Below are 144,179 nucleotides of genomic sequence, written 5' to 3'. Positions count from 1 at the left end.
AGTCATTCTTAAAGTCTCCCATAGGAGAGCAGGTCGTCTTTGGTAAGGGCCATTATGTCAGATTATTTTGTAGTCTGGGTATCTTCTCTTGCCTATGCAGGTGTAAAGTAGCTTGAGACTCTCTTGGACTGGGCTTTTTTCTGCGGCATAGAATCTATGTATGTGTGCTACAAAGAGTGCACTTGAGTCGTAGACACCGTTATAAAGGCTGGTGAGGCAAGAGGAGGCAGATTGACTGTCTGCTGCATGTCCAGCTTAAATTCTGATGATGATATGATGCAGTTTTGTCTTGAGAGGTTGTATTCTTTACTGATGACCCCTCGTCTGAGCCGCTATGAAAATGGGGCATTGGAGGAGGCCTAGGAGATGGGCCAACCATTATGGCTGATTTTCCTGGCCTCTGGTATGTATGGGAAGCTGGATGCCTGCTCCTGGTGGAGCTTTGAGAATTCAGCAAGGGTGTCCTAAGTGTTAATTAGGCTGTGTGCATTCGGGCAGCATCAGAGGGAGACACATAAATCCTTGCCAATTCTAGCTTTCAGGGCAGGTGTGACACTTAGCAGTGATAACTCATGTTAATACTAGAACAGTCCGTTAGGGCCTCCATTGCGGTGAGTGTCTGGCATGTTGTTGGGGAAAGCCAAGAGAGCGCCAGCCGGTTAAGCTGCCATTTTAAATTCAGGCATGTCAAAGGAAGTAGGCCTCACAGGAGGCACTGGAAGGTTTAGAGGGGGTGAGTTTCAGAAGCAACCTGCACCTTAAGTGCCCCCCAGGTTCATATGTGTTACAGGTAACACTGAATAGCTAGAGTGCTGAAATAATGCCTCTTGGTTGCAGGGGGAGTCATGTTCCATACGGTGTAGGCCTTCACTGCTCGCGCTGACCCTCCAGCAGCCAAAAAGGGATACTGTGTCACCTTTTCCTTGGGTCATTCTCATGCCTGTTGTTTCAAGAGTTGGCGAATGCATCTACCTCTGCCATCTCTCCTGACCATGATCCTCATAGGGTCAGGGTTGCCCCGGCCCATCAATGAGGACACCGCACTGGTCAGCAAGTCCCCCTCCTCTGTATCTCCCAACTCTCTGCTGGTTGTAGCTCATGGCAGAAGAAGTTTGAACAGCATAACAGGTTGGTAACCCGGGATTGTCACTATTGCTTCAGCGGAGCTCTCATTGATTACATTCACTCGGCCATCTTGGTTGGCCACGTCCCCCCAGATTTCTCTTTATATTAGATCTGCATGTGAAACACAACAGTTCCCTCCGTGTTTGACCTATTCTGTCACCATTGACAATTCTCAAGGATTAAGTTAGGATACAACAATGTTAAAAATAGATTAAACAATGTTTGAAGAAGGTATGTCTTATTTTGCTTTATCATGAGTGAGGTCATTGTCAGGGTTGTACTTTCTTGATTATGATAAGAGCAAAGTCAATGCTGCCTCATCATGTGTGATAGAAGACAATTGTTTACGAGGGCTGTATGCTCCTCATCTCAGCTTAAATCCCATTGTTAATAAGCATCCAAGTTATAGAAAGTAAAAAAGCTCAGATTGTAGATTTTTCAAAAGTTTCAAAACCAAGAGAAGGTTCTAGAAAGAGTGAATGATGTAAAAGGTTTGCATTTTCTAACCCTTCAGAAGTTTCAACTTATTGTAATGCAGTCCTTAATGTTCAATTTCACCTACAACATTTGGTTCAGAGAATCTACAAAACAAAGAGAAACCTTTAAGTCAAGCTTTGACAACTCTATTCAGTTTAGTAGACACTGAAAACCATGTGTGTAATTCAACAGCATTCATACATGATGAAGTTAACCCTTTTAATGGTGGTACAGGTTCAGTTTGAATGTGCAACATGATTCACAGAAGGATTTAATGTTAGTGCTAAGGGCCAGATGTAGCAAAGACTTTGCGACTCACAAACTGCGAAAATCGCCGTTTGCGATTCGCAAATGCGTCTTTGCTATGTTGAAATGCATTTTGCGAGTTGGAACCGACTCGCAAAATGCATTTCCGAGTCGCAAATAGGAAGGGGTGTTCCCTTCCTATTTGCGAGTCGCAATGGTATGCATTTTCGGTCGCAAATGAAAGCGCAGTTACCATCCACTTGAAGTGGATGGTAACCCAGGCGCAAACGGGAAGGAGTCCCCATGGGACCCCTTCCCCTTTGTGTCTGGCACAAAAAATAATTTTTCAGAGCAGGCAGTGGTCCAATGGACCACTACCTGCCCTGAAAAACACCGAAACTAAAGGTATTGTTTTTTTTTTTCAAAGTGCAGCTCGTTTTCCTTTAAGGAAAACGTGTTGCACTTTGAAAAAATAAAACTGCTTTATTTAAAAGAAGTCACGGATATGGTGGTATGCTGTTACCAGCAGGCCACCATCCCCGTGAGTGCCCTGAATCGCTATGGGGTCGCAAATTGCGACCCACCTCATTAACATTAATGAGGTGGGTCTTTGCGACCCCATAGCGACTCGCAGAAGGTGTCTGAGACACCTTTCTGCATTCCAAATTGTGAGTTGCAATTTGCGAGTCGCTGGGACTCGCAAATTGCAAGTCGCAATTTGGAAGTTTGCTACATCTGGCCCTAAATGTGTTGCAAAAAGAGGTAATAGCAATTAATGACCTATTTAAAACAAACTATTCATGGAACCCCGAGTGTGTCATTTGTCCCTATTCAGGCAGAAGTCAGTAGCTTTTAAAAAAACGATTTGTGAAAGCTGTACAAAATAACTCTTGTCCAGACTACACATACAAACTACGGTCTATATTTGTTGCAAGATACAGTTTAAAATATCTTGTTCTCACATTACAAAGATTTAGAGGTGATGGTAGCAAACTCAGTACTGATAGCACAAACTTTAAACTGGGCAAGTATCAATTTATAAGAAAATGTACACAGCTGTTGCCTTTATTTATCATCTTGGACATTCATACAAATTTGGCCACTCCACAGTCTGCCTTAAAACATTCATCTGGCTGGACTGAATGTGATTGCACATATAGTACAGTGAAGCATAGGTTACGTTGGAAACTTCCATATTCCTATCTTATACTTCTAGAACCAAACGTCTAGAGGAAACAAATGAAGTTACCTTTTATTGCTGTTATGTGGCCTATTAAGTATAATTATTATATAATGATTGACATTTTTTTTAATAATAAAAAGTGGACTTCAAATAAATAAATAAGTATCAATGTGTACTATCTACCACTGTAGGTTTCATGCACATAAAACTTGTGAGGGGTTTTGCATAAATATAATTGATACATTTTACCCCACAGTTCAATGATGGACTGCATCTAGTTAGTTAATAAAACTATACAAACTATTAGTATTTCTGGTACATATAAATTGGATATACTATATCAGGATATATTCAGTGTGAGTGCAATTTCTGAGAACAAGAAGAAGAAACATTTAAAAAGTGGATTAAATTAAAAATACACATTCCAAACATTAACCTAAATATTATAAAAATAAGTTCATCATCATTGTCCTTATGTTGCTTAGCAAGGATAATGACTACATAATGTTTGAGCGTTTTGTAATAATAAAATATAAACTGAAATTAAATAAATGAGTATCAGTGTATGCTATGTACCAATGCTGGTTTTATACACTTACAACATGGCTGAGGAAATATCTTAGAAGAGAAATTACTCCCTCTACACTCACTACTAGGGACATTCATGAGCTATAAATGAGATGTCATTCATAATAAAATGTCTGTGTAAATCCTTCTACATAAGTGCAATATAATAGGGAAATTTGTTGTAAGAAACACAATTGTGTATCTCCAGCCCTCCATATGCTTCCATGATCGAACAGACAGTTTTCAACAGAAATACAACACTTCAGGGAGTGAAGTCAGTCTGTCCTGAAACCCTACTAACTATGGTACTCTATGGAGAGAGTTTACTTTGTACCAGTTTGTTTGCAGACAGTAGAACTCTCATGAGAAATACACCACAGAGTATTAAAGAGTATCTACTAAGAAGAGTGTACACTATTTGCACATCTTGTCCAAAGAGCTAATAGTCACTTAAAATAACGAAGGTCTGAAGATCGTACTACATGCAACCTTTATACTATGGTGAAAACTTTATAGTTAGCCCATCTTCTAAAGCAAAACAATCACATGTTCATAGGTTTGTTCCTGCTGCACACAGTCCCCATTTAAACACATTTTGGCCCCAGGGGTGGGCTCCCCAGGGCCTTTGAAGACTCGATGAGTGGGCCATGTAGACCCTATCCCCATATTTTCAAATTTCAGCTCTAGGGATGGCCTCCCCAGTCCTCTGAAGACATGGGGAGGTGGACATGCATTCCACCCTGCCCCTTTATACTAATAACCTCAGGACAATGGACTATGTATCTGAGTCCTGTAATGGCTGCCAGCAAAAGTTTTCCCATTGTTGCTGGCAGCCAATCAGAGTTTGACTCCTGCAGGAGTGAGTTGGCCGAAGAGAACTAAAGCTGTCTGGCCTAATCAGAACACTATGTTTTTTAATTGCTGCTCCCACAAGAGTCTGTTGAGACTCTTGTGGACCCAGTCATTCAGATATACAATTATTTTTGTCCCTTAATTTCTCACAAACTACTGAACAGGTTTACAGCAAATCACAAAAAGATGTTGACCAAGATCTATTTCCTGCTGAATTTGATGTAAATTTGTTCAGCTGATTTTTTGCTGCAGCCCTACCTAAAGGAGTCAATGGAAAATGCATGGGAATTTTCTCCCCCCACCCCTTTTTTCTCGGCCCTCGCTTAATGGATTACCCTAAAGCTTTCTATGCACAAACAAGTCAAAACGTAACACATTTTTGGAAAGTACAGCAGACCTAACTACAGCTACATAGTACTGTATATAAGTTACCCATGTGGTAGACATAAAGGTCCAAAATCCAAAAATATTCTTCAATTTAAATCAACAACAGGAACCTCATAAACACTGTCCTGCCAGAAAATTATCACCTAAATAAACAGCCATAACAGTCTATCAAGACAAGATCTAGACTAATGTTAGATACCTTTATATAATCTGCACCCACACAATATTTCAGTTCACACCACAACCAATGTCAAAGTAAACACCATCATGATCAAAGTGATAGTGGTGCACATAAATAGCCATAATCACACATAGTTATGAATTAGACAAAAAAAAGGCTACCTAAAATACAACAGCATTTGTATAACATAATTCTTAATTCAGTACATAGTCAAAACAATCCATATCCCACTGTGGTTTACCTCCAACAGGAGAGTACTGACATGCAAGCTCATGTTAATCTGCAGCTTTCTGGTTGGGTACCATACTGTCATACACTAAAAAGTACTGTTAAACATAAAAAACAGACCGTATCAAAACCCTTGTAATGGGTTAACTCACACAGTGGTCACTTAAGTATAACACACAACATATCATCAAAATGCTTCCAACATGTATTCTAGGTACACAATAAGGTTTACCTAATATGATAAAGTATTCCTATCTGTACTATTATATATTTATTTTGTTCTGGAAGAGCACCATATTTAAACACTCAATTAATGGTGACGTAAAAACAGAAGAAAAATACTCCAAAACCCAGTAATGTGTACAACTGTACATGTCATCCATCTTAACATAACCCTATCAAGGAATTGAACCCCAACCTGTTTTTACACCGTTGTACTTGGAGAATAAGTATTTAGTATTTGAGAAGAATACTCAAAATCAGTTTTTTTTTTTTACCTTAGCCCTAATAAAGTCAGAGGCACAACGCCAATACGATGAAACATGCGTTGGTTAGGAGACAAACATTGCAAATATATACATTATTATTATTTAATTTAATGGAACTGAGTACTCATAGGTACTTTTTTAGTGGGTGAGATGTAATACTGACTCCCCTGAGCCCTCCTGAGGTGTTCCACCCCAACCCAACATATGTGAACATGTCTAACTTGCAGCTAATTATGGTCAGTGAAGCCTGTTTGAGAACCTTCAAAATGTGGCAGTGGATGTAAAGGCACACTGGGGGGTCCACAGCACAGAGAGCTCAGATGCCTCCAGTCCTCCTGGACTGCAGCATATAAACATTTTCTGTGTTACAGTACTCCCTACTATGTATTATTATGTCCTCTAACGTGTCTTCCTCTCTTTCCCAAAGCTATCCAAAGATCTCTACATTGTCAGGTCCTAGCACTGGAATGGGACTTTGTCCAGTCCTTCTCACAAGCTGAAGAACCTGTGTTTGTAGTAGAGGCCCAGCTGGACCTTATCTCTGAAGAGAGAAGTAAAAGAATGGCCAGGATGTTTTTCTGACACTCCTAATGGAGTGGGGGTATTGCCTTTATATTTTATTTGTACTTTGGACTATTTATTTTAAATGAAACTTTAATTTAGGGCATCACAACACTGAAACAGAGTAAAGTTTGAACTTTTAGATACAGATTTAGAAACTGTATATCCAGTTAAGTTGCATTTGTTCATAGTCTGGTCCAAAGATGTGTGTATTTTCAGTTGCTCTCAACACCACCCAATTTGAAAGACCTCCATGGACTCAAAATTTAGGTTTGTTAGCTATCATTTTCCAAAGACTAATTGACTTTTCATTAGAGTATTTGCTTTAATTTTTTTCCAAAATATCATATAAAAATGCTTAAAAGATGTTGTGTTCAAATCTTTTTATGTGTGTGTGAGGATGCCTGTACACATATGTGATTTTGTTTTTTTAAGGGTTTTTGTTAGTTGTTCCATAGTCAGTAGATTATTGAAACAAATCATTGTAATATACACATATTTGTGACTGGGAACGCAAGACAATACATGCAGTAAAAAGTTAAGTGCAACTGATATGTATTAACACATAAGCAAAATAAAAGTGCCTATGTATACAATTTACATTTTTGTGATTGACAGTTAGTAGAATTGGAGTATATTATGTGACGGTGAATGACTATGTGGTCAAAATAGATCATCTGACTGTCCACTGCCACTGGTGTCCACATTCTGCCTATGTAATAGTGGGCCTACTGTAATTTGAGGTTGTGATTGTCCACTGGGAGCTGGTGGGTTTCTGGATTGTACACATGTTTTTGGGCAGAATTTATGCATGTGGTGGACGTTAGAGGTTGCTATTGTATCCAAATAAACTAATGGATATAACTTAAGCTTTGGAGGCTACCTGTCAGTTTGAAGAAAGATAGGGTTTTCTCTCAAAATTGTACACCATCCTTGGTTGGTAAGTCATCATAGTCAGGTTTATCATACCCAGGAAATAAAAATTGACTAAAGAAATAAAACAAAACAATATCAATAATTTCTCATTAGCTCTTGGCGTGGATGCTTCCTTCCCTTTGCTGTTAGTTGCTAACCCTGGATCTGGTAAGAAGGTTGTAGACATATCCAGCAGCTGTTTTTAAGAAACACATTTAAAAATCAAATTAATGTCAACAGCAAAAGCTTCTAAAGATATTTTCAAATATCTATCATGAGAAAAATTGATCAGTGGAGAGACATTTGGTAGAAATTACAAAGGGTAATGTGTTAGAAATGACTATATACATTAGTAAATGTGTTGATGTCACAGACTTAGCAGAATAAAGGATTCAGAGGCAGAATTAGTGCTTGAAGGATACTTCTTGATCTCTGCGAGTGAATATGTTGTATTGAGATGAGGGGCAATTGGATCAATGAAACTCTGAAGATAAAAAATACAAAGAAAAAATATGTCTATGCCTTATCGTACACAGTGTATAAAGAAGAACATTAAGAGCTGATTCCTTGTACATGTGCCAAATTAATCAGTCTAATAGAACTAATCAAGCAAAAAAGTATAATAACACAAACAGGAAGGGAAGGTAGAACAAAGAAACTGACATCCATTAGATTTGGTCTACTTTATCCTATTGACAGTAACCAGAGGTGATAGTCTCATATTCTATGGAATTGGTTCTAGTTATCATTCACACATTTGAAAAGAATGAGACTGACGAATGTCAGAATCACTGTCATTTTATTGCAGAAAACAGAATAACTTTATCCACAACCGCCCAGTTTGACTAGAAACACGAAGGCTCATCCTTAGCTGAGGACCAAAGTCAGGCTAAATGATGATAATTATGTCATTGCCTTTATTGTGCCAAGTAGATCATATTATTCACTACTGTTTTTCTTCTGCTTTACTACATTTATCATGAGGTCAAGGATTACTTACCTCAGCTCTGATGGATTTAATTTTATTAGATCGTAAAAGTTATAAAGCAGCTTTAATGGAAAGAGAAGAGGACATCAGCTTGGGATGACTTATAAGCCACAGGGAATGCAAGAAAAAAGTAAATCCACCTTTTCAAACAATTTCTTATGAAAGCTTCAGGAATTAGTAATCATGAAAAAAGGAAAAAAACCACCAACTATGATCCTCAAAAATAGAACTGGATTTTGACTAGACAATGATTTAACTCTTCCTTAAAATATATCCTCAAATAGCACTACTTGAATATCATTTCCATTGTAATCAAGCTTTATGGAAATAATCCAAAATCCAATACTCAATATAGCTTTAATGTCAAAAACAAATATTGTGCAATGGGCTAAGTCTTCAATACATTATAGATTAATACTATAATCATCATTATACCAAGCCAATAAAGAACAATTAACAGAGTATTTTTAGATTATTTTGAAAAAACCTGGTTCGCATGCAATCACCATTCAGATCACAGTTGCCAACCCCAGTTTCACTTATACTGATGACATCTGCCAACAGTACAGTATCTCAGGAAGCAAAAACTAATAATGGAGTGGATGGGTGGTGTAACTCCTTCCTAGGTACTTTTGGAAGAGGGCACACTACTCCACTCAATTCATAGAAATATAAAACAATAAATAAAGCTGTCAGGGCCTTCACTATAACAAAAACGCTCATCCCACAATTATTCTCTAAACTATTCAAACGAAAATACCAAATGCATGAAATGTCGCTAACAAAATCCTATTCTTTCAAAGCAGCCAAGGGACACACTACAAAGAAACAAAATACCTAGAAACAATTGCTCAAACACAATTTAACCGGGTCTCCCTGAAGATATAACATCAATTGATGTTTATAGCTTTTAAAGAATGTTAAAAATTTATAAAAACCATTAACAGACATATAGGTGGTCATTATGACATTGGCAGTGACTATTAAAGTGGCGGTATTACTGCCAACAGGCTGGCGGTAATTACAGCCAAATTAAGACCAGGGTGGTGATAACTCCTATAGACAGCCAATGTACCACACCATCCGCCAGGGTGTTAACACCACGCACCACGGCGGTAGCCATCAACAGCTAGGCAGAAGACAAGGTACCGCCCACCATCTCATGACACTGCAAACCGCCACAATTTCTGGGGCGGTACCAATGCCATCAAAAGCCTGGTGGAAACCCATCACAGAAGACCAAAGACTTACCAACAGAGACACAGAGTAGATCAATGCCGCCATGGAACCAGAACTGCAAGTCTTCCCGATTCTCTTCTATGCCATGCTCCACCTGGAACACCAATGCCGACGAAGACAATGACTGTGAATACAGCTGCCTAGCACACAAGGGAGGGAGGGACAAAAAGGAGAGTGACACACACACGTATGGCACATCATTCTTACACACACCATACACACAACCAGCTACAGACGTAAACCAATGGCACAGGACATACGGCATAATAATACAAGGACTAGAGGTCAGCAGCACTGAAATTGTAATTGCAAGGCAAAAGCCACCATATGAAACAATTTTAGAACAGAGATACATAAACAATTGTCCAGAAAGGGCCAATGCCCTGTCCAAAGTCCATAAGGCCCACATGGCCACAGGGCACAGTCCAAGCCCCAACTTGATCCTGACTAACTACGCACAAAACTGTGCAGGGGCAACATCACTGAAGTGGACAGGCACCTCAGGGGGAAGAGGGGTGGGGGCCACCTTAGCTGAAGTCAAGAACCCTCCCACTGGTTCTGGAGGGGGCGCCATGCCCAAATCCCAATGCTGGGGAGTGCAAGGTCACAGGCTCTGAGGTGGGGAACTTGCCCACTGATCTTGGAGGGGGCTCCAAGCCCATTTCGCTCTGCTGGGGAGTGCAAGGTCACAGTCTCTGAGATGGGGAACTTGCCCACTGATCTTGGAGGGGGTTCCATGCCCATTTCCCAATGCTGGGGAGTTCAAGGTCACAGTCTCTGAGGTGGGGAACTTGCCCACTGATCCTGGAGGGGGCTCCTTGTACAACAGTCCCTGGAGGGTGGCCTACAAGCCCTCTGCTGGAGATGAGGGGTGCTGTATCTCAGCTTGAGGTGAGGGCTCCGTGACTACTGGTGGTGGTATCCTGCCTGCCTCTGCTGGAGGTGCGGGCTGCGTTGTCTCAGCTGGGGAGGGTGCCTCCTGGGCAGCCTCTGCTGGAGGTGCGGGCTGCATTGTCTCTGCTGGGGAGGTGTCTCCAGGGCAGCTTCTGCTGGAGGTGAGGACTGCATTGTCTCTGCTGGTGGAGGTGTCTCCTGGGCAGCCTCTGCTGGAGGTGAGGGCTGCTATGTTCCAGCTGGAGGTGAGGGCTTCTTGCCTGTCATTGGTGGTTGAGTGGGAATCTCTTCTGTCATTGGTGGTTGAATGGGAACCTCTTCTCTCATTGGTATGAGTGGGGACCTTTTCCATCATTGGTGGCTGAGTGGGAACCTTTTCTGTCATCAGTGGTTGAGTGCAAACCTTTTCTGTCATTGGTGGTTGAGTGGGAACCTTACCCCTCCTGGCTGGTGGAGTGGGATCCTTCCCTTTCCTGGCTGGTGGAGTGGGATCCTTCCCTTTCCTGGCTGGTGGAGTGGGATCCTTCCCTTTCCTGACTGGTGCAATTGGATCTTTCCCTTTCCTGGCTGGTGGAGTGGGATCCTCCCCTTTCCTGGTTGGTGGAGTGGGATCCTTCCCTTTCCTGGCTGGTGGAGTGGGATCCTTCCCTTTCCTGGCTGGTGAAGTGGGATCCTTCACTTTCCTGGCTGGTGGAGTGTGATCCTTCACTGTCTTGCCTCTGCAACTAGGAGGTGCCTCCACTGTCCCCATCGACTGTTTGGCTGAGGTGCTGGGCTGGGTCATTGAACCCTGTTCTTATGGACAGGACAGGGGGAAGGGGGAGGGAGGAGGTCAAGTTGGGCAAGGAAAAGCTTCTTAGGGACAGTGAGGCGGGATGAGGGAGGAGAGATGGAGTGGAGGTTGCGGGAGTGGTTGTTGGAGAAGTACGTCTGCTGGACTTGGGTGCAGGTGCATGGGCAGTGTGCTGATGTGAGGTGGATGGCTGTTGAGTGTCTGAGTGCCTGTATTTGTGTCCTTTAGGGGGGCAGATAGGGTGGGAGAGGACAATGGGGACACGTGGATGGATGCTGTGGAGGTGTCTGCAGTGAGGTGTGTGTGTGGCTTAGTGTGGTTTTGCTGGTGGTGGCTGTTGAAGCATTGCATATAGGTGTGAGTGTGGACATTACTGTAAGGGAGGTGGAGGAGGAGGAGGGGTAGACAGTGGAGGCAGTGGATGTGGATGTGTGTGCAACTGTCTGGTGTTTGTGTGAGTGCTTGTGGACTGAAGTGTGGTGCCTGTGTTTGACTGTTCCACTCTTGTGATGTCTTGTGTACATGCTCCTCTGTATGTGTGCATGGGATGGGTTGGGATTGTGAAGACTGGGACTCAGAAGTGGCAGTTGGAGGGGGGATGGTAGAAACAGGGACAATGGCTGAAATCAGAGAGCAGACCAGAGCCTGAATCGATCTCTGTTGGGCTGCCAATCCACTGTGGATGCCCTCCAGGAATGGGATGTCAGCCCCTGGATGGCATTTACAATGGTTAACTGCCCTACAGAGATGGATCTTAGGAGGTCAATAGCCTCCTCACTCAGGGCAGCAGGGCTTCCTTGGGCAGGGACTGAGTTGCATGGCGCAAAGGAGATGCCCACTCTCCTGGATGAGAGGGCACGGGCAACTCCATGAGGGGCTACTGGGAGGGCGGTGCTGATATGGGGGTGGTGGCTGTGCTTACAGCTGGGGTGGTCACAGAGGTGTCTGTCACCACCAAGGAGCTTCCATCGGAGGTGGAATCAGAGTTTGGGTTGTCACCTCCTGTCTCCGTCATGGTGCTCCCCTCGCCCTCCGTCCCACTGGTTCCCTCGGCGTCAGTGGACTCTGCCTCCTGGATCCTGTGGGATGCAGCTCCCTCTGTCACCGGTGCCCCTGCTCCTCCACCAGATGATGCTAATGCACACATGAACAAGATGACAGAAGGAAAAAGGGGGGGGAGAAAGGGAGCACTGTGCCATTTACAGCACCAATACCACAGTTGGCATACACAGTACCATCACACACAGGGACCAGGAATGAGCACTAAGCATTGCACTGGCATTAAATTGGCTAGATGCCACAGCAAGATGAGGGCCAACCAGAGCCAACTGCACCCTCCTGGGACCCACAAAGCCCTGTCTGACATGGAATGCAACAGTGCTAGGTTACCTGAATTTGCTAGACACCCATTACCCTTGAGCTGGGTCATGCTGCAAACTCTGACCTGGCATTGAGAGGCACCCATTAAATCACACCCACCACCTAGATCCCATGCCACCTACCAATTACTGTAGTAACGCCCACTGTACTCACCCCCTTGTGGCTGCTATGATGCCCTCAAGCGCCCATCCAGCTCTGGGTAGACCACCGCCAGTATGTGGGCCATTTGGGAGGTCAGGCTGCGACGGGAACCCCTTCCGCATTGACCGGCCATTCCCAGCTGGGCATCTGTGGTCTTCTGTGCCCAGCGTCTCAGTTCCTCCCACTGTTTCCTGCAGTGGGTGCTCTGCCTGCTGTAGACCCCCAAGGACTGCAAGTCCTTGGCGAGGGAACATCACAATCCCTTCTTTTGATGGGCGCCGACCTGCAGAGGTAATACAGACAAGAGGACTCCATTACACATACAATCCAGCCTGTCACACATATGGCCCACAAATCCCACTTCCAACTCCATTGGCACACACATCGCCCGGCGCCCATCATGTATACTACCAACAGACATCACACCCCCGAATGATACAATGTCTGCACACACATCTCCATGCAACCTTCCCACATGCATTGTGCCTTAGGTGTACTCACCCGTTGGTCTGGAGGCCCATACAGCTGTCCATAATGGGGTAGGACCCCATCTGCCAAGCGTTCCACCTCCTCCGAAGTAAAGGCAGGGGCCCTTTCCCTGGTCACACGGGCCATCGTAGGTTCCAGACACAGGTCACAGCAGCACAAGCTGTGTAGGTGTTCTCCTGTGGATAGTCAGGAATCAAGTGAAGTTATAGACATAAAATGGCGGTCACGTCCACGGCGGTGTACGCCATCACCACCGCCGCTGTTCCTCATTGGCCACTGTTCTCCATAGAACCCCATATTAGCCAATGAGGAATTGCACGGTGGTGCAAGACCGCCTTCCATCACAACACCAATGTCGGCGGAGTTACCTCACTTCTACCTGTCCCTAGATACAGGACAGGCGGTCATCATTTCATGGTGGTGGGCTACATACAGATCTTCCATAACTGCGTCATTGCTGAAAATTGCACATACTGTACATTCCCATTCCCACTGTCCCATCACATTAATTCTGTATGGTTCAAATGGTGGTTCCATTGTTCAAATTGTGACGGCCTACTCACTCTTGTGTCCCTTAGATACCTACCACTGCGGATGAATAGGAGGAGGAGTCAAACCCCTGTGTACAGACCTATTGTGGACTTGGAAACACTGGAGGACAGGCACATCATACTCACCTATAGACTGCACATGGTCACATTCACAGAGCTGGGTGCACGATGGGAGCCTGACTCAGCTATCCGTCATCCCACTGGGATCCCCCTCTTGTGCAGGTTCTATCAGTGCTCCATTTCCTGGCAACTGGTTCTTTCCAAGTGACAGTGGGCTTGGCAGCAGGAATGTCATAGCCAATGTTCTCAATCGTGCTGGCAAAGGTATTGTCTGCCTTGGTGAAACACATGTGCAGCTACATTTCTTTCCCCCAGGTGGAAGATTTGGCCACTGTGAAGGTCGGATTATATGCAATGGGATGCATACCAAATATTATTGGGGCTATTGATGGTACACATACTGAGTTTGTTCTCCCCTCTTGCCAGAATGAACAGGTGTTCAGGAATCAGAAGAGTTTCCACTCACTGAATATGCAAATGATGTGCCTGGTGGACCAGTACATCTCCCACATCATTGTCAAATAACCTGGGTCGTTGCATGATGCCTTCGTTCTGAGAAATAGCAGCATCCCAAATGTGATGGCCCAACTACAGAGGCACATGGTGTGGCTTATAGGTGAGCCAGAGCCCCCACCCACGGTATGTCAGTGTATGCCTCCAAATGTTATCCCCATAGGATTGTATAAGGCTAAATTTTGTCCCACAATATTTGCAGGTGACTCTAGCTACCCAAACCTATCATGGCTCCTGTCCCTTGTGAGGAATGCCAGGGGCTGAAAACCGTTATAATGATGCACATGGGCAAACCAGGAAAATAATCGAGAGGACCTTTGGCCTCCTGAAGGCCAGGTTCAGATGACTGCATCTGACAGGTGGATCCCTATGCTACTCACCCCAGAAGGTCTTCCAGATAGTAGTGGCATGCTGCATGTTGCACAACCTGGCCCTCAGACGACATGTGCCTTTTCTGAAGAAGGAGGGACTGGAGATTACCCTGTGGCAGCAGTGGACCCTGAGGACAGTGAGGATGAGGAGGCAAAGGATGAGGATGAGGACAACAGAACATCAGTTATATGTCAATACTTCCAATGACACACAGGTGAAACACTGCAACTGACCATTACTCTGACTATTGATGTTTTCTGTGTGGCTGTAGCATGAAGGCATTCACGTCCTTTGCCTCTCATCTAACTGTCACCTATGGCTTGTCCTTTTACATATGTTGGTGATATGACAACAGTGTCCTGATGTGTTCAGATCATTTGCACTTGATGTGACTGTTCCCATAAATGCACATTTTCAACATATAAAATGGTGTCACTCAAATTGTGTTCAAGGGTGTTCATTTCAGTGCAAATAATTGACTGAAAAGTGCAATGGAATGGGGTGATGATAGATGAAAGTCCAGGGTATTGTTCCAGTCTGTTTGTAGCACAGGTCCAGTGGAAGGGGAGCAAAAGCAGTTCAAAGTGGACACAGTGACAGGTGGACACAAGGGGGACAATCAGGAGAATCCCATTTCCAGGCGGTGTTCTTGGACTTGGTAAGTGTCTCTGCTGGGTGGTTCACTCTCTGCAGGGGGAGGGGTGCTGGTGGCCTGTGGGTCCTGTGGCCGGGCCTCATGCCAATTAGCTGTAGCGGAAGTGGAGGGCTGGTCAATAGACTGGCTAGTGGTAGGGGCCCACTGGTGTGCTGTCCATTCCCTCATGATGTTGGCCATGTCTGCCAGCACGCCTGCTATAGAGATCATGGTGGTGTTGAGAGCCAGCAAGAACTCCCTGATCTCCTGATAGTGTCCCTCCTGCAGCCACTCGTTCTCCTGCATGTTATTAAGGATCTGTCCCATCATGTCCTGGGATTGTTGGTAGGCCCCAGGTCATTGGTGAGTGCCTTCTGGAGCCTGTCCTACCCCTTGCACAAAGTGGTCCACCCAGTGTCCCTGTTGCCCTGTGCCTGTGTCCCCTGAATGGTGTGCTCACTGCCACTGCCCCCAGGTCCCTGATTGTCTTGGTTATGAGGTGTGGACTGGGATCCCTGTATAGGTGGGCACACTGCAGATTGACGTGACCTGGGGACAGAGGTGTGGGGACGCTGGGTGGTGCTGTGGTGATGGATACTGATGGGGGAGGCTCTGTGGTTGACTGGGAGTGAGCTGGGGTGACTGACTGACCAGTGGTCCCTGATGGGCCAGGTGATTCATCGAGATCCAAAAGTTCAGAGTTACTGTCATCACTGGGGGCATCTTCTGTCGGGGGACTGGTTTATCGTGGAACCTCCTGTTTGCTGAGATTGGCTGGGGCACCTGTGGGGATGTAAGTGATGCATTATGCTTCATGTCTGTGACATATTGTACTTCCCGGGCTTCCCCGCTATTGTTGCTGTTGCCCTGCCACCTTTGGGTATGGGTGTACATGCAGGGGTGGGAGGGCTGCCCATGCATTGGTAATGCATGCAGGGCTTGGCATTGGGGTTAGTCATATGTTTAGGTGCAGTGTGTGGGATGGAGTGGAGTGTTGGGAGTGAAGGTGTGTGATGGTATACAGGTATGGGGAGTGATAGGTAGTGAATGTTGACTCACTAGTGTCCAGTGCTCCGGCAACTCCAGTGAGTCCCTCAGGATAGTAGTATTGCCAAGGTGTGCTCCTTCCATGCTCTGAGCTGTGGAGGAGGAGTTGGGGGTCCACCGCCAGTCCTTTGTATGGCGAGCTGGTGCCTTGCTGCCACAGAATGTACCTTCCCCTGTAGGTCGTTCCACCTCTTCCTGATGGTGTCCCTTGTTCTTTGATGATGTCCCACGGTGTTCACCCTGTCCATGATTCTCCGCCATAGCTCCGTCTTCCTGGCAATGGATATTTGCTGTACCTGTGCTCCAAACAGCTGTGGCTCTACCCTGACTATTTCTTCCACCATGACTCTCAACCCCTCATCTGTGAAATGGGGGGTGCCTTTGTGGGGACATGGGTGTTCTGTGGTGTGTGCGTAAGTGTGTGAGTGTTGGGTACTGTGGTTGGGTGTGTGAAGTGGGGTGCATCAGGGAAATATGGGTGTATGTTGTGTGTGTGTCTAGTTGTCGCAGTGGTCTTGGTGTCAGTCTGGTGGCAATAATTTGTATTCATAAAGGGTTGTGGGTAATGTGGGTGTGTGTTTTATAGTGCTGTGGATGGGTGGGTGTGGTGCTTGTATCAGTGCCAGGTGTGCGTTTCTGGTATTGGCCAGTGTTGTGTAGATTAGTATTTGGGGGTCCAATCTGAGTGTGCCGTGTGTACCGCCAATGGTTTACCACCAATGAATGTCCACCGTGGTGATTTGTGGGTTATGATGTGGTGGGTGTTGTTCTGTTGGCGTAACGGTATGGGGGTTGGCACCGACATTTTAACACTGAGCTTTAGGCTGGTGGATTTGTGTATGTGCAGTATTCTGTCGGATTGAGGTGTGTGTGTCATAATATGGAGAATGGGTATTTGCCACCGCAGTGGCATGTTGGCGACCATCACCGCGGCATTAAGCAGGATTTACCGCCAGTGTCATGATGAGGGCCATAATATTATTTAAACATAAAAGGGCATCACAATGTTTCATAGCTACATAAATAAAAATCCAATAAACCATTAAACGTAAAAGCAAGTGAGGGTAAAAAACAATACACAATCAATACTAAATACTACTGCACAACTGCACTATAGCAACATGTAAAAACACATCTACATAAATATGGTTGGTCTAAAATATAACTATAAGCCATCTAACATTTTTATTTTACTAACAAAATTATAACTGGCTTACAGTTTGGTAGTTGAAGATTCCTCAAAGCAGGATATAATTGTAATGTAATAGTCACGGTAAAAAAATGCACAAAAAGTGCAAAGATATAATTGTAAAAATAAGAACAATAGAAACAATCATGTCAATCCTTCAATTCAATTGAAATCTAAAAAAATATATTTGTAAAAAACAAAACAGAAATAAAAAAGAAAATAATTGTAAAATCTTAGATGCAATATAATTCAAACCATTTTCTTTGAACATCAAATTAGAAATGTATTCAAAATCAAAACATTTTGGCCCTCAATTAAAACATTGGCGGTATATACTGCCTACCGCCGCGGCAATGGCCGCCAGAAGACCGTTGCGCGGCTACCAGCCGTCAGCCGAATTATGACCACAGCTGGATTTTTGCCAGAAGTATGGAGGAAACCGGCTGTGGTCATGCCGACGGATGGCGGTAAGGGGGCGCTGCTGCCAGCAGCAGCACCACGCAGGTAGTCCACCGCAGACTGTGTCATGACCCATGATACGGCCTGGCGGTGTTCTGCTGGTGGACGCTGCTGCTGGCAGCAGCACCACGTCCCGTCTCCTGCCGGAGGAACCCTCACAAAAGGTAAGTCGGTGCTCCAACAGGGGAGGGGGTTGGAGGTGTTGTGTGTGTGTGTGGGGGAGTATGCATGTCTGTGCATGCGTGAATGCCAGTGTGTGTTGCATGTTGTATGTGTGTGCATGTATGAATTTGTGAGTGCGTGCATGTTGTGATGTGTGCATGCATGTGTGTTTGTATGTATATAAGAGTGTGTGGATGTGTGTGAATGGAAGTCTGCATGCGTGGTTGAATGTGGGAACGAGTGTGTGAATGTGTGTGTGCATGTGTGAATGAATATACATGAGTGAAAGGGGGGTCTGGAGGTGGGGTGGGGGGAAACCTGGGAAGGGGGCGGGGAAGACCCTATCAGTAACAGGGAAGGGATTCCCTCTCACTGATAGTGCTTAGTGCCATGGTTTTCATGGCGGTAAGGAAGCCACAAAAACCATGGCGGTAGGTGGGGTCATAATCCCGCAGGCGGCCTAGTGACGGCTGCGGGGCTGGAGATTGAAGTCTCTAGCCTGGCGGTCATTACCACTGTGGCGGACAGTGTGGTACATTGGCGGTTTGGCTTGAGCCAACCCGCCAATGTCTTAATATGGGGAAAAGTACCGCCAGCCTGTTGGCAGTACTTTTCTCCATTTTACTGCCATCTGCCGGGGTCATAATGACCCCCTTTATTTCCAATAGCCATCATTACCAGTAACAAACTGACAAACTAAACAATCCTTAAAGTTACACTCACACAACTAAAATAATGTAACTATAAAACAATTACAATTGTAAAACCTTACTGTTGGCTAAAAAACGCTTGCAAAACTTAATATATCAATTAACCTACCCTGAATAATCCAGTATTCAACAGTACCCTTACTGTGCAACCATACAACCTTGTATTGTATTTGAAAATTCAAAAAGGAATGCTTTTCTTTGAATGCAGAGCAGCAACTCCAGAATCTCCATCATTGGTGACTGTCCAGCTGCATACTTAAGACTCACAGAAAATACAGTTAGCAGTAAAAAAAAATACAGGAAATGGAAATAAACAAAAGACTTTCCTTACACTGAAATCAATGCAAACATTATTTAAATAATTATTTATGAATGGAAACAAATATATTTTTACATGTAGGCTATCTTTTTATGTGTGGAATTCTCCGCTACTACTGCTGAGTCTCCGGAGTTGTAAACTTACTAGTAAATTGCAGTTTGTGAATAGACTAAACTTAACAAACATGTAAGTTTACCTTTGTGAATCAGGTCTTTTAACTACAAGTTGTTACAATCAAATATTACCCCAAAATATGGACAGTGATACACTTTTACAGGACCTTACCATTAACAGATAAAGTTTGAGCCCAAATGCTATTAGGACCAAAGGTACAATTTTGGATTTCGTAAGGTTTGTTTCTAACGTCACCCATAAAGCTTTCAAAGACAGCATCCAAAATGTCTGGGCCTTTAGCGATGCGAGCTAGCAAGACCACAACATCCACATAGAGAAGAGCAGGGATATGCCTTGTGCTTCCTCGTGGGACATCCTGTCCTAAACACATGTGAATCAAGATTGTTGATATAAAGAAATAAATAGAATTGGTACCAAAACACAGCCCTTTCTAAGCCTCCTCTTCAGTTTAAATGAATCAGTGCATTGGCCATTGGTCCCCAATCTCAGCGTAGCAGAGAAATGTGTTTGCAGCTTGACCAAGAAGTTACCTAAAGCTTCACCTAGTCCAATTTTTCTGAAGTACAACTAGAATTTGGATTTGTCGGCAAAATTAAGGCCCATATTTATACTTTTTGACGCAAAACTGCGCCAACGCAGTATTGCGTCAAAAAAATTAGCGCCGGCTAACGCCATTCTGAAGCACCATGCGGGTGCCGTATTTATTCAATGACGTTAGCCGGCGTTAGCCGCCGGCGCTGTCTGGTGTGCGTTAAAAAAAACGACGTACACCAGGCAGTGCCGGCGTAGGGGGAAAATGGCATATGGGCGTCCACAAATGGTGCAAGTCAGGCTGAGGCAAAAAAATCGCCACAACCCGATTTGCGCCATTTTTTTTCGATGCCCATCCACCATTGAAATGACTCCTGTCTTAGCAAAGAGAGGAGTCATGCCCCCTTGCCCAATGGCCATGCCCAGGGGACTTCTGTCCCCTGGGCATGGTCATTGGGCATAGTGGCATGTAGGGGGGCACAAATCAGGCCCCCCTATGCCACAAAAAAAAATTAAAAAAAATACTTACCTGGACTTACCTTAATGTCCCTGGGGTGGGTCCCTCCATCCTTGGGTGTCCTCCTGGGGTGGGCAAGGGTGGCAGGGGGTGTCCCTGGGGGCAGGGGAGGGCACCTCTGGGCTCATTCTGAGCCCACAGGTCCCTTAACGCCTGCCCTGACCCAGGCGCTAAAATCCGGCGCAAATGCGGGTTTTTTAGACCCGCCCACTCCCGGGCATCATTTTTGCCCGAGAGTATAAATACGACGCATATGCATCGCAGTCATTTTTTAAGACGGGAACGCCTACCTTGCATATCATTAACGCAAGGAAGGTGTTCACGCAAAAAAATGACGCTAACTCCATGAACTTTGGTGCTAGACGCGTCTAACGCCAAAGTATAAATATGGAGTTAGTTTTGCGTCTAATTTGCGTCGAAAAAAACGACGCAAATTCGGCGCAAACGGAGTATAAATATGCCCCTAAATGCACTTGATAGATATATAAATGCTAGATACAAAGGGAAACCCTTGGCAATAGTATATGTACTAACTATTAGGTGTAAGTTAAGGCATTGATCCATTGTAGTTAGCCCCTCATGAAACCCATTTTGTCTTTTACATGTGGTCTTACTGGTAGTGGCCCAATCAATGATCCTTTCAGGAATGACTCATCCTATTATTTTTTCAGTGGCATTTAATGGGGATTTTGGCCTATACAAGTGTGTGTCTAACCTAGTTCCCTTTTTATAAATGGGGACTATTGTGGAGTCAGCACAGAATCTCAGCAAATATGACCAACTTGATTGATTGAAGACTTCGAATAATAAGTGAGATCCATAGATCCTAATTGGATTTAGAAACATCAGCTGTACCATATGGGTCTAATGGCTTTCTGTACGGGCTTTGAAAAATAATAGCTCCACTTCTGTTAATTCAAAGGTAACGTATTCAGCTGAGAGCAGAGAGTCAGTCTGGGGTACAACAGTAATTTTGTGGGCTATGAACAACTACCAATAGCTAGAAGGGCAATGTTCAAGGCAATCTGCATGGTCCACAGAACCTCCCAAAGAAAGAACTGCTATACCCAAAAGTTAAATTCAAGTACTACAAACCAAACAGAACACTGCATTCCAGGCTTGCACCACTTACCGTCATACCTCCTTATCATAAGCATTCCAAAAGAGACACTGCTTTCTCAGAATAATCCAACAAGCTCTGGATTCCACTACCAGCCACCATTAGAAGCACCCAGGAGCATATACACTTCGAAAGACAGTTGAAAACTTAGCATTTTCCTAAATAACTGCACCATCTGCATCCCAGCAACTGAGCCCAGAAAACAGTTGCATCCTCAAGCAGCTTTAAACCCACAAATTGCAACAAACTAGACCAGAAAACAGTTTTCCTTATGCAGGTAAACAAAATAAGGGCTGTCATATGCTTTGTTGTGGTATTATATGGTTATGTACTTCCATGTACAACAGTTGTGGCCACAATCATACTAAAACCAAATTATGCAGCAGCCAGCAACAAATTATAATGTATACCTATTAAATTCACATAATACTTATCCACTATGAATGTTGTCCATCACCAGCACTGAACAGCCAAAAGCCCAAATATCACCAATGAACAGGCATGGAATATTTAAAGAGATCTGCTGCCCTTTAGTGACAATTATGGCATAATTTAACATAGTCCATTTACTGCACATGCCAAATATCTGTACAATCTGACCACTTCTTTACATCTCACGTGGACACTCAGATATGGGATGATAATAAGAAATGCCCGTCCAAACAGATACTCTGCTTCCCTTCTCTCTCTCTCCAACCATGCCAGCTCAGCACAACAACTGCACACAAAATCTCAGCTTGCACAACCCAAAGCAGTAACCAGCAAAGCAAGCTATATTATATACAATAACAAAAAAGTACCTGTGGAGATGTTCAAAGCTAACTACATGCTGAAAACCAGAAATCTGTGTGTCTGTCTCTTACACTTCATCACCCCACACACTGCTACTTGCTACATCCCCTAAAATGATAACTGCACCTCAGTGGTCATCATGCAATGCATGGAAACACTTGCCTCATAGGATCAAAGCAAAAATAACAACCTTTCAACGACACACCCTGCATGGTTTAGCATGCTGTTCATGTAGGCAAGTGCTTCAGCACCCAACATAGGGGTAGTAAGTGATATATAATTTCTGAAATACAATACAACACAATACAATACAATACAGTACAGTACAATAGAAACTGAAGAAGTGGCTAACCCAGTTGCAGTAACATATGATCCCAGTCTGTCCATTTGACTTTTACAAGTTATAATGGTAGTTATTGCATGCTAAAAAGCTTTGGTATCTTTAGCTTTAGATGCCCTCATAGAGATTCACCTGTTTCCCTTTTTAATTCCAATTTTCCTCTTCTGCATGTTGTTTCATATTATTTTCTACAGGATACCACTTCAAAATGTATGCTTGGATTCATAAATAGTACATTTAGAAGTGATTTATTAGAAGCACAGCATAGTCTGTCATATTATTTTGGTTCCCTACCATCACAATCGCTCATGGGTTTGAGTAATCAACCATTGATTACTTTGCTCATTTCACCATAAGAATTGACAATTTTCCAAGTCTGAGACCTCAAGTGACAAATAGTTAAAACATTTAAGATAAGTGGCCTTTTATTAAAGTAGTAATGAATGGGCTTGTTAATGCCAACCTCAGGCCATCACTATGTGCTACAAGTTCTGAGTTACAGTTAATGATAGCAGGTACCCTTATTTAACGTACTGGTACCTGCAAAACAACTGAAAAAGACTTCCCAATATTTTTATCCAACACTTCCCCTATGAAAAGGGATTTTGACATAGTACGTGACAAAAATATGTAGTTAACTACAGTGCTATAGCCTCTCTCAAAAAATACAGGGATAACCTTGTCAGTAACAACCTAACTTTCCAGCACATTCAAGAAGTCCCTTTCAATAATAGGTTTAGAAAGGGTGCATCCCTGAACATCTGGAGGGAGCTGCGATCTGTACAGGGGCTAAAAGCATTATACCAAGAGGTCTTTGTGGTCAATTTAGCATTACCACCCCCACATAACAACCGGTTGGTGACAGACAAATCAAGTTTGACAGTTAAATTAAACTTACAACCACTCTGCTGACCTAAAACATAATTTTATAAATTAATAAAATGGAAGCCTAAAAAACTACAAAATTTAAAAACAAACACCTGAATACCATTATGATCAACACTTATTGCTTAATATCACATATCAATGGCAGTGTAAACCAGGTTAATAAGCCCCCTTTAGCTCTGCTGGAAATGGTCAGCATTGAAAGATTAGAATTACACACATACCCCACATTGAATGGCTCAGAGGTAGCCCGAGTCTCCTGAAACAACAACACATCAAAATCAGAGATGAATTCAAGCCACTCTATCAAGCTAATTTTGGTATTAATACCAGCTATATTGCAGCCAAGCACTAACATGTTACTCAGCCCCCTACAGAAGAACAGGTACATATACATTTTGGTTATTAAACATAGTCAGTACTACCCTCAGTGTTCACCAAGGGATAAGGCGTATTAATATAGGATCCTAAGTGGATTGGATGTAACAAATATATATCAGGGAATCTTACTAGTGTTTCTAATTTCCCAAAGAGCTAAAATCTATTGCTGTAAGTTGCAAGTTGCAATCAGCTAGTTGTGGATCATGACTTTGCCTATGAAGACAACTACAATTCCTAAGGGGAATAGCTGAGTAATATTAAAAACCCAAGGACAATAGTTTGACACTATGCCTCCCAGCATAATTCAACTGATGGAACAACAAATTCCTGGTATAAATCTCCATCTTAAAATGGATTACAATACAGTCCCCAGAGACGAATTTGCTCAATGGGTCTAAGCAAGCCTCCTTGTTGTTGTTATTTGGCTGTGTGGGTGGAGCCATTTTGAGCATACAGCCAGCGTTCCTTTGCAATAGGCTTACATATGTTTTTTTTTCTTTTTTTTTCCCCATGCATCCTTGCTCCTTGCTGTTGTTGTTTGACCATGTGGCTGGCAGCAATTTTGTCCATCCATCCAGTGTCCCTTTGCCATAGGCTTCATTGTGTTCTTTGTTTGCAATGCTTCCTTACTATTTGTTTTTGTTTTACCATGTGGCTGAAAACCATTTTGCACATCCAGTCATTGTGCCTTTGCCTTAGGCTTGTATGGGTTTTTCTTTGTTCCCCATGCCTCCTTCCTCCTTGTTGTTGTTGTCTGACCATGTGGCTGGTGGCCATTTTATCCATCCAGCCACTGTCCCTTTGCCATGGGCTTGCATGTATTCTTTATTTGCTGTGCCTCCTTGCTCCTTGTTGCTGTTTTACCAAGTGGCTCATAGTAATTTTGTGCATCCAGCCAGTGTGATTTTGCCATAGGTGTGCATGTTTTTTTTTCTTTGTTCCCCATGCCTCCTTGCTCTTTGTTGTTGTTGTTTGACCAAGTGGCTGGCAGGCATTTTGTCTACCCAATCAGTGTCCCTTTGCCATAGGCTTCCATGTGTTCTTTGTTTGCTATGCCTCCTTGCTGTTGTTTTACCATGTGGCTGGCAGCCATTTTGTTCATCCAGCCTGTGTGTCTTTGCCATAGGCTTACATACAAACATCGTCAAATATTCATCTTTTATTTTAAGTTTATATTTTAATTTGTATTTTAATTTGGAATTTTATTAATTTTTATTACATTTTTTATTTCATGTTTTATTTTATTTTGTATTTTAATTTTTTATTACATTTTTATTTTTTTGTTTTAAATTTTTATTTTTATTTTTTTAGTTTCTTGTTTTTGATTTAACTTTTATTGAAGTTCTTTTTTTTTTTGATTTTCTTTAATTTGTTTACATTTTTATTTCATTTTATTTAACTCTGCATTTTGCCTTGATCAAGCTACAGATCAACATCCACTCCTCCATCCATCCATCCATTCATCCACCAAAGGAGCACAGCTCCACTACAGCTTTCAGTCTCTTTAGGTGTATAATAATTAAATGTCATCCTGGATACCATGGCTGCGGCACATTGCTGACAAATCAGCAGCACAATTCATTTTTTTATCATTATTCCGTTTCCCCTGGGCCACCTTGCTGTCATTTACCCCCGCACATCTCTCTGACTAAAGCAAAGAGCCATATCCGCATGTTTTGCTGCCTGATTTCAAATTAGATTTTATGGTGTGGTGGTGTGGTCTGACTTGACAATGTTTGATTAAATTGATATTTGCTTCATACATAACCAATCACACTAAGATTGCATTTGTCTGTACTGTTTCAACCTACAACAATGCCACATTTCACTAACTACATGTTTTTCTTGCTTGGTTGCTTTTAGGTCCTCAAGAGAAGAGATGTCACATCACTACAGTACTGCCAAAGAGAAGGCCTGTACTGTTAATCCTCAAATCTCTTCCACTTGTGCAGCATAGTGTTACTGCCAACTGAGAGTTTTAAGATGGCCCTAAAAAAAGTTGCTATCAAGAAAGTGGCTAATGAGAAGAAGCAGCTTCCTACCAATGGTGTGCTGACCGCAACCTTTTTGGGAGATATGTGCCTGCCAAATCGGTCTCTGGGGAGGAACCTGGGAGCAACACTCCCACATCTACAGAACCACCCCAATATAAGTCCAACACCATGTCTGTCAGTGAGGCAGCCACTCAAATCATGGTGATGCTGGCAAGCAGTGATGTTGATTTGGATTTGTCCATTTTGCAAAGTAGTACCCAACATTTAAGGAAACAGAGCAAAGTAGACAGCAGCTGCAACCAGCAATAGTAGATCTTCTTGAAAATGAAGCAGAACTGGAGGTTGAGATTCCTGCCAAGCAAAAGCCTTCTCTTTTAGAATCAATGGCTCCCAGATCTCCAGCAAGAAAAAGGAAGGGTACTACTCCATAATTTTCTCCATCCACCGCTTCTGATAGCGGTGATAGGGACATGGAGTGGACCCAGGAGAGGTAAGGGAAAAGAAAAGTTCCAAAAAGCCTTAGAATCATGGTAAGGAATGATGGTGAGGAGAATGATGACAACATGTAAGTCATTGTGGAAGCTTGCAAAGAGGACTCAGACATTACGATCCAACCTGCTCTAAGGGATGTGGCAAAGGCATCACCACCAGCTCCCATATTTGTATGCCCCAGCAGAGACCTGCACCAACCCATAACTCAGGAGAAGTATATGCTGCAGAGAGGCAATTGCCACAACCACCTACCTCCAGTTCTTCTTAAGACATCGGCAGTGGCCCAGTAAGAAAGTACTTCTCCCCAGTTTGGAACCTTTTCACAATTAGCAAACAGGTGGAGAACATTGCAATATGCTCCATTTGCCACACAAGTTTTCATTGAGGTAAGCTTGGTACATTATGGTAATGGAGGCCAGGTGACCCATTTGAAAACAAATCACACAATCTGGTGGGAAGAGCAACTAAAAAAATTACTGAACGTGGTAGCGGTGGTGAAAGCGAGGAGAGTCGGGAAACATCAGTTATGACTGGTCAAATCATGGTGGAAGGTGAGTAAGAAGAGAGTGGCATCCTAATGCAAAGCAGTCTTGTCCCCAGCAGTGTGCCAGTATTACCTGCCTCAGAAAGCCTCACAATGCCAGAGGAAGACTCGGAGTCAGATGGAGATACTACGTTATATGGTGACTGCACCATGACACACATTGAGTCTACCACCACCTACATTTCAAAAGTTACCTGCGTTAGTGACCCCAGACAAGAAGAAAATCCAGGCTACAATTATGGGCATGTTTAGGCAGGAGGGGCCCTACAAACATAACCATCCAATGGCATATTTGCACAATGGGATACTGGCAAAAATGTTAACCCTGGACTTCCTCCCTTTTTTGTGTGGCAGTTATGGGATTCTTAGAGTTTGTAGCAGCCATCTGCCAGAAATGAAGGTTCCAGGTTGGATCTATTTTACTCGAGTTGCTGTTCCAGCACTTCATCACAATATGCTGCAATTGGTTGGACAAGCTTTACAGCAAAGTGTTGTCTACATTATCCAGCTGATGACAGACATGTGGTCAGTTCTCAGGTTACTGATTACATGTGCATCACTGCACACTGGATCTCTTTTGTGGGGGTAAAGTAAAAGCTATCTACAGGTCTTATCCCAGAAGAAATTTTTAGGAGAGTTCGGTGGCATGCAAAATCATCGTCATGAAGCAATCACATACAGGTGCAAACATCTTGGAGAAATTTAATAGCAAGGTGTCTGAATGACTGCGACCCAGAGGTCTCCAAATTGGATTTTTACCATGGAGAATAACAGCAACATAGTCAAGGCCGTGGCAGATGGTGGTTATTTCAGGGTCCTGTGTTGGCGCACTGCATCAACCTGGTTGTGCAGGAATTTCTAGAAAAGATAAGACATAGTTAGCAACACACTGACCACCTGAAGATGACTCTTCACTCATTTCAGCCATTCTTTTAAAGCCCAGAAGCAGCTGCTGATTTTTTCTTGTGGTAACAGGGTACCAGTTAAAGCTCTGATACAGGAGATGGAACTGAACCTATTATATATTGCAACGTCTGTTTGAGCAGTAAAGACAGATCAAAGACTATGTCATTCTAAAGGGCGATGCAATTGGGAAAGCTATGACCATGGATGCAAACAAATGGGGCCCAGACAAATGCCGGACACATGTGCTGCTCCATTTTGAGGTTTTCATGTTGGAAGTTAGCAAGGAGGACAACACAGTGGGCCAAGCTATCCCGTTGTTGTGTCTGCCATGGAAGCAGCTAAAGAAAGTGTCTGAAAATCCAATTGCACATGCTTTAGTTCGGATCTTAATCCGGCACTTAGCTTGTAATGCATAGCTTCAAAATGGCCTTATCTTGTCCAAAGAGTACATCTGTGCCACCCTACTTGATCCACGCTACAAAAACATTCTTACACTTTCATTCCTTTTTCTGAAGGGGATGTTTAAAAATACAAAAAGTAGATTGCTGAACAAGCAAGAGAACTGGAACAAGAAAGGCTTGAACTTAGAGACCCAATCCACAGTTCTGGGGTGTCACCTTTGACTTTTCAGAGAGAGCAGTCTTGTCTCACAGCAGCCATAACCGGCAACAAGTATACCAGCAACAACAGCATCAGAAGAATTGGACCTAACCTCTGCATTGACTTGGTTTCAAGTGGCAGGTCTTAAGTCCAGTGCAGAGGCAAAGGCAAAAGAAGTTGAGCAAGTGGCAGTATCAATGACACTTCAGAGGATGTTCCAGGAGTATCTGAACGACCCAAAAGAGGGGTATGTGGACCAACACTCATTGGTGTCCTTGTACGGGAAGATGCACCAATGGCCGGAACTCAGCAGACAGGCAATAAAGTATCTGGCTTGTCCTGTAGCCAGTGTATTGGGTAATTATGTGTTTAGTGCAGCTGGTGTAGTTGTAACTGTGAGAAAGACCAGCCTCTCACCTCAATACATGGAGAGATCAACCATGATCAAAATGAACGAGCATTTTATACCACTTCATTTCATTGTTCCCAAAACACCACAGGAGGAGGAAGTAGATGAGTGGTCAGAATCAAGTGTGTTTGCTGACCAACTTTTGAGTGAACCACCGGAGTTTGATGTTGAACTTTACTTCCCAGATTGACTATGTCAGTGCCACCATAGAACATTTTTTATTATTTCTTGGTGAACGTCTTTCTTTCTTTACAAAAAAAAATGCTGGTGGAGCAATATGCTTCTGTCAGATTTATTGTTCCCCACCATTTTTTAGTCACATATATGGCCGGAGTGGAGTTGGACCCGTGTACAGTGAAGAAGCCCCTATGTTCCCTACAGGATACTGGAGGATTGGAGGTGATGCCTGCCTCCCTCACCTGCCATTGCCTAGCCTTTTTTCTTTTTACATTACCTAGCAGAGCTGCTGCAGAAGATCATTGATTAAAAGATTGCCAATGCTAATACCAAATTGTAATGTGTTGCTACCATCAAATAGGAGATAAACTTTTGTTCAATCACCGTACTTGGATTGGAAGAGGTAACTATTAACTATTGCACCAATGAGTGGGTGATATATTGCATGATTGTGAGTGATGATTGATTATGTAAGTGGTGAATGACAGTGAGTGAGGAAATTCAGGAAATTTTAAAACTTTTCTCTGATGATTTGCGATGTTTGGGGGCTGATTGTGATAATTTTTTCCTGAAAGAGATTAGCCTTTCAAATGTAGTGAAATTTACCTGTGGAGTGCACTCCTTTTTTCTGGTTCCTCAGACCAGACCAGTCACTTTAGTTGCCAAACACAAATCTACATTAAATAATCAAGTTCTGTTTCTCTATTTGCTCTTCAACAGCAGTGCACTACACAGGACGACCTCGCTCATTTTAGGACTGGGACGGAGGTACTCAGAATCAGGAGGAGGATGGAAGGAATCAGAGGAGGACTACCTTAACAGCTAGGAAAGTTATCAACTTCAATGAGAAACCATAATGATGGCAAAGACCCTGAGGCCTAGTACTCACTTTCCTCTGTGGGCTGGAGAGAGGTGTATTGATTTGGGAAATGCTGCTGAGTATGTGTTTGCTGCATTGCTGGCTCAAACGTGAAAATCCTCTTATGTTCCTGCTTCGCTTCTGAGTCTCCTTGGTACACTCTGATTCCTCATAAAGCTTACCTTGATTCCGTTAGTCCTTCTCCTTTAATCTACAATGCAGTTACTGCTTTTTACAATATGCAGGCCTCCTCCTAGTCCTCTCCTGCAAGAACAAATCTTGGTGAAAGCTCAACACTCCAGCTTACCTACTGGATAGGTTCAGCCAGGCACCCAAGAGGGATGGACATTCCAAGAAGAATGGAGATGCACCACCCAATTTGGCAAAACATTATCATATTCCTTTTAACAATCTAAATTTTTAGAATTGTGTGGGTCAACTTCAGTCCTCCATAATTTACATTTTTCAAACCTACAAGAGAGATCACTTAGAGATATAGGGCCAGATGTACGACCCTGAGTTTTGCGACTCACAATTTGCGACTTGTTTGCAAGCCACAAAGACTTATGTACAACAGTGTACTTTATACTGTTTGCGATTCGCAACTGGGTCGCAAATGACCTACCTCATGAATATTCATGAGGTAGGTCACAATTTGCGACCCCATTGGGAATAGCTACCCTCACAGGGATGGTGGCCTGCTGGAGGCAGCAGCCCACCATGTCTGTGACTTCTTTTAAATAAAGCAGTTTTTTTTTTTTATGCAGCCCGTTTTTCTAAAGCAAAAGGAGATGCATTTAAAAAAAAAAAAAAAAAGTTTTCTTTTCATTTTTTCAGAGCGGGCAGTGGTGCAAAAAATATTTTTGCTGCCATTCACAAAGGGGAAGGGGTACCACAGGGACCCCTTCCCGTTTTGAATGGGTTAGCACCAGTTTTACTGCGATTGTTTTGTGACCGCATTCAGGGAACGCCCCTTCCTAATTGCGACTCGCAAACCTATTTTGGGATTTGGTAAATAGATTACCGAATCGTTAAATAGGGTCTGTACATACCACAATGTTTGTTTTTTTCTGTCACAAACGGTCCGATTCTGTGAATTGGGCCGTTTGCGAGAGGAAAAATTGTACGTGCATGTGCCCCATAATATCTTGGGCCTCTCTGTGGCTGAAGGACTATATTTAACTGAACTGTATCATATTTCTCTTTTCATCATTTCCTTCTACAACAGATGGATGATGGTGTGCTGCTCAGCGCCAAATGAATATTGTTGTTGTTTCTTTTGTGTAGTGTTTGTCTTTGTTGCACCCTTCCCCAAAAACTCCTTCTCATCCATTCATTGAGCCCCTAACCCTCTTCCCCTAGGATGTGCGATTTATTGAGGTGTGACTTATTTTTACACCATAAATTGATCACACACTTGCTGGGGAGGATGTCGTAAAAGTGACACCAACTCAGTGCATGACCTTTGATTACCTGAGGAATATTCCACACCAGCACCGTCAACATCATCATTCAGGCCTTGTCTTATGTGTTGCATAAAGGCTTAACCTTTATCAACCACTCCTGACTCTGAGCCCTCTTCTCCTGACTCGAGAATGTTATTTCCTATTTCATTAAATACCAGCTCCCGTTGCTCAGAAGAAGTTGATATTGCTAGTTTTTAATATCATATCAGGTCTTCTTTGTGGTGTGTCAAATACTGTCATTGTGGTAGTCTGATCTCAGTCTTTCTAAAGTTATGATATAATTTATAACCCACTAACTCTATATTTTCTTTCAATCTAGTTGACAGTGGTGGATAGCCCTTTGATTAATCCTGCAGTTGAAGTTCACATAGGTGGGAGTCCAACATTGTGTCTTCTCTGTTAGCATTCTAGCCAGCTTCTACTACTACTACTCCCATAAGTTCAGATTAGATGCCACCTTGGGAGACCCTTTAGTAAGAAGAATGAGGTATTAGCTCTCACATCACATATTCAGATAAGAGAAGAAGTATGGATTGAAGTGAACTTGTTTAGTTAGTAATTAACTTATACTGAAGTGTTTATCTAGGTTTTGGTCGGCAAAATAGGCAATACAATCGTTCCCTAGTGATCAATATAATTACAGAGGGCGGTAGAGCAAGGCTATAAGTGAATGACAGACTTCTTTTAGCAGATTGTAAAAACAGACTACAGTAAAGGCAGTAGCGCAGACTTAAACACCAAAATAAATATTGGAGGCATAAATGAAGTAAAGATTATCCCCCTTTATTTTTTACAAATAGAAATCCACCGTTTCCATCCACAACAGGCCCACTCATCTCCCAAAATTCCAATGAAAATACACACATGCAAACCACGTTCCCAACACCTTTCCCACAATCCACACCCACAACAAGTGTCCTTCCCCCAAAACCAAAAATTAAGAATAAGAATAGAGTCAAAAGAGGGCGCTTTATATGCAGGTTCGGAGAACGTCCAGTGTTGCTTCGATGTGTGCCACCCTGTGGTCCAGTCACGTAAAGTGTTGCAGGATGCGCCATTAGAAGTTCTGTTTCGAGTGTGAGGAGGTAGTAGTGGAGGAACGGGGAAGGGATGATACCCGCTGGCAGCTGCGGAGACGGTGCTGCTGGGATGCCGGTGACACTAGCAGTCGGCTGAGGAGCTAGGACTGGCAGCATGTTGTCTGCTGCCTGGGGCTCGTCCTCCTCCGGAAGGGCCTCCAGTCATCGATATTCATTGCAGATTCCCTCCAGGCGCTGCCGCAGCAGCCAGGCTGCTATTCCCTGGGAGTTTGATATCCATCATGAGTAGCTATAGCAGGAAAGAAAAAGAAAAATGACAAAGTATAAGCTGTTCTCTGTGCAAACAATTTTTTTAAAAGTAGAATGGCATAGTAGCAATAAATTAATGGTCCCCTAGGGCCACTGGATTTGATGTGGCTGATTACGATGAGTCACAGAACCATTTATTTTACCCACACATGCCTCACTGTAGTTGATAAATGTAAAAAGGATAAAATTTAAATTAGCATGAATCCATTGTGGAAGCCTTGAAATAGTTATCACTTGTATATAAATATGGAGCATGCCAAGAGGGATTTTCCAATTTTGTTTTTGGCTAGCTCGGACAGAACTTTGGAAAGTATAAAGACTGGAAGTACCAGGAGATGACAGAGTGGGCACTGGGAGGGAAGGGAAACACACCTTTTAATTTTGCAATGCATTGATAACTTGGTAAATGCTGAATTAACTGAACCACATATACATGGCACAGACAACACTATTGTACTGACTAAATAAACCATGCTGCAGTTACGTCATAGTAGCATGAGTGACTAATGGTAAGGGAGGCATGATGATGGGTGGGAGTATACATATCTGCCTTGCTTCAACTACAGTGAGTTAAAGGAGAAGGCAGAAAATTAAAATACCAATTTGATCCAAAGCTTTGATAACCAAGCAAATCAATCGAAGTAGGTAAACAGACACGTTCCTCTCCAGACGATCTCCCTTATTCCTTGATCCAAGCAATTGTATTTATATCTTTTCATTCACCTACTCTATTTACCCTTTGATACCCATCATTTAAACTCTCTCTCCCAGTCTTTCACCAGTCCAATCCAGCCATCTATATATCCACCTGTCCTCCCAAACATTCACCTATATAGTATCCACCCTTCCAAGCACACTGCTTTCACCTAGTCATCCATTTACCCATGCATCATTTGTTACCATTGTTCATTACCATCCACCCATTCAGCAACTGAGCATCCTTTTACCTATCTATCCTTTACCCACTGAGGAATCCTTTCACCGCTTTTACCATTTTCACCCCTTTCATCCATACTTTCACTCACCCATGCATCTCCTATTACTCATCTATGCATCCTTTCCTTTCACCCACATTACCTTTCATTTATATACCATTTTACCCATTCTTTCTTTAAGCCATCCACCTTTTGCTCACTTTTCCATCAAGCCATCATTTGCATCATCCGTTCATTATGAGCTTTTGTCTGCTGATTTGCAGAGAGAAGGGGCCATTAAGAACTCAACCCCGCTGTAGCTGCTAAAGAAGGAGCTTCACAAGCAACACCCTTGCAAGGAGTATATTAGTTATTGTCAATGAGCAAGAGCAATATGACTAATTACTACTCGTCCCTGCTGCCACCTGTTCTTCCCCTCTGACCGCTGCCACGTCCGGAACACTGGTGCTGACACTGGCCCCTGCACTGGTGGTCAGTGCAGTTGGAAAAAACATTAAACATTTTAGATTCCAAAAAAATACAACTACAATAGAACATTACAGTTCTATCTTCTATCATTCAGTTTAGAACTTTTGCCAGTTGTTAGAAAAGGCAGTTCAACCACAAACATTTTGTAATGGAGGGACAGAGCTAAGTCATTAAAGTGCAATAAAGGGGTGGAATACTTTGGTCAATCCAGAAAAACCTATGGTAATGTCTTGGTTGGCAAATGCAATGAGCATGAGCACTAACATGCATAGAAAAGGTGACTTGGGCGTGAAATCTTGTCGGTAGAGTACCTGCCCTAAAAATCTGTTCTCTTAGTATTAAAGTACCAGTCCGCAAGATATATAAGGGGAGAATCGAAAGCTAAGCTTAGTAAGAAAGCAGAAGTAAGCTAGTACAGACAGGAGGAAGTCAGGTACAGAAACATGAACTACAGATAAATGCAGGGATAATAAAAATGTAACAAAGCTTATTTAAAACAAAATAAGTACAAAAAAGGTAGACAGCCACAGGAAAACTAAAGGAATAAATATTAAAAATGAGGAGAGGTGAACATTGGGGAAATAATAATAATAATAATAATAATAAAGACTTACGAGGCCAGCAGATCTGCCAACATCTGCACTGGTAGTGGCACTGGCACCCTCGTCTCCTCCTGGAACAGCCTCGAAGTTTTGCCCTCATTTCCCCCTGGCGTGCTGTGGTAAGAAATAAAGAAGGTTAAAAAAAAGATTAGTGGTACAGTTAATCTCCCAAAACAGATTTTGACTAACAGAGGCAAACACAGTAACATTGTACTTTTCTAAACCAGATTGACTAGTATCGATCGACTCAACTCGAGTAGACCTATTACTTTTACTTTCCTAATTTCTACACCTAAGCCCTACTCCAAATTTCCTAAACTATGGGCCTTATTTACAAACTTTTGATGCAGGACAGCACTGAAAGCCTTGTTGCAGCGGTGCCCTGTGTCAAAAGAAAACAGAAGGAATGCACCATATCTACAAGATATGGCACCTTCCTGTCCTTGTCCCCTGCGTTGGCACACAATGGGCTGCCATAGGCCAATGTAGGAATGTCTGTACCATAGTGCAAGGGTGCCTGCATTGCAGAGATGATTGTTTTTGTTTGGGAAGAGAAACCTTCCCACAAAAAAAACAATCGCCAGAGGAGTTTTACTTTTTGCATTCCGTAGCACACAGAAAAAAGAAAAAGCTAGAAGAAATTCCGTATATCTCCTAATTGTGTCTCCTTCCCCTGAAGAGGCCTAGGCTTTTAATGCATTCCCAGGTTTACAAAACCATGTAAATCTGAGGATGTGTCAAATGCCATGGGTGTTACGTCAGAACACCCACTGTAATACTCATGGAATGCCTCTCTGTTGCAGGGTGAGTCAAAGCAGCAACTTGCGCTGCGTTGACACAACCCACATTTATAAGGTCATGAAAAGCAAAAAAGAGTGGCTTTACATGGCCTTGTAAATATGGCTCTATAGTTTGCACCACCGGACTATAGCCGTACATTTACAACTACATACCACTATCAATGCATTTATATTGTAACAAATGATCTTTGCTTCTCAACCACCTTTGATGGGGGTGACTCAGCTCAATTTTCTTTAATGCATAGATGCATACATACTATGATGCTATCATACTACATATCATTGGGAGATTGGGATTGGGAAGGACTGCATATAAGGTACAGAAAGAAAGGCATAGAGAAGGGAATGCTAACTCACTGATATTATTTATTACTACTACCGCTATCTTATTCTTCATGACAGGAGTAGTCTCTGTCTGCATGGCTTCCTAAAAAATCAGCCCACAAGTAGAATTAGGAAGCACAGCCTCACTGGATCCAATGATAAATATTCATCATAACGTAAGCTTAACTTACCTCTGAGAGTCAGCACTGTTATTAGAAAAAATTAGCACTGTGGAACACATATAACAAATAAATAGCTATTGCTCACTCTGTCCAGACACCTCAACACCCATCAGGTCAAGCAGGTCCTATTCATGGGCGATTATGTCAGCCCAGTGATGCATCAACTGCTGCTGGGTGCACTGGACCCCAGTGTGCCGATGAACCAACCAGCACACCCTCCCCTACAGTAGTCAACACTCCTGAATGGCATAACTGTTCCTAGGCCTGCTGGTAGCAAGGAAGGAAGGTTGACCTGCACAAAATTGTCAAGCGTTGCGACCTTTGCCTCGGTGAAAATGGGGTGGTGCTGCAATCCTTAAAAATGCCAATTCACAAGGTAAATGGCTAGCAGACACTTCAGCACTGCCACTCCTTCTGCTGCCCTCTGCCGGGGAGCTGGAAGGGAAAAAGAAAGGGGAAGAAATATAAGGAAGGAGGAAAGAAAAAAAAGAAAAACAGTAAAGGAAAACCAAAAATTCTAAAATTCTAAAATTCTAAAATTCACAAATTCACAAATTCACAAAAACACATAAAAAAATGACAGAAATGTAAAATGCACAAACAGGGCTATTCTGACCGCGGCGGTAAAGCCGCGGTCAGAAAAGGGGAACCGGCGGTTTCCCGCCGGTTTTCCCCTGGCCCAGGGAATCCTCCATGGCGGCGCTGCTTGCAGCGCCGCCATGGGGATTCCGACACCCTTCCCGCCAGCCTGTTCCTGGCGGTAAAACCTGCCAGGAACAGGATGGCGGGAACGGGTGTCGTGGGGCCCCTGGGGGCCCCTGCACTGCCAATGCCACTGGCATGGGCAGTGCAGGGGCCCCCTAACAGGGCCCCACCATGATTTTCACTGTCTGCTATGCAGACAGTGAAAATCGCAACGGGTGCTACTGCACCCGTCGCACCCCTACAACTCCGCCGGCTCCATTCGGAGCCGGCTTCCTCGTTGCAGGGGCTTTCCCGCCGGCCCAGCGGGAAAGTCAAAATGACCCCCGCGGTCATTTGACCGCAGTGCGGTCTTTGGGCGGTTTCCGCCCGCCGCCCGCCGGACTCGGAATGAGCCCCTAAGAGTGGATTAAAAGTTAGGCTCAGTATCCTGCACAGAGAGACAGAGAAAACAAAATGGCACGTCCATGCAAACTGCATGGTGCAGTTCACGTGAAATTTGCAACGCAAGAATGCAAATTGCGCTCCCGAACATGAAAAACATGGCCCGAACAGGCGCACCGATCAACTCCGCCCACTGGCAGAATTCAGTGGCGCTCGCTGAGTTTTTTAACAACTCCAGGGAATTCGGCATAGTGGGACTGCCCACTCCTAATTAGCAGGCACTGAGAAGAGTAAAAACTCCCAAGCAGACATCCATGGAGAAAGAATTTGTCAGAATAGCCTTAAGTTCCAAAATGGGTGGCACATTCTAACAGCTGGTCCCATTGAGCTGTTTCTGAATGCCAATGTGTGGAATCACCATAAAGTATACAGAGGACAAAGAGGCCTGAACCAAGCTACAGGAGCATGAACAAAGAAGTACTGTTAGCCAAAGCAGGAGCTCTTGAAAGATGTTGGAGTGTTAATGATGATGCCAATGCCATCAACTAAATCTACAACTAACTCACCGTTGAATACATGATTTGTTAAGAAAGAGCTATAATATTCTTGTTTTTTTTACAAAAAATATGGTCATCTTCATTGTATGCGTCTGTCACTTATAAAAGAGCACCAAGCTTCTTATTCTAACTTGGCACTCAGTGCAACCTTTTTGTGACTTTAATAACGCACACAGCGCGGCAGGAGGCGGAGGCAGTTTACTTCAGGGCAGGAGCCCTTTAAAATCTTGGCAGCGCTCCCGCCTCGCGGGACGCACACAGCGCGGCAGGAGGCGGAGGTGGAGGCAGTTTACTTCAGGGCAGGAGCCCTTTAAAATCTTGGCAGCGCTCCCGCCCCGCGGGACGCACACAGCGCGGCAGGAGGCGGAGGTGGAGGCAGTTTACTTCAGGGCAGGAGCCCTTTAAAATCTCGGCAGCGCTCCCACCCCGCGGGACGCACACAGCGCGGCAGGAGGCAGAGGCGGAGGCAGGTTACTTCAGGGCAGGAGCCCTTTAAAATCTCGGCAGCGCTCCCGCCCCGCGGGACGCACACAGCGCGGCAGGAGGCAGAGGCGGAGGCAGTTTACTTCAGGGCAGGAGCCCTTTAAAATCTTGGCAGCGCTCCCGCCCCGCGGGACGCACACAGCGCGGCAGGAGGCGGAGGCGGAGGCAGTTTACTTCAGGGCAGGAGCCCTTTAAAATCTTTGCAGCGCTCCCGCCTCGCGGGCCGCGCGCGGGCGGTGCCCGGGCAAAGCCCGGGCCAAGGGCGGGCCCGTCCTGCGCCCGTCATCGTCCAAAAGAGGCTGGGCTGGGCCACCCCTCTTTCATTTACAGTAAGGAGTAACTGCTCAAATTTATTTTAAATTTCTGGTACATATTTTGGAGTTTCTTTTTGCTTTTGGAGGACTACTATAAAAACAAATTGAGTACTATCTTGTTTGTTGCCACGCTGCTGCACTGTTCTCAGCATTGTTAATATGGGCAGGAAAAAAGGAGCCCTATCCGGGTCACGGGGGTGGTGGCAGCAGCAGACAGGGATATGGCGCCACCACCTTAGACTCCTTTCTGGCAAGAGCTGTTGGGGTTGTTACAAAAGAAATTGATTTGGCAGAGAGGAGGCTATCCATGGAATTGGAAGATTGGCACCAGGCCCCAACAGATAATGGCCCTTGTGAGGCCGCGTATGTGGTGGTTAGATTATCTGGGGATGGGGCAAGGTGCTGGTATGGCTGATTCTGAGCTTCTACAGGCTGAGCAAATAGAGTCAACAGAGGATCCTGGGGGCCACGGCCCCTCTAGAAGAAGTAAAAGACTTCTATTGTCTTCTCCTCCAGCCTGTCCTGTGGAAAATTGTAGCCCTCCCCCGAGGAAAAAAAAAGCCCTAATAAAACTGATACCAAAGACTAAAACACCTCTCCTGGAGCGCCCTAAGGGTGCGAGCAGTGATGTTTCACCCTGTCAGCACCTGGGGCACGATACAACTAATATACTGACTAAATTTCGGGAGATTAAGATAGTGGGTGCTTTCCAGATTAACTGTAACCATCAAGGTATATTGCTGGTTTGGGTACTCTTCTCCAATCACTGTAATGTATTATTGGTCAACTTTTATAATGCTGTGCGGGGTATGGGGTGTCAAATTGGGGCCCTGTTCTCCATTCTTAAGATTATGAAATATAGAATGGAGAAGGTGGGATTGGAATTTTGTGCCATCATTTCTGGGTACTTTAATGCCAAGTTGGGCCGGTCCAGTACTGTGGTTAATCCCTTCATCCGTGACTGTGAGATCTATTCAGCGCAGGGTCCGCAGGACTCGAGAGGTAGAGATCTACTAAAGGAACTCGGGGAGATGGGCCTCTTGAATTTCTATGACATTGAAGCAGTAGGCACTCACCAACTTCCAACCTATGTCGGAAGAGGGTCTGGATCCACCATTGACTATATTTTTGTGTCCCCTCCTATGAGAGACTTGGTGATTGGGGGTAAAGTGTTAGGCGAGTGTTTTAGCGATCATAATCCCCTTATACTGTCCTTTAAGCTCCCTGGGGCCCTACGATCACTAGGACGAGGCAGGCCTGTAACGGTGGTGACAAAGGACCAGGGTAGGCGTCTTGGGTGGAAGCAAGTAGATCCCCAAAAAGTTGTGGGAAGGGTTGTGGGGGATAACCTACATCTATTTATGGAAATACTCCTGACAGAAGCGCCAAATCCCACGACTGTTGTTGATGCGATAACAGTAGTATTTGCATCTGTCAGAGACTGTCTCTTTTCAGTAGGCAACCACCCTAATAAACGTAATGTGGCTGGTACGACAAAGCCTGCTATGATGCAAGGGCAAATTTAAAGATGGTTACCAAGACTTACCCTAGAGATTGGGTTCTCGTAAAAGAAGCCGGATTAAGGTATAAAAGGACCCTGAGGGATAACAAGCTAAAATATAAAGATAAAGCCTGGGAAGAGTTAGAGCGTGCTACATCTTTGAAAGACCCCGGCCTGTTTTGGAAGGTGGTGAATAGAGGCTCCTTTGAAACAGAAACCTCTGAGGGCCTTGGATGTGATATTGCCCCGGAGGCCTGGGTAACACATTTCTGTAGTATATTTGAGGGTACCCCCCTAAGAAATATGCGGGAGAATGTGTATGATGTGGCTCCTAACCTAGCGATCAGATTCTCACTACAGGAGGTTTTTGATGCAATACAGAGTTGTGCGCATAATAAAGCACTGAGCCCGGACTCAATCCCGATGCACCTGTTTAAAGCTAACCCTCCGTTATGGGCACCCATTCTCCTAAATGTTCTTAATGCAGCCGTTACTGTGGGCATTCCTGCCTCTTGGAGATTGGCATGCATAGTCCCAGTGTTTAAAAAGGGTGATCGAAATGATCCTAAGTCTTATCTCCCTATTTCACTGCTGGATTCCTCTGCGAAGATTCTGGGTCGGATTATCTTAGGCCGTCTGGAGACCTGGATGACAGGAAATGATATCCTAAGTCGGGGACAGTATGGCTTCAGGGAAGGCCTCGGCACGCAAGTACAGTGTCTTAATTTACTGATGATAATCAATAAATAAACGCAGGCCAGGAAAGGTACCCTTTATCTTGCTTTTATGGACCTTAGCTGTGCTTTTGATAAAGTGAACCGGTCTTTATTATGGGAGAGGCTAATTCAGTCAGGGTTGGATCCTAATATTGTAGAGCTTCTCCGATATCTCCACTCAGGGACAGTTGCAAACATGAGGGTGGGCCCAAATGTGGAGTGCTCGGAGGCTTTTAAGCTTTCAAGGGGTGTGCGCCAGGGGTGTGTCTTGGCCCCTACCTTGTTCCTTCTATACACAAATGAACTGTCAGATTTTCTGATTGAACACTGCAGGGATGTCCCGAAGGTGAAGGGTATTGATATCCCTGTACTGACGTATGCGGATGACGCGTCCTTATGGCCCGCACAATGAATGGTCTCCGTGACTTAGTTAGAGCTTATGTCGTCTTTATGTCAGCTTTGGGACTGGAGGTCAATTTTAAGAAGTCGAACTTTATGGTTTGTGGTAAACCTATGAGTAGGGTGGGGGTGCTAAGGGTGGAGGGTCAAATTATTAGCAGAGTCCATGAGTTCCCATACCTAGGGGTCATTTTTGATGAGAAAGGATCTTGGAAACCCTGTATTGCCAGAAGGATTGTGCTCTTTCATGCAACAGTTGGTGCAACCTTTGACTTTGCCGCCAGGGAAGGTAGTAAACCTATCAAGCCCCTCCTTGAAATCTATAGGCGGAAATGCCTACCTGTCCTTCTGTATGGTTCAGCACTTTGGGGGTTTAGGGATACCCGAGCCCTTATGGTGGAAGAAAATCGTTTCTGTAGAAGGCTTCTGGGTGTTGGACAAAATATTCCTGGATTTTGCCTTCACCTGGAACTGGACCTTGAGTTTTGTACATGACACTATCCAGCTGGCTCCCCTTTTGTTATGGATTTCAGTTTGGAGTAACGTACATGCCTCTCTTAATAGGGATATCCTAAGAGATTGTTTGGCCTGCGATAATGTAAAGTATATTCCTTGGCTGTCGCACATTAGGAAGATGGCACATGATCTGGGACGGCCTGAATTGTTTGACTATCCCGAGGACCTGACTAGCTATGATAAGAAATGGGTTAAGGATAACTTTCAGAGAATCCAGGAGACTAAAAGGGAGGGCGAGGCTCTAAGGAAAAAATCGATCAGGGAATTTTCTATGCTAAAGATGTGGGTGGGTCCTGAGCGATATCTTTCAGAAATTAAGGATGTGGGGGAAAGATCTCTCATAACTCGATTCCACTTGGGGATCATTAGGAGTAATTTGTGCTTCCCCCTAGGTCAATATGGGGAGAAATGTATTAGACCCTGCCCCTGTGATGGGGTGTCCCATCAGACCTTGATCCATTTTACACTGTTCTGTGTCTTTTATGCTCCTTAAAGAACCCGATTTTTACTACCGCTCCTTAGGCCCAAGGGTTTTGTGCAATACTATCCTGCTTTCATGTGGCTGCAAATGACCTCAGATGTACTGGTATGGAAGGGCTTGGGATCCTTCCTGAAGGGAGCTACTACTTGGCGCAAAAATGTTGAATGATTTTACTTATTTTCTTCCAGTTTTTATGAATGAGGTTTTTATCTTCTTCTGTTTTTTATTCTTATATATATATATATATATATATTTATATATATATGTATATATAGAAAATTATATGTACTTGTTTTTATGATGGGTGCTTTTTTATTATACATGATTTTTATTGGTATTTTTACAATGTTTTGGTGATTATGTGTTGTAATGGATGAATTTTCTCATACCGAATAAAGCTTCTTCTTCTGACTTTAATAATATAATTAATTAAAATTTTCATTTGACTGCACATATTTTCTGCATATTCATTCAATAAGAAGCATTTGTCAGACCTGCCTATGGTGGCAGGTTAGAGAGACATTTCTGCAGGCAAAGCAGAAGTAAAAAGTGGAATAATGACACTATTGATTAGGTGCCTTCCAGATGAGAATAACATAATAACGAATGGGGAACATACACTATACATGGTAACAGGTGCAGAGCTGCTGGATATTGGGCATTCATTTAAGGAGTCAGAGGTGAGAATATGACAGAAGGGGGAAAGCAGAATTGGGTTGATTGTGAAGTTGAGGCATAAAAGGGACAGTAACAGTACAAAGGAGGAAAAGAACAATCATGGAGGAATATCTAAAGGGCAATAAAGGAATAACAGGCAGTAGTATCAGTTAACAGTCACAGCAGACCATTAGGACCACAAGGCAAATGGACTGAGTTATAATAGCTGAGGACAAGAGGATATTGATATTTTCACATGCAGGCTAGGAGAGGTAACTGCAGGGCAAGAGAAAGACAGGCAGACTGGAGTAACCCTATTCATGTTTTACCATAGTGACAATTTATTGTGATTGAGGAAAAGCTCATGGCGATAGTACAGGAGCCCATGACATTCCTGAAACATACACTTCCATTTCAATACATTCTACTGCAGTAAACACAGTGTATGCAGAGCGTCAATACCTTGTATAAAAATGCGTATAAAAAAGAGCGTTGGCCTTGCTGGAAGTGGATCCACTTGTTCCTCTGAAGAGGAGCAAACATAAGTCCCATTGTTTTGATCCATTAAAACTTCTATTTGTTGCTGCTGGTAGAGGATGAAGTGTCATTTCTGCCTCCCCACAAGTGTACCCATGTGCGCAGCCCTGTATTAGGGTCTGCAGTCTTTCCTTGCAACAAGGTGCTCTATCTTTACCACAAAGATAAGGCTGGTGCTGACAGATCACAGGCAGTACCTTTTGTTATTCCTAGGGAGGGAATGACAATGACCAGTGCTGAAGCTTTGCCATATTGCCTCTGAAGAGCACTTATGTCCTTCTGGCTCTTCTGTTGCATCCCTTCACAAAATTGACAGTGCAGGTTAGGTGGATGGGTCAAAGGATGGTTCTTCTGTCACCCCCACAGCTTTTCACTCAGTAGAAAGATGAGACTGAGCTGCTGTTAATGCTCAGGAATGTGGTGATGATGGCCAAAGGAGTTGGTAACAGGGAGCTTCAGACTCCATGTAACTATGTAAGTACCTTCCTACAGTCATTGTTTCCTCTCTAAGGCACAATACAGCACGGTTGATTGCCCTGGTGCCCGCTCCTTGGCTCTAACCTGAGTGTAGAAGGAGGCATGCCAGACTCTTGTCTGTGTTGTATTTAATATGTTTATGAGAGCTGGTTCTACTTTTACTCTGGGTCTATTTGATACTGAGTAAACCTTTCCATTACACCAAACACATAAGTGTTGGCTTTTTCAGTAGCTGTTACTAAAATAATTGTGAAAGTGTATTTGTTATCATTTACCCTAGTAATAATGACTTAAGCAACACATGTCTACGTATGTGACTGCAACACCCTCTAAATTTATCTTGATGATTACTACAACAGCTGTTCATAGACATTCTTAAATGTTAGGGTGACCACGTACCCCAGATTTTTCATGAAAGTCACAGTTTTTCAAAGTCTGTCCTTGGTAATTTCAGCACATTTACCACACATCCCAGTTTTCAGAGAGGGTCGGGTCAACACAGAGGAGGAAGAGTTTTCCGTTATGAGCCCACAGCAGAAAGCAATTTAATTAACTGAAAAGATACTTATATCAAGATTGCAGTTAATTCTACTTAGTGACGTATTGTGTTTTTCATGGTGTTGGGCGCTCTCTATTGTTACTCTGTGGACCTTGGCCAATGCACTTTTGTTGTCCTGGGTCTATGTTTACAGAATGTCCAGGTTTTTGTGTTCATAATCTAGTCACTCCATTAAATATGCATCTAGAAAAAGGATTGGAGTGTGAAAGTATTTCCATATAAAAATTAACAATGAAAGAAAATAAGTAAAAGTTCCAGGGGTGCTGTAAGGAAGTTGGGGGAAAAGAGGTGCTAGAGTTAACAAAACAAACACAATCCTTATCAGTTCCTATGTCCAATAATGCAAAATCAACCACTAAATTAAATTTAAAGCATCTTTCACTGACGTGTATGTCAGGCTGCAACATGAGATGGAAATATTATTTACTATGGAGAGAGAAAACGTGTTAAATTTCATATCACCTGTACATCAACCAGTCTGGCAGAGCAAGAAGTCAGCATACCCCATGTCCAAAATTAGTGTGCTACGTAAATCTTTTGTTGGGGGTTATGTTGGAATACTTTCTGAAATGAGTATATTCTTTTTTTTAAATAAAAAAAGAAAACATTCGAAATGATGCAATGGCTCTGGCTTCACAATAAACTATGAAAGTGTAACAAACCCGTGTAAGCCGTGGGAAGAAAAGTGATGCGTGGAAAAAATTATCACCAAAGACACATGTTGTCGTACTGAATGCAAACAATTCCACGTGTATCCATACACACTCACACCGGCATTCATTCTGTGAATCTTGGAGCGTAATTTGAAAGGATAATTAGTGCATAGTGTCTGAATATGTTCCTCAGAGGGTTTGCTGTCCGTCGTGTTTGTCACTGTTTCTTGCCTAATCCTGTCTAATGAGGGTTTATGTTAACACGGCTAAGCACTTGCTGAAATGTGCTAGTCGGCCACGTAGCTAAGCCCACAGAAGAATCGCTGCTAAAATACCCATGCCGTTGGCTACCTCGCCATACGATACTGATTATTATTTACTGCTTTCTTTGCATACAAAAAGCCCGTCTTTACTGTTGTTTGCATATCAAATAGTCGACCAGCCCCACTGAGCCAGGTAGAAAGACATTCCTCATCAACTGATCCTCTGCCGCCGTTTTTTTCCCCTTGAATGGATTTAACTAATGTTTCCATCCAAGTTGAAATGCGTTTAACTTGATTGCTTTTCAAAGCTTCAAAACAGGTACACAGAGTTACAAAGAGCATTACACCGGGGATTTGAGCCCTGCTGAACATCACTCTTTCAGCTCTGCCATCACTTCAAAGGGATGTTTTTTGGCTTATGAGAGGGGTTTAGGGTTATCTGAGTAGGGTCAAAAGTTCTAAGATTCAAATCCCTCCAGAAAATATATCCAGGCTGTCACAACTAAACTACGTTGTGAGTTTCTTTTTCTGCCTAAAAACAACAGTGCTTTTACATCAATGTCAATCTCAAACCCTCAATATGGGAGTCTTTAAGGGGTCGAGAGGATAAGGTAATAGAAAATAAACAATGCAAACCCTGATAATATTTTAAAACACTGGGTAATTGTTTTGCAAACCCCAACTGTAGAAGTCAGATTTGAGAATCAGCACAGAAGATAAATCTGAATTCTAAATATACCAGTGTCTTTTCAATACAGCACTCCAGCCTGTGACATGCTCCAGAGCAAATGTCCATTACTATTATTGGTTCCACATACCACATGCTATAAAATGCTTGATTCCTAATACACCACAAATGCATTTGTGCAGACCAGCACATTATTTCTTCAGTAATTTCTGCAGTATTTCCGGTAGGGGCAGTAATTGCAGCGTATGCTAGTTACATTGTGCATTTGTAATGTATCCATTTCCAAATCCTTCGTGAAAATTAAAAAAAAAAAGTTTAACATTCCAAAACACAATTTTTCCCCCCAGCAAAAAAGGGCATCTGTGGTTTCGAGAGTCAATGCAATTTACTCACTTTATACACAATTATTTGGACTAATAACTGATTTTAGAATCAACAACAAACAACAATACTGTCTTACAGTCGCAGAGTGATAAACACGAGAATTGGTTCATTTGAAACTATTACAGTCTTTTATCAACAATCATTTTGATTTGTTATTTTATTTTAGTTGTTTTACACAGCCTGTTTTTACCACAGGTGATGTCTAGGCTCTGAGAGCATCAGCCCTCATTGCACAGCACTTTAGACTCTTCTTATTTGTATAGCATCCTATCATTATTCAAAATGCCCGCCACAAATGCACCAAGAGAAGTTCATCACCATTGACTTACATATTCTAAAAACTGCACCCAGGTGTGATCCTGTTGCAAAGGAGGACATGGTACCTTAAGACACTGTCAATGGAGGAAGAAATGTTCTTGAGTCTAGTTGGTTGAACTACTAAAGCTGTAACTTAAAGGATGTGAGGGTTCCAGAAAGACAAAATGAAGAATTGTAATGATCAGGAATAAATTAAAGCTCTTATTATAAGCATTTATATTGAGGAGTCATAGCAGCTAAGTGCAGAAAAGTGCCTTAGAAAGCCTGGCAAGAGCAAAGTTATACAAGGATCTAAAATTATCCTTTGAAAGCATTCGAATTTCGGACCCATATGTTGAATAACGAGTGTGTGCGTGAAAACCGGTGGAACCACGTCTTGGGAGTTGTCTCTTTAGAAAATTCAATCCAGACGAGTCATTTTCCAGAATAATTCTCCTAACATGTAGGATAAAAAGCCATAGGATTTACTAGCAGTTTTGAAGGGAAATTCATGAAATGTTTGAGAACATCATGGTTGAACAATGTACCCTGGATCATTTTTTACACAGAATAAAATCATGTATGTCCCTTTTCAAAATGGTTTGCTGCTTCTTTAGTGATGCTTTCAGTTTGGAAGATCTGAAACCGACAACGTGACCCTGAAAACAGCTCATTCTATTCAGGCTGATCTTTTTTGCTGTTTCTCACACATTGACTCCAGCCCTGGACAAAAATAGAGTATATGAGAGGAAGTGACATGCAACACAGCAATAACAAACATTCATGTATCATGCAGGACAAAACGGATAAGAGGTGTGGCAGAAGCATGAGAATGAAGAGGTATTAAGCATATTTAAAAAAGGGATGTGTCAGTGGAAGGAAGTAATGGAAGGAAAGTATGTATGGTTTAGCCCCTTTGCTGCCAGGGCTTTTCCCATCCTCTGCCGAGCCTTTTATTGGCCATTTGGGGCAGTTCGCACTTAGGCCCTCATAACTTTTTCTCCACATAAGCTACCCATGCTAAATTTGTGTCCTTTTTTTCCAACATCCTAGGGATTCTAAAGGTATCCAGACTTTGTGGGCTCCCCTGAAGGAGACCATGAAATTAGCAAAATATTGCAATAATTTCGTTTTTTTAGAAATAATGGGAAAAAATGGCTGCAGAAGAAGGCTCGTGGTTTTTCCCTGAAAATGGGATCAACAAAGGGTTTGTGGTGGTAAAATCACCATCTTCCCAGCTTTCAGGAACAGGCAGACTTGAATTAGAAAACCCAATTTTTCAACACAATTGTGACATTTTACTGGGACATACCTCATTTTTACTATTTTCTGTGCTTTCAGCCTCCTTCCAGTTAGTGACAGAAATGGATGAGAAACCAATGCTGGATCCCAGAAAGCTAAACCTTTCTGAAAATTAGACACAATTCTGAATTCATCAAGGGGTCATTTGTGTAGATCCTACAAGTGTTTCCTACAGAAAATAACAGCTGAAATAAAAGAATATTGAAATTGAGGTAAAAAAACAGCCATTTTTCTCCACGTTTTACTCTGTAACTTTTTCCTGCAATATCAGATTTTTTAAAGCAATATACCGTTACGTCTGCTGGACTCTTCTGGTTGCGGATATATAGGGCTTGTAGGTAAATCAAGAACCCTAGGTACCCAGAGCCAATAAATGAGCTACACCTTGCAATTGGTTTTCATTCTATACCGGGTATACAGCAATTCATTTGCTGAAATATAAAACGTGAAATATAAGTGCCAAAAAAGGTGTTGAGAAGCAGTGGTTATTTGCACATCTCTGAATTCCGGGGTGCCCATACTAGCATGTGAATTACAGTACATTTCTCAAATAAATGTCTTTTTTACACACTGTCTTACATTTGGAAGAAAAAAATGTAGAGAAAGACAAGGGGCAATAACAGTTGTTTTGCTATTCTGTGTTCCCCCAAGTATCCCGATAAAAAAGGCACCTCGTTTGCGTGGGTAGGCCTAGCGCCCGCGACAGGAAATGTCACACATCACATTTTCACAAAGAAAACAGAGCTGTTTTTTGCAAAGTGCCTAGCTGTGGATTTTGGCCTGAGCTCAGCCGGCACCTAACGAAATCTAGCAAACCTGAACAGTTTTGAAAACTAGACACCTAGGGGAATCCAAGATGGGGTGACTTGTGGGGCTCTGACCAGGTTCTGTTACCCAGAATCCTTTGCACACCTCAAACTTTGGCCAAAAAAACACTTTTTCCTCCAATTTCGGTGACAGAAAGTTCTGGAATGAGAGAGGAGCCACAAATTTCCTTCCACCCAGCATTCCCCCAAGTCTCTCAATAAAAATGGTACCTCACTTGTGGGGGTAGGCCTAGCGCCCGTGACAGGAAATGCCCAAAACACAATGTGGACACATCACATTTTCACAAAGAAAACAGAGCTGTTTTTTGCAAAGTGCCGAAGTTGTGGATTTTGGAATCTAGCTCAGCCGGCACCTAGGGAAACCTAGTAAACCTGTGCAGTTTTGAAAACTAGACACGCAGGGGAATCCAAGATGGGGTGAGTTGTGGGGCTCTGACCAGGTTCTGTTACCCAGAATCCTTTGCAAACCTCAAACTTTGGCCAAAAAAACACTTTTTCCTGTCATTTCGGTGACAGAAAGTTCTGGAATCAGAGAGGGGCCACAAATTTCCTTCCACCCAGCGTTCCCCCAAGTCTCCCAATGAAAATGGTATCTCACTTTTGTGGGTAGGTCTACTGCCCGCAAAAGGAAATGCCCCAAAACTCTACCTGGACACATAAAAATGATCAAATACAAAACTACTTGTTTCTGCGGGGGGCACCTGTGTTTTTTGTCCTGGGCTCAGCAGCCATCTAGGGAAAACTACCAAACCCAGACATTTCTGAAAACGTCACACCCGAGGGAGTCCAGGGAGGTGTGACTTGCATGGATCCCCAAATGTTTTCTTACCCAGAATCCTCAGCAAACCTCAAATTTAGCTAAAAAAATCACATTTTGTCAAACATTTCTGTGTGGGATCACCGCACCGGGACAAATTGCATACCACCCAACGTTCCCCTCAGTTTCCCGGTAAAAATGATACTTCATTTGTGTAGGTTGGCCAAGTGCTTGTGACAGGGAAGAGCCAAAAACATGTCAAAATTGAGGGGGAACCAAACTGGGTCCAAAAGGGCAGTTTGAAAAAAACATTTTTAGGCTGACAAGTGCAGCAGAATTTTTATTGACATAGATGAGACAATGCTGGGTAGTAGGAATTTTGTGGATTCCCACAGATTCCGGAAGGTTTCCATAACAAAAACGTGGGAAAAATGTGTGATTTCCAGCAAAGTTGGTAGTTTGGAGGGCATTGTGGGTAAGAAAATGGTGTGGGGTGCATGTGAAACACACCACCGTGGAATCACCCAGATGTTTAGTTTTCAGATGTGTCTAGATCTTGTGGATTTTTCTACCTGGCAGTGTCCCAAAGTCTATCAAGTGCAGCCCTCACCATTCCAAGTGGGACGATTTTGAGAGTTAGCAAAGCTCTCATGGCCCAAATGTAAAACGAAAACCCAAAATAATCAAATGTCTTCTTGCTTGCTGTAGGATAAGATGTTTTAGAGTGTGGGGGAGAGCTGAAAGACTGTTACCCCCTTCAGTTGGGGTGGGGGAATAACCAGGCCCATACTGGTTGGTAGTCACAACGCCACTGTTTTTTTAAAATTCCCTGGCATCTGGTAGACTTTCTGCCCCCCGGGGTGTGGATCAAGGGTAATTGCCCCATCTGCCCACTGGTGGGCAGAACAACTTTGACCCCATTTATTTGGGGTGGGGGTATGGCCATACCCCCACCCTCTTATTTTGGAAAAAAAGAACTTCCCTTGTCTCTGGTGGGCTTTCTGCCCCCCCCCCCCTTGGGGCAGAGGGGCCTTCTAAAAATAGGCCAATCTGCCCCAAGGGGGTCAGATATGGCCAACAGTAATGTGCTCCCATGGGGAGCGACCCTTACCCAAGGGGCTGCCCCCTAAAGAAAACGCACACATTCACACACACCAATCCCTGGTGCCTAAGTGGTTTATGCCCCCCGGGGGCAGATCGGCATAATAGAAATACAACAATCTCCCCCCAAGAGGAGCAGAAATGGGCACAAAAAAAATCCCCCCCCCTCCAGAGGAGCGACCCTACCCTAAGGGGTCGCTCCCCACCTCTAGAAAACAAAACAAAAAAATAAATAAATACATACATAAAATGATCCCTCGCGTCTAGAGGTTTCTGCCCCCCCCGGGGGCAGATCGGCCTAATAACAATAGGCCGATCTGCCCCCAAGGGGGGAAGAAATGGCGTAAAATAAATTTTCCCCGGGGAGCGACCCTTGCCTAACGGGTCGCTCCCCTTGCATGAAATTGGTGCAAAAAAAAAATCCCTGGTGCTTTGTGGTTTCTGACCCCCCCGGAGGGCAGATTGGCCTAACAAAAATCAGCTGATCTGCACCCAAGGGGGGCAGAAATGGTTCAAATACAACTTTCCCCCCAGGGAAGCGAACCTTGCCTAAGGGGTCGCTCCCCACCTCTAAAAAACAAAAAAAAACTAAAACAAAAAAAAAATGATCCCTGGCACCTAGAGGTAATGGCCTAAAATAAATCTGTCCCCCCGGGGAGCAACCCTTGCCTAAGGGGTCGCTCCCCTTGCGTGAAATTGGCACAAAAAAAAAATCCCCGGTGCCTAGTGGTTGCTGCCCCGCTTGGGGGCAGATTGGCCTAACAAAAAGAGGCCGATTTGCCCGCAAGGGGGGAAGAAATGGCTTAACTATAATGTTATAATGTGCCCCTAGGGGAGCGACCCTTGCCTAACGGGTTGCTCCCCAACTCTAAAAAACAAAACAAAAAATAAATAATTAAATAAAATGATCCCTGGCGCCTAGAGGTTTCTGCCCCCCGGGGGCTGATCGGCCTAATAAAAATAGGCCGATCTGCCCCCGGGGGGCAGAAATGGCCTAAAATAAATGTGTCCCCCTGGGGAGCGACCCTTGTGTGAAATTGGTGCCAAAAAAAACCCCCTGGTGCCTAGTGGTTTCTGCCCCCCCCCTTGGGGGCATATTGGCCTAACAAAAATTGGCTGATCTGCCCCCAAGGGGGACAGAAATGGTCTAAATACAACTTGTCCCCAGATGAGCGACCCTTTCCTAAGGGGTCACTCCCCACCTCTAAAAAACAAAACAAACAAAAAAAATGATCCCTGATACCTAGAGGTAATGGCCGAAAATAAATGTGTCCCTCCCGGGGAGCGACCCTTGCCTAAGGGGTCACTCCCCTTGCGTGAAATTGGCACAAAAAAAATCCCCAGTGCCTAGTGGTTTCTGCCCTCCTTGGGGGCAGATTGGCCTAACAAAAGTCGGCCGATCTGCCCCCAAGGGGGGCAGAAATGGCCTCAATATAATGTGCCCCTAGGGGAGCGACCGTTGCCTAACGGGTCGCTCCCCAACTCTAAAAAACTAAAAAAACAAAAAGCTCCCTCTGAGCTCAGTGCCGAGGGTATAATGGTGGATGTCACCATTATGCCCATGGTACAGAAGGGGTTAAGGTCTGATAGGAGGAGTTCCAGATTCAAAAAGCAAAGTCAGAGAAAGAATATGTGCAGGCTTTGCACTGTTTACCCTTTGTTTACACAAGGTTAAAAGCATGGTTGTTGCACCTATCAGCGCAGTTTTATTTTTTATTTTTAGCATTCAGGCTGAGAGATGTGGATACATAAAATAGTAAATTAAAATATATGTGGGCTATGAATTAATACAGGGAGTGCAGAATTATTAGGCACGAGAGTATTTTGACCACATCATCCTCTTTATGCATGTTGTCTTACTCCAAGCTGTATAGGCTCGAAAGCCTACTACCAATTAAGCATATTAGGTGATGTGCATCTCTGTAATGAGAAGGGGTGTGGTCTAATGACATCAACACCCTATATCAGGTATGCATAATTATTAGGCAACTTCCTTTCCTTTGGCAAAATGGGTCAAAAGAAGGACTTGACAGGCTCAGAAAAGTAAAAAATAGTGAGATATCTTGCAGAGGGATGCAGCACTCTTAAAATTGCAAAGCTTCTGAAGCGTGATCATCGAACAATCAAGCATTTCATTCAAAATAGTCAACAGGGTCGCAAGAAGCGTGTGGAAAAACCAAGGCGCAAAATAACTGCCCATGAACTGAGAAAAGTCAAGCGTGCAGCTGCCACGATGCCACTTGCCACCAGTTTGGCCATATTTCAGAGCTGCAACATCACTGGAGTGCCCAAAAGCACAAGGTGTGCAATACTCAGAGACATGGCCAAGGTAAGAAAGGCTGAAAGACGACCACCACTGAACAAGACACACAAGCTGAAACGTCAAGACTGGGCCAAGAAATATCTCAAGACTGATTTTTCTAAGGTTTTATGGACTGATGAAATGAGAGTGAGTCTTGATGGGCCAGATGGATGGGCCCGTGGCTGGATTGGTAAAGGGCAGAGAGCTCCAGTCCGACTCAGACGCCAGCAAGGTGGAGGTGGAGTACTGGTTTGGGCTGGTATCATCAAAGATGAGCTTGTGGGGCCTTTTCGGGTTGAGGATGGAGTCAAGCTCAACTCCCAGTTCTACTGCCAGTTCCTGGAAGACACCTTCTTCAAGCAGTGGTACAGGAAGAAGTCTGCATCCTTCAAGAAAAACATGATTTTCATGCAGGACAATGCTCCATCACACGCGTCCAAGTACTCCACAGCGTGGCTGGCAAAAAAGGGTATAAAAGAAGGAAATCTAATGACATGGCCTCCTTGTTCACCTGATCTGAACCCCATTGAGAACCTGTGGTCCATCATCAAATGTGAGATTTACAAGGAGGGAAAACAGTACACCTCTCTGAACAGTGTCTGGGAGGCTGTGGTTGCTGCTGCACGCAATGTTGATGGTGAACAGATCAAAACACTGACAGAATCCATGGATGGCAGGCTTTTGAGTGTCCTTGCAAAGAAAGGTGGCTATATTGGTCACTGATTTGTTTTTGTTTTGTTTTTGAATGTCAGAAATGTATATTTGTGAATGTTGAGATGTTATATTGGTTTCACTGGTAATAATAAATAATTGAAATGGGTATATATTTTTTTTTGTTAAGTTGCCTAATAATTATGCACAGTAATAGTCACCTGCACACACAGATATCCCCCTAACATAGCTAAAACTAAAAACAAACTAAAAACTACTTCCAAAAATATTCAGCTTTGATATTAATGAGTTTTTTGGGTTCATTGAGAACATGGTTGTTGTTCAATAATAAAATTAATCCTCAAAAATACAACTTGCCTAATAATTCTGCACTCCCTGTACAAATATGCACTAACAAGTGTTGCTGTTCAGCGAGGAGTAACAGCATATTTTCACAAGTAACTTAAGTGAGAAAAGAACAGAGAATGGCAGTTATATTGCATTTTCTTGAAGGCTATGGTGGAGATACAGAGTTAAACCTCACAATTTGGCTCAGGCTTCTCCAACGTGTAGCTCATTAGCTACCTGTAAGTAACTCTTCAGCCAGTATGCAACCTAGCTTACAAAATTAAAAGTATCTGCTTGATTGAGGGCAACCCCCCCCCCACACACACACATATATATATATATATATATAATATATAATATATATATATTTAAACACACACACACATAAACATTCACTGAAAAAAACAAAGGTTACAGGGACATTATAGTTAGGTTCCGAATTTACCCATACAAAACCATAAAAATTCAGCATTTAAAGTTAAAGTTCTTTCAAGTAGCTATAAGTCGCACCCTAAGGTAACTATAACTTGTGCCTTCCCCATGCACAGCTAATTAGTCCAATTATTAAAAAGAAAAGAGTGCCCCCAGGACCTGGCCAACCCGGGGGATATTTTAAAAAGAAGGACAGGAGTCTGCACTTGCTTTTCTTAAAAGTTTTATTGCAGATTTGCGACCCCCCTGAGGAATTCACAGTATACATTTTAAAAATGCCATTTAGCTCTGCGGGGTCCCTTTCGACCCCAGCACCAGAGCTCAGAGGTTAGGGTGTTCATACTCTGGCCCATTTTGCATTTCTTTTTTTTTTTTTCTGGGACTCGGCTTCTGCTTTGACTCAAGATGGCTGCCAACACTTCAATGGATTCATTACTGAAATGATGTCGGACAATGAGATCTCAGCACAAGATCTGGAGAAGTTGCGAATCCTTAACATCCCTGTATGTACAAATTAGAATTTTCTTTCATTTCTTTAAAACTAATAAACAGAGTTACACCAAAACCAAAAAAGGTCACTTTCTGGACCAGGACCTACCTTTCTGCCAAATTATGTATAATGACCTCCTGTTGTTCCGGTGCTATCACTGTTCAAAATCCCAATAGAAAAATTAATGGAGAAAAAGTGGTTTGTGACCTCACCTTTTTCTCGGCCCCACCCCTTGATAAAACCGTCTAGATGGCAGCTGATGTGACTGGTAAATTTTTTTGGGAATTTTGTGAAGGTTCGTCAAGCGGCACCAAAGATATAGGTAGTTAAAAAGTGCTTTCTATATAGAAACTAGGTCCTAACTATACCCACCTAGTGGCGAATGTCAGAAGGTCAATGGTGCCAATTGCACCGCAGCACCACACACTGCACAAAACTGTACAAAAAAGTAATGAAGACTGTCATGACAAAGGGCCAGATGTATCAAGAAAGCCGTCTGCGAATCACAAATATTGATTTTTAAGAAATCGCTATTTCCGAGTCGCAATATTCTATGTAACATATTTGCGAATCAGAATTAGCAATTTCTTAAAAATCGCTATTTGTGTTTTGCGAGGCCCAAAACCGAATCGCAATTTGCGAGAACGCAATTTGCAATTCGGTAATTTAAAATCGCAAATTGCGAGAACACACACCTGGCAGAGCCTGATGACATCACAAACAGGAAGTGAGTCATCCCAGGCAGTTTGCAGGTGCCACACCCAAAGGAGCACTGAGAGAGAGACAGCCCAGCCACAGTGAGCAAGTCTGTGAACAAGGCAGGACTGCACATCACCATGGACACCCCTGCACAGGGAAAGGAGAAGGGAGAGAGGAAAAGGAAACTCAAGTTTAGTGAGCAGGAACTGGAGGTGCTCACTGAGGAGGTGGTGAGGAGCCATGACCGTCTGTTTGGAAAAAGCTCACTCCAGGTCCCTGAGAGTGAAAAGCGCACACTCTGGGCAGACATTCAGACAAAAATCTGCGCTGTGGGAGTTGTGCAGCGCTCTGTGGAGGAGATAAAGAAGAGGTGGTACGACCTGTGTTCCCGTGCCAAGGAGAGGGTGACAAGACGACTACAGGAGGCAAGGAGCACAGGAGGCGGACCATCCACCGAGACACCCTCCACCCAGATGGAAGACCTGGTGGATTCAACACTCCTCCCAGAAGCCGTCATTCGGATCACTGACGTTGACACATCCGGCACACCAAGCACCAGTAAAGGTAAGTGCAATATTGAAATGTAACCCCATATGTGTATGTACAAATGCCCATTAGGAATTAGCAAGTAGTGCAAAGCATTGTGATCAGTAGTCCATTCCACATCTTAGAAGCGGCACAACAAGGCCTTATGAGAGTGGTAGTCCACAACCCAGAGCTGAAAGTAGCACATAGAATGTAAGGAGGCTGAGCGACACCCAGAAGAACACAACACCGACAACATAGTGATATGATGTAACAGTACATTTATTGCCATTGTGTAACCTTTGGTGAAACATACATAACTGACATGCTGCACATTGTTGTTGCAGGTGGCCCAGGCCCAGCAGCATCTGCAAGTGCCGTTGTGGGGAATACTGAAACCCACCCAGCATCTGACACAGACAGCAGTGAGTCACAGAATATAGCACCTATCAGATGCAGGGCTAGGGCTGTACCGCTACCCGAATTGAGCCAGGACTCTGACGACATGCGGGATGACGGCCACACACCTTCCCCCGATGGCAGATGCACTGTTATGCAGGAGTCCCAGCCCCAGCGTAGCACAACAACCCGCAGGAGATCTTTGTATGCAGGCGCACATCATATTAAAGCAGGAGAGGAGCCATCAGTCTTCGTTGGCCTGGAATCTGCTATGTTGAAACAGCAGCGCCTGCAAAACAGGAAAATATCAGCTTAACAAAGGCAGATGCAGTCACACAATGCCAACATGGGGGGGCTGCATCGTCAGTTGGAGTGCCTAAATTTCAACCTCACAAAACTGCATGAGGGATGGATCCAAGCTTCTGAGAACACCATGGAGCTGACAATTGCAGTGAGGGAACTGTGCACAGAGCTGCGGCATGACTGTGTCAGCCACCGCAGGCAGAAGAGGCATTTAATGGGCATGTTCGGTGGTTTCTGTCGCTTGGTCAATCGCCTTGCTACTTCAACAGCCCTCATATCGCGGTGTGCTGTGGCCGCACAGATTGAGGCAGCGCACAGCAGTAGGGATGTGGCACAGGGACTGGTGCAGATCACTACTGTGCTGGACAATATGCTGGGTAACCGCTCCACTACACCCAGTGAACTGGGACTAGTGACACAGAGGACACGTCTAGCCTCAGCAGCTTAGCAGTGCCCACCACTGATGCTAGGCATCGCAGTGCCATGCACAGCACTGCCACTGAGGCCAACAACAGAGGTGCCAGGGAGGCCACTGTGCACTCGAGTGGCTTGCGTGGCCTTAGAAAGTGACTGTAATGGCCACAGGGGACTGTTTTCTTATTGTGTGATACAGTAAACTATGATTCATTAGTGAGATACTGTTATCTGTTTTTTTTTTTCAAGACACATTTTTTTTTCCGCTAGTGAAACATATGTTACCTGATGTTAAGGTAATAAATATTCTAACTACTAGTACACATGTCAGTGAAGTTGTGTTGTCATTACTTACATCTGAAATGGTTGTGTGCGATGTCAGCACGCCTTTGCCTGCCCTCTGCTGCACTGGTCCTGTCTGCTAGCTGTAGGGGGGGTATGGGATCATCATCCTTATCTGAGTCTGAATTAGATATTTCCACAGGTATGCCCCTGGTGGTAGCTATATTGCGCAAGATCGCACATATTGCATCTATTCTACATGTTGTCTCCGGGCTGTACTGTAGTGCACCTCCACTTTTGTGGATGCACCTGAAGCGTCTCTTCAGCAGGCCAAAGGTGCGATCCACCACATTGCGGGTTGCCCTGTGTGCTGCATTGTATCTCCGTTCTGCTGGTGTTGTAGGATTTAGGTAGGGCGTCATCATGTAGGTGCGCACAGCGTAGGCACTGTCTCCTGGAAGGAACAGAGGGTATAATGAGTAAGTGAGCCATCTGACTTCACAACAGCATCAATGCGGCAGTGTACAGAGGGACAATACCTAGTAGATATCCTTCACCAAACTCCCCAGCTAGTAGTCTTGTGTGAATGCCGCTGTGGCGAAAGATATATGAATCATGTGTGCTCCCTGGGTACCTGGCCACGAGATCAGTTATGATGTAGGCGGCATTGCATATCACCTGTATATTCATTGAATGTTCGTATTTACGGTTACGGTACATATACTCTGTGGCAGATGGTGGACATATTGCAACATGTGTCCCATCTATGGCACCTCGGACATGGAGGAACTGTGCTATCTGGTAGAAATCTATTTTTGTCTGCTGTATTTCCTGTGGGGTGTGGGGGAATCTGATGTACTGGTGTATCCTACTCAGCATGACGTTGATAAATGCATTGAAAAATCTAGAGCGGGAACTCTGTGATACACCTCCAGCTGCTGCTATGACCTCTTGATAGCTCCCTGAGGCGAGTAGGTGCAGGGAGCATAATACCTGCACATGGGTGGGTATGCCATGAGTCCTATGTGTAGTGTGCTGCCGTATGGGTTGTAGATCAGCTATCAGGTCAAGTATCATGGCTGAGTTCAACCTGTACTTCTCATATATTTCCTCCTCAGTCTGGTCAAAAAGTGTAATAAGCACTCTGAAAATGCATTCCTGTCTCCCCCTCCCTCCCCTCAAACCTGCCAGGATCCTCATTCTCCTCGCCATGACGTAGAGTGCAGCCATTGTGGAAAAGAGTCTGAGGCATTCTGGGCCTCTTTATATTGGTTGCACCTGGTTACCACCTGGTTTCACTTAGTGGTATTTTGCATGTGCAAGAGGCAATTCAGCCAAAAATCGCAATTTGTGATTTTTTGATACATTGAATTGCGACTTGGCTTTGTGAGTCGCATATTGCGTCTCACAATTTCCGACTTCAAATACCGAATCGCTATTTGTGATTCGGTATTTCATGTCGCAAATTGCGAGACGCAAAATGCGACTCGCAAAACCAGGTCGCAACGCTAAAAATATATATTTTTGTGATTTCTTATTTTTGGTCTGCGAATGCCTTTCATGCATCGCAGACCACGTTTTTGCATTCGCAAACGGCCAAATTTAGCGATTCGCATCGTTTGAGAATGCAATTTCGATTAATACATCTGGCCCAAAGGCACAGGGAATGCAGAAATGCATTTGACATCTGTTTTCCAATCAATTAATTGCAGTATACTTCTAGTGGAGTGCCGTTATTGTCTTTGAGTGTGGACAATTATAATGTGGATTGAATCTGGCCCCCACCATGCACAGTGATATTATCAATGATGTCAAACATGATTTCATGGGTAATATCTAGGGTAATTAGAAGTGCATGGCAAGGGAATAAGTTATAGTTATCTTAGTGCAGATGTTATAGTTACTTGAGATAACGCTAAATACAATTTGGTGATTTTCAGTGGTTTTTAGAGTTTTAAACTGAACATTTCACCTAACTATAACCTTACTTCAACCTTGGGTTTTGTCGGTGAATTTCTAGTTTTTTTTACCTTAAAGTATTATTTAATTACCATATGTTAGTCCAACTCCCCACTGTGCATGGCCAGAGGCCCTCATGAGGCCAGGCCCTGTGGCCAACCTCCAGCATGCAGCCAACCCCATGTTGGCCAAGGGTGTTTGTCCTTGCATGACAGTGAGGTTGGCCACAAGCCCTGGCCTGCGGCCCAGCTCAGCAGCCAATATCCTGCATTCAGCCAACCCATAGCTGTGCATGGTCTTTGGCCAGGCCTGTTGCCAATCCCCAAATGTAACAAACCCCACAATACATACGGACTTCAGTTGTGTGCATCGGGGGTTGCCCCCAAAGCCTGGACCTTGGGACAGAGAGGAGAGGGGAAGCATGATCCAATTCGGTCCTTAGGGACCCCAACCCCCAGGGCCCCATATATATGTTAAAGGGGAGGGAGCCACATAGCCCTCCTCCCCAACGCTACTGAGTCCCTGGGTACCCCATCACCTAGGGCCACTATTAAAGTCAAAGGGGAGGAGGGCACATGACCCTCCACCGCAAGCTCTGATAGGCCCTGGGGACCCCATACCCCACGGTCGCTAATTGAAACTAAGGTGGGAGAACATGCAGCACCTCCCTGGGCCACTTTAGGGCCAACGGGATTCCTTCCCCTGGGGCCAAGTGCATTTTTGTGGGAAAGAGGACATATGTCCCCATCTCTGGTTAACTTTTGCCCCGGGGACACTATCCCCAGTGTCCAGTGCATTTTTTAAGGAGATGATTTTTAATCAATCAGTTTTTGTAATGCGCAACTACTTACCCATGAGGGTCTCAAGGGGCTGGTGGTGGGTCTGGGCCTCATTTGAAGATCCATGTTTTGAGGTTCTTCCTGAAGATGGTGAGTGATGGCCTTTGTCTGAATTGCATGGGCATGTTGTTCCATCTCTTAGCTGCAAGGTATGCAAAGCATTTTCTTCCGGCAGTGGTTTTCTGGATGCATGTGATGGTAGCTAGCGCCTGCTCGGCGGAGCTGAGGGGTCTATTGGGGTTATGGAAGGAGATGTGATGGTTCAGGTATGTCGGACCAATGTCGTGCAGGGCCTTGGAGGTGTGGAATAGTAGTTTGAAGATTATTCACTTCTCTACTGGAAGCCAATGGAGGGTCCTCAGGTTTAAGGAGATGTGTTCTTGGCAGGGGAGGTTCAGGACGAGTCTTGTGGTGCCATTTTGGATGAGTTGTAGTTTCCTGATATTCTTTGTTGTGGTCCTGGCATAGAGTGCTCTGCCATAGTCCAGCTTGCTAGTGACTAGGGGGTGGATGATTATTTTGCAGCAGTCGTCTGGGATCCATTTGAAGATTTTGCAGAGTTGGAGGAGGGTGTGCCAGCAGGAAGAGGTAACTGCTTTTACCTGCCGGGACATTGATAGGGAGGGAAGGATGATTCCTAGTTTGTGGGTGTGGTCATTCAGAATAGGTTGTGCGCTGAGCAATGTGGGCCACCAGGAGTCGCACCAGGCTGAGGTGCAGTTCTGAAGATGATGAACTTTGTCTTGTCCGAGGTGAGCTTGAGGCAGCTCTCCCTCAACCAGGCAGCAACGGCTTTCATTCCAGTGTGAAAGTTTTTCTTAGCTTTGTCCGAGTCTTCAGTGAGGGATATGATGAGTTGTGTGTCATCGCCGAATGACATGATGTTCATTTTATGATCTCGGATAATAGATGCCAGCGGGGCCATGAATGAGTTGAGGAGCGCTGGGCTCAGCAAGGATCCATGAGGGACTCCGCAGCTGACTTCTGTTGATTTGAATATAAAGGGTGTCAGCCTGACTCTGTGTTCTTCCGGTGGGGAAGTAGTGGATCCATTGCAAGGCTTTTCTGCAGATTCCTGTGTCGTGGAGTCTAGTGCATAATGTGCTGTGGGAGACCGTGTCGAGGCTGCTGAGAGGTCGAGGAGTATGAGTGCTGCGGTGTGTCCATGGTCGAGGAGTGTAAGGATGTCATCGGTAGTTGCAAAAAGAGCTGTCTCCATGCTGTGGTTGCTGCAGAATCCAGACTGAGAGGTATCCAGAGAGTTGCTGTCCTCGAGGAATTGTCGCAGCTGTGAGTTGATGGCATTTTCCAGGACTTTGGTTGGGTAGGGTAGCAGCAAGATGGGTCAGAAGGTCTTGAGCTCTGATAGGTCAGCTGTGGGTTTCTTCAGGAAGGGGCAGACTTTGGCATGTTTCTAATCTTCGAGGAAGGTGGCTGTTGTTATGGAGCAGTTCAGGGTCTTGTGGAGTTCGGGGGCAATGGATGTCCTGGCTCTGTTGTCGATGGGGTGAGGACAGGGGTCTGTTGGAGCTCTGGATTGAATGCAGTTCATGATGATTTCAGTCTCTTCTGGGGGCTGGGTTGGTCGTAGGTTCTGATGCTGGGTGGGTTCTGTGGGAAGAAGCCTAATCTTGCAGTGGAAAAAATAGGTCTTGGGATGGAGGGATGTTGGCAGCTTTGGAGGGAGGATTCGTGAATGACTTAATTACCATGAAGAGTTCTCTTGTGTTGTGCGGGGAGATGCTAATGCATTCACAGAGTGCAGCTTTTTTTGAGTTCTTGATGTGCTGGTGATGGGTGGCAATGACGGCTCTAAAAAAGTCAAGGTCTTTGCTGGTATTGCTGTTTCTTCATTTCTTCTCTAGGCGCCTGAAGGTGCGATTGGATTCTTGGAGTTTGGAGGTGAACCAGTGGGCTTTTTTTGGGACACACTTGACTGAAGTTGATCAGACGGGGCCATAGGATGCCATCTCCTGGCACTATATTTACAGGGGAGGGGGCAAACAGCCCCCTTTCTCAAGCTGATTTCCCCTGAGTCCTGGACAACAAAGCGTGGGTGCCATTGTGACCACCATGGACAACCACCACAAAATTGTTGTGGTTTGCAGGCAGTGCCCCAAGGCCCAAGTAGCCTCGACTGGCTCCCTGCATCCAGCAGCAGCCAGAATTGCTCCTGCCTGCAAGGAACAGCTAAAACATGCTGCACCCAGCAGGCTGGAGCAATGTTTGGATCTGTTTCCCTGCTCACATCACTGTTGGCATCAAAACAGATCTAAAGTTCAATCCCAGGAGATGGGACGATTTTTCAAGTTTCTGTGTACTGGGAGCGGACTTTGTGTTTCTTCCCACTTGATGTGAGATTTGAAATGTCTCCTGCCAAGTGAGAGCAAACACAGGTTTCCCGGCCCACACCAGTGCGGGCAGGGAAATCCCTGTGTCCCTGGGGTAGGCACCCTAGGACATAGCATATAAGCTGGATCTGAGGGATGGAGTCCCTAAAGTCATTGATCGCTCAGGGAGGAACATCCTCCTTTCCATGTGTGGATGGGCCCCAGGAGATGAGGCCATGTGGCCCGCCCCCTTTCAGTGCACGGTAAGGACGGGGTCCCAGGGCCAGAAATGGCTTGGGGAGGGCAGCCACACATGACCTTCTCCCTCAAAATATAAAAATATTTGCCCCTTCCAGACATGGCCCACTCAGGGGGCTTTAAAACAAACAAGCACAAAAGACAGTGCTTGTTTTCTTTTTTTTTAAACAAATTTACTGTAGATACCTTTGCAGATTCACTGCAAGCCTTTTTTTAAAAAGTGTTTGGCCCCAGATTGGGTCCCTCTGGTGTGTGGTGTGTTTTAAGGTGATTTTACTCTATGAAAAGTGTTGACCTTTCACAAAATCATGTTTCAGAGGAAACTGTGCTCTCATGCTTTTCTCACAGAGGTTATGAAAGGTATTTCAGAAGTTAAAATGAGAGCATATTTTGTATACAAACATACTGTCTTTCTCAGGCATGTGAGAATAAAGACTGACATTCTGAGTAAAACATGTTCTTCCAACAGGAGCAGCATGTCAGTTCATCCCTGTGTGTTCTTCTGCAGCATTCCAGATTTTCTAAAGAACAACTAGAGTGTTAACAGTCTCACTTGTGACAAGAGTGGCAGTCCTAACGTCATTTTAATTGAATCAAGTGGTAAAACATAAAACATTTCATTTAGAAAGAAACAAAACAACGGGGTTTATCTGGTCATACAAATAATGTCTAGAGCTGTAGAAAGCTAAATTAAGACACGCTTTAAATAAATAAATTCTCAGATATTTTCCTCTTCTATTTCATTAAAACATTCTGACATGCAAACTGAGACATGCACATTCAACACCAGCAGCAGACGGACAGTTAGCTCCCTGGTGATCAGCAGCTTTACCACAGTGTTCTAATGTGCAACTAGAGTGCTAATATTCTGAAGTTATACCAAACATGTGGAATCTGAGCGCCATCTTGACAGAATCAAAGTGGAAAACTGAAAGCATTTTCTACTGAGGATACTGCAGTACATTAGGAAGATTCATAACAAAAAAAGTATCCCATGATGGCCAACAGAGAGAAAAGAACTAAAATTTAGCCCAAATACCTGCCCCCTAACATAGCCCCAGTATAGCCCAATGGCAAAAGGCTGCAAATGCTTAATTTATTTTTGTTTTGCAGTTTTATATAGCACAGACTAGAACCAAAGTTATAGAGTGCTTTACATGATCATCAGTTACATTACACAATGACACATTTATTTTGGTTTTAGGCACGGGGAGATTAAGGGGGCCATTCCGACCCCGGCGGGCGGCAGGCGCTGCCCGCCGGGCGGAAACCGCCCAAACACCGCACCGCGGTCAAATGACCGCGGCAGTGATTCCAACTTTCCCGCTGGGCCGGCGGGCGATCTCAAGAAGATCGCCCGCCGGCCCAGCGGGAAAGCCCCTGCAAAGAGGAAGCCGGCTCCGAAAGGAGCCAGCGGATTTGCAGGGGTGCGACGGGTGCAGTGGCACCCGTCGCGATTTTCAGTGTCTGCAAACCAGACACTGAAAATCATTATGGGGCCCGGTTAGGGGGCCCCTGCACTGCCCATGCCAGTGGCATGGGCAGTGCAGGGGCCCCCAGGGGCCCCATGACACCCGTTCCCGCCATCCTGTTCCTGGCGGTAAAAACCGGCAGGAACAGGATGGCGGGAAGGGGGTCGGGATACCCATGGCAGCGCTGCAAGCAGCGCCGCCATGGAGGATTCCCTGGGCCAGGGGTAAACCGGCGGGAAACCGCCGGTTCCCCTTTTCTGACCGCGGCTTTACCGCCGCGGTCAGAATGGCCCAGGAAGCACTGTCAGCCTGTTGGCGGTGCTTCCGTGGTCGTTGACCGCCAGGGTCAGAATGACCCCCTAAGTGATTTGGCCAAAATGCTGAATCTCAACCCTGGTTCACAAGCAGCTTCAGCAGCTCTGGCCATAACGCCACATCCTGTCCCTGAAGTCCAACAAATAATCAAGTAATCAACTGGATAAAAAAAGACAGCAAATAATTTAAAAGCGCCTTACCACTATTTGAGAACTCATAAAAATGTGCTATTATTTTAATTGTTTAGAGCACTAACCATGTTTTATTTGGGGAAAAGACCCCCTCATTTTTGTAATTTCTAAAAAAAAAATGCTTTAGGTTTTACAGTTTTGATCCCATCAAGATGACTTCAGGCATGGCACACATTTGTAATAAATATATAATGTTAGTGGATCTAGTTTATTACAACACTGTGGGAAAGCAAAGGTTAGGGGCACATACTTAGACAACTGAGGACAGGGAGTAGGGCAGATGTAGTAAGTTGACCATGCTGGGCGGCAAGAGGGGGACTTGGCAGTACAATGGACCATGGAGGACAGACAATAACCCAACAATGCATTACAGCAAGAAAGGTTGTGGCAACACAACAGACCACTGAGGGCAAAGGGAAAGGCAGCAGCAGTACAACTATACATGCCAAAACAAAATGGTGTGCTGCTCCATAGCAATCTTAGGGAACCAGTCTGTAGAAAGGTCCTGTACCCTTCCTGGTTATCAAGGGCAGCTCCTTTTAGGCACACAAGCCCTCAGCCACCAAAGTTGGCATGCTCCATCACCCGTCTGTGCTCCTCATTGGGCAGGTACTGCAATGCTCAATATGCCCCACGATGGGTCACCTGGCCAGAGATCTTTTATTACCCCACATTGGTGATCATTTGTTAGAGGTATCTAGGAACCACATTTTTTCCATATCTTGTGTTTATAATCTTTTACAGAGAGCACAGGAATGAAATTCATAAATAGAGGATATCTAGTCAATTTCAGCAGTAATATACTAATAGTCTACATTAACTCTGAAATTCACAGGTCACTATTGGGTTACTTTACACACACATATATATGTAATATATATATATATTAAGTGAAAAGTAGTAGAATAGTACACATACAAATTCCACATCACTATTATATTAATTGTGAATGAAATAGTTAATGAATTTAGATATATTAAATATTTTGACTAACGTTTGATTTAAAAAATAAATTTCCACCCAAGCACCAAAATGATTATGCATTAGTAGTTATTGCAAGTGATGTATAGAAAATAATTTAATTTAGTTCAATTGTATTTGACTTTGTATTTGAATACAATTAATGTTAATTTACAAGTTCAAAAAAGGTTCTTAAAATATTTTATAACTAAATATTAAATATGTTAAATTTTTTGACTTTTCAACATTTAATCATATTTATTTATATTGTTAAACATAGTAAATACTCTAATTTAATTTCCTATAAGGTTTTATTTCAGTTCCTATTTGCAGTGTTTTCTAATAGGAGGCATTGCAGTACCAGAGATTAGCCATGTGTGGTGCTGAAGTAATGTACTGCTGTTTGGGTCCCTTTGTGGCTGTATTAACTTTAGAAGTGTAGTTTTTCAATAGCAATGAGTTTACAGTTATGTGTGTGGGTGCATGTTCCTCACAAAACCCCTCCATAGACCATGCTAAGCCGCTTCGTACTCCTGCCTACACCCCTCCCATTTATTAGTAAGTCTTTTTCCACTCACTCTCCTGGTCCCTCACACATTTAGCACCAAGCAATAATCTTACTCATGTGAGGCTATCCCAATAGAAAAAATAGGAGAAGTGGATATTTACACTCCTAGGTTTGTGAAAAGCATTTTGTAGTACTTTAGTAATACAATCATAGTACCACTAGGTGTATTACAAAATGCAGTTTGAGATGAGGCCCATAAGTCCTTAAAAATAAGCTCAAGTTTAAATGGTTGTGATGATGCAAGGGCAAAAATGTAGGATAGAAGAAAACTATTTTCACACATTCATAAGGGTTTTCCCAGGAATAATGAAATACAGCAATTATAGTAGAATGAGAGAGAACTAGGGAAAGTGTGTGTGCATTGTTAAATAGTGGCAAGTAGGTTTTTCTAAGAGATATAGTTATAATGTTAAGTAGAAAAATATTGTACTTTAAAAGTTTTGTTACCAAAATATTGACTGCCAAAATATTGTGTGAGTATTAACAAATAGGTAAGTATGAATGTACTTTCTTCACTCCACATCTAGATACATCACTTCTTGTCAATTGTGGAGTTAATAGAAAACCTGTAACTATCTAGATATACTTACCATCACTATATTATGTTAGTTGGTATTTTGGCTAACATGTTTTTGTACCAAATTATTTAAACTATGATATTCTAGTAGAATAGCTTTAATAGGAAAGGCTGGCTTCACAGATTTTTTATGTGTTTTGGGGCAATGAATCAGGGGAAAATGCAATGTAATTCTTTGCAAAGTGTAATTTTCATAGTTTGCTAAGATCAAGCTATTGGGCACAATGGAGGATAGGCTGTGTTTTTATGAGAGTTTAGGTGTTGATAAATTTGCATATTTATAAATGAAATAGATTTACAAGAGTATGCATTTACAGCTGTTAATTAGATTCTAGGCTAATAGAGGTTGTTTTTTAAAAGATTAAGAATGCTGTCATGGCAATGACAGTTTTAGAGGGCATAGTTTGACTACGTGTGATAGTGCTTGTGTATGATATTAAAACTGATTCATGTTTATTGACACCTGAGTCACATGGGAATGATAGGAGTGAGGTGCGGGGTTTTAGGCTTAGGTCAATGGTATTGCCTGTGAAAGTGCAGTGCGGCCTCAAAATGAATAGCAGGCTTGCATTCCTAGAAGCAGTGGGAATAAAGTTAAACGTATGTTTCCAAAACACAATGAAAGGGCAATGGAGAGGGGCTCTGAATAGTGAAGAGACATTATGGTGTCCATGTCAACCCATTGTCAAAAACATTTTGTTTATCAGTTTCATGGAGACAGTAATGGCAGTGGAGAACAAATAGTTTTAGGGCAGAAGTGGGGATGGTTATACACAATCATTGGAGTAAAAAGGTGTAGGAATGAGAGAGGAAGAAGCAACAGGAATCCTTGAAGACAGTTACAGAAACATCTGCCAGTTATTAGTAGGCAATCTGACAAGCTGACTGGTTGTCCCATTGAAAAGATACTACACAACTACCAACCCAAGATGGTGTTTGATTTAACTTGGAGAATTAATTTCAGGCTGTCCTTATTTACATTAAAAACATATGCTGAACATGAAAAGCACAATTACCCATGTGTGTGAATGATACAAAATATGTTGTCAGAAAAAATACACTAAATGAACAACATTATAGACACAGTAACCTAGGGAGGACATTCCTATTGCATAACCCTCTCAAGTCCTACCTATTAGACTCATTGTTGATCACATATCTGGTCCCTCCTGCATTGCATAGATTGGGATCATTGCCAAAACCAAGGACCTGACAAATTCTTAAAGGAAAACTCTTCTCCAAAACCAGGGTGCAGGGCCAGCTCAGATACTGATCCAAAACCAAACTGTTGGGACCATATGGCACCATTATGAGAGATGTGCCAGGGCAATTCAGCCATAACTGGGTACTCTGGAGCAAACCCAATAGTACCCCCAGGGATTAATACAGAGGGCCTGTAACAGGCTAGGAATAGTCATATACACACCTCTCCCTCAGCTCCATGTTACCATTTGAGCTCCATAGACCACCACTATGGCAAAATACTCAATTTTAAGCACAGGATCACATTTTGATTCATGCACCAAGTTGTTTAACTGCCTTGATGAAAATCATGAGCCTTCCATTTCACCCAGAGCATGCCTAAGTATTATTTGTGTTCCTCTCTCTAACTAATCAGTTTTAGAGAAGAGGATGAGACAGCAATGGCATCATCCTACTAGCTGATATTTTTAAAGAGCCCCGCATATCTAGATCCACCTTGGAAATGACTACCATCTCAGTAGCCCTAGATGTCCCATAGTAAGATGCAAAAAATGAAGCCTTTGACTAAGGCAGCTTTATATTTTGAGGTACAGACCAGTGAAAGGAACCCACTATCCTAAGTAAATGTTCATATCAACAAACTGCCTTACATACCCTTTAGCAGCATCAAGCCTATCCCATCCTTTTAATGCTTTGCACATGTACATAGAATTAGAGTGAACTTGTGCCCCCGCCACCTCGGTGAAGAAAGGCTGTGCTTTTACATGCCTCCTAACAAAAGCTGCTGACCTGCCTTTGGCAGACAAGTGCAGCAAGAAACCAGTCCAGAATTCCAGTGAGAACAGTTTCTCACCCAATCCATTCTGCATAAATGACAAATAATTATTAAAGCCCTCATAGGATCCCTTAGAGTTTTGTCACTAGACTGACTGATACAAAGTCTGACAAAACTATGCTCCAAGACACCAAATATGTGCAGAAAAAGGAGTGGCCTCTTTTGCTGCCCCGGGGTGAAAGCATGAAAACCTCTGTATTTTGAAATGAGACAAGATGTTGTTATTCATCACTCCAGTGTCATGGTTAGTGTTAATTAGGATGCCATTCTTCATGCATAATATCTTTCTGTAGTCACTGCACCATTTTATTCTTCACATGTTGAGAATTAATATCCTCCACCACAGACGTACTGTCAGACCAAAACACCACAGATCATTCACCGAAATTAGCAGTCCAAGCATGTAGATCTAGTAGAATGGGAAACCACTCAAGGAATGTCACATTCTTCAATAAACCTGACTCAAACCAATATTCAGTCACATTTGTTCATACTATTCTGACCCTTACATGGCCTCAAACTGAATACAGCCAGAAGAATCAGTGAATAAGTGCATCTCACAACTAGAAACAATGGAAGCCAGCCAAACAGCACAACCCTTCAAGGGACTCAAAATGGAAGCCTAAATTAAAACGTCCTTCTTAACTTCAGCCATACACTGAGACCTGTGATGCTTCTTCCTCAGACTGGACATAGCCAGAGTAATTGATTATGAGAAGAGACAACCCAAAGGGATAATATGGAGGGTGGATTGAAGCTGATATAATGTGACTTTGTGATCCCCTGAGACAGACCTTTTTTCAGAACTTTTGAATGCTTCTACCTTCTCAAGCAATAGCTGGCAAACCACATTCACTGCCTCAATCTCAATGTAGTGAAGGATTACATTAGTTCTGTCCATTTCCTTGTAGACTTACTCCAAGAACGTGCTAAACTACTCAAAGTAGGCACATGACACAGTAAACATCATTAACATACAGTTATAAAAAAGAAGGCTCCCTCAAACGAAAGCCCAACACATTAACGTCATCAGGGTAAATAGTCAGAACACAAAATACTGGCTCTATATCTTCCTTTGCAAGGAGGGGCCCCTTACTCAAGGCTTTGGCTTGATCTAAGGAAGCATACTTTACTGAGCTGAGAGCTGGATCAATTTCATCTTGCACAGATGTGGTCTTGGTGGCAGACAGGTTATGAATTTGGCAGACTAATTATGAATTAACATGCACTTCCCAGGTTTTTCTTTAAGCACCACCCCCAAAGAAGAGCAAAAGAGTTGTCCATGGTGGTATCCTCCTTCCTATCGTGTAGTTCAAGTGTTGTCAGTATCCCACTTGCTTCTGTGTTTGTGTCTCTTGGTGTGAGATGTTCTAGTTATAGAATGTGGAACTCTTGCACTGGGTTTCTATGGTGGTGGAATGTGTGTATTTGAAGTGAAGCAAATAGTGTTGGATTATACCCTTCTAGTGCGCTGTACTTTATTTCTCTGTTGACAACTTGGAGTGGATTACCCTACCTTCAGTACCTTTATTCTGCCAGGAGCACCTAAACTCACACTCTACAGCGAGCAATATCCTGCTCCATTTACTGGTTGAAGCTCGAAGTACAAGTCGGCGCTTCTGAAAATCAGCACTAAGATCTGCTCAAGCTATTACTGGGTGAGTGTTTGACTTTTGGCCTCACTGTAATATTTCCCTGTGTTACGGATGATTTGTCCTGTGGATTAAAACTTTGCCCAATGGTAACGGGCACCAACACAAACCTTTCTGCCTCGAAGGGACACGTAGGTGGATAAAGGGTGCCTACGTGAGTCCTTCTGTCTCGATGGGACGTGCGGGTGAGCTGTGGGCATTCATGTGAGTCTCTCTGCCACATGGAATAGTACAGGCTGTTTATCTTTGTGAGCCTCTTGTCTGTCATCAATTGTCTGTCATCACAAGCCCAGTCAGCTTACCTTTTGGGAGGACAACAGCTGCTCCTCATGCGAGTTTGTTTCCTTTCAGAGCTAAGGTCTCGTCATTGCATTGCGGTGCAGCGGTGCAAGCTCTACCTCCACCAGAAACAGATCTGAAAGGTTACATCCAAGCTCTACGTTCCACAGAAACATACCTGAACGTGTGCATGGTCATGTTAATGGGGCCCATTTTAGAAGGTTCAGTCTTCATTCAGTTATTTAGTAGTGCCGGCAGTATGAAGAGCTCTGTGACAGGCACACCAATTATTGTTGCTGAGACAATTTGTACAGTCTGATGATAAATATATCTTCGCTTCTTCATGTGCACAGTGCTCAGTGACGAGCACACCTATATGTTGAGACAGCTTGGAAGACTTGCCAGTCATATGTATTTCACAAAACTCACATGAGGTTGTTAATAATGACATCTTCCTTTACTGGCATATTGTTGGAGAGCTTGGTGACGAGCACACCAGAATACATTGCAGTTAACATTGTGCTTGGTGATCATTCCAGCTCATGCATTTGATCATAGATTGCTGTCTTTCAATAAATGTTTTGAAAACTGTCCTCCATCTCTTTTCCTGCCTAAGTGTGTGTAAGAGACTTGTATGTGTAGAGAAAAGGGTAAGGCTTGTTTACTACGAGTTTCTTGAGAGGTTTTTAGAGTTCCATGCACAAGGCTGCCACAAACCACCTTTACTGGTTGGGTTCGGGGTGCTGCTTAAGAGCTGGGATGGTTAGGCTGACAGCTGCCAAATGGTGTGGAATGTCTGAGGTCCTCATTATGACATTGGCGGTAAATCCCGCTTACTGCCATGCTGACGGCCACCAACATACCGCCGGGGTGGCAGATATCCGTTCACCATATTATGACACACACACACACCAATCTGACACAATACAGCCATATACACAAATCTGCCAGACCAAAGGACAGTGATAAAGTGGCGGTCCCAAAACCCATACAGTTACGCCAACAAAACAACATCTATCACATTATGACCCATGAACCACCACAGCGGACTTTCAACTGCGGTAAACCATTGGCGGTACATACCACCACTCTCAGAATGGACACCTACATACAAAACAACACTACATTGACACACACCTGCCACTCCACACCCACACACCCACACCACTATAAAACATGCACTCACATTACCCACAATCCCTTATGGACACCAATTGCCACCAGGAGACTGAGAAGAAGAGCAGAGACAACTAGACACACACACCACTTACACCCATAAACCCCTCATGCACTCCATGTCACACACCCCATCACATTACCCAACATACTCTCACCAACACACATCACACAACACCCATTTCACCACAAAGGCACCCCCGTTTCACTGAGGAGGAATTAAGGGTCGGGGTAGAGCCACAGCTCTTTGGAGCACAGGTACAGCAAATATCCATAGCAAGGAAGATGGAGCTATGGCAGAGAATTGTGGACAGGGTGAATGTCGTGGGACAGCTCCCAAGAACAAGGGATAACATCAGGAAGAAGTGGAACAACCTATGGGGGAAGGTACGTTCCATAGCAGCAAGGCACCAGCTCACCATACAGAGGACCGGCGGTGGACCCCTACCTCCTCCCCCACAGCTCACAGCATGAGAGGAGCAAGTACTGGCATTACTGCATCCTGAGGGACTCGCTGGAGTAGCCGGAATACTGTACACTGGTAAGTCAACATTTACTAATCATCACCCTCCTCCCAAACCTGCATGCCATCTCACACCCACACTCTCAGTCCCATCACTCCATTCCAACCCACACACTGTACCTACACATCTCGCTCACCCCAATGCCAAACCCTGCATGCCATACCAATGCATGGACCCCCCTCCCAGCCCTGCATGGACACCCATCATTAAAGCATTCACAGCATAGGAAAACTAACAATCCCACAATACATCACCATACACAAGCAAAGCTGTCAGGGTAACAACAATGATGGAGGGGAAGCCAGGGATGTACAATATGTCACAGACATGAAGCACAATACATCACTTACATCTCCACAGGCACCCCAGGCAATGTCAGCGGAGAGGAGGTACCACCACTATCCAGTCCTACCTTGCCCATCAGGACCACTGGACAGCTGGTCAGACCACCACAGAGCCTCCCCCATCAGGATCCAACACAACAGCACCCACCCAGCGTACCCAAACCTCTGTCTCCAGGACACGTCAATCAGCAGTGTGCCCACCTGTACTAAAACCCCAGGCCACACCTCACCCCCACGACAATCAGGCACCTGGAGTCAGTGGGCACACCGTTCAGGGACACAGGGAGGACAGCTGTGAGCCAGGGGTAGGACAGGATCAGGGAACCAGCTCTCCAAGAGACACTCTCTGACATCCTGGGAGCCTACCAACATTCCCAGGACACGATGGGCCAGATCCAGGAGAACAGACAGCAGTAGGAGGGACAATATCAGGGGATCAGGGAGGAATTGCAGGCCATTAACAGCACCCTGATCTCCGTAGCAGGGGTGCTGGCAGACAAGGCCAACATCATGAGGGAGGCAACAGCACACCAGCGGGCCCCTACCACTAGCCAGTCAACAGAACAGCCCTCCACTTCCGCTGCCATTAGTGGCCAGGAGGCCCCAGGATGGGACCCACAGGCCACCAGCACCCCTCCCCTGCAGAAGGTGAACCACCCCACAAACGTTCTCTGCAATCCAGGTAGAAGCCAGAGACACTTGCCAAGACCACCGCCAGGAAATGAGACTCTCCCGATTGTCCCCCTTGTGTCCCACTCAGTCACCTTGTCCACCTTGAACTGCCATTGCTCCCCTTCCTATGTCCCCTTGGACACTACACCTGCACTAGAAACAGACTGGAACAATACCCTGGACTTTCCTCCATCATCTCCCCATTCCATTGCACTTTCCCCTCAATTTTTTAGCACTACAATAAACACCCTTGGAAAAAAGTCAACTACTAGTATTTCATGTATTGTACATTTGTATTGATGGAAACAACTACATCCATTGCAAATGAACTGTACATTGTGAGCGCTTAGAAAGAATGATCTGTAGCTGGCTGTAGTAATCACATCAGGACATTGTTGTCATATCACCAACATCTGTAAAATGATAATCAATAGGTGACAGTAAGTAGAGGTGAAAAGTGGGTAATGCCTAAATTCCACAGCCCCACAGAATGCACCAATAGTCAAAGAAATGTGAAGTTGCACTGTCTCGTCTGTGTGTCATTGAAAGTACTGACGGATAACTGATGTTCTGTTGTCCACATCCTCATCCCCTGCCTCCTCATCCTCACTGTTCTTAGGGTCCACTGCTGCCATAGGGGCATCTCCAGTCTCCTCCACCTACAGAAAAGGTACATGGTGTCTGAGGGCCAGGTTGTGCAACATGCAGCATGCCACTACTTTCTGGCAGACCTTCTCGGGTGAGTAGCACAGGGATCCACCTGTAGGATGGAGGTACCTGAACCTGGTCTTCAGGAGGGCAAAGGTTTTCTCAATGTTTCTTCTGGTTCCCCCATGTGCCTCATTATAACGTTCCTCAGCCCTTGTCATCACATTCCTCACAGGGGCCAGCAGCCACAATACGTTTGGGTAGGCAGAGTCACCTGCAGGCATTGAGGGACAACATTTAGCCACACGCTATCCTATTAGGTTAACATCAGTGGCATACACTAACATACACGGGGTGGGGACCAAGGCTCACCTACAAGCCACACCCTGTGTCTCTGTAGTTGGGCCATCACGTTTGGGATGCTGCTATTCCTCAGGACAAAGGCATCATATACCGTCCCTTGATCCTTAGCACTGACTTGGGAGATGTACTGGTCCCACAGGCACACTATCTGCACATTTGTGGAGTGGAAACTTTTAAGATTTTTGTACACCTGTTTATTCTGGTGGGGGGAAAAACGCACTATGTGTTCCGTCAATCGCACCAATGACATTGGGAATGTGTCCCATTGCATAGAATCCCACCTTCACAGGGGCCAAATCTTCCACCTGGGGGAAAGCTATGTAGCTGCACATGTGTTTTACCAGGGCAGACAACACTCTTGCCAGCACAATTGAGAACACTGGCTGTGCCATTCTTGCTGCCAAGCCCACTGTCACTTGGAAAGAACCAGTTGCCAGGAAATGGAGCACTGATAGAACTTGCACAAGGGGTGGATCCCAGTAGTATGACGGATAGCTGAAATCAGGTCAGGTTCCAACTGGGCATACAGCTCTGTGATTTTGGCCCTGTCCAGTCTATAGGTGAGTATAATGTGCCTGTCCTCCTGTGTAGCTAAGTCCGCCAGAGGTCTGTACATGGGGGTATGTCCCCATCTTCTATTCATCAGCAGCTGTAGGTATCTAAGGGACACATGAGTGAGTCGGCTGTCATAATTTGAACAACTAAACCACAACAGCAGTCCAAATCGTGCAATTATGTATTAAGACAGTGTAAATTTCTAAGTATGTGGCTATTTATCCTGTGACCCCCCCCCCACTGAAATGGCGTCTGCCTGTCCTGTGTGGAAGGAGAGGTGAAAGTGAGGTAATTCCACCGACGTTGGGCGTGGTGGTGGTAGGCAGTCGTGAACCGCCCTGCAATTCCTTATTGGATAATATTGGGCCCTATGGAGTACAGTGGCCAATGGGGATGTACGCCAGCGGTGATGGTGTACACCGACGCGGACGTGACCGTCATTTTCTAACTCATTCCTCACTTGTTTCCTGACCTACAACAGGAGAAGACCTATACTGCATGTGCTGCTGTGACCTGTGTCTGGAACCTACCATGGCCCATCTGACCGGGGAAAGGGCACAGCCTTCATTTTGGAGGATTTGAAGAGACTGGTGGATGGGGTTCTACCCCAGTACCGACTGCTGTATGGGCCTCCAGACCAACAGGTGAGTACACTGTGGGCACAATGCATGTGGCATGGATGTATGGAGATGTGTGTGAAGGCATTGTGTAAGGGTGGGTGGGGGATTTTCTGTTGGCGGTGTACATGTTGTACGCTGGGCAATGTGTGTGCCAATGGTGATGGAAACGGGTATGGTGGGCCATGTGTGTGACGGCCTGGACTGTTAGTTTAATAGTGTTCTCCTGACTTTCTTGCCTCTGCAGGTCAGTGCCCATCAAAAGAAGGGAATATGGTGTGACGTCGCCAAGGAGATGCGGACCCTGGGGTCTATGGCAGACGGAGCACCCACTGTCAGAAACTGTGGGAGGACCTGAGACGCTGGGCACGGAAGACCACGGAGGCCCAACTGGGGATGGCCTCCCAATGAGGAAGGGGTGCCTGTCGGACCCTGACCCCCCTGATGGCCTGCATACTGGCAGTGGCCTACCCTGAGCTGGATGGGTGAGGGGGAGAGTACAGTGAGTATCATTACATATTTTGGCTAGTGGGGTGGTATCCGGGTTGTGGTTGTGTGTTAGTGGGTGTCTCTAAGGCTAGGCCACACATAGCAGCGTGGGTCCTCTGAAGGGTAATGGCTGCATGTCAAATACAGGTAACCTAGCTTGTCAGTAGTCACTTCCAGGCAGTGCATCGTGGGTCTCAGGTGTGCTGCAGTTGGCAGTGTGTGCTCCTCATCATGCTTTGGTGACTAGTTATATCACTGGTAGTGCAATGCATATTGCTCAGGCCTGTCCCTATTTGTGTGAGGGTGCTGTGTAGACCAACGGTGATGTTGGTGCAGTAATTGACCTAGTGTTTCCTTTTCCTCTCTCCCCCCTTTTTTTGTTCAGTCATCCTGTCCCTGTGTGAATTAGCATCATCTGGCAAAGGAACAGGGGCACTGGCAACAGAGGGAGCTGCATCCCACATGACCCTGGAGACATACTCCACCGACGTCAAGGGAACCAGTGGGATGGAGGGTGAGGGGAGCACCACGGCGGAGACGGGGAGCTCCCTGGTGGTCGCGGACACCTCTGGAACCACCCCAGCTGCAGGTACAGCCGCCACCCCCTGTACCAGCACCACCCTCTCAGTAGCCCCTCTGCAAGTTGCCCGTGCCTGCTCACCCAGCAGGGTGGGTATCTCCTTCACCCCAGGCACCTCAGGCCCTGCCCCAGTGACCCCTGCTGCCCTGAGTGAGGACATCTCTGTAGGGCAGTCAATCATTGTGAAAGCCATTGAGGGGCTGGCATCCCAGATGCAGCAATGCAATGCATTCCTGGAGGGCATTCACTGTGGATTGGTGGCCCAATAGAGATCGATTCAGGCTCTGGCCTCCTCTCTGATGGCAGCCATTGTCCCTGTTTCTACATCCCCTCTCCAACTACCACTTCCCAGTCCCATTCTCCTCAACCCCAACCCATTCCAGGCACACAGACAGACGAGCATGCACACAAGACAACACACAAGAGTGGCACAGGCAAACACAAGCACCACACGTCATCCCACAGGCACTCACACAAACACCATACAGTTGCAGACACAACAACATCAACTGCCTCCAAAGTCTCCCCCTCCTCATCCACCTCCTTCACGGTCACGTCCACACTCACACCTGCATGTACTACATCTACATCCACTATTAGCATCATCACACCAAGCAGAACACACATCTCACTGGCAGACACATCCACAACAACCATGCACGCGTCCCCTGTGTCCTCTCCCACTGTGTCTGTCCCCCCTCCTAAGGGACACAAACACAAGCATTCACAAACCCAACAGCCACCCACCTCACATCAGCATACAGCCCATACACCTGCACCCAAGTCCAGCTGACTTTCACCTCCAACAACCACTCCCTCATCCTCCACTCCCATTACTCCTCCCTCCTCCTGCCCCACCGTCCCTAAAAAGCTTTTCCTTGCCCAAATTGACCTCTTCCCTACCCTTTCCCCATCCTGCATGTATGGGCAGGGTACCACGGACACAGCCCAGCACTTCTGCCAAACAGTCCACGGGGGCAGTGGTAGCACCACCTACTCAAGGTGGTAAGAATACCAGACCTCCAACACAGAAGGGGAAGGAGCCAGCACCACCAGGGAAGAAGTGGAAGAGGCCTGCACCACCAGGGAAGAGTGTGAAGAGTCCTGCACCACCAGGAAAGAGTGTGAAGGGGCCTGCACACTGCTACTTCCCCTTTAATGTTACTTAAAATAATTGAGGACACTGTATCAAAATTGCTTCAGTTTCATCCCCGAGTCCCGGGCAAAGGCTGCCCGTGCTCATTTTGAATTTGTTTTAACCCTTCTGGTAAATTGACATGTGTCGGAGTGTCATGTGTGATAATGTAAATAGTGGCAAAGACTGAACCCCAAGTGTTACAGTCTTCTGTTGAGGGAACCGTGCCAAACGGCAAACAGAAGTGAGACATCTATGTTTGTCTTGGGGTCCCATATGGGGAAACACTGCTTCCAGCTGGTTTGTTTTTTGTGCAATCCAGAACAGAATCTTTTCACACTCTGTGGGTGCTTTTTCCATTATTGAGTGGGCTCTTTGTGGATTAACTCCCAGAACAGCCAATTGAAGAACAGCTGGAGCAGCCCTCACTGGGGCGGTGTTCAAAGTCCGCATTGCAAATTATATTATTCGCCTATATATCGCTACTAGCTCATTATAAAGTGTGCATACTTCAGCTAATAGTATAGCCTGCACATTGGGATGTGGTGTGTACATGCCAAGTGTAAGCCATATCAGTCCATCATTACTGAAAGAATCTAATCTCACCGGGTTGTATTACGTGTGGAAAGGTGCCATTGAATAGGTTTTGATGGTCTTAATACAAGAGCTATCTCTAACTAGTGATACGCTTGGTACTGCTGTAGCACGTTTGCTATTCTGTATGCATGAAATGTATGTGTATTTGCATCTGTTTCAGGAAAGTTGACCCAAGTATAAAATGTTTCTGTTCTAAATGCACTGTGGGCTTCCAGGATGAATGTAATATCCCAGTATTCTTCTGTTAACCCATTGGCTAAGGGAAACTGCGTTAGTGATTGTTTGCAGATCTCTTGAATGTTTATGACAATTGCCATATTAAAGAATAGTTATTAGAGTTGGGAACACCAACAGGGGAAAAATCCTTTCATGGTTCATGCTTGAACATCCTACAGCCTAGAAAGGTGCTCCCTATTTATCTGAGGAGGATGTCTTGTGTAATGCTACTTAGGGTACCTTCAGTGTGTATGAGACAGAAATACTGAGCAGACTTGTTGGTTGCGTCATGTCATAAGGATTCTCATATTGCAATGAGACTGCTGGATTTGGGGCACCAGCACCTTTGCCTGCAGGTGACTGAGGCCCTCATTATGACCCTGGCAGTGAGTGATAAAGTGGTGGTAATACCGCCGACAGCCTGGCTGTAAGTACTGCCAAATTATGCCCATGGCGGTGATAACTCCTATAGACAGCCAATGTACCACACCAACCGCCACAATGGAAACAACAGTCACCATGGCGGCAGCCAACAACAGCCAGAAGACAAAGTACCACCCACCATATTAAGACCCACCAAACCGCCACCTTTTCCAGGGCGGTACCAACGCCAACAAAAGCCTGGCGGAAACAGAGCTCAGAAGTTAAAGGACTCACCATTCGAGACACTGGGAAGAACCACGCCACCATGGAACCCGACCTGCAAGTTTTCCTGATGATCTTCTACGTCTTACTCCACCTGAAACACCAACGCCAATGACGACGGTGAGTACAGATGCCTTGCACACAAGGGAGGGTGGTAGGAAAACGAGAGTGACACACACACACACAACACGCATCATCCACACACACACCATACACACAATAGATGCACACATAAGCCAATGGCACACGACACACTGCATAATAAAACACGAACCACAATGTTGGAGTAACAACAATGTATTAGCATAGCAAAACCCACTACACGAACCAAATATATACAAATGGCCATGAAGGGCCAATGCCCAGTCCAAAGTCATGAGGGCACACTAGGCCACAGGGCACAGTCCAAGGCCCAACCTGTATCCTGACACAGCCAGAGATAACAATGCAGGGGCATAATTTTGCAAGTGGTAAGGCACCTCAGGGGTTTGGGGGGTCACCTTAGCCAAACACGGGAACTTCCCCACTGGCTCTGGATGGGGCAACATGTCCATTGCTTTGTCCTGGAGAGTGCAAGGCCACAGTCTATCAAGTGGGTGACTTGCCCACTGGTTCTGGAGGGGGCCACATACCCATTGCTTTCTCCAGGGGAGTGCAAGGCCACAGTCTATCAAGTGGGTGACTTGTCCACTGGTTCTGGAGGGGGCAACTCGCACAGCAGCCCCTGGAGTGTGGCCTACGTGGCATCCACTGGCGGTGATGGCTGCACTGTGGTAGTGGTTGGAGGAGACTCCTGGGCAGCCCCTGCACTGTCGATGGCTGGACAGTGGTGGTGGGTGGAGGAGCCTCCTGGGCAGCCCCTGCACTCCCTGATGGCTGCATTGTGGTGGTGGTTGGAGGAGCCTCCTGGGCAGCCCCTGCACGCCCTGATGGCTGCATTGTGGTGGTGGTTGGAGCAGTCTCCTGGGAAGCCCCTGCACTCCCTGATGGGTGCACTTCCACAGCTGGCGGTGGGGGGCCCGTGACAGTTGTTGTTGGTGGCGGAGTTAGCCTGACAGCTTACGCTGGCCTAGAGTGCCTCGTCTCCTCCTGTCCATTGGTCATGGATCCATTATCCTTCCTGGTAGGGGTGGATGGGCTCTTCCCCTGTCTGCCTGGTGGTACAGACTCCTTCCCCACCATGGAAATAGGCCCACAGGTCCCCTAACACCTGCCCTGACCCAGGTGTTAACAAATGGGGCAAAGCAAGCTTTGCATTATTTTTTTACCCCTTCTCCCTCCCGTGCACCATTTTTGCACAGGAGTATAAATATGGCGTTAAGGCCATAGAGTCATTCTTTGCACTGGAACACCTGCATTGCATCTCATTAAGGCAAGGTAGGTTTTCACGTCCAAAAGATGACTTTGAGGCCCATATTTATACTTTTTTTACACCGCATTTTCACCACTTTTTGATGCAAAAACTGCGCAAACCTATAAAAAACAATTGTATTTTGCAAGTTTGTGTCGCTTTTGCAAATCTGGTGCTAATAAAGTATAAATATGGGGCTAACGCCATAAATTTGGTGCTAGACAGGTCTAGCGCCAAAGTATAGATATGGAGTTAGTTTTGCAGCGAATTGAAGTAAAAAAAATGACGCTAATTCAATGCAAACAGAGTATAAATATGCGCCCAAATCTTTGGGCGTGAGTCTTACGAAGGCCTCTTGCACCATATACCATAGGCAGATGTCTTGGTCTTATTGTTCAGATAACAGTTGGTGAAATCTCAGCATAGCTGAAGGAGTTTTAGAATTATACTACTATTAATCATCCGAAAAGTGCAAAGTGCTTAGCTATAACTCTTCATTCAATGTTTACCTAGAAATTAGGAGCCCACGAAGGAAGGGCTTATAAGATATAAATCCAACTGATACTGTATGGATTAAGTTAGTCCCCAGCATCTGTTTGCACAACTCAACATCATAAGGTGTTTAAACGTAAGACTTAAGAGAGTTTGCAAGCCCCTTGTGCAATTGGCTGATGAATTTATCCAACCAACCAAAAAGCAGTTGGTATTGTCTCAGCTTATACTAAAAAGTTATATTGTTTTAGTCAGTCCGGGAGTTCAAAGTGTTTAAGTATGAAACATTATTCAATAATTACCTGAGAATTTAGAGCATACCTTGAAAACCTACTAGATTTTCTAAACTTTGAGAGTGTGTTGTGAGTAGCGTGACCCCCAGATCTAGTTACCCATCTCAACTTTAAAAGATTTTAGACATAGAACTTGGAAAGGGCCTATAATACCCTGTGCAATAGACAGATGTCTTGATCCAGTTGACCAGGGTGCTGTTGGTGTAGTCTCAGTATGTACTGGAAGGATTAAATATTAATTGAGCTGTTTTTGTCATGCCTTACAGTCTGCTACAGACTTGATCATACCTTCTGTTGTAGCACTAGTGTCAAAAACTTGACAAACCTATAGTTTAGCTGAGGATCATGGGGGGTAAAATAGGCTACTATAGCTCCTCTGCAGGTCTGGATGCCTCTGTCATTGAACATTCTCTTGTGGAACCTCCATCGAAGGTCTAGTAGATCCGGACAAATACAAATTATATGAGCGTGATCTTCCTTGGGGCATGTAGAGTGCTTGCAGTGCTGCAAACCTATGTTCCTCCATGATGGAGCATTGGCAAAGGTTGGCAGGTTTCCTAGTCGCATTCTCATTAACTGATGTTTTGTATATGGCGCATAAGGAATAGAAAGATAAGCAGCCGGTTCTAATTTGGCATGGTGCCTGATCATCTATGCATGTGAGTGAGCATTGAATTTGTCTTTGTCTTGAGTGAATGAGAGCAGTTTGCTGGCCTTGTTGACACCGCTTGTGAATGCTTTATAGATCGGTAATGCCTCCCATAGATTTTGAAGCCGTAGTTGGCTAATAGATGACCGTAAGTGCTTATTATGAGATGACTGCTGGTCATTTTCTAGAGCTTGCCAAAGAGCGCCGCTCAACTTGTCGGCTGAGTGGCTGATTATGTACCAAGTTTTTGCCACCTCTGCTTTTGCTGCCAGATCTTGCCATACTAGCCTGAATTCCAGGCATAGCTGCACTGCTGAGGCAGGCTTTGGTCATTTGAAAACTCGCCTGAAAACCTTGAGCTGGATTTTATCTATCAAGGGCTCTTCATTGCCATGCTTAGCCACTCTAGCATAACTTATTGTAGGAGGCATTCTGGGTGAGATGACAGTTAACAAAGGAAGGAATGATGGACACTGTAGCCATTTAGCCAAGAAAGAAAAAGCATAAATTAATGCTGAAGCTCTTTGTACGATGTATTTCTTCTGTTGGCTTAAGGTGCCTTGCATATCTAGAATTACTCCTAAGTATTTGTAGTATGGTACCGCTTCCAACAAAACGTTGTTGTAGGTGGCTGGCCTGGCTTGTAGTGGGTACCAAGGGGTACTTACACTCTGTACCAGGTCCAGTTATCCCTTATTAGTGTAGAAGAGGTGTTTCTAGCAGCTTAGGCTGATAGAAGGTAGCTATAGCAGAGCAGCTTAGGCTGAACTAGGAGACATGCAAAGCTCCTACTATACCACTAGTGTCATATGCACAATTTCATAAGAAAACACAATACACAGATATACTAAAAATAAAGTTACTTTATTTTTATGACAATATGCCAAAAGTATCTCAGTGGGTACCCTCAGTATGAGGATGCCAAATATACACAAGAGCTATGTACACAATACCAAAAATATGCAGTAATAGCAAAAGGAAGTAATGCAAGCAGTGTAAAGTTACAATAGATTGCAATAGGAGCACATAGGTTTAGGGGCAACACAAACCATATACTCTAAAAGTGGAATGCGAACCACGAATGGACCCCAAACCTATGTGAACTTGTAGAGGGTCGCTGGGACTGTAAGAAAACAGTGAGGGTTAGAAAAATAGCCCACCCCAAGACCCTGTAAGGTAGGTGTAAAGTGCACCTACAACTCCCAGAGAGCACAGAAGTCGTGATAGGGGGATTCTTCAAGGAAAACCAACACCAGCCAAGCAACAACAGTGGATTTACGGACCTGAGTACCTGAGTACCTGTAAGACAAGGGGACCACATCCAAGAGTTGTGACAGTGTCGAGAGTGGGCAGATGCCCAGGAAATGCCAGCTGATGGTGCAAAGGAGCTGCCACCGGATGGAAGAAGCTTGGTGTTTTGCAAGAACGAAGAGGACTAGGAACTTCCCCTTTGGAGGATGGATGTCCCACATTGTGAAGAAGCTTGCAGAGGTGTTCCCATGCAGAAAGACAGCAAACAAGCCTTGCTAGCTGCAAGGGTCGCCGTTAGAGTTTTTTGGATGCTGCTGTGGCCCAGGAGGGACCAGGATGTCGCCACTTAGATGAGGAGACAGAGGGTGCGCCCAGCAAGTCAGGGAGCCCTCACAGAAGCAGGCAGCACCTACAGAAGTTCCGGAACAGGCACTTAGAAGAGGAGTGAACCAGAGTCCACCCGAAGTCAGAAAAGGGAGTCCCACGACGCCGGAGGACAACTCAGAAGGTTGTGCACTGGAGGTTAGAGTGTGGGGGACCCAGGCTTGGCTGTGCATGAAGGAAATCCTGGAAGAGTGCACAGGAGCCGGAGCAGCTGCAAATCATGCGGTACCCAGCAATGCAGTCTAGGGTGGGGAGGCAAGGACTTACCTCCACCAAACTTGGACTGAAGAGTCACTGGACTGTGGGAGTCACTTGGACAGAGTTGCTGAGTTCCAGGGACCACGCTCGTCGTGCTGAGAGTGGACGCAGAGGACCGGTGATGCAGTCCTTTTGTTGCCTGCAGTTGCAGGGGGAAGATTCTGTCGACCCATGGGAGATTTCTTCAGAGCTCCTGGTGCAAGAAGGAGGCAGGCTACCCCCAGAGCATGCACCACCAGGAAACAGGCGAGAAAGACAGCAGGATGAAGCGATACAAGGTTGCAGTAGTTGTCTTTGCTACTTTGTTGTGGTTTTGCAGGAGTCCTGAGCAGTCAGCGTTCGATCCTTTGGCAGAAGGTGAAAAGGGAGATGCAGAGGAACTCTGGTGAGCTCTTGCATTCGGTATCTGAAGAATTCCCCAAAGCAGAGACCCTGAATAGCCAGAAAAGGAAGTTTGACTACCTAGGAAGGAGGATAGGCCTGTAAGAAAGGTAAGAGCCTATCAGAAGGAGTCTCTGATGTCACCTGATGGCACTGGCCACTCAGAGCAGTCCAGTGTGCCAGCAACACCTCTGTTTCCAAGATGGCAGAGGTCTGGGGCACACTGGAGGAGCTCTGGGCACCTCCCCTGGGAGGTGCAGGTCAGGGGAGTGGTCACTCCCCTTTCCTTTGTCCAGTTTCGCACCAGAGCAGGGCTGGGGGATCCCTAAACCGGTGTAGACTGGCTTATGCAGAGATGGGCACCATTTGTGCCCATCAAAGCATTTCCAGAGGCTGTGGGAGGCTACTCCTCTCAGGCCATCACACCTATTTCCAAAGGGAGAAGGTGTCACACCCTCTCTTAGAGGAAATCCTTTGTTCTGCCTTCCTGGGCAGCAGCAGCTGCAGTGGAGATCCCGGAAAGGCAGTTTGGCAGTACCCAGATTCTGTGCTAGAGACCCGGGAGATCATGGAATTGTCTCCCCAATGCCAGAATGTCATTGGGGTGACAGTTCCATGATCTTAGACATGTTACATGGCCATGTTCGGAGTTACCATTGTGACACTATACATAGGTAGTGACCTATGTATAGTGCACGCGTGAAATGGTGTCCCCGCACTCACAAAGTCCGGGGAATTTGCCCTGAACAATGTGGGGGCACCTTGGCTAGTGCCAGGGTGCCCACACACTAAGTAACTTTGCACCCAACCTTCACCAGGTGAAGGTTAGGCATATAGGTGACTTATAAGTTACTTATGTGCAGTGTAAAATGGCTGTGAAATAATGTGGGCATTATTTCACTCAGGCTGCACTGGCAGGCCTGTGTAAGATTTGGCAGATCTCCCTATGGGTGGCAAAAGAAATGCTGAGCCCATAGGGATCTCCTGGAACCTCAATACCCTGGGTACCTCAGTACCATATACTAGGGAATTATATGGGTGTTCCAATATGCCAATGTGAATTGGTGAAATTGGTCACTAGCCTGTTAGTGACAATTTGTAAAGCAGAGAGAGCATAACCACTGAGGTTCTGGTTAGCAGAGCCTCAGTGAGACAGTTAGGCATCACACAGGGAACACATACATATAGGCCACAAACGTATGAGCACTGGGGTCCTGGCTAGCAGGGTCCCAGTGGCACATAACAAACATACTGACAACATAAGGTTTTCACTACGAGCACTGGGCCCTGGCTAGCAGGATCCCAGTGAGACAGTGAAAACACCCTGACATATAGTCACAAACAGGCCAAAAGTGGGGGTAACAAGGCTTGAAAGAGGCTACTTTCTCACAGTTGTTTAGAGCCATCCTTGGTTTGGATGTCTGCCTGCATCCTACCCACATTATTTTGGATTTGAACACATTGATTTCCTGTTGGTTGGAATGAACATAGTTGGCACGAATATTTAAGTATCTTTGTAGACTGACCTTGGTGCAGTTAAACTAAACCAGATCATCTGCCTATAGTAAATGTGTCAGCAAGATCCCTCCCAACCTTGGAGGGTGAACATTTCCAGCACCTACAGCTGGATTCATGTCTGCCATGAACAGTGTTAGAAATTGGGTTTCTGGTTGGCTAGGGTATGCACCTAAGCCAGGCAGAACCCAGCCACTGCTCACCCCCTTGGAAGCTTGGCACAAGCAGTCAGGCCTAACTCAGAGGCAATGTGTAAAGCATTTGCACAACACATGCAAAACATGTGACGCAAGATATACACCACAAAGTAAACACAACACTGAGTTATGTAAAAATAAACTGTATTGCACAGAACATAATTAGACCAAACATTACACGTCAGTAATACCCTGCTACCTTATCAATTATCATCATGTTACACAAGTTACTAATACTCTGCAAGAATAAGCAGTTGTTACATTAGAACACGTAAGTACTCAGGATTCTGCAATATAAGCAATAGTCAGGAATCACAGTAAATACATAAAAGCACTTGTCATAGAAAATATCCTAAAAGCCTATAAAAGGAAAAGTGAGATATGTCCAAGCCAAAGTACCTGTTTCTGGTGAAAGAGGCACTCCTAGTGCCTAGAAGAAGAAGGTAGGGCCAGGCGCTTCTGTGCACTAAACCGGGGCCATGTTCAACTCTTGGAAGAGAGGGGCGGTCGGCACCCTCTCTGTTTCACCTGACGGGCCCCTCCTGGGGTCCATGATCTCTGGGGGGCCCCCGGTCCCCCACCTGCCCTACCATAAAAGGGGGGCCACCAACAAATGCCATGATTAAGTTACAGGGCGATTGTGCCCCTAAGGCAGTGGTCAGGGGGGAAAGGAACTCACTTTCCGCTCCCCGTGCCCTGCGTGGGATAGACAACTACCCACGTCCTCGGGGCGTCTGTCAGAGTGAAGATACGTTGGAGCAGTGGCCTCCAATGAGGCTTTCCTCCTTCTCTGGAGGGCGGCCGCACTTGGCACGGTGCGCGAGCCGCTCTCCCGGCTTCCTCCCTGTTTCTGGTGAGCAGGCACAAAGGATGGTGCCTGCTGGTGCCCCGGGGGAGCATCCACAAGTGCGGTTTGCCTCAGGGTCACAGCTGGAGCGTGCTTGCTCCTCTTTTCCTCTTTTTGGTGCCCTGGGGGCACTGAGCAGAGCGTGACATGCGCCAACAATAAAACGTGGTCTCAGGCTGCAGCAGTGATTCCTCGGCACCCGGGCTGCAGCAGTGATACGGGCAGCACAGAAAGCGTTTTAAAAAATGCGCAAAACAACACTGGTGTCCGGGCTGCCGCGGTGATACGGGCAGCACAGAAAGCGCAGGAATGAAACAGAGCACAGGGTTGGCGAACCCAGCTACATTCCAGCACAAGGGTTTGCAGATGGTGGCAGTTTCTCCTAGTGACCAGGCAGGTCACAGGTCAGCACAGCAGCAGCAGTCCAAGGTAGGTCCTGGTGAGTCCTCTCAGCAGCATCCAGTGTCCAGTTTCAAGAATGTTCTTCAGTCCTCAAGAATTTCCAAATTGTGGGGGAAATTCCCCTGTACTTATATATGAAGAGAAGAGGGGGTTCCAACCAGTTCCAACTGGTTCTGGGAGTGCCCCTTCTCTCCTCCAGCACAGGCTCCAAACATCAGTGGGGGGTAAACGACCCTATTGTGCGAGGCCAGGGCACAGCCTTCACAAAAGCAGGTGTGCCCGTCTCTCCCTTCTCTCAGCCCACGAAGACCATACAATATGTAGATGCACCTCTGTGTCACCTCCACCCTCCCTGTGTACAGGCTGTCTGAAAAGTATGTACAAAGCCCAAACTGTCAGTCTGCCCAGACGTGGATGGAGTCAAGCTGCAAAAACACCAGAGTCATAAGCACAGAGAAATGCTCACTTTCAAGAAGTGGCATTTCTGTAATAGTAATTAAAAATACAACAACATAAAAGGATGATGGACGGAGTGCTGAACAATGCAAACACTCGACCCCAGTTACAGATCTGGGTTTAATCCATTGTTCTTTTGCTCACCATGCCACCCCAGTTTGGACCCAGCCATATGCAAATCAGTCTTCACCCTGTTCCTCATGGGAACAGTCCAGCCTGAACTGCCAAGCCAGGCCTCCCTGGACTGGAAACAAGCATCCTGGGACTGGCTCAGGGTATCACCCTTCATCAACCAGGCTAGCTTGAATCCAGTGGCACAGTGAGCAAAGGACCCATGTCTGGGCATACCCTTCCCACTTAGGGCAACTTTAATTAAAAATGCACCTACACCAGTAAGCATAATTTCTTATCACCATTACAACCATATCAAACATGTCCATGCTACCCCTCATAAATCAGACAATACCCCTTACACATAAGGCAGGGCATTTCTGATGCAATCCTATGAGAAGACAGCAGTCACAGCAGTGAGACACAACTTAGGCTGCTTGTCACTACCAGGACAGGCCACCCAACCTGGCACATGTCCTGCCTCCTACATGCATGGCACCCTGCTGATAGGGCTAGCTAGGGAGTACCTTAGGGATGAATTACATGTAGTAAAAGGGGAGTTCTGGGCCTGGCAAGTAAATTTAGATACCAGGTCCCTGTGGCAGAAAACTGTGCACACAGGCCTGACGCTAGCAGGCCTGATATAGGTTTGAAAGGCTATTTCAGGGGGTGGCACAAGCAGCGCTGCAGGCCCAATAGTAGCATTTAATTTACAGGCTCTGGGTATAGGGATACCACTTTCCAAGGGATTTAAAGGTAAATTAAATATGCCAATTAGGTATAAGTCAATCATACCAACTTTACAAAGGAGAGCACATGCACTTCAGCACTGATTAGCCGTGAAAAAGTGCTCAGACTCATAACGTCAGCCAACAAAGGTCAGAAAAATAAGGAGGTAAAAGGCAAAATGTCTGGGGAATGACCCTGTAAAAGCACCAGGTCCAACAAACAGGTTAAATGGATGCGGAATGAGCAAACAGCCTTGTTTCAGAACAAGGGTTGTGAAGATTTTCCTTGAGAGCCTCGTGCCAGCTCCGATTTTTATTTGCACTCATGTGTCAGGGTGTAAGGAGATTAGTGCATTCAAGAGGAAGGCCGGGAGACCCCACTGCTTTAATTTGCCACAGAGCAGCTGTCTGTTCACTTGGTTGAAGGTGGACTTAAAATCAATGAAACCAAGGTGTAACTTTCTATACCACCATCTGCTCTGCTCAAACAGAAGGAGGTTATTAAGATATTGACCATGGCGTGACCCCTTTTCTGAAACCCGTTTGGTTGGGTGGAATAATGTTGTATTTTTCTGTCCATGCTGGTAATTCAGTGAGGAGGAGGGAGACATCGTTTTTTGCCTCAACATCATATAAAGACAGTCTTGTTTCCTGATATATGGAGGTCAGCACTCTTGACCAAAGACTGCTTCTTCCCTGAAGATAGCTTGTGATGGGCCATTTGGCCCAGGGGCACCTTACTGGCCTTAAGGAGTGCTCGGTATGTTCTGTCAGTGGACAGAGTGAGGTCTGCTGTCTCTCCATCTTCCTCCAGAAGAATGTTTCCCCTATCTGGTGTTCATGATGGTATTGGGGCGCTAATTCCAGTAGGTTGGCACTTTATTGAAAAAATTGTCTTAAGGTAGCTTGCCCAGTCACTTTCAGAAATATTTGAGTTATTAAATAAGTTTTCTTGGGTATTTAAATGATTGATGATTTTCCAGAATTTTCATTTCTTTTTCTTTTGCAGCATGTATTAATTTTAACCAGAAGATATCCTTGCCTTGTGCCTTTTCCTTCTGTATTTGACTTGTATGTTCTTTTTTCGCATTCTTCAGTTGTTCCCAGAGGTGCTAATTGCCTGGGCGTGCCTTCGGGTGTCTTGCCACCTTCCTTTGAGCTTTTTTAAGGAGGTAGCTTGATTTTGAAAGTCGGGAAGGCGTAGGTTGGCTGACTCATCGAGCAAACTATGCTAGGGTAAGAGAAGAATCCTTGTCAAGTATTTTCTTTCCAATATCTTCCCAGGTGTCCAATATATGACCGTGATTCTTAAGACTCTCCGGCATCAGCAGCTTAGCAGATGAAGATAAGGCTGCTATGTGTCAGATAACCAGCATAGTCTCTTCAAGCTCGTTGACTCTATAGAGCGCACCTGTACCAGAGCTTGGGCTGAAAAGGTAGGGAGGACCTTAGGATAAGTATTTGATAGAAGTGATCACTGGATGTGGTGCATTGTTTCTTAAATTGCCGCCCCATGGGGATCAGAGGCAATGTAACTAAGGTATAATCTAAAATAGATCTTGAGTTAGGGCCATGATAAGTGTGACTTGGTGGAGAATTTCCTGGGAACCTTCCGTTTAGGACCAGTAGTTTAAGGTATTCCAACAAAGTCACCAGCTGCACATCCTGCTGATCACGATGTTTAACATTCAATGACACCTGTGTCAGGACGTTCCAGCAGGAGTTGTCAACACTTTCATCATCCTCTAGAGCCTTGATTAAATTTGAATTGAAATCTCCAGTCAGGATGACATCCCAGTCTGGATAAGTTTGACGATAATTCAAGATGATTGCCATTAACCTTTTTATTGCAGCTCACTTGCAAGTAAGACCAGGATGGATGTTTGAATTGGCTAACAACAACGGTGGCCTATCGATTGTGCTCCAGTTGCTTAATTGTACCACTTGGCAGTTTGAACCTTCTTGTGGCAGCTCTTATATATCTATTTTAAGTCTATTGAGAAATAAACTGCTAGGCCCCCACTTGGCTCACCATACTGCTTATGTTTAACTACATTTGTTTGGCAGGACGTAAAGCCTGACAGTGGAAGTTCCTGTTGTGACCGGTTTCTTGGAGAGCAATTATATCCATGTGATGCCAAGCTTTAAGTGGAAGACCATTTTCCAACAATGATTGGGCACCGGCTATGTTCCAGGATAGAAGCCTTAAGCATTTCTGATCTGAACATGGCTCTAGTGGTGGTGTCACTCATGTGAAACTAGGAGCGTTCAGGATCTGTGGGAGCCACTCCCAACTGGAGTCAGCAGATGGTGTTTGAGGTGGATAAATTCTTTGATTACTTGGATGCATAGGGGAGCACCTAGTGTACTCCTCAAAACAGTTATAAGCTGTGCATTTCCTGCCTAATGAGCGTTGGAACTTAGAAGCGGAAACGGATATCTAATAGAATCTGGTCTGTTTATAGTTATCCCTCAGGTCTCAAAGCATTGCAAAAAAGACAGAATATGGTCTACTATTTCTGTCGATTCCGAAGTTGTTAGGGTAGCTTCTGGTTCAGTGTTATCATTGGCTGGTTGAAACTCTATGGTAATGAATTCTGCTGAGGACAAGGTGTTGAGCACTGGAATTTCTTTCAGAAGTCTCACTATGTTCCGTCTTTCGAGGATGTCATGGTTCACCTGTGAGGTCTAGTGTCGTTGAAATCGCAATTTAAGATGGAATCCCTCATGACTCAAATGTGGTGGTTGCTACAGCGTTGCATTTTGGACCTATGCCTTTCTTAATGTTTTAACACACGAAGAGGAACTGGGACAAGGGGGGGCTTCTGTAACTAATGCCCTACCAGGTTTGCCTGAAGCTTGGATTGGAGAGCTTCAATTTAACTGGGGAAAAGAGGCTTTGTACAAGATAGAATCTTGTGTAGGCGCTATTGCTGTCCTTACCACAACTGAACGACCAGGGGTTAATGCGTTCACTGTTAGCCTGCTGTTCAAGGAGAGTCCATATTCTTGTTTCACAATATTAGATTTTGAAATATCCTCGTTGGTGAATTGGTGCCTTTGGCCTGGTGTAATGTCAGAAAATGGTGCATTTACAATTGTTCATTTTATTTTGACTTGTTGGTTGGAGGAAATGTCCAAAGGAACTTGCCTAAGTTGTTTAGTTGTGATTGCATTTTTTGGTTCCAGCCGAAAGACTGAAGAGATGTGTGAGTCTGCAACTGTACTTGTCCCTGCTGCGGTCTGAAATTAGTTGGATTTTGCGAGTGGGATGCATCCTGGATGGTCTGGGGGATATTGCCCTTTTTCAGCAGAGACAAGATGATTGTCAACATTGTCTTGATCATGGATCATGTGTTTATTTGTATTTATTCCATGTAATTCTGGAAAGATGGCTCAAGTTTGAGACTGAGCTGTTGATAATTTTTGGTCCTGTTGCAAACCTATTTCGCCTGGATTCTGAAGGTGAGCTGAAGACGGCCTGCTCTTATTAATAAGTTGTTTCCCTGTCTGGTGAGTAATGGCATCTGGCATTGTAAGTGACAGAGATGATTCTGCCAAATCCGAGGTGCTACAGTGTTCTTTAGTGCTAGCATCTTTTCGGGCATTCTTTGTGGCATACTATTTATGAAACACATAGTATATTATTTTGCTTGTTCTGTCCTTGTGTTCTGTTTCTTTCTTTCAAGCTTTTGTTAGGCATTTACATTGTCTTTTAGTTAGTTTTTGAGGGGAAGACGTATGGCTATTTGGGATTGGCCCTTCCTGTGAGACTTGCTTTGTGAGTCATAGACCAAGTCATGTTGGGTGAAATTCCCTTATTACTTGAATCACTGGCACCTGAATGGCTTCAGAGATTCCAAAGTGAACACCATCAAACACAGAAACCTGTGGGGGAGTGTGGCTGGCCTTTGAGACAGACTACCAAAAGCTCATGTAGTGCATATATTGTGCCATCAATGTGTAGGAATACACATTGTGGTAAACTCTTTGGCTGATGAAGCTTCCAAATCTGCAGTAGCTATGGCTTCTGTTGTAGCAATACCTCCTTCTCACATGAGGTTAGATAATGAGACGTTAGCAGCTGTGAAAGCTTTGGCTGATGGCAAGCCTTTATCAAAAGCATACATTACAAAATATTACTACCATCTCAGACCCCAGAACATTGCCTTTATAACCATTCCAAGGGTGGAAGATCGTGTGATCCCCAATCAAAAAATCAAAGCAGTGCCTGAGGGTGTCGCTTCTGCTCACCCAGGTGTGGTGGCTACAATATCACTATTACAAAAACACTTTTGGTGGCAAGGTCTTTACAAAAAAAAACAGCCAATACGTCTTTTGTAGTGACATTTGTTAGTAAATTAAAAGGTCTACCAATAAACGCCCACTGTAGACATTCTTCCTAATTTCCTGCATACTACTAAAATGTGTACCTGGACCGTTGTGGTCCCTTACAACCTGATGGTGCATACAAATACATCTTATACGCTGTTGATTCTTGTTCTAGATTCCTGTGGGTCTGACCACAATGGTTGGCTGATGCTCAGACTGTTTTTAAAGTTTTGCTAGTCTTTTATGGTACATATGCGATTGCAGCATTACACTCGAACCAGGGTCCTGCCTTTGCCTCCAGGGCGTTCAGGGACATCATGGGAAAGATCAATTCCATTTTTCTTCACCCTGTTATCCCGAGGAAAATAGCATTGTGGAGAGGAAGAACCAAGACTTAAAGCCGTCCTTAACAGTGAGAGTTATAGGTTCAGGCCGTTTTTGGCTTCATCACCTATATCGGGTTCAGAGAGCACTAAATAATCCATCCAGTAGGTCCTTCAGAGGTTGCATCCCATATGAAGTCCTTTTCGGGATGTCTATATATGTCCCTGATTTTGAGGGTCCTGGCGAAGTGAAGGCAGACACACCCTTTGACATACATTAATAATTTGCTGTTTTACAGGACCTACAACAATTATGTGATGAAAATGCATCTGTCTGTGACGCCGCCTTAGGAATAAGGGATTTGCCAACAACATCTACAGGCTGGATTCCTAAAGTTGGGGATCTAGTGTGTGAAAAGATTGGCTGTGAAGAAGGAATTCCTGGAAATATGCGGTACGAGAACTGTCATAACACTAACACTGCCTGGTTCCAGAGAGAACAGATTTGTTTCAGGTGATAATGCCAAATTGCAACATGTGGCTGATCCTGCACAGTAGACCCAGAGGTCCTTCGGGTAGCACCAGTTCCTCACTACCCAGCAGGATATACCTCTACAAACAGTGAACATTTCTGCCAGCACTAATGATACAATTGACTCCTCAATCATGGGGAGGAAGGAGAATGAGCTTCTGCTGATTCCTGTTGCCACTTCATTGACAAGAAACACCCAAGATGTGGAACTTTACTATTCCAATTCAACACAGATTGATGAAATTGTCTACTATGAACCACCACAAATGGGTCCATCCACCAGCTCTGCACTGACTCCTGTGTTTTCACAGACTGCTTCTGGTTATTTAATCAACATTGATGACATTTCTTCTGATTCATCTGTTTCTGCAACTGAGACTGTATCAAAGACGTGTAAGCTGTACATGTGGCTTAAAACAATTACTTAATTTATCCATGGTGCTATCTGTGGATATTGTTGACATTGCTTGCCTTTCTGCTTTGGTTTGGTTTCATTATTTTTTCTTTCTTTTGATAAATAGTCATTATCTTTCTGAATGCTCTGGCGTCGAGCTGCTGAATGAGGTTTTGACACCTTACCTGTCATCCCATAATATCCGAAGGGACTTGTCCTTTGTGAACATTTCAGCAGTTCTGATTCCAGGTGGGATTGTGTGGGATAAATAATCATTTGACATATACAGTCCTACTGAGGTCTTTCAAATTCCATATGTGTTTAAAATTTCCATGAGGGATGCTATTACACCTGGTATTGTTTCCGATGACAGGGATGTTAAAACAGTTGATTCTATGCTTTCTTAGCTTGAATATTATACTGTATTTGAAAGTGAAAATGTGTATATGAACACAGTGAATTATGGAGAAATGGTTTGTTATCACCATTATGGACATTATTTTATGCACCAAATTAGTACTTCAAGATTGGTTTACAATTACACACAGTGGGAACCTTGTCTGGAACCTCCTGTAGGGAGTCCCAAAGCATATGCAAATAAGTTTGCATCTTTTGCTGAACATGACACTAGAAATGCTGAGTCATACTATTTCAAATTGGCACCTTCCTGAAGGAGGAAAATATTGCTAACTGACAAAACATTGATCTACTCAGATTCCTTTGTTTGATGGCTTGCTGTTGAAGGCTATGAGTACTGGAAAAACACTATTGACTTGAAAGGTGTATGGGGAACAAAAGATTGGCAAATACAGGGTGGGGAAAGTTTATTTAGAGTGTGCCTTCTTCCTCTAAAATTATGTCCAGCAAATATCCTGCTTGGGATTAGCAAAGGTAGAAAAATTAAATACTCACAGTATCCTCTCACCTGCTAAATTTCACAATTGGCAAACATTTCTAAATGTCACTGAATAAGAACTCACTGGTTGGGTTCAGAATGGTACCTATAATTCCTCACTTTCAAGTCCCAGAAGGTGGTTATTGTGGCCAATGGACACAAATGAGTGCCAGGAATGTTTTGTTAATTCCTCAGGGGGTTTCTGAACAAGTTGGCACCTTGCTTTGTCTAGGCTCAATATTCAGGTATCATCATTACTTATAGTGTGGGTAAACTGTACTAACAATGGATACATTCCTCCACTTAAACAGCTGTAAAAAAACACCTTGGTCTCCTGTCTGAGGAAGTCACGCTACAAGATTTCCTTTTGGAACCCAGAAAACCATAATCAAAATGCTTCTTATCTGCCATATACAATGAGATCTGGTAATTTCCCAGATGGAAGCTGCTGCACATTTAAGGCAGATAGATACGGAAAATATGGAAAAGGTTTTAGCGCTTCTCAATAATGGCATGAACTTTTTGCCCAACAGAATGTACACCTTAAATAATGTACTGTCATTTGCAATTGATATTCAGATGTGTCCTTTTTGTAACATGGACAGAGCCAGCTATGTTCTATCATGTAGTTAATTTGGACACTGCAGGCTCTCAAAAGTGGCTTCATGCTTCGGAAACACATTAACGGTACCCAAATGTTTGCTGCTTTTAATTTGTCCAGACAACAACAGATAATGGCTAAAAAGGAAGCTGGTTAAATCATGCTCAACATTAAGAACCTGGAAAAGTTGCCTTTTACTGTAGCAGAAAAACCCTCACCAGTATGTTTAATACATGGAGTAATAAATCTCCCCATGTCTACCTTTTTTAATGAAATGCTGAAAGCATTTTGCAGTAAGCATGTTTGAGTGGCTAGGAGACAGTCACATACACAAGGTGTGGGAGCTGCCTTTCAATTATAAGTGTACAAATGGGAAACAGAGGTATTTTTGTCTAGAGTGACTGTGAAACCACTCTTAGTTATTTTATGATTTGTAAGCAGGTGTCCTTGCAAGGCCTTTGAAATGCTGAGGTCGCAAATTTGGCACTCTCCCTGAAGGGTACTCCCATCGCTTTGATTTGTCCAGTATTTCAGATACTTTCTAATAGAAGTTATGTGGTTCTGAATGAATAAAACTGCTGTGGAATGAAGCCAGGAATTACTAAGATTATTTCAGTCACTCAAATGGTAAGTTGTTGTGGCCATGTTTTATTCCCCCCTCACACAAGAGATAAAAGTGGAAGACTTGTGGCCCCACATTGCTACTTCTAATGTAAGCTTTGACAAGCTCAGCAGACTAAAGGCACTATTGTTTCAAAAACTTGTGGCCCTGGTATCAGCCACTGTGACTTACGATCTCCCGATAGCAAGATAATCAGCTGAGATACAGTCCCTATTAAATACCAACTTCCCCAAGCATTTTGTTAAATCAGTGAGCAGAATATTTAATGCATCAAATACTGCAGGGATTATGCACTTTTTCAAGGCTGTCGGTTCTTGATGTGTCAGAACCTTTCAGTCTGTATTTTAGAGACATACCTGCAGCCATACATTTCAGTGTCTTTGGTGGATTCCTTATAAAACTTTGGCATTAGCAGAATTCTGCTGCTATTTTTTGATTCACAGTTGCTGTTCTCTCTCAGCAAAGCAGAGTGATGGAGCTACCACCAGCCCAGCTGTGTCATGAACACATGATGCAGTATTACAGAGCTTCCTTGCTTGGGGAGGTGGAGCAAGATTGGTCTTTGACATTCAGACCAGTCTTGACGTGTGTCCAGCCAGATGTCCATTGCATGTGATGCCTCTTCGAATGTGCACCTTTAGTGTGTCTTGCTGTGAAGCCTGCACCTGTGGACAAGTATCTGTTAAAGTTATTGATGAAGGTTAATTCATGGACATGTCTCTTGAGACTGCGGTTGAATAGTGAGGCATCCTATGAGGCACCACTTGTAGATTTGCTGGCTCCAACGACATCTGGCACAATGAACAGTGCTACCTATGCAGCTCACTCTGCACGGGAGGCTTCTGCATACTTCTGCTCTGTAAATCCTTCTGCCAATACATTGATCAACTTGTCGCCTCCTGAAGTAGAGTCCTTCCTGGACTCAATCTCCGTTGATTACATCAGAGATTTTTTGCAAGACCATGATTATTGTTAAAATTCAACCATTGGGTTTTTCAAAATATAAAATGTACACCAAATTGCCTTTTCATTCTGTCTGTCTGTTGGCCTGCTTGGCTTGTCAACTTAGATATTGTATCCCTTATGTTTGATTTATGATTTTACTCAGAGCATTTTTAGTGTTAGGCTTTGGACTTTGCACCCTTGTTCCGGCAAGAGGGGTAGCTGTTGTTGGTCCATTTGTAGTTCCCTGCCTGGGCATGGTGATTGCTTAGCTTAGGCTTGCTGCCTGTGCATGTTCACCCAGATAACAAGCTCTGTATTCATTTATTACTTTTTATTCGTTTTAGTTCAGCTTCTTTTAGTGGCAATGTTTTTATTTTCATGATCAGTCGCTATTCTGCAAGAGCATCACTATCATTATTATGGATGGCATACTTTGCATCATGTTATTTTCCTTGGGTTCACAAAACGGAATGTGAGGCACACAGTAAAATATTTTGTATTGTCGTCACAAGACTACATAAATAGTCCAGCACTTGGGTACTTACCCACGCCAGGCTTCTGTGCAAGAACATAAACATGTCCCCTATATAAACATCTTGTAAGACAAACAGCATTAGAGGGGGTTCCAGCCAGGATTTTCCATCCAAACTTCATGCCTGTTTGCGTCTGACCTCAGCCTTTGTGTTTCTGTGAAGCTTGATCTGGAGACTAGAGGCCTGACCTTCTACCAAGGTAAGGGGGCTGGGGTGTTCTTCTCATGGACACTGCGTGGACATATTTGGCTTACATAGTCATGCTCTCACTAAGGGGCCAGAGATTAGGCTTTTAGATAGGAATTTTATATTCATACCATTGCAATAGGTTGGGGCTGTTTTTATTTACATCTCTGATTGTCACAATCCTCATTTTGTTATTCCTCATTATCCTAATCATTGTAGCTCATGCATTTTATCATAGATTGCAGTATTTTCAATAAATGTATTGAAAACTGTCCTGCATCTCTTTTCTTGCTATGTGTAGTAAGAGATTTGTATGGGGAGCGAAAAGGGTAAGGCCTGTTTACCACAATTTCCCTGAGAGGTTTTCAGAGTTCTATGCACAAGGCTGCCACAAATCACCTTTGCCGGTTGGGTTTGGGTGAGGTGCTGCTAGAAAGCCTGGATGGGTGGGCCAGCAACTGCCAACTGGTGTGGGAATGACTCAATCGCCTGCAAGCAGAGGTGCTGCTGCCATACAAGAGTCTTTATAACACTTGCTTTAAGTCTAACCACTTGCAATAGATTGGGATAACACGCCAACCCATCATTCTTTGGCTCGCCTTGCCACTTTAGTTTGAGCCCAGTCATATGCAAATCACTTTTGGCCCCGCTCCTCATTGGAACAGTCCAGCCAAAACTGCCAAGCCATGTTCTCCATGAACTCGAACACAAGCATCCCAGGACCATTTTCGCCCAAGTTATGTGCTTATCAGCCAGGTACAGCTTGGTGTAAGGAAACAGGCTTTCTGCAAGTTTCCTCCACTTTTTGCCACCAATTTGACCATTAGCTGCTGGTTTTCGACTCTGAGACTGCATTGAGGACTGCTACCCAGACCTCCATGCCTGTGTTTTAATCCCCTACAAATTGCATATTGAATTGGATACACCCAATTGGAAAGGCCTGTCTTGCTTACAAGTCCGTAGTATGTGGTACCCAGGGCATGTAAGACTGAGGCCCTCGTTACAACCCTGGCGCCAGGGCTGTTATGGAGGTTGCACCGCCAACAGGCTGGCGGTGCAATCTCGGGTATTACGACCCCAGCGGAAGCGCCGTGGTCGTACCACCGGGACTAGCGTTTTTCCGCCGTAGTGGATTACGAGTCCCCTTTCTGCCAGCCTTTTTATGGTGGTAGGAACCGTCATGAAACGCTGGTGGAAAGGGGAGTTGCGGGGGCCCCCTGGCACAGCCCCACACAGCTTTTCACTCTCTGCACAGCAGACAGTGAAAAGCTCAACGGGTGCAACTGCACCTGTCGCACGGCTGCAACACCGCCGGCTCCATTTGGAGCCGGCTCTCATGTTGTGGCCGACATCCTCGCTGGGCCGGTGGGCGGAAACTCGGGTTCCGCCCGCGGGCCCAGCTGGGATGTCTTAATGGCCACCGCAGGAGTGCGTCCACATTGGCGGCCACACGGTGGTTACAACTTGGTGGGCGGCGGTTGCAAAGTTGTAATGAGGGCCATAGTGTCCACTCAGGGCTGCAGGACCAATTGTGCAACCCTTTATGTGACAAGATACAAAATGGCCCCAAGCCTGCCACTGCAAACTGGAAGGACAGTGTTTGTAGTCCGAGCTCGACTTTGTCATTTAAACCTATGGTAAAGGCACCCAATCCCTTAACATTATACATAAGTCTCCCATAAGGAAGGCCTATAGAGTCCTATGGCAGGGAGCTGTATTTTGGTAAGTAAGACACACGTTTTATGATGTGTCTTAGCAGTAACGCTACCAAATTGTCATTTTGCTGCAGGTAAAGTTGGTAGCCCCTTTGATTAATACAAAGATGCTCTGTGGCATCCCAATCCAGCTAACTTTTGACTGGGGCTATCAAAGTGGATCATGTAAAGTATGAAATTAACTGTGGCATTAAATGCGACTTGATGGCCAAGTCGAAATTAATGTCACTTTTAAATGAAAGCAAATTTTCCAAAGTTGCCACTCTGTGCCCCAGCTAGTCCAGTGCCTCACAAAGGCACTGACACACAAACAGCTTTCTACCCACCTGGGAAAATATGTGAATGACTGCCAGGAACAAAGGCTGTTGCTGCCATGGAAGGCCTGATCTCTTCCCAAAGGTTGACTGCCAGCAGAGTTAAGTCAAAAGGTGAGCTTCAAAGTTGCAGCCGCCTTTGAACGGCAGCTGTGACAACACTCTCAGGCAGGAAGCCTTTTGTTTTCTGCAGACAGAGTAGATCCAAGGACAGAGGGAAAACTAGTTAACAATGTAGTTTTCCAGGGGTGTGAAGCCCCATGGCAGCCACACCTCTGAGGGTAGGCTACCAAGGTCCTTAGAGGCAAGGAAGGATTCTGCCATGTTAATTGTTGCAAGAATATTGCATTCTGGGAAAGCCAGATGCCACACATTACTGGAAATGTGTCCCAGAGAGAAGTGGACTAACTAGCCCATTGACTGGTGACGTGTTGTCCCCTTAGGTCACTTTCCTGCCATAAGTATGCATCTGGAACCCGAGTATGGACCCTGTTCTGCAAATCTGGCTTGGGAAAAGTTGATTCTCAGCCCAAGTATAAAGCAGAGACTCCATGGGTCAGTTTCCTCCCCTACCAACAATGGCACTGGGGACATTAAAGCTGGAAGAGCACAGGCTGTATCTCTGGTAGCCGCTGCAGAAGTTTGACTGCTATCAGATTCCAGGCACCCCAAAGGGCAATTTGGAAATAGCCAAAAGGTGGACCTGTGTCTGCTGAATTTGTGAGTGTTGTTTGTGACCAGATTCATGACCCAAGGCAGACACCAGCCTCCACCAATGATTTACACAGTGACCACTGTGTTGCAAAAGGGCAAGGTCTGCATCAGCAGCCCTTGGTATGCTGCAAAGAGGACCTATGAGATCCTAAGATCTAAGGACAGAGTCGCCCCACTCACCTGTGGACTGAGGACTCAACTGGACTTCAACCCATTGGACCGCATAGCATCAAGAGCTTCCTTGAGCATCTTTAAACCTGCATCCCTCACCATTAGGACCACTCTACTAACGTCTATGGGGGGTCATCCTGTAAAGTAAGGATCTTGCTGTAAGAGCACTCTGGTTGCCAGATAACTGCCCAAAGTGGGCATTCTGGTCCCCTAGACCTCTGCTCTGCCAGACTTGGTTGCCCAACTCGTGTCAGAGCTATCAAACAGTTTCAAACTTTTCAAAAGTTTCCAAACTTTTTGTTGGCCAAAGCTTGTTTCTAGTTGATCTACAAGTCATTTATTGCTTCCAAAATCTGTATCTCCAGAACCCTCTACTGGATTTAAATGATTAAGATATCTAAAAATGCATAAAAATAAGCTCTATTGTTATGAATTGGTGTCTTGCTTCTTTTGAGTTGTTTGACTTTCTTATGTTGTTATTTGGTACAGTTGAATCCTTTACACTTTGTTTCTTTGCTAAGCCTTACTTCTCGCAGCCACAGCTACCCAGCGTTGAGCTTAAGGTTCAGTAAACGTATCTGAATGGACTTAAGACAGCATTTGTGAGTGTACTGCAGGATAGGGCTACCCAGCCATAACATATAGTACATCCAATCCTCACACACAGTGAGCATGGGACCTATGTCTGGGCATATCCATGCCACTTAGGGCAGTACATGAATGAAACACACAAGATGATGGGAGTAATGATTCCAGTTTGTTCAACCACTGACTTGCACCATCAGAGAATGCAGCACATGTAGAAAGGGGAAAAAATGAGAAATACATTTGATTTTGATGCATTCCCAAGTATACCACCAACGGTAAATCTGGGAATGCGCCAAAATACATGGGTGGAACATGCACACTCCAATCCATGTAAAGGCTCACTGTGGCAGATTAACTTAAGGCAGTGACTTGCGCTGCTTTGCACTACTCCACATTTACCGAGCCATGCAAGGTCACTCAAGGTGGCCTGCCTGGCTTGGTAAACATCATTTGAAGTTTTGTGTCACCCTTGTGCTCACTTGCGTGGCGCAAGAGTGAAGCAAACCCATGATATATATCGACATCAGTGACCATGCATGTGCAATGATGCCCTGATGTGATATACAGTGATGCTCAGACCACAGTTTTTCAAATACCAACTTCCCACTAAACGCACCTTCCTTTTGAAGAGAGTGTCTATTGACACCTTACCATTCAGTAAAGGAACTACAGTGGTGGGAGTAAAGTGATTGTAGTTGCAAGAAAGGCATTTGTTCCTGTTGCCTGCTGAAGAGAGTGGCTTATTGGCCTTTCCCAAGTTTTTTAATTTGTCAGGCAGTTTCCTATATCTGGATCCTTTGCCCATTAATGTATGGCATAAATGCTGTGTAAGTGAACTTGTTGAAGTGAGTGGAAGTAGAGCATGGTATGAGTTGCATATATGCTTATGGTAACACTGACTACAATTTTGTATGCTACAGAGTCTAAGTTGTACTCAAGATGAAGGGTCAGAGAAAGCCAAGACAGCTGATGTGAACTGGAGGTCTTGTGCAGATATTTCTAGGATCCTTGTGGCAGGGCAAATGGGAGAGTGTTTAAGAGAGGGAGGAATATATCCCCATGAAGCTAAATAGTTTTACCTGTGCTTTCCTGGCCCCATATTATCTGGAGAAACTACTCCCTACAGGTTAACAAGTTGTTGACTGGGATAACCTTCATATTCTTTGAGCCCCTGTCTGTTTTGGGTTTCTACTGACGGGAGACCCTTAGCTCCATGGTATCTTCCTGCTCACATTCTGGCCAAACTCTATTGCTGTGCCAGTGTGAGTGGAACTAGCAGAAGTGCATAACCATCCAGAACTGGTCAAAGAACTGAATTGCTGGAATACACGGGGACTAATTCACAAAGGTAAACCTACACTTTTGTGTAAGTTCACATTGGTTTTGGAAATCACAAAACTGCATTTTAATAGTAAGTTTGTGGGTCCGGGATCATCAATTCCAAAACAAACATAAACTTACACAAAAGGGTAAATTTGGCTTTGTAAATCAGTATGTCTGCAACTCTGTTAAAATGAGAGGGCAGCAACTTCAAGTCTGTGTGAAAATAATACCAGAATTGAATCTATGTCACCCAACATCACCCCAGTGGATACTGGGATGTTCCTTAGAACACCATTGTTGGGTTAACAACTGCCAGGTCTCCTTTCAAGGTTTGTAAACAGTAATCAGGAAACGTTTGATGAGTCCACCAGGAGGGGCTACTTTAATCCTACTTCAATAAAGACCTGATTAACAGTTTTGGATGGGTGCTGAAGGTGCTCTTGAACAAAGAAGACACTGATGCGAAGGCAAGGAACTGTTAAGGAGCCTAGATGAGGCAACTTTATGCTGTTGCTGTCACATTAGTACCGCTGTGCTGTTGGGGTTGTTTCAAATCCGTGCAGAGCCCAGCATAGGTGACTGCAATGACACCTCAACTGAAGTTGCCAGAGACAACTTGATAAACTGAGTTCTGAAGAAAAGTATCTAGTACCAAGTAACATCTAACATTTAGGCATTGGAGGAAGCTATGAGCCGTTGTAGTTGAAGTGCAAGTAGGAACTTAAAAATGCAGTGAAAAATCTTCATCAGCATGAGGACATTACTGCTGTGACACAAGGCAGGCAACTAATTTGTTTGGGTGGTGAGTTGTGACTCGGTCTGAGAAAGAGCCCAGTTCCTACATCTGCAAGGATCACAAGCACCACAACTGCAACGCAGCCTCCACTTCACTAGAACTGGGATTGTCCCTCATGAACTGATTTGCAGACACTCAGGGCCATATTTATACTTTTTGACGCAAAACTGCGCCGCCGCAGTTTTGCGTCAAAACTTTTACCGCCGGCTAACGCCATTTCGTAGCGCCATTTCGTAGCGCCGTGCGGGCGTCAAATTTATACTTTGACGCACGGCGGCGCAATCAACAGGTGGGAGTCATTTGTTTTTATGCACATCGCGGCGTCAAGTCGTAAAGGAAAACGACGTTAACGCGGCGTAAATGACTGTGGGTCGATTTACGACACCGCAAACCGGATATGCGCCATTTTTTTTGACGCAATAGTGTCAAAAATACCCGCGAACACTGCCATTTCAGCAGAGGAGAGCCAAAATGGATCCCAGATGCCACTACAGATCCCAGGAAGATGACAACAGACCAGGAACCAGCCAGGACGATCTATACAAGAACCAGGACATATATAGAACAAAAAGAAAGTGTCGCTTCAGTGCAGAGGAGCAGGAAATCCTGTTAAAGAGGTGACGGAACACCAGCACCAACTGTTTATCACCTCTAAGTTGCCAATCAGTAGGAGAGAGGCCATATGGCAACAAATTGTTGATAAGATCAACAGTGTGGCTGAAGTACGCAGGACAGTCACCGAGTGTAAGAAACGCTGGCATGACTGCAAACGAAGGACAAAGGAAAAAATGGCCAGGAACAGGAAGGCAGCACTGCAGACTGGAGGTGGGAGTCCAGCACACCAGGAGGCCCTGGACCACATGGAGGAGATGGTCGCAGCCGTCATCCCTGAGGAGATCGTCACAGGGATTCAAGGACAGGACAGCGCAGACTACCACGAGACAATGCACATGCAGGGTGAGTCGCATGGGGAACTGAAATGCAATAATGTCAACTGTGAGCAGGGCTGGGAAATACCTACTACACGTTGCCTGTAAGTCATCATATACATGGAGTGGCATGGGTAAAGGGGTACTGCAGGGGGGCATGGCCTGCACAAACAGAAGCTGGGGCACAACATTACACTACACCAACAACAGTCCCATGGGGGCATCCTGTCATGCCAACAATGGAGCAAAGGGAAAGCCTCGACAGGAGGGAAGGCCACTATGTCAAACTTACATCCTGGCACTCGCAGCCAACATATCTCCTGCATTAACTAGGGCCCTATCAGCAATCCTCTAGCCAAAACAACAACTGCAATGTAACTGCAACAACAGTTGACACTAACACCTCTGATCTCTGTGCAGCTATAGTAGCCAATGGCAGTAACCTCCCCATGGAACATACCTACCTAAATTAGGGGGTGAGGATGACATCTGCAACAATCTCCTGAAACAAGACAAAGCCCCCAGTACACTCAAATGTCAATGCCCATAGTTGCCGCAAACATCAGCCAATGTAAACAGCAATAGGAGTGACACAGCACTAAGGACGCACCCATGCTGCATTTGTCAGGGTCCATCCTGTGCCTAGCAAACAAGGCAACATCACAAAAGTCATACTGCTCAGACAACAGCATTGAGGAGGGGACACATGGAACTGGTCACTGAAATACACCTGCACAGTCAGAGGGGGAAATAGGACACTGATACGATTATCAGGGCAATCCAATGTAACACACATTACCCAACATCAGCAGGACACATTAACAATATCAACATCCACATCACATCATAACATTGCCATGCATAGGATATGCTACATGTCAATTACATTTAAGTCTATGTGAACAATCAGGGATTGGTGCAGGTTCTGAGAGGCAATTGTGCTGCCAGGACCATCAGAACACCCACAGCCAGTGAAAGGTCTCACCATGAGAATGGATATACACAGAGGGTCGAGTAGGACAAAAAGGTGGCTATTCTCTATTTGGTATAAAGCAACACCTAGAGGCAAGTAGGCAGACAAGTCTGATAACTCAATAGCATACATGTGACACACAGGTGGGCCATAAGCCTATAACAATGCCCATATGAAGGACAGCAGATACCAATACCAAACAAGATCACAAAGTGAATTCATCAAAAGGCAGGCATGTTACGTCAAAATTGTCACAACACAGACACACTAATTGTACCCTGTTTCATTGCAGAGGAAGATGGATCTCCTGCCGATATGCCTGTCCCAGATTTCCCTGACAACATGGATTACGAGCCCATAAACATTCCCCAGGAGACCATCCAAAAGGTCCTAGAAACCCTCCAGACCCCACCTTCAGTCACAAGGAGGAGCACAGAACAAGCAGCCATCACAGAAGAACCACCCACCACCCCAATTGCAAGACCTGCCAGCTCCTATACAACTGAGGACTCTGACGACACTGGCACCAGCTTTGAAAGAACTGTAGTTGGAGTACAGCGGGAGCTGGCCAAGGAGGTGCGGTGGGGATGCAAACTATGGCAGCCAGCCTTGAGGGGGTGCGCTCGTGCATGATGTCATCTGCAGATCAGGCAGCAGCTATCCAAGCCCTAACATCCATACTGCAAGGACTACAAGAAACTGTCAAAGAATTCACCACTGCAGTAAGGGAGTTGCCACAACACCTCGCACCCCAAACTTTCCACTGCATGCACGAATGCAATCATGACTCCCTCAGGGCCGACCTGGCTGCCTACCATCGTGATGTGGCTGCTATTCTCAAAAACCAGCAGGCCCTCCTTGCTGCAGTACTGCCCTTAAGAACTTCACACGGAGCAGCGACCGGTATGTCTGACTCCACGTCTTCTAACACTGTGGTGTGTGTTGCCCCTTCACAACCAACAACAACAAGGACGAAGCAGGCAACACACACATCAGAAGATGAAGACATGGAACAGATCACGTTCACAAGGAAGAGTACCCGGAAGCATTAGTCCCTGCACCATGGCCTACTTCGACCAAGGTCCTACGTATTGTCAAATGCCAGTCTCACTACAACTATACTCAATTACTGTTCTGCTAACCACTGTATAACTTGTCAGCATTGCCAGTGAATGTCTCTCTCCTACTAATCGGCAAATCCTGTCCCTCTGCACTGTCGGTAACATCACCCCAGCATGTCAGGAGCATTATCCACACCCCTTCTGTAGGATCACAATGTAAGATTTCACTTGAAAGGACTCAGCAAGCATGGACAATGTACATATTGCACTACAGCACCGATCAATAAATAGCACTTGCACACCTAATATGTCTCTGTGTAATTTGACACATCAACTGTGCAGTAGATAACACAAAAGTGCCTGTGTGACAACCATGTAGCTTGTCAATACAACCGTCCTGACATCATGTAGTCAGATACATCTGTGCAGTGGCCAGGATTGCATCATAGCTTGCCCATCCTGAGGAGAATAACTGATGAAGGGAGAAACCACACACAATCATGCTGTGTTGGACAGAATAATGTTTCATCAAGATAAATCAAAGTCAACTAATGGTGGCTGATAAATGTTGTCACCATGCAATACTAATACTTTGAATTATGCAGTCTAATCTAAGCAAACACAACGAAACACAGCATCAATCAACCTTTCTGAGTAAACTTCCAAATAGGTAATCATGCTGATTTTTTGCACATGATCTATGTCAGTAATGTAGACAAGAAGACAAGAGTGTTAACAACACCTCATCTTCAAAGATGTCCCTGAACATCACACTGCAGTCCGACCTAAAAAATTCCCCACAATACCAAGTCTGGAAGCACACTTTGTGATGTAGAAAACATACTCATCGACACAAATCCTTTGTGATCCATGTAAACTCCAAATCGTGGTTTCTATCAAATGGTGGATACTTACCAAGTTAGCACAGGGGTAGCTGCCATTTTAAACCTCTTTTTTCTTTGGTTTGTAGCATAGGACACAAATGTCATAGAACAACAATCACCTACACTGATGGCAAGGCCATGATCAAGTAGCAGTTAACACATAATGCGAAGGGTTAACTACATATTTATTCATAAGTAATCACACCAGAGGCAACTAAGGGAAAAGTCATACCTACACTAATCTAACCTGACTACTCCTTACCCACAACTGTCCCTAACTAACCTAAGCTAAAATTACTCTACACATATAACAAATCGATCTAAACATCAACCCCCCACCCACCATTATGAGACAGGACACATGCAGGACAACACATACTAACCTACACACATACTATACTATCCTAAACAATCATATATTTTTTTGAATATCTGTTTTAATTATTATTATTTTTTTTTCTAAACACACAGGAACCCCAACATTGACCCCCATCCACCCACCCACACACTTAATAATGAAAAGTAGAAAGAATAAGGACCCCCCACCCTCATCCCTAACACTAACTAAGCTAACAACCTATACTAACCTAACACTAATCCCCCAAGCCCACTAATCATGATAAAAAGGAAAGAGGAGGGAGGGATTAATGTAAATTGACCATATCAGTCCTAGAGGTTGGCCCTCCGGAGGGTCCGCCTGATGGACCTGACCCACTTCTTGATGTAGGCCACATCCTGGCTCAGCTTGTCCACCTTCCTTATAAATTTGTCCATTTTGCGTTCCAAAGCCTGGAATGCTGCAGGGTCAATTGGAGGTGCTGCTGCTGTCTGGGTCCCGGCAGTGGTGCTCTGTGTGGGTGTTGAGCCTAGCCCACTGGACTGTCCTGCAGCTCTCATAATGCTGGGTCCTGGTTGTGCTGCAGAGGCAGGGACAACTGTCCCGCCGTGGCTGGGGCCACTTGGGGAGAACCGGTGGTTGTGGTGGTGGTGGCTGTAGAGGGCAACGTTGGGCCACCCTGTGGTGAAGCCCACCATGCTCCGGAGGCCCGATCCACCTGGTATTTTCGGGCCATCCGTCTGAACCCCGACTGCACCTGCAGGATGTGTCGGTACCTCATGGCCCCCCTCTCAAATTCATGCCTCTGTGCGGCACTCATGTTTGCAGCTGTGAAGAGAAAGGGCAACTATTTACCATAGGAACTGCATTGTGTGGAATAGCACAAGTGGTCAATCGGAAATTACATTTACTGTAGTTGTAACAGCTCATATCACCATATAGATCATTGAAAGTCTCAGAGGAAGTACATGGGAAGCCTGCATACAAAGGTCATCTCACACATAGCATATACAATAATCTACATGATGGGTAACATCAGCCAAAACTTGTCATCATAAAAATTACAAATGCAGCCAACAATCATGCTGCACCTCCTCCGCCTATTGCCTGGACTACATATGTCAGTGTATGTGATAACAATCACAAACCTCAAGATCTGCAATTTGTAATGGGATTCGCTAGTATAGAACTCATGTGCCATAACCGAGTGTGTACACTAGGTTCAAAACAAAGTTTCAAATGGTCACAAGTATGTGTAACATACTGGTTGCTTCAGTCCAGGGTACCCTATTTCCAAACACATGCCTGTCTTTGAGGGGGGGTGGGAAGAACAACCAACAATCCCAAAATAGATGCACACCCAGGAGTGGATAGAAAGCTCAACATGTTTTTGCCTCCACACACACACCACCAGTGAAGGGCTATCAACAAATTGGAGTCAGCTAAACCTTGTCCTATCCAAGGTCCACACATGTCAAAATGTACTGACCTAGGCCAACATCACATACTTCCAGTGAGGTATATTTTTCTACAGACACAGAGGAGCAAGAACACCCATGATCATGAATAGCATGCACACCTAGGCCGTTGCACTCTAGTCCCACACACTTCTAGTACAACTTGTGGAAGTACATGCCCCCGGAAGATCCAACTTACAGTGTACTCAGTACATCGGTTACTAGGGAAGCAGCAGATTTCAGACAAGCCATTTGCAGAAGCTATCTGGGAGAATGTCAGTCTGACATGCAGACTCAGTCCGAGACGAGTCCCAGTGCACCTCTTACATTAACTAGTGTATTCCACATGACTCACCCCATTTCCCATAGCGGGCCCTACAGGAATGGCCTACAGACCTAAAATCAGACAAATGGATAAGCATAGGTCAACTCAAAAAGAAGTGATAACTGAAATCCCACTAATGGAACAAGACTAATGATTGGGCAGCGCATCAAACCTTGCAATGTATTCAACACACAGTAGTCCATCACGCATCACCAGCAAACACAAAACATACCACACATGCAACACTCACTGTAGGTGTCGGGGTCCTCAAAATGAGCCACCTCTCCCACTGTGTACGGTGCATGGCCACCTGTAAAGCATGGAAGGAAGAATATACTCAGAATCCGTGCACTGACAAACAATTGCAAATACAAACACAATGTGATAATATGACATGAGTAATGAAACACTTTCACACATGCTCATACTGCATGGAATTATTCATGCGCAACTACTACAGTTACACACAGTTCTACACACATGAAGTGGCCCGGACTGTCATGTGGTGGCAAAGATGCACCTCCATTAGTATGCGGCAACAATATAGGTGTGCATTCATCTCATCATGTGCATCCACGAGAGACATCCAAAAGCTGGTTATGTGAGGACTGCCTGACCTGTCAAACAGCCTATGTGGTCATGACACATATGTGACAGATAGGTACATGGTACAGAGGGCCAGGTACTTTGGCAATACCTCATGCTGTTACAGTTTCATACATTGATGTGTCCAAACAATGGTGATTGCCACCAAACATAGATGTTTGTACCCTAGTCCATACCTTTGGACTGCCATCCCTATTCTAATTTGGGCACAAGTGACAATAAATACCTGTCTAATATGTTAGCTGAGGGCACCTGAGTCCTTTACAAATATGGTTCATGCTCAGATCTGGCATGTAACAATTAAATGTGAAGGAGCACATTTATCACGACAAGGCATGGCACTTCCGTGAACATTTTCCCTACACACCAACCAGACACACATGTGACATATGAGTGGGCCACATTGCTAACTTCAATTGACGTGAAGGCAGCACTCATTTTCAGCATAATGTAGGGTTTACAAATGTCAGTCTAGCTATAGCGTCAACATATGTAGGTATGATGTTTCTACATCCATACTTCACTGGCTATTGTGACCTGTAGAGTCCTGATTGCGTCATTAATGTGTTGCTTGTCTGACAAAAAGCCGGCACTACCTTACATTCTGCTACAAGCAACCTGTTTGTGTTGAAAACATGAGCTACCTGACTGCTAGCATTTGTCATCCTTCACATAGTGCATCAATTACCCTGTATGTTTCCCTACCATTACACACAGTCAGCTACTTATCTGGCAGATTGGGTAACAATCATCACATGTCACAACACAGCTTTAAATTGTGCACATTTACACGATCTGTACTCACCAACATGGCCACCAATCCTGATTCCCAGGTGGTCCAGCAGATCTTGCTCTCTGGAGATCAGATCAACCCAGCCGTGCTTCAATTGATGGTTATTCTGTTGGCTACCATATAGACACACCAAGTGATGGCGAACCTTCTCCCACTGGACTTTTCGGGCCTCCGTGTGATACCCCTGTATCACCATACCCCCAGCCTCCAGCATAAGTGGGAGGAAATGGCAAACAAGCCATATAAACCCCCCCAATTCCTCCTCACCCATCCTGGAAAGCCGTGGCCTACCAGACATTTCAGCACTGAAAAAGGGGAAAAAGTAGTAGAAAAAAGGAAAAGGGGGAAATGGGGAAAGTTAGAGTGGGGAAATACAAAGAAAACTTAACAAAAAGAAGAGCCCAACTATACCCTATATCACAGTACCCACAACAGACTCCCACAGACAATATATACAACACTGGACTTGACAAATTTATACAACACAGACTCAGACAGTATTCTACAACAAGATAATGATGACAAAAGAACAAGTGAGATGGCACACTGGACACGAAAGCACTACTACACAGGACAACACTTTGCACACAGCCACACAGTCTAGAATAATCAGAGACTGCAAAGTGAAAGTGAAATACACCCACTGCACAGATTCTGTAAACAGGATATCCTATTACATCACATCCTGCATAAAATGGCCGCCGTTTTTTTCCATTTTGCGTCTTATTTCCCCGCATACAGCTTGTGCGTCATATTTTTTGACGCACAGGAGTGCAAATAATGCAGAGTCAAAATATTTTTCATAATTAGGATATAATATTTGTTTGAGGCATATTTTACAGTTCTAGAGGTGAAAATTAAGCCGCAGCAAATTATGATATCTATATATGAAAAATATTTTTGACTCAGCATTATCGGCACTCCTGTGCGTCAAAAAATATGACGCACAAGCTGTATGCGTGGAAATATGACACATAATGGGAAAAACCGGCGGCCATGTTATGCAGGATATTATGATATCTATTTATGAAATATATTTTTGACTCTGCATTATCTGCACTCCTGTGCGCCAAAAAGTATGAAGCACAAGCTGTATGCGTGAAAATATGACGCATTATGACAAATATGTATTTCATTGGTCCAAATGAGAAATGAATTTTGGCATGACCAAACGGTGCTAAGTGATAAACTTTGGGGTTAGCTATAGCAAATGTCCCTTATAGGATGTATAGAAGGTATTTACAGTGCAATAGTAATGATTGGCCAGAATGGATATTACTCATAATTGTGCACATATGTAGGAAATTTTTGATTGTTAATTTCAAAATATGAAAGAGATACCAGGATGTATTCCTCAGCAAAATTGTGTCCACATGTATCAAGCTATTCCAAATTGCATAAAGGCCAATTGGGTAGTGCAATTGTCGCCTAAACCTTTTTTGGGGGTAACCATGTCCTAATTACGAGTTAATGTATATAAAATGTGTTTCACTATTGACATGTAGTGCACACATGCGCCTTATGCATGTGTGTGCTTCACATGTGCATAAAAAATGTCTATTTGGGGTGCAGCAGAGGGGGACTAAGGCCCCCAGCACCCTGGGGTTTGCTGTTCCTGACTTGCAACTTTGTCCAAGGTTTTCCCAAATTCAGTAATGCAAAACCATTGGCAGCAGGCCCATGGAAGCAAATTGGGTATGATTCCCTGTTTGCTAATCTGTAATCCCATTTGCCCATTTGACGTTTGCCCTATTGATTCTTTGGAGAATTCTGACATACCATTTAGCATTGATTTAATAGCAACTTCTCTACGTTCCTTATGTCATGATAGCAAATAGGTTGTTGATGTATGTGGCCCTTTATGCATTACCTGGTTTAGTGGCATGTTTCATTCTTCCTGCTAGGTTACAACTGGGACACTACTGTGATAGGCTGCTTGCAACCATTTTGTTGATTGGATGGTACATGTACATGTGTGTGGTCCATATTTGATCCAGTATCAACTGTTAAGGTGCATGTTGTCACTGTAACGTCCACGTCTCCTCATGAGTTAGTGGCAGCTAATCGTGTATCTAATGAGTATCGTTTGTAGCTAAATGTGAGAAAAGTCATTGAGGACATGGTAACCTACACGTGGATGGTCCCACCCTGTCACTGAAGATGTGTAATGAGACTTTCAACTGGGCAACCTTGGTGTGCTGAGTGAGAGAATGTCTCAGGTGTCTGGATCCGGCATGTGTCATTGCAACATTTGTACTCAAGTTGGCCTCTGTGGATGGTAATGTATCAGGAAACATCATAGCCTCTGTGCAGAAGTAAATGGCTGGTATTCAGCACACACGACTCATCTCTATTATTTGAACAATGTAACTCAGCGTGTGAACTGTCAGGGTCCTCATATGTGTTGACTTTTCATGGACATTATCTGAGGTTGCTGGTTCGGCTGGAGGCCACGTACACTATCAAACGCTATGGTCCAGGTACACTGTCACACTTTGTAGTTTAGGCATTAATGAGGCCCAGACAACGGAAGGGCCATGATTTAGCTATTCAAGGGCACTGTCACAAATATGATAAAAATAACAGACAGATGATGCTATACTATGTATTTGAGTATACATTGATGAGTCAAATGACAAATTAGTTTCTGAGGTACAAGAGGTTTAGGACAGCACGTGTGGTCCATAGGTGGACCCCAGGTATCTTTAGGGTGACCCACGGACAGGTGCCAGTCAGGCTGACAGGATGCTGGGTCAGTCAGGAGCCAGCTCTTTCACAAATTACATGATCAGTGCTCTGACTAGGACTGGTCAGAGGGAGGAGTAGACAGTTGACATGTCACACTGTGTATGTCCTGTGTTGTCTTGAAGGTGACACATGAACCCTGATAAAGTGTTACACGGCAACATTAGTAGCAATGCTTAATGATGTAATTGCCCAAATGCCAACATCTATGCTGTAGGAGGCATCAGCAGTGACGGGGCATGTACATTTGGGTGGTGTGCATGGAGGGGATCACTGGTGTGGCGTCCATCAGTGTCTCACTAGTCCTGTCGGATGAGATTTGCTGAAAATTAGCCTACAGTACCTTTCACACGAGAATCAATCTACAGGGGATACCAGGCCTTAAAAACTCCAAGCCAGTGTATTATATGAGCTGAGTTCCATGTAGTGAGATGGTACTATGACAATGGTAGGCATAGGAAAGGGTGTGGCACACTGGATGACTCTTGTGAGTGTGTGTGTGTAGATGAGGGAATCTCAGTGTACACATATCAGCATTCCAGGGACCTCTTCAGAAAGGTGGGGTGCGACCAGCCGCATGTGTGTAATGTTTTTAGAAAAGGGCTGACATGTAGATGGGTAGTGATGTGCTGGATGCTTGTCATATGTGTGGCACTTGTGCTGTGTATGTTCTGCTTATGTGTAACTCTAGTGACAGATAGTCATTGCAAAGATTGTAAGTAGTTGGAATTACTGCTGCCAAGAGTCTGGTAATACATTCCTGTTCCTGAAGCATAAGCATGTCAACTGCCTGATGTATGAGGCCTGTTTTCCCCTAGTTGAGTGATGGTGTTTTAGTTGTGTGCCATCTGCTGCGATGAACCATGTTTCCTACATGTATGTGTGTCATATGTGTGATCCTCAGCTATTGCCCTTCAAAGGTGAACTGTACAGGATGTCAGTCATTTACATTGTGTGTGTATGTGACCATTGTATGATGGGCATTACATTTGTTGTGTGTTTTTCTGTATCCTGATTGTTATATCATTATTGCTCCATGAGACTATATTCTTCTTCTGATATTTAAAGCTAAAGGTAGGCAGAAATGAATAGGCCAAACCATGATGTGGTGTTTGTTATCAGTGTTTATTTACAATAGTGCATTAAGTGGTGATGGTGATAATTATGAAAATAAATTATTTACAATCTGTTGGTGCCTACGCACTCCAGCAGCCGTGTTTGGTTGTCCCCCCTCCTGTTGCAGGGCAGCATCCTCCTCTTCCTCGTCTTCAGGCATGTATGGGTCTGGTTCGAGGAGGGGAATGTTCCTTTTGACACAAATGTTGTGCAATATTGCACATGTGAGGATGATCCTACAGACCATCTCGGGGGAATATAGTAGGCTACCACCAGTGATGTCGAGGCAGCGGAACCTTGACTTGAGGATGCCGAAGGTCTGCTCTACAATGCTGCGTGTCCTCTTATGGGCGTCGTTGTATGCCCGCTCTGCAGCAGTACTCGGGTTCCCAAATTGTGTCATTAGCCATGGCTGAATGCCATACCCCTGATCAGCTGAAAAAAAAAAAAAAGGGGATCATGTTGATGTAGCTTGCATTATTGAAAAGACCGTTCATGGCAGTAGTTGTCTTGTGTTGTCTGTGACTCTTTTGTGTACTGATGTGACATCCTATACTTGTAGGCTATACCATCTGCATTGTGTTTTTACCTTGGCTGAGCACGGGTTTGTCTGCTAACAGTTTGTCATCAGTATGTTTTGTGATTTTCAGTGCAGTGTGCCCTCCCTAACATTGTGACTTGTGATACAGGTGTCCTTGTGTCTTCACTTGGGGTGAGTAGATAGTTCAATGTAGAGTTTAATTTATAAGTGTTGTTAGCACGTTCATATGAAAGTACCCTGAACATCCCATACCTTTAGACTTAGGCAGTGTATTAATGTAAAGGTCATTGTGACACTTACAATTTGCAAGGTGACATTTCGGCTGCCACACTCATTAATGTCTTCACATTAGGCTATACAGTAAATTCCAATGTGTGACAGGTTCAATGGTGACTTACGAAACATGGCTAGTGATGTCAGGACCTCAGTGTGTTCCTGTCTAGATGTTGCTGTTGTGGTGTATGCGTTGTGTGTTCTAGAGGGTTGCTGTGCAGTGTGTGAATATGTAGGTTTTAGTACTTACCAACAAGTAGTCCATTGCCATACCGTCCATCCTGGAAGTGCTGGTTGATGGTGCAGTGACGGAAGAAGAATGAGTCATGGACACTCCCAGGATATTTAGCCACGATGTTTGTGAACATTCCTTGGTGATCAACTATGGCCTGCACGTTGATTGAATGTGTGTGCTTCCTGTTGCGGTAGAGGTGTTCAGTCGCAGCAGGTGGCACAAGGTGTACATGTGTGCAGTCGATTGCACCAAGGACGTGTGGGAAGCCACTGATTGCGTAGAACCCCTGTTTAGTTTCCTGCTGCTTCTGCAGTGTGTTAGGGAAGCAGATGTGGCGGGTGTCAGGCGAATGATGGCATCCAGTACTTTTGGCAGAAATGCGGAGAATGATGGTTGTGAGATTCCGCCAACCAGGGCACCATTTGTTTGAAAAGAGCCACTTGCCAGCATGTGAAGTACGGCAAGCAGCTTTGTTTCTGTCGGTATGGTGGGGGTGGTCACCAAAATGGGGGCCAACTGCTGTTCAATGTTTCGCAGCAGCTGCTGGATGGCCTGCCAGTTCAACCGGTACCTCTGTATGAAGTCGTGTTCCCTGAGGCCCTGAAGGGTTGTGGGCGGAATATCCTCTCCTGCCTTCTGCGCTGCCTTTGGGGTCCCTGCTGGTGTTGTGGTAGCTGCTGTTGTTGCTGCTGGGCTCTGCGTCTGCATGCACGCTGGATAAGAATCACCTCCATGGCTCCCTATTGCTGCTCTGCTGCTCTGCTGTTTGTTCTGTGTGTTCTGATTAAATACAGGTGTGTTTGCCCCATTTTAACACCTGCCCTGACCCAGGCATTACATTTTGACGCAAATCGGGCTGTGCATCATTTTCTGGCTCCGCCTCCCGGCCGTGCGTCATTTTTGCCCGGAAGCATAAATACGACGCACGACCGTTTGCGTCGTTTTGTGGACGGGAACGCCTAACCTGCATATCATTAACGCGGGGCGGGTTGCTGCATCCAAGAAATGACGCACACAGCGGAATTTTGTCGTCCGCAGGCTCGGGCGTCAGAGTTTAAATATGGGGCAACGTTTGTGCTGATTGTGCGTCAAATTTTTGTATGCACAATCGGCGCAAACGGAGTATAAATATGCCCCTCAATGTAAGAGCACGAACATCTTGGTTGGGCTGAGCAGAGACAGTATGCACCTGGGATTGCATGACCTAGATGACAGCAACTACAATAGGTGTGCCCTGGTTTAAGATCTACATTAACTTGGCTGCACAGGGGCACACCATGACACTGACGCCAGATGAAGGGGTGAATAAAGTGATGTTCTGGGACTACTAAGTGACTGTGAGTCTATTAAGCTTTGTGAGGTCCTCATACATCCACAGAGTTTCTTTTTGTAGAGTAATGATCCAATGCACTTTACCTCCATAGAGTGCCCCCCAAGGATAAGGTTGGTACTGCTCCCAGTAGTAATTGTAAGAAATGCCCTCTGTTGATTTTGCACAGTATTTAGTTTAAGTAGTAATAAAGTTTATTTCTGTTTAGTATCTGAAGTAATGGCTGGACAGTGACTTATTCAACTTGCATTATACTCATTGAATTCCGAGCCTTTAACCCTACACCACCTGTCCGAGTAATCTTTACTACTCGACTTTGCTACCCTCTTTGTCAAGTGGAAAATGGGTATATTTGGTGATCAGTTTTGGGTCTGATAGTAAGATTGAGCCCATGGAGAGCAGAGGAAATGGTTCTTATTCGCACGAGAAGAGCCCAGTGAGCCATGATTGCCCTGGGACCCCAGAAAAAGTTTCCTTATGCACAGTAGATGTTCAGGCAGGGTAAATCATGTTGAAGTGAGTTTTTTCAACACAGTCACTTCCCCTGTGTAAACAGAGGTCTCTACGCACGTACTAGTGAAGAAAATAAGTTGCAGCAACCATTCAATATATGCCATTAGCAATGGCAGGTGATAGGTTTAGCAATACCCAAACAGGTGCGCAAATGCAGGAGGATCAGTTACTCCAAGGGCTGTGAAAATCCTCTACAGTGTTTCGCAAGAAATAAATCACCATTAATATCTACTGAATGAGCAACGATACCATCATGAAGCAAAAATATTGGGCTTCTTATTCTTGCTTTTGGATTAAACACAAAACATATTTTGTCTTGCATTTGAGATCATGTAATCTAAATATAAAATGACTGCGATTTGTACAATTGAATCTTTGAATGTTTGGTAACACTTCGATGAAATTATTGTGAATGTCAGGGTGGTCATTTAGATCCAATGGCTGACCACATTCAACGAAAAAAAACGGGCCCCTCTTCTATTGGCTCTAGTGTGGACGGAGTCTGGGGCCACCCATCGAAAAGGGGTCTATTTGTGCTTCTTTCAGTAACACACCAACAATCCAAGGAGAGTAAATGTCCCGTGCCTGGTCCTGTCATGACACCTACCTATTAGGCAGTGTTCAAGTAGGACTGAGACATTCACAGAGGAGAGGCACTGTAAGAAAAAAGGAAAAAGCACGCGATGAAGTGGAGATAGCCTTGCTAAGGAGACAATGATTTAGGTCTGAGGTTCTTGATCTAATCAGAGAAAAAATGCACATTAATCAAGTCCTGTCAGAGTGCAGGTGCATCTCAAGTTGCACTAAATATGCAACTCGTGTCACCTCCTGAAGCCTCAGGGCACTCCCTATCCCATTCTCTGTTTGAACCAGGAATGATCGAGTGCGATTTCAGCGCTAAGCACATTAGCTTGATAAATATGCAAGCAAAAGTAATGCTAGTGTTGGGATGACTAGGACCAATCAGACACTTTCAGATGAAACACGCAGAAGGAATAACAAGTACAGAAAGGCACTGCATTTTTTTAAACAAGTACAGAAAGTCATTGCACTTATTTAAAGATCTGTCGGGCTTGCTTATTTACCATACTGGCTCTATTAGGTAATAAAGTGGACTTTCGGTAGTGATTTGAAATGTACAATTCAGTAATTCGTGTGGTTCTCAGAATGATCAACCTTGTAGTTCGTGCCGTTTTGGAGCTCAGTCTTTTAAGCTTTGTGTGCCCATTATCATCATTCCCCTCAATTATAACTCAATATTTTTTTCTTTTCTTTTTTTTATTCAACAACTGAAGTGCATATGGCTGTTATTTTACAGAGGGCACATTCCATGCAGTCTGTCATTTGATCAGTGGTTATTCTGTTTATAAAGACCTTAAGTTTTTCTTCGCCAAGTGCCAGTGTTGCCTAATACCAAGGCTGCCTAGCCTTGATTCCCTCCCAAGAAGGAAATTATGCTAGCCCGAATAGAGGCAAAAATGCCTCTAACTAGGCTAGCACCATTTCCTGACACACAACCACCAAAAACATGACTCCTGTCGTAGGGAGTCTGTTGTATTCTGTTGATTCTGTTCCGCGCGCCGTGCGATGAAGATTCCTGCGTGTCGGCGCGAGGAACAGAATCAAGGGGGAGAAGAGAGAGCAGAGTGCGGAGGAGGCAGCGGCGGTTGCGGTGTCTCCGTGTCTCCCTCCCGGTTTTTATTGGAATTAACTTCTGTTATTAAACAGATGTATTTAAGAACCCACCGCTTCAGACTGGATTATTTCACTGGCGACGAGGATGTACTACTGACCGGGAGGAGAGACAAGAGACTTCAGAAGTTGTTTTTTTTTTTTTATGGCAGTCTTCCTGTGGAACTGTGTTTACGTGTCTTCATGAATCCTGCTATTGGTCTTCGTGAGGCAGCAGCTTCATTGGTAATAAACCTAGTTAAGCAACTAGGCAAAGCATTTTCCTGAAGGTTTTCCAACGGCAAGAAAACTGTAGCTGCCTAGCAACCGTGAGTAGCTTTCTCAGAAAGACTCTGGGCCCAGAATGTTGCTAGGCAACCTGTGTTATAAGTGTTTTGGCTGTTTTCAAGCCTAGATATTGTATATCCTGGTAACAACTTAACTTTTGAAGGGGTTGGAGCTGCACTTTTATATTAAACAGCTGGAAGTGGCATTTTGTGGTAGTAAGACAAATTTATTGAGAAAATGGAAGGATTTACAGCACCAAGTTTTTTTTTTAACACTCCTGGAGAACCCATTGTAGCCTGGGAGGACTGGAAAGAAGGTTGTGAAGCGTATGTCCTGGCTGTGGGTGGAGATATATTTACTGCATCCAGAAAATTGGCCATGTTGAAGCATTGTTTGGGTGCGGAAGGAAGACGCATTTTGAAACATTTACCATATCCTTATGAGGATGGAGACCAGGATGAGGATAAATATGAGGTTGCTATGGAACAGTTAAGCTCCAATTTTGGAAAGAAGAAAAATGTCGTTGTGGAGCGTTTTACATTTTTAAAAAGGAGCCAATTGCCAGGAGAGTCTGTGGAAAGCTATGTGGCAAGTTTGAGGATTTTGGCAGCCACTTGTAATTATGGGCATTTTCAGGATGAAATGCTGAGAGACCAACTGGTTTTGAAAGTTAATGATAGAAAAATTCAGGAGAAACTGTTGAATACAGAAGATTTGACATTACAAAAAGCCATAGACTTTATCAAAAGGGTTGAAATAACGAATGATGGCTTAAAGGAACTATCTACCACATCTGGAGTTGTGAATGTGGTCAATGCGGAAGATTCTAAGTTCAAGAAAAAGGATACATTTGGAACTTCTGGGAAGATGGATGGAAGGAAGGACATTATTTGTTACAAATGTGGCCTTAAGGGGCACATTGCGACTGATGTTTGTTATCCTGCGGCTGGACAAGTGTGCAGGAAGTGCAAGTCCAAGGGACATTTTGCAAGGGTGTGCAAAGGGAGGCAGATGAGCGCAAGGAGGGGTAGAGGTGCAATCAATTCAGTGGGGAGTGACAGTGAGGACACTGACAGCCAGCAATTTATTTTGCAAGTGGTGGATGTTGGGAGTGTGAGTTCTTGTGGTCCGCATTGCGTAGTTAGAATTGATGGAGTAGATATACTCGTGATGGCTGACTCAGGGGCAAGATATACTTTGATTGGAAAAGAAAACTTATCTTGTTTTCCGTCTCATGAGATCAAACCACCGGATGTACGATTACTAGCTTATGGTAACAAGCCCATTGAGCTTGTGGGGTATATGGATGCGACGCTGGAGTTCCAAGGGACAGTTGTCAACTCTAAAGTATATTTTGTGGAGGAGGGTACTAATTTATTAGGTTGGCCGCAACAAAAAGATCTCGGCATAATTCTTGATCCGAATCACCCTGATCAAGTATTGGGTTCGAAGTCTAATGTACACATGGTGCATAGGTCTAACTTTGTAGAGGAATTCCCTCAAGTATTTAGTAATAAGCTAGGAAAGTTGAAGGGTTTTATGCATAAAATTGTTTTAAAGCGGGATGCTGTACCTAAGGCGCATAAACCACGTCCAGTTCCCATTGTGATGAGGGAACAATTACGACGGGAATTATCCAAGTTATCCGAGCAAGGTGTGATTGAAGAAATTGAAGCGTCTGAGTAGTTGGCGCCAGTGGTGATCGCTAAGAAGGCCAATGGTGACATGCGTTTGTGTGTGGATTTGCACAATCTTAATGCTGCTATACGGGTGGATAGGCATCCTCTGCCCAAAATTAGTGAGATGTTATCTACAGTGAAGGGGGCAAGTGTATTTTCTACTTTGGATTTATCATCTGCGTATCATCAGATTGATTTACACCCTGAGTCACGAACATTAACCTCTTTCATTACTCCAGAGGGGGAATACAGATTTAGGTGCATGCCTTTCGACTTGGCATAAGCGTCGTCTGTATTTGAACGGGCAATGCACCATTTACTGAAGGATATCTCAGGAGTAACTTACTTTCAAGATGATATCTTGGTGTTTGGTAGTGACCAGGAAGAACATGATGAAGTTATGAGAAAGGTGTTAAGTGTTTTAAAGGAGAGCGGGTTGACGATCAAGTTGGAGAAATGCAGATTGAGTGTGCCAGAAGTGGAGTATTTGGGTCATTGCATTAATAGGGATGGAATTTCGCCTAAACTAAATTTAGTAGAGGCAATAGAAAGCGCGCCTTCTCCAGCTAGCAAAGATCAATTAAGGTCATTTTTAGGTCTAGCGGAATATTACTCAAAGTTTATTTCCAGGTTTGCTGACAAAACTGTGCACATGAGAAAGTTATTATGCGTGAGGGAGAAATTTGTATGGAGTGAGGATTGTGAGAGGGAGTTTTGTGTGTTGAAAAAACAAATTGCCTCAGCTCCTGCTCTTAAGCCATTTAACACCAGGGATGAGATCATTATTAATACGGACGCCAGTTCCGTTGGGCTGGGTGCGGTGTTAATACAAAGAAGAGGAGGTGAAGAAGTTACAATTGCATATGCTTCCAGACCGTTGAGTTCGTCAGAAATGAACTATTCCACCATTGAAAAGGAGGCATTGGCATGTTGGTGGGGTGTTGACCATTTCCGCAAGTATGTCTGGGGTTTAAAATTTGTGATTCGCACTGATCATCGTCCATTAATAGAAGTATTTTCGACTAAAGGAGCAGGTAGGGCCACTCCTAGAATTGCTTGTTAGGTGGCCAGAATGTTGGAGTACAATTATGATTTGGTGTATTTTCCTGGAAAAAAAAATGTGTTGGCCGATTGTCTGTCTAGGCTTCCTGTGCGTTCAGTGCTGGGTGCAAAGGGAGAACCTGAAGTTGATGAACTCATAGCATATGTTGGTGTGGATATTGGATGTGTGACAGAAGGTAGAATTTCACATGAGGAATGGGTGTCAATGGTTCAAAAAGATGTCGTTCTGCAAGAAGTGATGGGTTATTGCCGTCATGGGTGGCCAAGTAGAGGTAGTGCTTCTTGCGATGCAGAATATTTCTGTCATGTTGGTATAGAGTTGTGTATGGTGGATGGAGTTATGTTCATGGGCGAGCTGTTGGTGGTTCCTACTGGCTTACGGGAACGAGTATTGGAATTGGCTCATGAGGGCCATCTCGGAATGAGCGCAACTAAAAGACGATTCAGATCGGAGTACTGGTGGCCAGGGCTTGATCGGGATGTAGAACATCATGTAAGGGAATGTGTGTTGTGTGCATGGAGCGATAAGTCACAAAAGGTTGTTAAAAAGGATCTTGTGGTGTCCGACAAATCGGATGGGCCGTGGAAAAAGATAGCTATTGATATTATGGGTCCGTTTAATATTTTGGGAAGTGTGCCAAAATATGCTTTGGTGGTTGTAGACTATTTTTCCAGGTGGCCAGTCGTGAAATTTGTAGAAAACATAAATACTGTGTGTGTTGTGGAGTTCTTGTCGGATTTATTTGACATAGAAGGTGTTCCGGAGATGATAGTTTCTGACAATGGTGTGCAATTTGTATCAAATGTTAAGAAAGAGTTTTTGTGCAAATTTGATATAGAGCACATTAGAGCATCTGTCTATTATCCACAGAGTAATGGTTTGGTGGAGAGGTGGAACAGAACGCTGAAAGAGGGGCTGCAATTAGCGATCTATAATGGTATAAATTGGCGGAAGGCTGTGAAGGACCTAGTTTGGTCGTACCGTACAACTCCCCACAGTGTGACGGGGAAGTCACCTTTCGAGTTCATGAGAGGTAGAAGACCGAGGGCATTGTTGTCAAAGGGTGTGGTGAGTAAGAAGTTTAATATGAGTGACATACCTGGTGATTACAAGGTTGGTGATTGGGTGCGAGTAGTGAAGAGTGCGTGGGCAGCTAAAGGGGAGTCTAAGTTTTCAGAGCCTTTGGAGGTGAGAAAAGTCTATAGGTACGCTGTGTTGTTGAGTGATGGTAATGTGTGGAACCGTGGGAAGGTTATAAGAGTGCCTGGAGGGGGTAATAGGGAGAAGTTGCCCGACATGGGAAGTAAGTCAGGTAACAGTGTGGGTGATAATACCAGCACTAGTGAAACCTCATTGAGTAAAAGAGAGCGTGAAGGCGTGAAGGTGAGAGACAAGTCAATGTTGAGAAGGCCTAAGAGATTAGATGATTATGTCGAACAGTAACATTGACAATGTGCTTCTGTTAAGATATACTTTATTTGTATTGTTAATATTTTTATTCTTCATAATTAATCATTATGCATCGGTGTGTTACATTTATTGTCATATATCTGTTCATGTAAGGCTAAAGTTTTCATGTTGTAAAATAGGTTGATGTTATTTTATTTTGAAGAAAAGGGGGTGTGTTGTATTCTGTTGATTCTGTTCCGCGTGCCGTGCGATGAAGATTTGTGCGTGTCGGCGCGAGGAACAGAATCAAGGGGGAGAAGAGAGAGCAGAGCGCGGAGGAGGCAGCGGCGGTTGCAGTGTCTCCGTGTCTCCCTCCCGGTTTTTATTGGAATTAACTTCTGTTATTAAACAGATGTATTTAAGAACCCACTGCTTCAGACTGGATTATTTCAGAGTCATGCCCACCACCCCAATGGCCAGCACAGGGGACAACTGTCCCCTGGCCATGGCCATTGCACCTTGTGTCATACAGAGGACCCCAAGTTAGGGTGCCTGATGGCAAAAAAAATACTAACCATGACTTACCTGGTATGGGGCCTCCTGATGTCCCTCTGGAGGGGGTAGGGGAGTTCCTGGGGCTTGGGGAGGGCACCTGTGGACCCATTCCATGGTGTTTAACCATGGAAATGGATCCACAGGTCCCCTAACACCTGGTCTGATACAGACATTAAATAATGCCCACCCGTCCTTTTAGCACTGAGATAAATAGGGGATTATGGGGATAGCACCATTTTTTAGATGGGAACGACTACCTTGCAACTCATTGACGCAAGGTAGGTGCACGCATCCAAGAAATGGTGCAAACTCCTATATTTTGGCATTAGGCATGTCTAAAGTCAAAATATAAATATGGACTTAGGTTTGTGCTGAATTTGTATTTAAAAAAATACACAAATTTGGCGCAAACAGAGCATGAATCTGCCTCTTGACGTTTGAACAGAAACTAAATAAAAGTAAGTTAATTATTTGCGGTGACCAAGCAATAATAAAGTGTAATTGAGAAGGAAGCATACGGAGCCCATTATGCCACTGGAAAATAAGAGTCTGGCTTAAGAATGTCCCATTCCCTTTCTCCTTTAACAATATTTGGATTCCGGTTTTTATTTCACTCCCAATAAATGTTAAATCAATTTTCCATAAGGTCTTTTTGCTTTCTTCCCCTGATCCTTAAATTAAGTGCATTTGGTTGACACTGACATTATTGACAGTCATATGAAAATCCTACAGTTAATTAACATGCTTACGAAAGCTCTTGCAACCACGGAATTAAACAGATCACATGTATTGAATTGAATTGTATTGCATTGTAATGTTTTGTGTTGGAACATTTGCAACGCATACCCCTCACGACGTTGTAAAGTGCTCTAGTGTGGGTACCCTTTTGAAGTTTATAGTTGGAAGGGTTTTGGGTGTAGATTGACCTATGCGAGAGATATTGGGTGTGGGGGACGTCAGCAGCAGTGCATATTAGTACAGGTTCCATTTTAACTAAACAAGATGTAGGGTTATACTTAAAATATTTGGGGATAGCAGTATTTGGCAATGTTTATCCATTGCAGATAGTATGTTAAGTTAGCGATGCAAATGTTTATTTATTCTCCGTCAACATCAGTTAGTAACTAATAGAATACATTTGCTAGTTACTGAGGCGAAAAGTATTTGAAGTGAAAAATCTTATTCTTACTCCATTTGGAGAAAGTCCACAATTTTGTATCATATCAAAATAATGGAAACCATAATTTGTACATATATATATATATATATATATATATATATATATATATATGTGTGTGTGTGTAATAATTCACTGAAAGAAACAAAGGTAACAAGGATGTTATAGTTAGGTTCTGAATTTACTTGTACAAAACCATAGAAATTCAGCAGTTGTAGTTAGAGTTCTTTTAAGTAACTAAAACTCACACCCCAATGTAACTATAACTCGCGTTGTCGCCATGCACAGTTGTCTCATCAATAAGTTTATTGCAAATGTTGCATTGAGAGTATTAAAGATGGCATAGAGTATGTCATCAATGATATAAAATGTCAAGTAATTAGCTGTGCATAGCAAAGGCGTGAATTATAGTTACCTTAGGGCCCAAGTTTTAGTCACTTAAGTTCATTAAAAAAAAATGGAAATGACTCTCGTACCCCGATAGCTCAGTGTGAAAGTCTGCAACCTTTACACTGAGCTATGTTTTTCTTTTTTTTTTAACATTTTTTCCTAGCCCTTCATGGGCTTTCATAGTATTTATTTAAAATAAAAAATAAAAGCCTTAAGGGCTCCCCTGCAGTCCCTATATATAGTTTTTATTTACATTTTTTTTTTTAAAGGTTAAAACAAAATAAAACACCCTTCCCTTGCTACCTGACTCTGCGGGGAAAGCCTTAAGCCAGCAGCTCCATATTTGCTGAAGCATGTCATCTCTGTCCCAGATAAAAGCTCTGCTGCTTGACAGCAGGACCTGCTTTACAGGTCTTTGCTGTCAAACAACAGAGTGCTTGCTGTGGCTTGGCTGAAGTGCAGGGCTACAGCCAAGCCACAGCAAAAAGCTATATCACAGGGGTGGCCACTCTGGGACATAGCTGGAGCTGACCCTGGGGGTGGCGGTCCCAGGGCCATCAGAACCTCCAAGAGGGCACCACAAGGCATAGCCCTGGGGGGTGGTGGGCCCTGGTGCACAGGGGTCCCATAGAGACCAACTTTTTTTTTACACTTAGCCCCAGGGGCGTAGTGGTTCCTGGGGTGCAGAGGGGCCACGGGACACCCACTTGTATTTAATTAGAAGCCCTGGGAGGTGGTGGTCCTCAGGGTACGGGGGGCACGGTCCTCCACCTATACCTTTAGGAATGTCCGGGGGGTGGTGGTCCGTGGAGTGCAGGGGGCCATAGGCCCCCACTTACTATAAATAAGGCAGCATGGGGAGTTGGCGATCCTCAGGACAGCAGGGGGCATGAGCACCCCCATTATGTTCCAATAGAAGCCCCGGGAGTGGTGATCTCCTGGATACAGGGGCCCGAAGGCCCTACATATATCAAAATTGAAGCCTTGGGAAAGTTGTGGTCTCCAGGGCAGAAGGGGGCTGCAGGTCCCCTGCATATAAAAAAATGAATGCTCCATGGAAGATGTGATCCCCGGAGCTGTTTTTGATGCCCCTGGCCCACCCGGGGGCCTATCAAAAAAACAAGCACGGAAGCCCACACTTGTTTTTTTTTTTTTAAGTTTGGCGCAAATTTCCAAATCTCTCAAATTCGTGGCAACCAGATAATAAAAAAACATTTTGGCTCTCGGGAGGAATCCTCTAGGACCTCATCACCAGTGCTAAGGGGTCAGGATCTCCCTACCTTGGCTCCTTTTATTTTACTTTTACTTTTTTTGTGGGACTCGGCTCAAGCTGAGTCCCAAGATAGCTTTCAACACTTCCTAGTTTGAAGTGTTGGCAACCAATCAGAGCTGTGCATTTTCCTTCACAAGCTTGTCTTTGTTTGTGAATACTTTGCAGCCAGAAAGATACAAATTTGACTTTCCCTAAATTTCTCAAAAACTACTGAACGTATTCACACCAAATAAGCAAAAGTGCAATTTGTGAACCGACAGCTAGATTTCTGCTACATTTGGTATAAGTCCGTCCAGTGGTTCAGGCTGTAGTCGTGTCTAAAGAATCCTATGGAAATTTACATGGGAAACAAAAACCTTTTTTGAGACTCCTTTTTCGGGGCCCCCGCTTGACACATCACCTCGAAACTTTTCATGCCCAATAAGAATCACTGCATCACTGAAGATTAGTCAAATGGTGCTAAAGACTTAGGTAAGTCAAAAAATGTTTTTTCCAGTGGAAATATGGTCCTAACTATAACTACCTACTGGGGACTGTCAGTAGGTAAACAAATATATATATATATATATATATATATAAATGTATGTATGTATATATATATATATATATAGAGAGAGAGAGAGACATGGGTATATGTCACAGACTTATTCATCACAAAAAAAACTAAGTAAGCTTTTTCTAGGCAGAAAACCTCTGTGGGGAAGATGGCAAGAGCAATTGTACTGCAAGTGCCTTCATTTATCAAAAAGGAAATATTGTATTTGAAGAGAAGAAGTAGGCCAAGAAAGGCTCAACACCAGGGATACCCAGAAAATAATTCTACAAATGGAAGAAAAAGTGAAGGTGAGTAAAACATCAAACCCTTCAAAACCTATGAAGAAATAATTATGTAAATTTATAATTTTTAACAAAGTACATTTTTGATCTCAAAATGATTTACAAACATTATTGTCTGATCAAGAAACACTGTAGAAGCACCCCGCTTCTCTACCTCTGACTTCAATCTTCCTCTGAATTTCTAGCAATGTCAATTTTGGTCTAATAAAGATAGATTTCACATGGTAAATGCATTTATAAAATAAAGGTAAGCCACTCTAACTACAGTGTGATAATCACTAAGTGAGTGTTTAATTTGCTGGAAATGCAATAATTTTTATTTGCAGTGAATTGCTATGTCTTCTCTTGAGGATGGAGCTGAGAAGTAAATTTGCACGTCAAAATTTGATCCAGACTTCACATCTACTGAATGGATGAAAATACCTTTTTGTGTATGTGAAGGCTTCAATGTGATGTGCCAAAACTCCCTTGATACAAACATGAGAAGACTCTCAGGGCCTGATTTGGAGTTTGCCCCATCACAAACATAGATATCATGTCCACCTTACTCAAGTGCATTACATTCTATGATACTCCTAATAAGGCAGACATGATTTCCATCTCATTGGTGATGGAGTAACTTGTCTGTCAAACTTTCAAATCAACCCCTTGGAGATGCGATTCAGCACCATGTTATTTAGGTTTTCTCTCAAGAGCCCATGCGGATAGAAGCGGGAAACAAATTCCCAAGAACACTTTACAACAAGCCAGGATTGACAGCATTCTATGTATATGTGGGTTATTTGTGTCTGCTATTTTTGTGCTAGTCTGAAGAACTTGTGAGAAACAACAGCATTGAAGTGGGTGGTTTTCTAGGATATTTTGAATTCTGAACTATAGGTACTGTGACCCCATGAATGGCAAAATATAGAAACCAGATTGTAGCCTTAAATCGTAGGGTGACAATTGATTGTGATCTCTACTGAAAATGCCCATACTCAGTTTAATCCTTTAATTTCTCCTACAAGTGACTGTTCTTGATCCCATTCTAAAAGATATGATTTGTAATAGTAACTTATGTTGGTGCTGCCCTGATGTCTGGAAGTTAGATGTTTTTGACAAATTTATGTTTTGCCAACACAATCTAGTGTCAAGTTACATTCTATATCAGGCATTTTCTAACTTTTACACAGTCTTTGAGTACACAAATTGGTGTGACAAGAATGGAGTTTGTGTCCTATTGATGCAATGTACCTCGTGTAGAACTGCTGTTTCCTTCAATGTACAGTAGCATTGGTCAGGGGCTAGAATATTAAAATATACCTGTTCTGACAACACTTACGTTTTTTTCCCTTTCAAATTGTGTCTTCGTTTAGTTTTAATACCAGACAGACTGCCTCGCTACTTTGCCCACAGTGCATTTCACATCATCATGAAAAGTCCCTTCATGAACCAGTTTTACAGGTAACTCTCCTTAGAAAGTGAGCACACTGACCCTTGCATCAGAGACTCTTTAGCTACAACCTAGCGCCCTCTCCAAATCCCACCCATCCACCCACCAAAAGGAACAGCTACTAGACCCATTGGCAATAAAGTCAGACATTCTAGAGTTTCTGATATAAATTTGGTGTAAGTGCATGCACCTCCATCTCTCCATGCACATGCTCAACACTAAGGGGCATATTTATACTCTGTTTGTGCCGAATGTGCATCAAAAATTTTGACGCACATTCGGCGCAAACTGTGCACCATATTTAAACTTTGATGCCCGAGCCCGCGGACGTCAAAATTCCTTTGTGTGCGTCATTTTTTGGATGCAGGAAACTGCCTTGCGTTAATGACATTCAAGGTAGGCATTCCCACCCAAAAAATGACTTTAAGGCCTGTGTGCCTTATTTATACTCCTGCGTCATTTTGACGCACAGGAGGGGGCAGGCCTTAAAAAACGGTGCACAGCCTGATGTGCACTGTTTTTTAACACCTGGGTGAGGGCAGGCGTTAAGGGACCTATGGGCTCACTTCCATGGTCTCAGACCATGGAAGGGGTCCAGAGGTGCCCTTCCCTGCCCCCAGGGACACCCCCTGCCACCCTCGCCCACCCCTGGAGGACACCCGTCGATGGAGGGACCCATCCCAGGTAAGTAAAGGTAAGTTGAGGTAAGTATTTTTTTTTATTTTTGTTAAGTGGCATGGGGGGCCTACTTTGGGCACCCCTACATGCCACTGTGCCCAATGACCATGCCCAGGGGACTGAAATCCCCTGGGCATGGCCACTGGGCAAGGGGGCATGACTCCTGTCTTTGCTAAAACAGGAGTAATTTCAATGGGGGTTGTGCATCAAAAAATGGCGCAAGTCCGGTTTGAGGCATGATTTTTGCCTCAAACCTGACTTGCACCATTTTTTGACGCACAACCCCCATTTTCCCCTACGCCGGCGCTGCCTGGTTTGAGTAATTTATTTTTACTCTGACGAGTCCACAGCCCCGGCTAACGTCATTCCTTAAATAAGGTGCCTGCATGGCACGTAGGAATGGCGTTAGCCGGCGGTAAAAAAAATTAAGCAAACCAGCGCCGGCGCTGGTTTGCATCAAACAGTATAAATATGGGCCAAAAATTGTAATTTGCTTTTACTTTTTTGGAAGATCTAGTTACATCTGTTGTTGGTGAGTTCTGAATGTATGCTGATACATTACTTCATGTGCTACATGTGTGAGGACATTTGTATCCTTTCTACCTAGTACACACATCTATTGTTTTGACTCTTGAAGATTTGCCATTATTTTGGTGTATCTCTTAACCGTGCTAATGTTTAAAAAAGTTGCAGCCATCCTCTTCAGAACAGAAGTGAACATGATAGCTATTGTACAAAAACCTGGTCTGGCCAATGGGCAAATATATGTTCAGACTTCTGAATAGTTTATAGAGTGATTTTGTTGGTAGACACTTGCATGGTCTGTGAAACTCTTTAGTCTATACAGAAATTGGACTTGGGTACAAACAGGGTTTTGAATGCATGGCTATGCAATGCTTTTGAGCTCTTAGTTTAATTTAACATTTAACAGAGTGTTCAAGTCAAAAGCATAATTAACAACCAGCAAGTCATTATGACTAAAGACATCAAACTAAGCAGGCACAGGCCCTTAATTAATATTCCAGCTCACAACAAGAAAACGCCCATCAATGAGACATGTGACCCACAATGCAGAAAACAGCATAATTTATATGGCAGGGAGTTGGTGATGTGCCTTGGCTGTCCTACTTTGGACCACCCTGCCACACACAACATCCCCCTCAATCAAAGGGTTAAGATGACAGTTCACGACACATTGGGATTATGTGTTGAAAAACCCCAGACTTATTTCTTTACATATATTATACAGATAGAACCTTAAAAAAGTAGTGATGCACAATGATCCACGGTTTTACATCTTTGCTTCCAGAGATCAAGTCCTAACCTTAACAAAGTCACTAATACATGGGAGCTTCCTAGCCATCGCTAAAAATGTGTTCCTGTGCTCCTATCAACATCATATCTTGACAAGTGAGATCATGAGAGTTAGCAAAGTCCCTTCTCCTAGATCCCTGATCCAGCAACTCTGGACCCAGGTGGGTCCCTCCTTGGCGGGCTCCACCCCAATCCCTCTTACTGGGAGTGTTCCTGTGAAGGGAGCCCAATTGCCGGCTAGGATACCTACCTTAAGCATACCCTGCACCCAGCTTCCTCCCCTTCAGGGGCCTGTGCTAGTTAGCGCCCACTGCACCTGTGCGGGTGATTGCCATGTAAGGACCACATGTCAGTTATTTCCCCCAACTCCCGCACTCCTGGCACCTCTATACATGGAGTCAACACCACCTGAAGGATCCTGTGACAGCACTGTCACTGTGGTCTAAAAGGATGCCTTGCATGTACCCAAACTGTCCCACCAATCATTACCTGACTCGCCATAGGCTAGCATAGTTCACCAACTATCTGCCCCCCCAGATGAGGCGATGTACCAGCCAAGCCAACAAATCCTCAAGCAACACTTCATCAACCACCTTTGACAGATAAACACCATCCTGCAAGAAAAAATACCTGCCGTTAATGCAAACCCCCCTTGACCACAAAAAGTTAAACAATAACCGCTGCCTCAGGTCTGGCAACGTAGTCACCTACAAAATAGAATGCCTTTGGCCGCTTCATGTATGAGTGGTCCAGAATCAGCACATCTGTAACCCCATCTGCTCCCAAGTGGACAGGATGTGCCAAAGTACCCAGCGGCCGTCCTGACTCCTCACGACATTCACCTGTGTCAACAGGAGAATAGAAAAATGGGAAAGTAGGAGAACAGGTATTAGGGTAATGCAGCTACAACAAATTCAATCATACATAATGCTTGTAACAGTCCAATTTCCCTAGCCAGCCCGCACACCTGTTGGAGCAGTACCGGTCCCAATTCTAAACGAAAGAGAGCCATACTAAGATGGGTCCAAACCTGCTGCCTTCAGGGACCTATCCAGCACCTTGCAAAACTGATATTTAGTGAGTGGTCTACCATCTGCAAATACAAGCAAGGGCCCCTCTGGCCTAGGGTAGGGAGAGCCAAAAGTTTCTAGATTCGCCAGCGGGCAGTATTAATTACCCACACCCTATGGAGTAGGATGTGGTTGCCCGTTTCCATCTGGTCAGTCTGTAAGCAGGTGATACTTGAAGCCAGCTAACCATTCAGCCACGATACATCTGCATATTGCAGGTCCCCAGTCTCAACCCTCTTGTTCTTGGCAATCAGTTCGCCAAACCTCAAAGCGCCCTAAAACGACATGGCAAAGGCAGCTCTGATGAGATGGACCTCATCTAGGGACATACAAATGCTCCCAGTGCTAGATAAAAAAGTCATCAACTGGACCGTGTCAGTGGGGTGGCTGGCATCTGATTTAACCCCATCCAGCCATTGCCAGCCCTCCAATGCCCTCAAAACTGGAAAACCTTTGTCCCATCGATGTGTCCTAGCATCTTCGTAAAGAAGAATATTGCAGTGATATGCCACCTAGCGTAAGACCCCCCCAGGCATTCAAGAAATGCTAAGATTGGCTCAGGAACAAAACCATCCTTCCTTCCCACACTCCCTAAGAAATTGCAGTTTGTGCTGAAGGCCCCCTCATAGGCACAGCTCATCGTAGGTTCTAAGTGAGCTGCCACAAGGTCAGGAAAATCGAGGCACCAATCCTCCACAGTCGCTCTGGGAATGGTATGGGGAATTCTGCCACTCCTGAGTGATGGTATATGAAGGCCTGCATCTTAAAATGAGTCAAAGCAACTTCTGCATTGTTCAGTACACTTGGCACAAGTTTAGCTTTCAAGGTGACATTCAAACTTAAGAACGGTAACACAATCTCTTTCAAAGAGCTAAGGCTCATTTTGCACCTCACTGCCTGTTGATTGATGCATTCCACTACAGACATGTTGTCAGACCGGAACACTATAGACTGGTTGTGGAAGTGATCCAGCCAGACCGTGAAAGCCACCAAGATAGAGAAAAACGCCAGAAAACCAATGCTGGACACCATGTTCAACTTCACCCACTTCTTCGGCCAGCGTTAAGCACACCACTCAGGAACAAGGATGGTGCTGAAACCCTCACTCCCACTGCATTTGTGAACAGACCTATTTCCTGATTAGACCTGGTGGGGGTAGGCCACACTACTGTGTCACTGAAGTCATGCAGAAATATCCCATATCCTCATATCCTGGCGCACCTCTGATGATAACTTATGTGATGGTGCTTCTCCCTCAATCCAGACATGGCTTGTCCAATTGACCTTCAGAATGGGTGGCCCATGGGGATAATGCGAAGAGTGAAATTCAGCTGCCTGACCAGTAGGTGGTGCAGCATCCCTTTCTTAGACACAAACAAACTCTTAGGGCCTGGGAAAAAGCAGTAACTTACCAGCAACTGAGTCCAACTCAATCTCGAGGAATTCAATAGTTGTGGCTGGTCCAGATGTCTTACCCTGTGCTAGGGGCACGCCAAAAATCCCCATCAATTCCTGGGATGCCTGCAGCACACACTCACTTGTACCATAAGGGCCTAAAAACAAAAAGTCATCCAAATAATGCAACACCCACTGATGCTCAGGCCTCTATCCAAAGACCCATTCCAAGAAAGTGCTAACCTTTTACAAATATACAAAGGAGAATGAATAGCCAATGGGTATATATTTGTTGAAGTAAAAGGAGCCTTCAAACTGAAAACCCAGAAGGTGGAAATTGTCTGGATGCATGGGAAGGAACCGGAAAGTAGATTCAACATCTGATTACAGCAGCAGGGTCCCCGGCCCCAGCTTCTGTAGCATCCCAGTTGGATGATCAATGGAGGCATACCTAATGGAACATAGAGTCCCATTGATTGCTTCATTCACCGACTGTCCTTTGAAAGCAGAAACGTTGTGTATCAACCTGCACTACCTTGGCTCTTTCTTAGGCACTACTCTCTTGTTAGAGCATACAAACTTGTCAAAAGGAATAGCTGTGAATGGACCGGTAACCCTTCCTAGGTATATTTCCTTGAAAATCTTAGCCCTGGTGACACCATGATTGAACCTGAGGGATTGTTGGTTCTTGAAGTATGCTATACCAACGCAACCCTCCTCTGGGATACTAAAGCCATCCTTAAACCTTCATACAGGGCCTGGGCTGCCACCGAATTAGTATAGACATTCAGCCAAGACACCATTGCCTGCCAATTGGCCTGGGAGGCAGCCTTGATCATAAGGGTGTGGTCATTCCTGTTTTTTTAGCACTCCTGTCCTTAGATTTCTTGAACCATTTGGACTCAGGGTGGGATGGCAAGCCACAGAAGTAACAACACTGCTTAAACTTGCATGTCCCAAGGGGTCTACTGCAAGATCTTTTGTTGAAGTCCCAACAAGGACCTTTTTCCCCCTCCAACCTGGGCTGTTGCTCACTCCGGTGCCAACTTTAATGTTTTGACTAGGGGTGACCTCAAGGATTTGCAGTGTCATAAAGCACAACCAGGTGTTAACGTGTATCTGGTCCCATGCCAATGTGGGCCTAGTGGCCTTGATTCTGTGGAACACCTCATCATAGTTCCTCAAGCCCTTACCTCCAAACTCATCATGAGCACAGACTATCCTGTTTTGGTAGGAGGCCAATTGTGTGCCCATGCTTGGGAAGTGTTCTGCTATGATAGCTTGAAAAATCGTCAAGCCCTTCACCCAGTTCATAAGTGTCTCCTCCACCCTTTTCTTGTAAGACTGGTGCCCACAAACCCTAGAGTGAAAGAACTCCTTGAGCCACTTGCCCTCTTCTTGCTCAGGCCTATCCCCAACCACCTCACATATGTTCACATAACTCTCTTCCAAATGTTTTCTTTTATCTCCAAAGGCATGTGCCTGCCTAACTGGTCATGCTCTGAGCGAACATCCTGCAGCCCATTACATGGAAATGATGCTCCCTTACCTACCACTGCCATATTCTGAGTTGGAAAGTGGGGCCACTGCTAGAACCATGGGGGGCACACAGCTGGCAACAGGGGTAACAATGTTAACTCAACTGGCCCTTGCATTGCCTGCGCTATATGAACAACTTGGATAGGCTGGTGGCCCCTATCGCAGGAGCAATGCCCTCCTGAGCCTGGCTGCCTGGCCCTCCAACCATCAAGGTGACCTTTCAGTCTCTTGATCCTTTCAATGTGATCACCATCAGCCACACCTGCGAAAGACCCACCCATCATGGAAGGGGACAACATCCCACCTTGGATAACCAGGGCAGGACACTAGCTAACTTAGAAACCAAATGAGGCTGGGCTGTACCTCCCGTAGGCTTAACCCCAATCGCCATGACACTATTCCCAATCTGAACAATGCTACCACTCACTGCCAACACCATCAGTGCTGAAACCCTTCCTTGTGTGACAACATTGTCAGTGCTGGCCCCTGGTGGAGGCTGCAAGAGACTCCCAGAAGTTGCATCCTCCTCCCCAGTGAGTGCCTTGCCTTTACTTTCTCCTGTAGCAGGTCCATTACCCCTAGCTTGCTTCTTCACAGGGGGAAATGCCACACTGGGTACCACCCTCATTCATTTAATCCTTTCTGCTGTGGCCCACAGTTCACTAGTCTGACCCCCCAGGTGCATACAAAGAGCCAACATCTCATCCATTGCACCCATCCTAAGCATCAAAGCCTCCAAGTCAACCTTCGTCCTTGCACTCTTGGAGCCCTTCCTTTCACCACCTAGAATCATACTCCTGGGCCTAATAACTGACAAAAGCAAGGGACCTGCACACCAAAAAACCTCTGCCATGGGATGCAGCGCCCAAACTTACTCGCCGGACATAACCACTCACTACTTATGCTAGGGCAACCATGCCAGAGCTGCTTTAACAACAAACCACTATTCCTTATTCTAATGTTGTAACTGCAACAGTCACCAATGTCCCTAATGGGGGCCTAAAGTCTAGTGTGCTGGTGTCCTAATATCACAACCAAAACATTTGGTTCCAACAAAGCTTCACCTCTTAATTGCCCCTAATGCCCAAACCAATCTGACAATATATGAAGCCCCCTTAAACAAGAACATGCTGTGCCTTAAAAAAAAACTGCTGAAAATATCAAAACAATGAGAAAAATGTACAGGACCTTGCCATTGCACCAAAACAACTAAACGCCGAAAACAGCTCCCAAAATGACCCCTGGCACCCCTCTTGGGCTCCCTCACCTAAAATAATAAATGCCAGAAAAAAAGTTCTGAAAATTGACTAAAAAGCTTTGAAAACTGACTCATAACCACCAAAAAAAAGCCCTAAGGCCCCCCTTAATCTTCTTACCTTTGTGGCTCACAGCACACCACAAGAGCCGCTGAAATAATACTTGAGCCAGTGCAGCTCTCGCCAGCTCAAACTGCAAGCTGTGGTTGCATAGCGTGTGGTTTTTAACCCCCGAGGCGGGACTAAGTCAGTGAAATCTGCAAAGGAAGACAAAAAATAAAACACACAAAAAAACATTCTGTTTCAGATGCAAAATCCTTCTCCAAAATGTTGCAGCAGTGCGGGGTCCAGGTGATATTCATACTGCGGGCAGTGTGAGGAGAAGAAACCTGCTCACTACTATGCACTGCCTTTTATGGGCAGAGCCTCCTTGGCAGCCCTCAATGACCCAGGAAGCATTCTAGTGCTTCCAGGTCACATCAGTGTGCTTCAATCCCCCGTACCCTTCCTGAGGGCTGTGGCATTTTGCTCCATGCCCCCGGGTCAGGCCACACCAACATATGTGTGGCTCCCCCGAGTTGGGGAGCCTTTGCTACCCTACATGTGAGAACCCATTAATTTCACATACAATAAAGCTCCAAGAAGTAGGACTTATCATGTTTCTTACCTATCCTTTAAATATGTGGGTTTATATCAGCAGTGTTATGCTTGCATCACATCACCAGACAATCTCATTCAACTCTTCCTATATTGGTCATACTACCAATGACCAATATAGGTCTGCCTGTAATTAAACTGCCTTGGTGCGACACTAGTGTCTTCATGTGCTACACAAATACTAGATAACATAACAGATCAGGCTAATTTCTTCTTGCTGTGGTATGCTCTTAAGGTACTTAGAGGTCTAAAAAATATAGCAGATGTTTTCTCCTCTTATTGCTGGTAGCCTGGATTACACTTAACACTGTCACCTTGATCATTCTTTGGCAATTCCTGAAACTTAAAACTCATGCGTTTCCTAGAACATTATTTGTTGATTTATTATTAGTCCCTCACCAACAGGTATTTTCATGATCTATAGAAGCTGAGATTTCAGAATTTGCAGACAGCTATATATTGGAGCTGGAGAAGCTGGGGATATATTGCCACAGCATTGCACACATTTCATACCAAGCTAAACTCAGACCTTTGGAATTTTTTAGTTTTCTTTGAAATGTAAATGGTTCCTGGTGTGAGCATTAATGTGAACAGTGACAAAGTGGTAGATAATCAACCAATGCTCTTCTCCCTTCCCTGAAGAAACAGAGTTGCAAAATGGTCAATGTCTATTTTTTCAACTCTAGACCACCATAAATAAACGCCTGAGAGAGACATCCAGCCAACAATCTTTTAAGCGAGCCCAGGGAAATATTATCTTCAATGGGGCCTTCAAGATTCACTTGCCACCCTCTAGAACCAAACGTTAAGTCTTTATGAAAAGAGACTCAGGCTTACTTACCTTTTGCAGGCCTCAATATAATCTGTACTATCCTATTTCAAACTCTTTAATGATTATCTAATTTATCATTCCTACTCAATAGTAAACAAACTGTTTTTGCAATCATACATCCACAGCTAGTGAAGTAGTCAAAATGCAGCAAGTTTAAATAATTAAAGGGCCAGATGTACGACCATTTCATTTTGCGACTCGCAATTTGTGAGTCGCAAAAGGAAATGTACTAACGTGTCACAGACACATTTATCAATTCCCAATTGGGTTGCAATTGACCTGCCTCATAAATATTCATGAGGCAGATCCCAATTTTTGACCCATTGGGAATTAGCAATAAAATAGGTATGGTAGCCTGCTGTGGACAGTAGATAACCATGCCTGTGTTTGCTTTTAAATAAACTTTTTGTTTGGAATGCAGCCCATTTTCCTTTAAGGAAAATGGGTTGCATTTCAAAAAGAAAAATGAAATGTTTCTATTTAATTTTTTAAGGATAGGCAGTGGTCCGTGGGACCACTGCCTGCTCTTAAAAAACATTCTCGCTGCCATTCATAAAGTGGCAGGGGTTCCATGGGGATCCCTTCCAGTTTGTGACTGGCTTACTACCTACTTGAATTAGGCGGTAAACTGAGTTTGGTTTGCAACCGCATTCCGGTCACAAAACAATCATGCATCCCCCTGTGACTCGCTATTAGGAAGGGACGCCCTTGGCATGTCCCTTCCTAATAGTGACTTCCAAACTCTTTTTTGTGAGTCTGTAATAGGTTACTGACAAATAGGCTTTTCACATCCCAGAGGCAGTTTTAGAAGTCACAAACAGGCTGAATCTCAGTTTGTGACCACTAAAAATGGTCATACATCTGTCCCAAAATTCTCTGCTTCACTTTAGGTGTACTGTGAAACACCCAAAAAATTAGTATTAACTAACACTAGTCATAAATATCAGGATTCTAAAACTTGGGCACAATACTATGAAGGAAGTCATTTGTCACTAAATATTGTGGCCACACACTGTCTAAATCACCTTGAACTGGTTAAATCACACGCATTTTCAATAGACATGATTTTGGAACTTTATTTCAGGAAGGTATTTCAAACACCTCTTTTAGAGCCTGAGTTAGAATTTAGTGGATGGGTTACTCCATCACATTAAATGATATCCCAATACCCTTATTACAAGTACCATAGGATATAATTGAATAAGACGGACAGGATATCCATCATGTTTGTGAGGAAGTAACTCATTTACAAACCTCTAAATCAGGCGCTAAGTCTCGGCACCACAAAATGGGTTGCTCTATATTTTTACCCACAGTCTACTTCCGCCTTTTGAGATGCAGTAGCTGAATACTTCAGTCTTCGTGTACTGTGCATAAATTATACAAATATTTAAAAAGACCCCAATGATATCTGTGACACACTGGAATTTAGATACACCTATAAGCTGGCAGGTGCCCTCTTTCAATAGACAAATAGGATTTCCGAGACCCTGAAATACGGTGCTTAATCTTGATGTGTTTTGCAAACACAAATAAGTAGCTCACTCCATAACTGTTTCTGTGTGCCATACTGCTAAATAAACCCATATTGGAGTCTCACTCCCATTCACAGATTCACAGTGGAGGGCAAATGAGTGGTGATGGGAATTAATGTAATTTATGAAAAAAGTAATAAACATTTCCAAAGAAAATGCCTCTCATTTATTCACCTAGAGGTGGCTGAACTCACAAATTAACAGAGGGAGTCGAGACAAACCCTAGCCATGAATTTGAAGAGTCTGTGCACACTTAGAGGAGGGAGAGACAAATATTAAACAGGGAGAGCCAGGCCAGAGCTATGCCAAGGGTCTGGTTAATCTCTAAAAGCTCATGCACGAGCAGAGTCCTAAAAATCTCTGTCATTTAAATCACGCAGCGAACATCATATGAACATATGATATTCTCTTTAAGATTAGAAAAAAGTATCTCTTTAACATGCAGGAGTGTTTCAGCTTAAAACATGAGCTAATTTCTCTCCAGTGCACACCCTGAACTCATGTATTGGAAATTGCTCTAACATATTAAGATGAGGCTCTAAAATGAAATGTTTGTCTACGGTCATAAAATCTGGTCCAGTGGGGAAGCTAGGATTGGTCCCAGGTTTTCTTCTTTTACATTATGCAATTTATCCAATGCATGGCTACCTCTTTCTCTCCCTTTTAGTAATAAAGGTTTATGCTCTGTTTTTAATTCTTGGTGAATAACTGTAGTGTGTAGGTGGAAGTCAGAAAGCCCATTATCTCGGCTCGTTTTGGGCTCGAGGGTCCAGAAGAGCCAAGAGCTGAACCGGAGCCAGTCCTCTGTGTCGAGTCTAGTTTGAACTTTAAGTGCCTCACTCACCTCGAAACATAAGCTGATCCCTGAAAATATTTAGGCCCTCATTCTGACCCTGGCGGTCGGCGGAGAGGCGGCGGTCGGACCGCGACCAGACCGGCGGTAAAAAAAATGGCATTCTGACCGCGGCGGTCACCGCCGCAATCGACCGCAACTTCACCACTCCGACCGCCACGGCGGTCATGACCGCCGGGCTGGAGGTTGCGCTCTCCAGCCCGGCAGGTGACCCAAGACCGCCAAGGGTATCATGACCCTGCTTACCGCCGCGGTTTCTGGCGGTCGGGAACCGCCATGCGAACCATGGCGGTAGGCACTATCGGGACCAGGGAATTCCTTTCCTGGCACTGATAGGGGTCTCCCCCACCCCCCACTAGTCCTCCCCCCACACCCTCCACCCCCCTGCCACCCTCAGAGATGTTACAAACCCCCACCCCGACATGCACATACACGCACCCCGACATGCACACACCCCCAACATGCACATATACACACCCCCTACACACACACATACACGACGGGGACACATACCCGCACACATACATGCAGACATGTGCACCCACCGAACTGCACACATTACCCATTGACACAGCAGCACCCCCGCCCGCATACACGCACTCACACACCCCTCTACACACTCACACGCACACCCCCATGCACGCACACATCACACAACACCCCCCCACCCCCTCCCCTCACGGACGATCAACTCACCTTGTGCGTTGGTCCTCCGGGCGGCGATGGGAGCCATAGGGACGTGACCGCCAACAGAAGACCGCCAACAGAAGACCGCCACACAGAAATGTGGGTCGTAATTCTGTGGGCAGTGTTCTGCTGGCGTGGCGGTGGAGGTTGACCAGTCTCCACTTTCCCGCCGACCGCCAGTGTGGCTGCTGGCGGTTTTCCGGCGGAACGCTGCCAGCGGTCGGAATACGCGCAGCGGCATACCGCCGCGGCCGGCGGTCTTCACCGCGGCGGTAACTCGGCGGTCTTGCGAAAAGACCGCCAGGGTCAGAATGACCCCCTTAATATGTAAATCATGCAACAATTATCATATACAAATATGATGAAGTGTCTTCATAATTCAGAGAGTCCGCCTTCCGCCCTTCCACTCCAACACTACCAAGATCACCTGCGGAGTCCACCAAGGGTCCTCCCTCAGCTTCAACATCTACATGATCCCCCTTGCCAACATCCTCCGAGCACACGGAATCACTATCCTCTCCTATACAGATGACACCCAACTCATCCTCTTCCTCACCCGCAACCCCACCACCGCCAAAACCAACCTACACGCCGCTCTCCTCGACACCGCCAACTGGATGACCACTAACCACCTCAAGCTCAAATCAAACAAAACTGAGATCATCATCTTCGGCCCTAACAAAACCACATGGGACAACTCCTTGTGGCCCATCGCCCTAGGTCCCGCACCCACCCCCGCAAACCACGAACACAACCTCGGCATCATCCTCGACCCCTCCCTCTCCATGACACAGCAAATCAATGAGGCAAATCAATGCTCTAACCTCCTCCTGTTTCCACACACTCTGCACTCTAAAAAAATCCTTCAAATGGATTCCCCCAGAAACCAGAAAGGCAGTCACCCACGCATTCATCAGCAGCAGACTGGACTACGGTAACGCCCTCTACGCCGGCATCACACTCAAACTCAAATACAAACTCCAGAGAATCCAGAACACAACCGCACGCCTGGTCCTTGACCTACCCCGCCACGAACGAATCTCACCACACATCAAATCCCTTCACTGGCTCCCCATTGACAAGAGAATAACATTCAAGATCCTCATCCATGCACACAAATCCCTCCATAACACCGGCCCAACCTACCTCAATGAAAGAGTTAACTTCCACACTCCCACACGCAACCTCCGATCAGCCGACTTCGCCCTAGCCACAGTCCCCCGCATCCAACGCACCACCACAGGAGGCAGGTCTTTCTCCTACCTTGCCCCCAAAACCTGGAACTCCCTCCCCACCGACCTTCGCAAAACCAAAGACCTACTGTTCTTCAGAAAGAACCTCAAGACATGGTTGTTCGATCAGTGACCCTCCCTGCCCCCCCTGTTTCCCCTCCCCCAGCACCATGAGACGCTCACGGGTGAGTAGCGCGCTCTACAAATTTTTTGATTGATTGATTGATAATTCAACACTTCACCTTAGAACATCAGATTACATCATTGAATTGAGGGGATTTTATTGAAAGTGATAGTGGTAGTTTTTTGTACTTGAACATAGAAGCACTCATTTCCTGCTTCACCCCCCCCCCGGGATGACAATGTCACTAGTGAATTGAATTAAGAAACAAGCTAGTTATTGTGTGGCTTGTAGATGGCCTAGATTCTTATTTTTAATGGAGTAACATTATATTCTATTAAATTGAACACGAAAAGTCTTTGGCAGAACTAATACTGAACTCATGTATGTCAAGCTGCTTTCATGTGCAATAATGAGTGAAAAGGACACAATGTAATAAACAAAGTTGCTGAGGATTATACAGTTTGCTTGAGCTGAGGAGCTGGGAGAGATTCCAGGTTTTTCTATTTCACATTGTGCATTTCATCCACTAGTTGGGTGTTCATCTCTCTCCTTTTTAAAAGACTGATAAGTCTTTAATTTTGTGTGCATAGGTTTAGAGCGTTGGTGGCAGGTGAAGGCACATAAAAGCTTGGATCATTTTGGGCTCGAGGGTCATTGTCTATGATAAAGATCTTTACTGTAAGATGGGAAAGGAGCATCAAAAGTTATCTTATGACTACTAGGCACCAAACATTAAAGTTGAGGGAGTCAACAACTTGTTCTAAATTAATCCACTGGACTGGAGGATTAATTTGCACAGGCTAGAGCAACCTACACCCATCCTATGCAGTGCCTTGTGTCCCAGACACAAATGCAATGCATTGGCTACTAACTCCCAAGAATAATTTCATGTATTTCCCTAAAATTCTGGAAGCCAATTGGTATGGGAAGGCCAATACAGCTAGCCACAATTGTCCCCCTCTTCAGTTGAACCATCTTTTGGGCCATTTACTTCAGTGCAGGCTTATTCATTTTGAGCTGTTGGAACAAAGTGGCCTCACCAGTGGAAGTAAAGCTCTGTTCCAAGGTAAGGATTCTAGGCTCCTAAGCAGACTGGTTAGATCTAGTGCCGTACTTTTTTCCTGGTTGTGGTGGTATGCCATATCCCTCCGTTAAATGCCACCCAAACCTGTGGGCTGGGCCTGAGAAACACATCCCTTATTCAGTTAAAAAATTTCCAGTTCTTCCTCATGCAAATAAGTGGACAAGTTGTCATCAGCCAACAACCAGGCTTTCAAGCACCACACTCCATATTCTCTACTTCTTACTTGACCTAATGACCATTTCACCTCAGAGTGATCTGATAGTCCTTGGTTGAGTATGTGTGATTCTACTACCCAGGGCAAGGCATGTGCTGATAGCTGATGAGTATTGAAAAGTAGGTACAGGCTCTTTCACCCACATCCAAGAATAGTATACATCACTGAGCCCTAACCAAAT

Source organism: Pleurodeles waltl, chromosome 2_2 (assembly GCF_031143425.1).
Source record: "Pleurodeles waltl isolate 20211129_DDA chromosome 2_2, aPleWal1.hap1.20221129, whole genome shotgun sequence".
NCBI lineage: Eukaryota > Metazoa > Chordata > Amphibia > Caudata > Salamandridae > Pleurodeles > Pleurodeles waltl.
This window is presented reverse-complemented; position numbering follows the sequence as displayed.